At 40.5% G+C, this 144179-nt stretch overlaps 6 protein-coding genes across 11 annotated transcripts in view; 5 read left to right on the forward strand and 1 right to left on the reverse strand.

Moving 5' to 3' along the window:
• Nucleotides 1–2984: 2984 nt before the first annotated feature.
• On the reverse strand, nucleotides 2985–5016 carry LOC121909212 (growth/differentiation factor 3). The gene is made up of 2 exons (XM_042429658.1): nucleotides 4668–5016; nucleotides 2985–4119 (listed from the first exon to the last, which is right to left on the reverse strand). The coding sequence occupies exons 1-2, from the start codon at nucleotides 5014–5016 to the stop codon at nucleotides 3320–3322; spliced, it is 1149 nt and encodes a 382-aa protein (XP_042285592.1). The 3' UTR covers nucleotides 2985–3319.
• An 8200-nt stretch (nucleotides 5017–13216) lies between these two features.
• mast3a (microtubule associated serine/threonine kinase 3a) lies at nucleotides 13217–41974 on the forward strand. 2 transcript variants are annotated; one of them, XM_042428619.1, is made up of 27 exons: nucleotides 13217–13695; nucleotides 16427–16515; nucleotides 17264–17336; nucleotides 19448–19468; nucleotides 19688–19766; nucleotides 23016–23173; nucleotides 27433–27508; nucleotides 27726–27935; nucleotides 29368–29469; nucleotides 30076–30208; nucleotides 30770–30855; nucleotides 31538–31623; nucleotides 31943–32151; nucleotides 32341–32479; nucleotides 32757–32889; nucleotides 32973–33138; nucleotides 33551–33652; nucleotides 34186–34308; nucleotides 34599–34711; nucleotides 34898–35079; nucleotides 35670–35791; nucleotides 35889–36077; nucleotides 36623–36846; nucleotides 37379–37501; nucleotides 37690–37826; nucleotides 38279–38463; nucleotides 38592–41974. In XM_042428619.1, exons 1-27 carry the CDS (start codon nucleotides 13610–13612, stop codon nucleotides 39461–39463), a joined length of 4218 nt encoding a protein of 1405 aa, XP_042284553.1. In that variant the 5' UTR covers nucleotides 13217–13609; the 3' UTR covers nucleotides 39464–41974. The 2 variants fall into 2 exon arrangements, with proteins under 2 accessions (XP_042284553.1, XP_042284554.1); XM_042428620.1 differs by lacking the exon at nucleotides 19448–19468.
• Nucleotides 41975–42528: 554 nt separating this feature from the next.
• Nucleotides 42529–72450, forward strand: pik3r2 (phosphoinositide-3-kinase, regulatory subunit 2 (beta)). Of its 2 annotated transcripts, none has more exons than XM_042429652.1 (16): nucleotides 42529–42863; nucleotides 51109–52002; nucleotides 62509–62601; nucleotides 64469–64543; nucleotides 64948–65100; nucleotides 67516–67726; nucleotides 68008–68087; nucleotides 68417–68519; nucleotides 68807–68905; nucleotides 69066–69246; nucleotides 69726–69845; nucleotides 70245–70387; nucleotides 70596–70772; nucleotides 70947–71018; nucleotides 71174–71344; nucleotides 71483–72450. In XM_042429652.1, exons 2-16 carry the CDS (start codon nucleotides 51684–51686, stop codon nucleotides 71688–71690), a joined length of 2205 nt encoding a protein of 734 aa, XP_042285586.1. In that variant the 5' UTR covers nucleotides 42529–42863; nucleotides 51109–51683; the 3' UTR covers nucleotides 71691–72450. The 2 variants fall into 2 exon arrangements, with proteins under 2 accessions (XP_042285586.1, XP_042285587.1); XM_042429653.1 differs by lacking the exon at nucleotides 42529–42863 and adding an exon at nucleotides 49292–49401.
• A 9502-nt stretch (nucleotides 72451–81952) lies between these two features.
• ifi30 (IFI30 lysosomal thiol reductase) lies at nucleotides 81953–86198 on the forward strand. The gene is made up of 7 exons (XM_042428492.1): nucleotides 81953–82205; nucleotides 83401–83589; nucleotides 83720–83794; nucleotides 84016–84102; nucleotides 84300–84452; nucleotides 85738–85806; nucleotides 85942–86198. Exons 1-7 carry the CDS (start codon nucleotides 82074–82076, stop codon nucleotides 86008–86010), a joined length of 774 nt encoding a protein of 257 aa, XP_042284426.1. The 5' UTR covers nucleotides 81953–82073; the 3' UTR covers nucleotides 86011–86198.
• Nucleotides 86199–93801: 7603 nt separating this feature from the next.
• pde4ca (phosphodiesterase 4C, cAMP-specific a) lies at nucleotides 93802–138792 on the forward strand. 4 transcript variants are annotated; one of them, XM_042428488.1, is made up of 16 exons: nucleotides 93802–94504; nucleotides 125905–126096; nucleotides 127356–127400; nucleotides 128107–128143; nucleotides 128843–128916; nucleotides 129045–129097; nucleotides 129374–129486; nucleotides 132714–132807; nucleotides 133105–133286; nucleotides 133409–133507; nucleotides 133679–133843; nucleotides 134029–134128; nucleotides 134271–134425; nucleotides 134550–134672; nucleotides 134827–135009; nucleotides 135165–138792. In XM_042428488.1, exons 1-16 carry the CDS (start codon nucleotides 94242–94244, stop codon nucleotides 135639–135641), a joined length of 2355 nt encoding a protein of 784 aa, XP_042284422.1. In that variant the 5' UTR covers nucleotides 93802–94241; the 3' UTR covers nucleotides 135642–138792. The 4 variants fall into 4 exon arrangements, with proteins under 4 accessions (XP_042284422.1, XP_042284423.1, XP_042284424.1 ...); XM_042428490.1 differs by lacking the exon at nucleotides 93802–94504 and adding an exon at nucleotides 110791–110918; XM_042428489.1 differs by lacking the exon at nucleotides 127356–127400.
• A 3476-nt stretch (nucleotides 138793–142268) lies between these two features.
• LOC121908159 (ras-related protein Rab-3A-like) overlaps nucleotides 142269–144179 on the forward strand; it is an 8874-nt gene continuing 6963 nt past the window's right edge. The window contains exon 1 of the mRNA XM_042427935.1: nucleotides 142269–142364. The gene's annotated coding sequence lies outside the window, so the exon portion shown is untranslated. The remainder of the gene's footprint in view (nucleotides 142365–144179) is intronic.

A 144179-nucleotide genomic window follows, 5' to 3' on the forward strand; every position in this document is an offset into this window, starting at 1 on the left:
ATAGGAAAGACACATCTGAATCGTGAATATTGAAAATATTTCCATTTACTGCATACCATAAGCTTTGTCGAATGACTAAATATATTGTTACAAGGCAAAATGAAGTTGCTGCTCTCTGATACAGCTGACCTGTGAAAAAACAAACAAAAAAAAAAAACAACAACAAAAAAACCCTCTGGTGCACAGATATTCAGTTCAAATGTACAAATGTATACATATATACATGTTTGAGATATATTTTATTATTGTACATCAGCTGTAAAGTTAGGGGATGCAGTTATATGTATGTGTCATTGTGTAGAGGGATTGAAAGAGTAGAACGCGCTTTTAGAGCACAGTAAGTATAAAATGTACTTCTGTCAACTCCATATTTTGCTTTTAGGAATAATGGCAGTTTTTGTTACAAGCATCTCCATTGTCAACTGTGTTGTTTTTAATGCTTCTTTGATTGCTACCATTCTGTTTTTGGCATTTAATTTTGCATTGGACATACTGTGCTAATTAGCACATTTTCACAACAATCCAAGGGAATCGACTTGCAGATTGAATTTGGTTTTTTTTTTTATGTCTTTCTCTTAGTGTGTCTTGACTTACTGAATCATTTTCTTTTTAACCTTTAGCAACAAGAAATGTGGGCAGTTTGTTCATACTTGTGTGGTCAAGTCATGCACGTATTCTGTTTCCTTTAAATCGCTTTCTCATGCTACAGGTTTAAAATAAAAAATGTATTAATACCAATTACCTACTTGAATATGCTGAAAACCACCAGAGAGTATCTGTATATGATTAAATGCTGTATATGTGTGCTGACGTGTACAATTATATGAATGGCTGGATATAATATTCATCATGTTTTTGAGAAAAAAGTTCTAAAGCGGTAATTTATACCTCTGTATTATGTGATCGATTCACTTTTGCCGCTTCTACACATGCTCATAACAATTTTTTAACTGCCTGAGAGTCTGTTTTCATTCACTGATATTAAAAGGATTCAGATTAATAGGATATCCTAGAGTTTATTATTTTTGAACATTATGAAACATGTTCTAGAAATTGTTATCAGCCACAATTTAAAGAAATGTAAAGTTGTTAGTTATACAATAGTCATCCCATCCTATTCCCTTACAGTTATTAGCCAAATGTATTTATGGGAAAATGTGACAACAGAAATAAAGAATTTACCTGCTGAAGTAAACCATTTCCCTGCTTATTATCTGTCAAATACTGTAAATGTAGACAAGGTGTGTAATGCAGATTGTGTGAATTATGCACAGAAAAAACATAAAAGATCAAAGAAACCACACAGAAACCTTTAACATTTAAGTAAAACATCAAGTCTTGCAAACAAGAAAAGGTCGGCACCATTATATGTGGCCTGTGGTTCAGACGTATGAAGAGGATGTGAAATTCTTGCTAACCATTTTGCACAGACAAAATCCAGTAATACAGAAAGAGAGAGCGAAAGAGAGAGACAGACAGACAGAGAGAGAGAGAGCTTAATGCTTTGTCCAGAACTTACAGGATAATATGTGAGATTTGTGTTTCTCTGGACTGGAGATGAGCAAAGAGGTTTACAGACTGTGATGTTTTTCTTCAATAAGAGTTTTCCTGGTAGGCTACGTGAGAAGCCAGCAGGATTAAAAACAGGGGACAGCCAAACATCAGAGGCTAAAGAGTTCACGCTGTCTATCTTAGATTGCACATGGAAGGGCTTGATAAATACTGTCCCTAATTCTTTTATACTTGTATACTTTGGGTGGTACTGCAACTCAGGACCTTTCAGAATCTAAGATTGAAGAGCTTTACATCCACCCGCAGTTGTGTGATAACTGAGGATGTCATCCTTAAAACAAAGAGTAACACAGGACAAAAGCAAAGAAATGAATGAGTCGTTACTGGGCACAGGTGTAATTTTACCGTAAGAAAAGCGTAATTACAGTTAGCATTTGTGTCTGCAGGGCTGATTAATCTCCTGTTCATTTGTCTGCATATTTATTCAGTCGCTCCGGGTCATTTACGCCCCACCCTTTAATACATCTACTTTATTAATTGTAAAACAAAATATGCTCATATTTGAGTGACCTTTACGCCATTCAAAGATAAAAACTATAAATTACTCATCAGGGGTGGTGGTGTCACTCCTTGGAATAATTAAACTGTAAACATTTCAAAAGAGCTTGCTGTCGATTTCAGTTCATTTCAGCTCGCTCACAGACATCAAGGTGCTCTGCTCATTACTTTCCTTACTGCAAAACCTTGAGCTGCACTTTTTGCATCTCTTAAGTCTTCTATGTGAGCTCTTTTTCTAAAGTGAGTTCTTTTTTCTTGTCTCCACTTATCACTGGATATCTCACATTATTATTTGTTCTTTTTCTAATAACTCATATCTCAACAGCACTTAAAAGCAAACATCACAGACACAACCTTTGATAATCTGTAATGAAAATGCATTTACAGTATCGTCATTGATATGTAATCTGAACAGTGCAGAGTTTACACAGCAGGCAGCTTATTTTCCCTTTTTATACTGTTTCATCTTTTCTGTGGCAAACTCATCATATTGTTTCTCAAGGCTGCAGACAAATGAGTTCCAAGGTCATTAATGGGAGATAGAAGTTATCATATCTTTACATGCTGATTCCTCTGGCACACCCTGACCTTCATAATCTACAGTGGTAGATAGTAATTCTTTGGATAAATGACAAATGTGAGAAAATATCATGCACGTGCGTTTATTATGAAATGTACATGTGGATATATTCCAGTGCAACAGTTCAGTATGAATAAATCAGAACATTTATTTGGGGTGTTCACATAATTATTGAAATGCATAAGACAACGAGCAAAAAAAATCTAAACTATGTGCCTCATAAAACAATACAGCGCTTTAAATAATAAATGACAGTTAAATTAAATAGTAAACAGCACTAGATAATATGCTGCAACATAAAACAACAAAAACAAAATACATAAGTTAAGGATCATAAATAGAATGAACAATAAATAACTGTATTTTCAAAGGCAAAGCTATGAATGAACAGATCCACTGTTTTTGTCCACAAAGTAAGAGAAAACAGCAGCTCTGTGCAGTAGTAACATGTTTTTCATCTTCAAATTGAAGGTTTCAAGTTTAATTTAGTTAACCAATGACAACATGAATAAAAATTTTCCACCTAAATGCAAATATTTTCACCATGTAACATATTTTATCTAGTGGCAATGCTTTTCCAAAGGTTAGAGTTTAAAGTAAAAAAGTCTCTTATTATTATTATTATCTATTTATTTATTTATTTATTTTGTGGCCTTGCCTGGTCTTGCATCAAGCACAGTGACATTTACTGACAATCAAGTCGTCAAAAGGCGTCAACTTCAAATTATCCCTGCTGTCATAGTGCATGATGACCATGGGCTCGTAGGTTGCCGGCACGCAGCAGGGGCGAGGTGTCCCGCCTTTGGTGATCTGGTGCATCCGAGACTTCACCTGCGTGTGCATGCTAGCTGGCTTATAGTTGTGGGGGCAGGTGCCATCACAGTAATGCATCGTATATTCAGCCGGGGCCACCACCCAATCTGTCCAGCCGATGTCTTTGAACGACACGGTGACAGACTTGCGGCAGCACCATCCTCGTTCATCGCAGTTGTCTTCCTTGTTGGAACGAGGCTGCCTCCTTCTCCGTGCCGGTTTGGGCTGCATGAGGCCTAACTCCAGGGAAATGGTTGGATTTACTTTCAGGGCATCTCTTTCACCCACAACCATCCCCACATCTACAACCAGTGACTGATCACCATCAGCCCTCATCCACTTCTCCACCTCAGGGCTGATGTCCAGCATCACATCTTGAGTGCTTGAGACATTAGCATGGATCACAGAGTCTACGTGTGTCCAAGCAGCAGAGTTCACCGGGTTCATCCCACTGACTTTAACATTAATCTCTTGATTTACATCAGGCTGAACTGATGTAGGTTTGTTTAAGTTCTGCTTGGAGATCTTCAATTCAGCCCGAGCTAGTGTCAGTTCAGTTTGAATGTTTGGGTTCTTATGGAAAACAGCTCTATACCACTGCATGCGCTGATCTGTCTGTGGGTGTTCTGCTCTCCGAAGCACTTTCACTGGCACCACTGAAAAGCAGAAAAAACAAGAAGTGTGCAAGAGATAAAAAAGAGAAGAGAAGTTGGAGACTTGCACTTAGGTAACATCATGACATTGAACAACTGAGGATTAGAAACAAAGACAACACAAGAAAGCATTTAGAAAAATCCTAAACTTGTATTGGGAGTCCCGAAGCTGTCTTGTCATTGGTTGCCTTATCGATGAGATTACTAAAAAAAACACTTGTGTTTAAAGTTTATCATCGCGTACAAGGTGTGCCAGTCATGCTCATGATTTCTAAAAGCTTGTAGGAATGTGTTTGCTTTGTTTACAGGACAGTTTGATGGCTACATATGTTTAAGCTCTACACAGACCATTTCCATGAAGTCAAAGAACTATAGGTGCAGCAGTTATTTATAGTAGTTGTTATCACACTGGTACAATAGCTTTTGTCCACAGATAAACTCACACTGCAAAGCTTTCCAAAACTTTCCAAAATGATGTTTTACAAGTGTGACAATGGCTAAATTAGGCCTGAGTGTCTACATGGTGCTTCCTTCTCTGACAAATATCTCACCTGTGGCTGGAAAGAGCACAGTGGGCATGGTGGGCTGCCAGGTTTCCCTCATCGGCTGGCTGGAATTTGTTCTCATCTCTCTCAGTTTTTCCCTGTAGAGCCGATGCATCTTCCTCAACTCTTGCTCTGAGGCCTTTCGGGCTGGTCGGGGCTCCCTGTCCATGCCCAGTGAGCCCAGGATCCCCGTCTTCACCGCCTCCAACAGCAGGACCCTCTGACTGTCCGTTCCGTCCACATCAGGTGCGCCTTCGTGGGCCACGTGAGGCCGGCTCTCCCCTGAGCTGGAGAGAGAGACGAGGAGCAGCAGCACGCAGGAGATGAGTCGGCGGAGTGTGTGTGATCTGAGCATGGTGAGCCTGCCAGGTGCTGAAGGTTTGGTCTATGAGTGTTGCAGCTCAGTGGATTGGAACTTGTCCATGTTATGAATGAAATTCTTGACATGCTTTTATTTGTAGAGCTTCTGTGTTGCCACACCCCTGGTTGGTCAGGTGAGCCGCTGATGGGCTCAGCAAGGGCCATATGTCATTATGTGGCAACATTGTGCAGCATTGTGTTAGGTGTTGACAACATGTTGCCTACGGAATTAAAAACTGTGAAAATAATTTGAACTAATGGCAACTTTTTTCAGTTTTCTCAGCAAATAATGAGAAGTGAAAGCAGAAACAAGAGAAAGAAGCTGACCTAAAATGAAGGGATAAGATTTGGTTACGTCACGGGTACACGGTGTGCATCTCAGCATGTTACTTCAACAGGATTGTCTAGTTATGCGTCACTTAATCAAATAAATGACCATATGTCTTACAGTGACCAGTACTAAGGAGGGGGGCAATGGGCAATTACATTAGCTCCTCCGGGGTTAATAATGATGATGTGATAGTTGTGTCTCTGTTCCCTTGCAACCCTGTCTGGTACAGTCAGAGGTCAGGATCAGCCACAGACCTGGGAGGGATTCAGTGTCTTGCTCTTTTGCTCACACAGGGCTCAAATGTGGTAAATCCAGTCTATGGACAGTCACTCTAAATATTAAGCTTCTCTGTCAAAGACTGCAAGCTGCTATATTAACAGTCCAACCTTTTCTAACAGCTTTAAGTGACGACAAAGACACAAAAATGAGGGTTAATGAGTCAATGATCTGCATGTCACCCCCCCGGCATTCCTGCTCTTTCAGTGGTAATTGTTGGGACACACTAAAAAAGGCTACAGCTGCATCTGTCCTGTGGACCAAGCAGTTATCAGCATATTATGTGAAAATCCTCACTTCTATCAGTAATTAGGGTCAGTGAACTACTTGATTACAAAGTAATTTCCCCACCCTATTACGTGGCCGTCTATGTCATTGACCCTATTCTTCTCACTTGAGGGCTTCCCCAGTCACAGTGGCTGCCCTACTGATAAAGGACGGCTTTTTTAATGTATGGATGACGTACATAACTTGATGTTTGTGGATGCATTTTAGCCAAATCATGTGCTTGGATGTATAAAATTCAGCCTTTTGCACCAATAGTTTTGTCAAGTCATGGGAGAGCCATTAAAAATGAAATTAAATGCTACTATGTACATGAAAGTATCATAAAAAGATGAAACAATAAAAACACAGCCATAAAACAAATTATGTGGCTTCTAATTAAATTTGAATGTCAAGTGACATTAGATATTGCAATTCAAAGCTCATGTGATAAATGTTAATGGCGGGACTTCAAGATAAATGTGAGGGGTCATGAGATGATGAACAAAAAAGGAAAGAAGAAAACAAAAACATTTCTGCTGCACAAAATTTACTTTTCTTTTTCTATGTGAAATGTTGAAGCATTTTACCTCATTAATAACTACTAATATGAAACAATATAGGAAGGGAACATCATTCTGTGGTTGAACATAGCTCACAAACAACCTGCAGCCTGTGATGAGGTGTCACAAGTCAAAGAGGTTGATGTAGAGATGTGGCTTCTTCAAGAGCGTGAAGTGTGTGAATTTCTGAGCTGTGAGTCACTGAGGTGATGAAGCAATCATGTACTTTGTCAGGTAGTCCTACCTTGCAAGTTGGAAGTGTGTGAAAGGTGTCAAGTGACTCACAAATGCTGGTACTATTGTTGTAGATTTTACTCTCACTCTCTTCTCTGGCTCTTTTTGCCCTCTCATCGCGTGAGACAGAGACGGAAAAAGAAAAAAAAGAACTACATATGCAATTCATTTTGTCATCATGAGAAAGAGAAGTGATGGGGGTGAATTTCATCATACACGTAACAGACAGATGTCTCGTCTGACAGAAACACTTCAGATAAGGGTGAAGATGACTGCACATTGCGTGACCCTTACAAGGAGTCATGAGAATCTAACAGGTCACCAAATGAAACCATTTTTAAAAGTTTGGCTCATCAAACCATGTTCAACCAAGTTTTACCTCCTCGGGCAATGTGAGAATTTACACATCTCAGACATCCAACATGGTAATATCACTAACATCACTTTAATAGTATAACTTACATGTTGCTTCTATTTTTAGAAGATTTTTTTTCCTATATGGACAAATATGTTAAGCGTAAATATGTATGTGAACAGGTGTGTTGGTGTGTTTACATTCCACTGCAACTGTGTCTGTACCTTTCATTCATTCATTTGTTCATTCATCAATTCATTATTTATTTTTTCAACATTTTCTCTACTTTTGTAGAGAGTGAAGGGGAAACTGGAGCCTTTCCCCAGGATGCACTGGGTGGATGAAAGGATAACTGGTTATCGGCAGGGTTAACGTGACGATAACCTGTTATCCATGTAGCTCCATGGTGCCCTCTAGTGGCCATAAAGCCACAATACAGACTTTCATTATTGATCTCATTTTCAAATGGAAATGATTAACTTCATTATTCAACCTTTCGACTAAGAAAAAGTGACTTTAACAATAGTTAGTTTTAAAGATAATATTTGAAATATTTTTTACATAATTTGTATGTATTTGTGTTTTAGTTTTTAATAGTTATACCACATTTGTTTCAATTTATTCTTCATTGCAGTGCACAGAAAAATAAAACATAAACAAAATAAACAAATCCTGACTGCTGCACTGTCACAGACGTAGAAGTGGGTTTTATTTTTACTTTTCAGCCTTGCAGGGGAATAAGACAAGTGAGGTTAAGATCAGAGATACAGACTAGGAGGATGCATAAATTACTGTTAAAAAAAAAGGGCAGCAAAAAGAGGATGAGTGACTTTCATGCCTGACTGGCTCCACTAATGAGAACGGATCATTTAAAGATGACCTACGTGGATCATATGAAGAGCATGACAAAAAGTCTCAAGGGCACTGAGAGTTTACAATCTGTGCCTTCCATCCTCCGTCTAGTGAACAACTAAACCTACTGAGCCGAATAAGGAAAACACTCTGATAGAGACAGAGAGATGGACATTTCAGTTGAAGAATCTTATCTCAAGTTTGTGATAATATTCAACTTAAACAGTACAAACAAAGCAGTTACTCCGAAGCAGGACTCATTTCCTCGTCACCTGAACTCTTGAACTCTTCCTTGTAAGATCACTTCTTTATGAGAAGCTTATTATAATTTGGATCTTGGGTTTTAATCTTGTTTGTTGTCTTGTTTGAGAAAAGATGGGTCAAGAGAAATACACTGTGATAACAAGCTATACAGAAAGACTGATAAACTGTGATAAACACTGTAGAAATAAACTGACTGATGCACTGAGAAACAGAAGTCATGGTAGAAAAAAAAGGATGTTTGTTTAAAAAGCACAGAATATATTAACAGTCGGACCACACACAGTTGTTTAATTGTCTCTGTGATTCCTGCCATTCCTAAGTAGCTGATTGTTACTCCAGCTGAACATTTGCAGCAAAAAGATTTGAAACCAAGGCTGGTGAAGTATAAGTTTCATTCACATATGACACAATTTTAGTTTTTTGGGGGTTTTTTTGGTGGTAAGAATACTTTCTTTTACTGGAATTTCAATTGAGCAAATAAGAAATATTAATTCTCCAAGATTCAGTCATTCAAATGGTCATTTGCACAATTTTACACCTGTAAAAACCTGAAAAATATATGTTTGAATATTGTTTATTTAATATTTCCACAGTGAAGTGATCCTGAAAATCCAAAACCAAAAAAAAAAACAAGCCACACTGTAAATGAAACAACATTGAAACAAATCTTGAATCCCCCCCAGCAAGTGTTTCTAACCTGATAGATGTTGACTCACAACACTGACAGTTGTTTTCTTTAAGCTGTTTCTAATGAACAGTGAAGAACAAGGAAGGATTCATATCCCTCCGGCTCACATAAATGGACTTGTGACATCACAGGGTAAGACACTAACCATTGTTCTGTGAAGGGGGAAAAACACAACATCATGGTACCAGTGGGTGACAGGCGCACATCAATCACTACCGTTCAGCTGGACTTCAGAGCAACAATTGTTCTGCATCCTCTCTGCTGACAGACCAGACGGACAATGTGTAATTTTATATGACGGGTGAACTGCATGCACTGAAACGTTTGTGGAGGGGGTTTGTGCAAAGATTGTTCTGTGATGGTTATGCCTTAAATAATGATGTGAACATATGGGTATGTCAAGAAGACCCTTGACCCTGTACAATAATTTAAAGGCTAAGGGAACCCAAACTGGGGGTGCAGGAACCTCCAGGGATTTTTAAAGATTATTAATAGAGGACAAGAAAGCTTAGATGAGGAAGAGACAGGATCTATGTGGGGTATTTTTGTCTGCATCATATCTTAGGATCTTAAATTGCTTTTGCACACATCATAGGATATCAATAAGAGGGTGGGGCCAACACGCCTTCTCACTTCATTACTAGGTTAACTATCCCACATCCTTCCTCCCCTCCCGATCAGGTGATCAGCTGGCTGAACTGATCACCTTTTTGGAGCCAGTCGTGAAGTCTGGGGGTGAAGGAGGAGGAGGAGGAGGAGGAGAAGGAGGAGGTGGTGGTGGTGGTGGTGTAGCAGCAGCAAGCAGCAGCGAGGAGGACTCAATCCATGCTCCCGGGGAGAGGAGGGAGCGCAGTATGGGCTGACTGACTGGGCTTTTTTTTTATTGTCTTCAATCATGGATGAGCCGAATATCCTGAGACGGCGCGGTCTACAGGTAAATGGAGACTGTCATGACAGCGCTCGGAGATGGTTGTTTCCAGGCAAACGGAATGATGATGATGATGATGATGATGATGATGATGATGATGATGATGATGATGATGATGAGCCACTGGCGACGATGCGAGGGATTTCTCCAGGATTTGGGTGTAGCAATTGATCCGCTCCTGTTTTTTCTATTAAAGCAAATCATATAAATGCTTTATTCCTCTATGTGATGTCGTCTGGAAATACCTCTATTGATCATCATGTTCTGGTGTTCATTATTACAGACATTATCATGAGTGGGAATTAGGACATAACTGTGATGCAGTTTATGAATGTGAGGTCTGTAAACCAGAACAGATCTCACTATCATCTGTGTTGTTTCTGGAGCACCTCGCTGGTGCTTTGGTAAATCTGGTTGCCTTGGTGATAGGAGCACAAAACCCAAGGGTTACTGGATGATTGGCAGAAACATCCCTTTAATCTTCTCCTGGGTGTCATATTTATTACTCAGGAATGTCCAGAATGGGAATAATGAAGTGATTTTTCCCCCCTTCTCCACTAGTTCATTCATGTGTATATTTAAAGCATAAATTAAGATGCATTGTCTACCTCTGGTCTTTTATGGAAGAGGTGATGTTGAGAGACTCACATGTCCAAATTGGGTGTTCCCATTCATTTACAGTAATTGGCTTCTTTTCTTACATTCATCTGCAATTTAGATTCAAGTGCAGCCAGGTTATTATAAATAATGAATATGATGATTATGGTGAAATGATTTAGGTTTGCTTTCAGGCTCCAGCAAAAAAAAAAAAGGCATAACATTATAAATTCATATTGTTGTCCCACATATTGATATCTGTTTTTCTGTTTTACTTTAAACATGTAAACATGCAGCTCTCGCTTAATTTATTCAATAATACCTGACTTCCTTGTTTATATGTTTACTCACTTTGTTTTTTAATGTAGCTGTAATATTACTCACTTTTTGAGGTGAACACATGTTAAAGAAATATCAGTATATCAGGGGATGAAGCCTTAAAATGATTTTTTGCACAAGCTCGGGCAGTCTAGCAGGATGCCATCCTTCACTGTGCTTCAAACCCTGAATGGTAAGGGTAGTTTTTCGGTTGCCTGAGCTCAAACGCAGTAGCCATGGGGCCAGCAAGGATTTGTATCCTCACTATTGAATGACTGGAAGACCCATTTGTCATGCAAGAAACTAGGCCATACTGCAACTAATGATATTTACACTGCACTGAGCTGAAGAGAAGTGGGAGTAACAGAGGCAAGGCATGTAGGAAAATTCATCTGTAGCTTTTTTGCCTGTTAAAACAATGATTTATATGTCCCTTCTGGTTCATTATTGGGAATCAGTCTCATTTGTTACTTGTATTTCATAACCATGAAAAAATACAAAAATGTTCAACATGAAAACTGTCCCCTGAGAAGGAAAGGGTAATTTGTGAAGAAGCCCTTTGCTCAAACAGCAATACGGTAACTGTGATCTGCTTGTTACCATAAAAACATGGAAAAAACGATATATGTTTTTTCTTTCACAGATTATTCTTATGTAATCTTTTCCATCTCTTCCTCTCTAGAAAGAACTGAGTCTTCCACGTAGGGGAAATGTGTAAGTATTGTCACTCTCTGTCTGTCTCTGTCTCATTTTGCCAGCCCTCCTCTTCCTCAAACCAGACCAGCCTGGTGCCTGTCACTTGTCAGCTTTATTGTTGTTGTGGATGCGTGCCGTATTTCACAGCAGTATATGTTTACCTGGCTCTCTCCTGAGAGCCATTTCACGAGGATTGCCTGAGAGGCAGAGCAGTCTCACCGCTCAGACAGGTTTTATGTAAACTTGGAATGGCAGAGCAGAGATAGAGATAACGTGGGAACACCTCTGATGAAATTACAGAAGGGAGAAGAGTTACTGTATGCAGGCCAGCTCTTCATTATCAAGAGAATTAATAGGTCGCCCCTCCCTTATTGCAAAAGAAGCTTTGCTCATTATGAATATTAATTGATATTTGTTGAATGTCTGAATCCTGTCTCATTTTGCTACACCAGAATTAATAATCTGGTGTCCATGTGATTATTTTTTTCACCCAAGCAAACCCTTGCAGGTAACTATGTGGTGGTGATGTTTATTTCTTATGATAATTTCCTTGTCCAGGTTTCAGAAGAAATTGGTTGATGATTAAAAGGAACTTTACTCAGTAGTTACATTTTGTATCAAGTTTTGTCAATAGAGAAGAGACACATGTGAACAGTATGACGGAACTTGCTTGTGAATTTGCTGCTCAAACAGGAGCCGCCCTACTCAGAACAACATCAATCTCTTCATTCTAACCTGTTCAGGGACTTTCCCCTGTCTTTAGAGGAGCAATTAAGCCAGGTTAGTTTCACCAAGTCTGTGAGTCAGAAGCAAAATCAGATAAGCCCAATACAGAACACAGATGATACTGTATATTTTATAAACTTTAAAGAGATAAAAAAAAAAGGTTTGTGCTGCTCACCCACAAACTCCACCCACAGTCAAGGTGTTTGAGACAAACAAGGACATTTTAATTTTACTGTGGGGTAAAATCCATGTTTTTTCTGGTGTTGCACCCATGCTTTGTCTCTAGAGACAAAGCACTTGTATTATTTTGTCATGGATCTGTAGTGTGTCTGTGTTAAAGTTTAGTGATCTCATTGCTTTGCTGGTATTTCTCTGTGGTGTATTTTAAATGGTGTGATAGCCTATCAGGGCTGGATGAACTCACCAGGGGACAAAATAAGCCGTGGGCCTCTATTTGTAGTAATTTAGCTAAACAAAAAGGAATACGCATCATGTACACTTTGACACAAGCAGGCATTCCCAAACAAATGTACATAGCCTAATATAGCCTACATATTGTGTATATTATTATTGAAATAGCCTATTAAGTATCTCATGTGTAAATGATTATACACCATAGCCTTACTTTATGAAACTGTTCACTTTAGTTTAATCACAGTGGTACCAGCTGGGTTTTAAAAGTGAACAAAACAGTTACTTTGAACACATGTACTATTACATCTACATCTTCATTATATACCTACTATGTACTACTGTATGTACTGTACAGTCCTTGAAATGCATGGAAATCACATGAGGGGCTCAATATTCCCTGATGACTAAATGCAACATCACGGACTACTCGTAAACCCCATGACTCAAAATTGTAGCCTAGATACGACTTTCTGTGCTCGTTTTTACTATCATTGTTTTTAAATATATACTATATATTTCAATATGTAAACTGATCTGTAGACATAGCCTATGTCTGATGTTTGAATCCCGATATTAAAATACATAGTTCCTCAGTCTTTTTTCTTCCGGGGTGGTGCATTTGTCTTCCACTTGGTATCTCAATATTTCCAACAGCGCTTGAAGGCACCATTAGTTTCTCCTCCCTCCGGCGCGAGCTGCCGCGGCTGCGCTGTGCGTCGGTGCAGTAGCTGGAAAGTTTGTATCACTCTATAATATTTTGGCGAAGATATCACTCGATAATGTCGCATCCAGCTGAGGACAGGCTGCTTCGGAAATATTGCTGGTAGCAGGGAGAGGAAACAGAGCGGACATGGCCGTAGAAGTCGCTCATCTCCACCGAGCTGCCGTGCCGCGGGTCCGGGGTCAGTTTGTACCGAAGCTGAACGGAGTTTCTGCCGTTGGACACTGCGTACTGGCCTAGCTAACTGCCACCAGTAAAAACAACTCGGCCGGAGAGACGGTTCAACATGATGTTCAACATGATGCCCCCACTTTAGAGGACATTTCTCATAGTATCTGGGTTGGCTTTATCGGTCGCCACCATGTCTGATCAAAATTATTATTGGACTGTGTTGCCGAGCTACAAAACTAGTTTTGTGACTGGGGCCATGATGAAAAGATCAAAAAGGTAAAGACAACGCAGCCTGTTTTTTTTTTCTTTTTTAACAGCAGACTAGCTATGTGGAGGTATAGACAGAGCTATATAGTTGACATAATTGCCGCAAAGGGAAAACGTCTGCTCTGCTTGTAGTTGTCATCTGCTCCCTGCTGAGCTGTGCCATTCAGTGTGTGACAAACAGCAATTTGTTGAACGTTTATGTTGAGCTATTTGATTCACCAGCACGCAAACGTAACCCCTACTGTGTTTGCTAACATTATCAGCGTATAGCTCAGATTGATAATGCTGTTGTGGTGTCTGTGATAGTCTACAGTACGACACTGTATATGTCGGTTACATCCGCCCTAGTTTTTGTTTCCGACAGAGAAACGTGGCCATTGTAGACTGTTGTGTGTGTGTGTGTATGGTGTGTGTGTGTGAGTGTGTGTATGGTGTTTGTGTGTGGGCAGACTGCATTGTCTGCTGCCAGCTGTCGCATAAAGCGACACAAAGTCCCAGTGCTGATCGATACACTGATGTGGTTAGTGGGACTGTACTGTTGTAGACGTGGTTTTTATCTGTGAGATAAATTAAATCAGCTCTCCCAAAGTAGAGCAGTATATTTTGCCTTTCATGCCCTATGTCATTGGTACTCGGGGAGTTCATAGTTATCTTATCATAGTTAATGGCGTGTTTATCTCCCGTCATAACCACAATATTTCTATAATGAAGTGTATTTTTGCTGGTGCAGTGTGCATTTGTTGAAGCAGCTTTTAGTCAAGGGCATATAATACAAGCTCCATTACTGATGAGTGAAATCCTGGAAGAAAACCTATACCCTCATCTTATAAATCCATATAATCTAGTTTTCCCTGCTACCATAGGCACTTTTTCTATATAGGTTGGGCTTATGCACCAGTCATGTTACCCACTTAAACACAACATGGCTTTGAATGGAGCTCAGTGAGTAAATGCAGCTCCTCACCATCAGCAGACATGTGAAACATGCAGTCCTGCGTGGCTGTGGCCCATATTCATCATGCTACATGGCTGCCTGCAAAGTCCTTACAAGCCACTATTGTTAGTCCAAAATATGAGTAGCCTTATCACTCCTAACTGTTGATAAAACCCTCACATGGTCATGGTGCGATACGGTGATGCTTTCATGTAATTTTTTTTTTTTGGCCACTGGAAAAAAGGGTGTTTGTTTATTTATTTTCCTCTGATAAGAGTAAAATGGTGCACACTCAAGAATGTCATTCTGTGGTTGGAGCATTTTCATAGATGCTTTCAAGCAAAAGTCAAGCATGTATTGGCTCTCTCTTCTCTCTGTTGCTGCGCCGTCTCTTGCCAGTTTTAGTCTTTTTGGTTTGGGGGGCCATACAGCTGTGTGAATCTGCCTCAGCATCGACCCAGAAATGTCAGGTTCTGTTGTCGTCTCAGCCCCTCAGTTATTTTAGGTCACTGCCAGAGAGAAAGGGAGATGCCATCGACATCTCCAGGATGAAACAGAGAGTTGATAGGATTACACCCGGCTTCTTTTGGGAATGCAAAAACAAACTAAACAGGAGCCCTAATTATATTATAAAATGAGCGCCAGGTATACACAGGTACCACAAAAACATCCAGGAAGTGGACAAAATAATGTGAATGTAAAAGTAACAGCATCACAATGCTTAATCACATCACACTGGCGTCTGTGTGGGCAAGTCATTCTAAGAGAAATTATATTAGTAGTACCTGTCAGCCCTAAAAGAGCTCTGCTAGTTTCCACTTCCACCACAATAGCTTGTGGTCAACTGTTTTTGCATTTATCAGAAATACTGCACTGTCACAGTCTGGTAAACTATATTAAAATATAGAAACAGTTTGAATAAAATGGTACCAGAAAAGGCAAAGGCTGGTTTCAAATGAAGTCAAGCAGCAGATCAGAAAGACATATGTTTTAAATCAAGACAATACAAACAATAAGTTTCAAATATAAAAGCTGTAAAAGGTCGCTTTATAAGTTAAAAGTTTGCATCCAAAGTTAGATGCACTAAACTTATTTATGTGTGGATAAAGATCCTGTTCGTCCATAGTGCGGGGTCTGTAACAGTATAGACAGTGTGTTATGGTGAGCACAGTTATGTCATAGGAGTCATTGGGTCCAGTGATTTCTTTGAATATATATTGATGTAGGCTATTTTATAGGATCAGGTGCTCTCAGGGGTACAAGAAGTCATACTTCCAGATGTTTTTCATAGTTTCACATGAAAGTACTTCCAGACACAAGAGATATCACAAGAAATATTCCCTATGACATAGTTCACACAGCTCAGAACTAGGTATGGAAATAGAAGACAGAGCATAAGTCTTCATTATGTTCTAGATACCCATTTATTCAGGTGTTTTCATTATTTTAGTATCTTCTGTACTCAAAAGCACACACGCAGATTATGAGAACACAAGAAAAGTGATATTCTCCAAACATTAACTCAAAGTTATATACAGTAACTGCTTTCTTCGTGACTGTGTGTGTTCTTTATATTTACATACACACATGTTTGTATCTATGCATGTATGTGTACATATAAACACCGTTACCAGTGTCGTTACAGTTGCCTTCTTTATCATGATCAACAGGCCGAGTTTCATAGGTTGACCTTTATTTTTATTTACTGTACTGTTTACTGCACTGATAACACACTGATAATGTTTGTAATTGCATTACATAAGCAAATGTTTTTTCTCTCTCCTGTTTGTTTTCCTCCTCTCACAGTTCCCGTAACAACAAGAGAAGGAGTTTGGCGGTCGGTACCCCGTCGCCCACACTCTCACGACCGCTTTCGCCTCTCCCATTGGCCACAGGTACTTGTGTGTTGTTTTTTAGTTGCGTGTCTGCTCAGCTCAGCGTGTGATACTGTTTGGCAACTTGACTGGAGGCTAATTAGACATACTGCACATAGCTATGATCACATGGAAAACAGACAAGTGGGTAAAGATGGACTGATGAGATGAAGGGGTTCATCTGTAGCAGCAGACCACTACTTTAGCTTTCTGTCTCGTATATGTGCCTTCAGAGTTGTTTGTTTTGATGCTGTAAGTCACAAGACTTGCACTGATTTCCCTCTGGTGTTATGATTAAGGTTTTCTTGCCGTTGGAACATAATGTGCCCACAGTATAGTGCATAAGACATTTAATATTTGTCCTCTTCAGTGTTTGTTTTTTAAGATATTTTTCATCTAGCTTCCTCTAGGCTAGCCATTCCTTCATCCAGCTGCCTGAATTGCCATATGGAGACTCATTCATTCTCAAAACCCATTTTTTAAAGTAGCTCAGGATGTGGCAGTGCCTTGCCCTCAGGGGCTGGCATAGAAACCCTTTAGTGAACCTTTCATGAGTATGTGGTGTGTTGTGATCAACAACAGGAGTCCTTGCTGTCTGCAGGACTGAGATTCTTTGATTAAGCCGGGAAAAGGCCTCATTATCCTCTGTATGCCTTTTACTATAAACTGATCAAGTAAAACAAGGAAATAATTTAACACATTAACAGTCATATAGATACGGTACTTTCCTGATTTTCCAATGTTTGTAACTGATTGCGTGTTTCTTCAGCTGGCAGCAGCCCTTCAGAAAGCCCCAGAAATGTCTCTGCCAGCACCTCTGCCAACTTCCAGTTTGCCCGCAGGTAAGAACGAACTTAGATGTTTTTTAATATGGATGTGGTCTAAGGTAGACTAGTTCTTCAACATTACTACAGTAGTATTTTCCCTAATACTTACACTGGAAAAAAGTGTAACTGATAAAACTCCAAAACCCGGCAGATTATATACATCTTAACATTAATTTAGGTCCGTCTTTCTTCCTGCAAAGATGTGATCTGACATTTGCAGTTCAAAACATGAAGAAATAAAAGCTAGTGGAAATACGAATTGACTTTTCCGTTCATGATTCATTTAACAGTAGTAACAAGAACCTGCAGTGAGAGGTAGAGAAAGCCAAGCTGCTTCATTAGTGACTTTTTTTTCCAGCAGGGCTAGTAAATGCCAGACCAAGCCAATATGAACTCATGTGGAATTAAACAGAGCATCACCTTTGTTCACTTATTTCAAGCTGTAGCCTCCAAAAAAAAAAAAAAAAAAACATGCAAAATAACCTAAGAAACTTGGTTTTGTGGAGAAAACTGAGTAGCATGAATAATGAGCATGCCCTGACTTGTTCCCTTTTGCCCCTTTAGTAGAAATGAGGCAATGGAGAAGCAAGTCCAACCAGCTGAAAGGCCCCAGGGCCACTTGCTGGACATGGGTCTTGGCGTTTGTCAAGCCAATTAAGACATTGAGTTGGTGCACACAGTCATTACTCAGGGCTGTTGTGATTATGGGCAGAATTGCAGGGCTTGCCCTCTTATCACGCTTCTTACAACTCAGTGGAATTTTAGAGGAACTGGCATCCTCATCCAGCAGTAAAAAATAGTGTGTTATTGACTGGCTAGCAAGGAGATTGTAGGCAAAACAGTATACATACAAGTGTTTAGAATATGCTGCTTCTGTAGTTTTAAATGTATATGCCACTTATCTCCAAATATCATGTGTTGTGAATTAGCATTTTATGTTGCAGTGCAGTATGGCATATTGCACCATAAGCTCAAGGATAGAGAGGGGATGTCTCCTGATAGAATCACCTCACACGAGCCTGCATGACTCATCTAAATTTATTGAGACTTTTTAAGCTGCCAGCGCGGAGACAGATGCTGTGACTGCACTTTCGAGAGCTCCGCTGGGTTTATTTGTTATTCACACAAGCTGTATAGCCCTGCTGTTTGTGCAATTATTTTGTCATGTAAACATGGAATAGCCAGACACACAATAGTTGGCATTCAGGCGAAAGGGATAAAAATTAAAAAAAAAAAAAAAGAAAAAGTTTTTTAAATGCAAATGAGGGAATAACGAGATAAGGAGCCGTGCCCAAGGGGTGGGCATAATCGTTTAGCTGCAGCTCCCTCTTCACCATTAAAGATGCTTGTTTTTAACCTTGGGGTGTGAGTACTGCCAACGCACCGGCCCCTAATAGATTCTTTTCCTTTTATACCCCAGGCATTTATTCAAACACTGATTTAAAGCCTTGTTTTTAATCTTAGCCTCTATCCCCTTAAGCCTTGCAGGACCTTAATACAAGAGCCTAGTATCAGTTTAATAACAGATAGAGGGTGGCATACATATCCCAACCAGATGAGAAAACACACACGTATATAATACACCTCACTAATCCTAAATCACACTCAGAGCAGAACCATCACATTTCTTTGTGTCACCCTTTGATTTAGCTACAAATTCCCCCAAGAGCTGGTTTCAGCAAGAAAACATATGACCATCATTTTTCATCACAGATTGGGGGGGGGGCGGGGGGGGTGGTGTACTGTCATAAGTGGAAATTTTACACATAAAGGTTGTGGTTTCTGTTTGTTGCAGGTCTGGTCGTGTGTTGCATAGTGTAACTGTAGGCACTGTGTATGTGTGTTCTGTTTGTGTGTGTGTTACTATAATGAGTCACGAACTAAATGTCTGTGGGTCTCAGTGCTGCAGTATGATAGCAACTTGGCAGGTGTTCAGCAGCAGACCGCCACTGGCTGCGTGCCGTGACAGACAAACAGGACTATGACTATGACAGCCAGACTTTCTCTGTCACTATCATTAAACAGTGTTTATTTCCTTTCTCACTTTTGTGTCTCCGCCTGCCCCTCCTCTTCTTCACCTCCCTCCTGCTCCGTTCGCATCTTCTCCTTTTTTCGCATCTGGGTAGCCAACTGGCCCGCACTGAGAGGTAAGAAAATGAGAAACTGGTGTTTCTTCTTTTCATCTGCACAGTTTCAAGCATCAGATCAGTTATCTCTCTTGGCCTTGCATGGTAAAATGTTTTATTGAGTTGAGATTTTGCAGGTGTAAAAAAAGCTTTTGAAGATTGGAGTCAACAGGATGTGTAGGTGACGTAAACGATGAGTAGATAACCAATGAGATGTCTGTTACTATTTTGTTTATGCAGAGCGGATGGCCGAAGGTGGTCTGTGGCGTCTGTTCCCTCTTCTGGATACTGCACCAATGCACCCAGTTCTTCAGTATCTGTAAGTTAAGTCTACGTCTCTGTTTCTCTCTGTGTCTTTGTTCTCATCTCACTGCAATCGTCAATGTCAGCAAGGTCTCTCTCTCTCTCTCTGTCTCTCTCTGTCTCTCTGTCTCTTTCCTCTATCAGATATTTAATCTCTGTCTAAACCACTGCCATGGGACCATTTACTGTAGCTCCCTGTGTTACTTATCCTCTGTATTAATCTGTTTACAGGGCATTGGTGTCTTGTAAATTTATGGTGCTGACGGACTGAACTGTAAATCCCATCAGATTATACACAGTGTAGGTGTTAGAAGGAAATACTAAATCTGCCTGTAAATGGTTCTTGATTTACAGTTACCTCATTTTAAAGTGAGTTCCTGTATAGAAAGCCTCTGCACCTGGACCATATTTTAGATGAACCGTGAAAGGCCCCGATCAGACAGAGCGCTTTTTGCAGGTAGCAAGATGTGTGGCGCACCGCACTGCCTTTTTTTGTTGAAGCTTACAATTCAAAAAAAGAAGAGCTGCTAGACAACCACCAAATCACCTGTCCTCAGCCTAACTGTTATTTTTGCTGTGAAATAAACTCACAGATCTGTATCTTTTTAATTTTTTTTTAGATTGTATTTCATCATGGTAACTACAGTTGCCACCACTTGTTTGTCTCTCATGATTGTTATCTCCACTTGTTGTTGTCACCGCCACAGAAGGCCCGCATCTCAATTCATCTGATTGGGAAACGGAGGAAAAAACGCAAATGATGTCAGGTGTTTTTCTGCTCTGACTTGAAGTTTTTTCAACTTGAGGCGTTCAGGGCACTCCTGCAAAAACGTGAGGCGCTCAGCAACACAAAAGCAGCGAGCAAAAAGCTTCACTCATTGAAAACGATTACAAAAAGCCGCCTCAAGCTGATAAAAAGTGCTCTGTCTGATCCGGGCCAGTGTGAATTATACCATCTGACCCTGAATATACATTACTTACAGAACTATAACAGTTTAAAGTGATATTTCACCCAAAATCTATTTTTGAATATGAAACGCTCACCCCCTTGCATACTTGAAATAGCGTTGTGAAAAGTTTATAGTTTGCTCAGCAGGGGCACGATGTTACTGATCACAAGCTCAGCAGGATCACGTGAGAGGACTGAGACAAAAACAGTGTAATTAGCCATATCCTGGCATAAATATGTGTGCTTTAAACACACTTAGCATACAACGGACAACAGAAGTGGATCATGCTGCAAGAGAGTTTTGAGAAATGTATTTGTTTTGATTTGTTTTTTCCTGCCATAAAAACCTGACTTTGTTGAAATCAATTGTAAATGTCACAAATCTGAGCTTGGTCTCTGTTCTCAGTGAAGAAACAAACTGCAAACATTTTTACAACCACTTTTCAAGTCTCCTGCTGATGACAGATTTATATTCAAAAGACAGACCTGTGACATCTGTAGAGTATGTAAACCTAAATATGTCAGTACTGTTGAAATCATTTTTATAACCAATGCAAGTAAAGACACTGTAAGTACATTGTCAGAGGCCGGCAGGGAACTTTACACCATGTCAACATTTTAATATGACCGTCCGGTTGACCATCCTTTTTTGAGAAGCAAGTTGATTTATACAAAACAGCTGACAGGAGATGGATGTAATATCAATAATGACTCAGCGATAATAACAGGATGTGTCCAATGGTGATGCGTCCCTGCATCATTGGCCTTTTATCACGCTTTCCACTGCAGAGAGGAAATGGGAATGAATCCTCAAATACCTTCCCAGAGTTTTCCTGGAATGATTTTTACAGTAATAGTTATGATTGAAGATGAAGCGTTTAATACATACAGTACATGACAATTCAAATACACAAAATTTAACTCCTCATGGTGTATTTTTCTGGCAACATTGTATTTTTAGTGGAAACAAAAAGTGATAGAAATTTTGCAGTAGTTGGAAAGTTAATATTTTACTCTATTGACAATCCTTATTAAATAAATGACTTCATACCACAATGATTTGAGCTGTACTCTGTGAAGCCCCTTTTGGCCGAAGGAAAGTACAGGAATAATCAGGCTAATCACTAAAATAACACAGGTCTTGTTGAAACGCACGGTTGCTTTTTCCTGGATGACATCATAAATGAAAAGGGACTGCACACCATTCCACATTTCCTCAATCAACTTTTCCTTTTGGGAAAAGCCAAACGAAGAGATTTGAGCTGCGTCGGCCAGCTACACCCATCAGATCTTTGTTGACCGTTTCTGTGGTGATTATCTTGAGATTTGGTCTTAAAACTTGTTACTGAAACTGCAGTTAGCCATTAAAAACAATAGCCGGCTCCTCTGTCACGGCTGTAATTTTGTACGGCCAACCACATGGCTCGGAGATGGTGAGGTCAGCCCTTGCTACACAATGCCCCTTTCAGGGTTGCTGTCAGTGAGGTCTTTATGCTTGCTTTCGCTCGGTTCTGACACGTCTCTAGTTTCCTCCTCAGGGTGTCTTTCTCCCCCTCTCTCTATCACTTATTTTCTGTCTCTTCCTTGCTCTTTCGTTTTCTCCATCTGTCTCTTTTTTCTCTCTGCTTTCCTTTCACTTTTTCTCTCTTCTTCTTCTTCCTCCAGTCAGATGAGCCACTCTTCCCTTTGCTCTTCCTCCAGTGAAACACAAGATACCAGCCAGATGGGAGTTCTCATAAATTCCAGGCTGTGTGTCACACATTTTGGCCTGGAAAGAAAAAATGAATGCATGCATGGCCAGCACAACAGCCGTGCTGCCTGCCTCAGGGCATGCTGCAGCAGGAAAGACAAAAATCCTGCTTCAGGAGAGCAGAACACTAAAGCTCACAGACTCATTTTTTTTAAAAACTGGGATTTATGATGTTTGGCTTTATTGCTGCTTTCCTCAGCATGTCCTTGTCAAGTGTTAAATCTAATTCAGATCTCTAGTGGAACATGAAAGCTTTTAAGGCCCTGAGTATTAACAGGATAATGAGTGAATCTGAAAGAGCAGTGGTGCGAGTCTCTTATCAGAGGAAGCCTTTTAACACAGGATGTTATATCATCAAAGCTGTGGAAGCAAAACCTGACATTTATACAAATGTGCAAATAAAAGAAGACAAAAGTAGGAAATTGAGGCTTCGTGAATTTATTGTTTTTACATATTTACAGTTTTATTCCAGTACACTGACATCTGTAAAATATCTTTTCCCGCTTTCTACTTCTCTCTGCACATGCCCCCTTTCTCTTTATCCCCTCTTTACTTTTCTTTCCCAGTCCTCTTCTTCCCAGGAGTTATTGCACCAGTTGCCCTTAAAGCCCACGCAAGATGATCTCCATTTCCTGTTCAAACATTTCCGGAGCACAGAGAGCGTGGCAGACGAAGAAGGATCACATCCCTCGCCCCCTGTCAGGCTCCGCTCACGCAGTCTCAGGTATCCTTTTGAATCATACAGTAACCACAAACATTTCTGTAATGCAGCATTGCACAGGGGGGGAGATAATCTCATAAGTAGGGAACCAAATAATCAGACGTTTCCTGGCTGTTATCAGTTCATTTCAATACAACTTTTTATTAACCCTGCAAAGGCAAGCGTATGCAGCTCGTCACCAAGGTCAACACATACACACATAATAAATGGGTGAAGAAAGCTAAAACAATAAAAAGCTGTAATTTTAAAATTATGTGTGGAATTGTCAATAAATGCACTAATGAATAACGTTAATAATCTGAAATATCTAAAAATACACACAAAGACATGAAGCAGTACAAAAGGATAAAAAGACCTTCGAAGAACTGAGTAGACAGATAGCAGAGGAGATAAAGGACTTGGAAAAGCAATTACTTTTACAGGCAGGTAGAGCATAGTGGAGTCATAAATGCAGCGTGGAGAATGTACTGGTACCTGCCAAGATGTGGTCAAGTAGGTTCTATATGCTCGATTTTCTATATATAATACTGCTGAGCCTGTGATCTGTCCTTCCCTCATGAAACCTGGCACTGACTGAAGCCCACTGCTGACATTACTAATATTACTTTCTGAAACAAAACTGTTTCCCATACAACATCCTAACTGTAACTGTTTTTGTAATATAAGGCAAGGCAAGTTTATTCATATAGCACGATTAAACCACAAGGGTAATTCAAGGTGCTTCACATAATGCAGTATGTAGCATATTCATACTGAAAAAGTTGCAAAAAGGAAATACTCAAAGATGTCAGGATGCATGCAAAATGTTTTTTTCTTTCTTTTTTTTTTAAAGTGTGATGTTTATGGACACTATATTTCACACAATAACAATAGTAATGGAACAACTGGTAAAATTAAAATTTGAACCTCACGCTAGTGCTAAACTGCAGCCAAATCCTACTTGTGTTAGCTTGGTTGTGTTAGCTAGTTAGCCAAGCTAACCTTCCAAGTTTAAACAACTCATCTAAGTCTTTAATTCAGTAGGTAACTGAATCTCTAATCTGCTGACCATCAGAGCCATTAGTATGAATAAAAGAGGAGAAAATAGACATGACTGCTATTTGTATTTTTAGTTGTTTAATTCTTCCTTCTCTCCCAGTAGACTTTTTAGCTAACATTTACATGTCTTTTTTTGGCCCAGCTAAGGGGTATGTCTAACTAAAACTGCAATTTAATGCTACACTGTTCTTGGAAAATTCTGCTGCACTAATTGAAGATGCTAAGTGTGGAGCTCATATAAACCTAACCACATACAGGAGCTTAAGGCGTGCAATGAGCAAAAGTGACAGGCTCCTGTACACTTTCTCTCTATTGCACAGCTGCTTACCTAAACAGAACCCATTAGAAACTAAATATCTATATAAAATTATTAAATGACAGAAAATGAACAATTACTAGTATTACAGCAATAAAAAAATCTACAGTTAGCATCAATGTGCTACACAGTAGCAGAGCTGTAATCAGAAATGCAAACAAACAATTTTACATTTGGTAAGATTGTTGTTCAGCTTCAAATCAACAAAAGTAGGCCTGATGTTCTATAACGTCTTTCATTTATAATGATAAATAATGAAATACTGGCTGGAAGGATTTGACTGTTGTTTGATAATTATTTTATGTGGTTCCGGATGAAAGCCTCTTTACTGGTTACTAGTGATCCCCTGGATTACACTATATTATTTCTTCATCATTTAGCATTGCTGTTCTCATGAAAACTTAAACAAGCCTTCTAAATAGTTCTAGCAGCGGAAAGTTTTGAGATTGCTGGAGGATTGGGCTGTGAAGGGTGTTGGCAGTGTTTTGATGTAGTTGTTCTCTCTGTGACGTGTCCCTGCATGTGCTACATATACATACAGGCCTTCCTGTGGTTGGCAGAAAAGCCTCTAGATGCGTGTTAAGTGTTCTAGGTTTGCAGAAGTGATCACTTAAAGGGGACAGATCACAGTCAAGGCTTGTGGACAAGAAGTTCATAATCATTTATGGATCTAAACATTTTAGTACTTAATGTTTCAAATTTAAAGTTGAAAATGTTCCAAATGGTTACATTTACTATGATGTAGGCTTGCTAGTGTTATGTGCTACAAAGAAGATGAGATTTTACACATAGTCTTTTGTATGGTTTGTAAATTTAACTGCTGACTGATCAGCTGTTTACTGATTTAACATGAGATTCCACAAACCCTCTAACAACTACAGACGTGTGACAAATTAAAGGAAAAACCTGAATAAAGGAGCGGAGAAACTGTATAAAAATGCTGAGTGGGTCCAGTTGATCCTGACTTTGTATCAAGATGGCAAGAGGAAAAGGTGACTTTGAAAAAGGGTTCAGTGTTGAGGCACGAATGGCAGGAGCTTCAGTTACAAAGACTGCTCAACTGGCTGGTGTTTCAATAGGAACAGTGACTAAAATGATATCTGCAGATCTATGGGAAAGACATCAGTAAATAGAGTTGGAAATTGTGGTTGAGAGTGCGCATTTGATGACTGTGATGCTCATGCATTAGTGCGATATGTAAGGAAAAACAGAAGAGCAACTCTTCCTCAGGTGACTGAGAATGTCAATGCAGGACATGATCAGACTGTGTCAGCAAGAACAGTCCGTCGACAATTACATAGAGTGGAATATTATAGTAGGGTTGCAATGCAAAAACCCCTCATTACAAAGATGAATGCATCTGAGAGTTCAGTGGTGCAAAAACCATAAGCAATGGTCTAGAAGGAGATGTGGCAAAAAGTGATGTAACTCATCCTTCACTATATTCTCGACATGTGGACGAGTGCATGTGTGGCGTTCACCAAGAGAACGGTACAGGCCTGAATGTTTGACCCCTACAGTGAGGGGATCTGGTGGCTCTGTTATGCTGTGGGGGGCATTTTGCTGGCATGGTTTGGGTCCACTTGTCCCCTTAGAGGGAAGAGTCACTGCAGATCAATACAAAGTTGTTCTGAGTCATCATCTTTATCCTATGATGAAACATTTCTATCCTGATGGGAGTGGTCTCTTCCAGCATGACAATGCCCCAATTCATAGGGCACAAGGGGTCAATGAAAAGTTTGAAGAATATGAAAGTGATGTGAATCATGTGCTATGGCCTGCGCAGTCACCAGATCTCAACCCCATTGCACACCCATGGGAGATTTTGGACTGACGTGTTAGACAGCGATCTCCACCACCATCATCAAATAATCCCTCCAGCAGAGTTCAGAGACTTGTGGAATCAATGCCAAGGCACGTTGAAGCTGTTCTGGCAACACGTGGTGGCTCAACACCTTACTAAGATACTTTTTTTTTTTTGGCTTTTCCTTTAATTTGTCACCCGTCTACATTAAAAAGAAAACATCACTAGAGGTTTGCTCAGCTAGACTGTTGAGTTACGTAACTTATTAAATTAATGTGACAGAATTTTGCAGTGCTATTTAAAAACACATCTATATTACTCCCATGTATTTCCAATTGAAATAGATGACTGACAAGTGTCAATGTTGCTCTAAAATAGCTCCAGGGGGTGTGTGAAGCATTTCTTATTGCCCTCAAATAGTTCCTAAGAGGTTAACCGTTGAGGTTGCCCTCACATTAAACCACACTGCATGTACAACTGTTGTGGTTATCCAGAAATAGTAGAGTGCATGTCACATGTTGATATTGTTATTTGTAGTATGTGATGTATAGGGGCACCCGGGGTTGCTATTTTTAGTATTGTTGATGACAGTACATTGATTTGTAACATGTATGGACAGTTTAAAAGGTGCCCTCTTGTAACTGAATCCATTTGCAGACAACAGATGTGGTCACGAATGCTGCAGATAAGAAACTGATCTGAATCACGTTAAGGTCGTTTTCAAACACGCTGTGTTTATGACCCGGGGTAGCAGTAAACGCTTTCAGTTAAGCATTTACTATGAATTCTTACAAGCAAGATTTATAATTCATAGATTTTTTTTGTAGCTTGAATAAAACAGTTGTGATTGACATTGTTTATTGGCTGGTTTGTTGAAAAACTGTCTGTTGATTTAGAAGGAAGGGAGTTAACTAAACACGCTTCTGTAATGTAAGCCTCTCTTCCATCAGTTGTCAAATCACTTTTATTGTTTTTTTTTTATTATTATTTGAGTTTGGCATCTGTAAATGTTTAATTTTATCTCTGAAAAAATACCATATGATATTTCTCAGATTGTATTTCATATCTGTTCCAACATTTTTCTTTTCCCTGTTTCTCATCCAGCCCTGGAAGGACGTGTGGAACATTTGACAATGAGATTGTCATGATGAATCATGTCTACAAAGAACGCTTTCCCAAGGTATAGTGAATACATCTTAACTTCTTTCTGTCTGCTTTTCTCTCTGAGCTCTATTAACTGAACATCATTAGTAAATAATCATTTATCATGGAAACCAGGACAGCAGATTTTAATGCTCCTGGCAAAGTCAAAATCTGGAGTCAAGTTTAAAGAAATTCTTAACACAGCACCGCTGTCAGGGTTATAAATGAAGTCTTCCATCTTGGTTGGTTCCCAGGCGACAGCCCAGATGGAGGGTCGGCTGCTGGACATCATTGCAGAGTGTTCCCCAGGCACTGCTCTGCCCCTGGCTGATGGTGTGCTAGGATTCATTCAGCACCAGCTGGTGGAGCTCGCCAGAGACTGTCTGGACAAGTCCCAGAAAGCCTTGGTCACCTCCAGGTACTTTGTGGAGCTGCAGGAGAAACTGGAGAAGCTGCTGCATGAGGTGGGTGTTTCCCACCTTCAAGAAATGTTTTTTCCATCTGATTCTAAGAAAGCACACATATAATTGTGTTCTCTTTTTTGTTCGTTATGCAGCCATTCAACAGCTCAGCCAGTGTTTTTTTTTCCTTCTAAGGCACAGCCAGTAGATTTCTGATGGTTGGTAGCTCAGATTGCCCTCTGGGACATTGCATGTTATACTGTAGCTCTACTGAGAACATTGAATTGGAATTGCCTGTTTGATTGGTTCTCATTCGGTGCTGATTCCAGTTCACTGGCCAGTAATGGTGTTGTCATTTTACATTATTACATAGATTTGGGAAGTGGTCAAGTGTTTGATTATGTAATGATTTATTACATAACCTTTCCAGTACCATTTTTGCCACAGCAAATGCTGCCTTCTGCTAAATAGATTACAGCTTCTGCTGCAGACCCCGAATGACTTCTTTTTTTTTTTACTCAGAAAGTTGGGTAATTTAACATCGAGTTCATTTATAATGTTGCCACAGATAGCATAGTTCATGCAGTGCTTTCTTGTGTTCATCCAGTCTCCTAGTAGCTTAGTTTATGCTACAGTACAACAGGGATAGCCATTATTGTGTCTATAATTTCCACTAAAACCACATTTCTGTAAGTATTTTTTCATCTTGGCCACAAAAATGATTTTCCAGCCTAGAAAGACTTTATTTTAGGTAAACGGTTCCTTCTGTCACACATCAGATTTGTCAGATTTTTCCTTGTGCTAGCTCATACTTCTCTGGAATTATGGCTTCTGTTTCATGCAGTAGTCCTGTTGTTGCTTTGTCATGGGTGATGCTTTAAAATTAACAATATGAGCAATATTAGGATATCCCAAAAACATTGTCCTGCACACTGGTTCAGTGTGCTTGAAGGACTTTTAGGAAAAATCTTTACCGGCTTGAGCAGCTTTATCGTGAGTGCTGCCGTTTTTTCCAACAGCTGTTGGAAGATGACACCTTTTACTACACATTTTGTTACAGGTTGGAAAGGGTAAGAGAAGGAGCCTTTAACCAGCTGACTAACTTGAACTCTGTTAAACATCACTCTTTCACCACCTCTGAAATACAGTCTCTGAACCCGCTGTTTGATCAAGGCAAGGCAATGTTGGACTAAGATAAAGAGACAATGAACGTTAATAAAAGCACATTTGGAAATCTTTTCTATTATTCATAAAACTGACGGCAGAACACAGAAATAAGTTACTGCTTCACCGCAATTGATGCAAGATGTTGAAATACCTGCCACGATCCCTTAAATCACCAGCAGATAATGTAAGAAGATGAAATGGATGCTAAAAATATGTGCCAGAGCAAAGTTCAGACAGCCTCTGTGGAAGAGCTGCGCTGCCTCATGGCTTGTGCCAATTAGATTACGTCACAATAATAATCCGTCATCCTTTGTCCTTCCCTGATCAGGCGTATGAGCGATCAGAGAGCGAGGAGGTGACCGTCATCATCAAACTGGTGAAGAAGATTCTCATCATCATCTCCAGGCCTGCCAGGCTCCTGGAGTGTCTGGTAAGACTCACTGGCAGTCGCAGTAGTGATCATAGCTTCAAGAGTGACATGATATCAACGTGATGCTCGCCAGCTCAGAGCCTTGAACAAAATATCAATCCTTTGAAATGCAGATGTCACGCTGTAGTAATTATAGTTTCTGCAGTAATAACACAGTCGGCTGTTGTGAGAAGCCATCAGCAGGTTTACCTTGCTGGACAGGATTATGTTTTAAATTGCAGTCACACAAGTTCACGAGTTCTTCAAAATTGCCGGTAAGCGTGTAGCAAGTCTTGAAATTAGCCCAGATATTCGTCACATTCTGACACGTTCTAACTCTTTCATGAGAACTGTATGTCTGTTGCAATTACAGTAACATTCATACTGCACGGTGCATGTAATTTTGTTAGTTTTATTAAATTTCACAGGAAAAACATTGTTCCAGATGTTGCAATATGTGTTTCCTGTCTCTTTCCTGGCATGGAGTTTGTAGCTTTTCTATCAAAGTATTTCTCTTGCAACACTTTTTTATTTGTTTTTTGCTTCAAAAGTCAAAGCCAAATAAATAATGTGTAAAATCCAATGAAACCACAACAAGTCCTTTCTTTCTTTCTTTCTTTCCTCCAGGAGTTTGATCCAGAAGAGTTTTACCAGCGTTTGGAGGCTGCAGAGGGTCATGCCAAGGTGGGCCAGGGCATCAAGACTGATATTCCTAGATACATCATCAGCCAGCTCGGCCTCACCAGGGATCCCCTTGAAGGTGCTGCATTGATTCCTCATTTATATTTTTATCATTTTATACAATTTCAGGTGTATGTTTGTACTACAGTATTATCTCTATTGAGCTGTTACAATAATTACTTTATTCATGTATCGAAAATATCATGTAAAAGATATTTAACATAAAAATACATTTAATTCTGTATATTCCCTTGAATTAAATGTATTTTCATTATTTTACCTAAACAAAATCTTGTATAAATGTTCTTTTTTGGCATTTTTTGCCTTTACTGCAGGCAAACCTTTGTCTTTGGTAATATAAGAATGATGATAAGAAAAGATCACTGATGATGGCAGGACTGCATATCAGCAGTTTTACATAATATCTTGCAGTAGAGTAGTATTAATACTGAATTTGAAACCCTTAATCACTAAACTGAACTGAAACCCTCTAAATTAATGACATAACAAAATGTTATTTTGAATTAGTTTTATTGAGCATCATTAGACAGTCAGGCAGTTGATATAAGCACTAATTGTCCTCGCTGGTGTTCATTTAAGCTGAATTGAATTTGATCTGGTGTGTCTGCTGCTGTTACAGAGATGGTCCATCTGGAACAAACAAGCCCAAGTCACAGGGCGGCCAGCAGAGAGTCTGATGACACTGGAGAGGCAACACTTATACAGGTAGAAGCTTGAACGAAGTAGATAAAACGAATTGTAGTGTGACTCTGAAGGTCGATTTATGGTCGCTCAGAGCCGTTTTTTTTAATTAAATCAAATGTGTTAATAGTCGTTCAGAACGGCTTCACTCAAGGGGGGAGTGAAAAGCCGAGGGGAGGGGGGTGGGGGAGACTTGATATCGTTTAAATACGGGGATAACGGTGCATATTTTAAGAAAGTGTCGCCTGGAAGGCAGTCATAGTGTTGCACTCAGCTGTTCACATGAAAAGTGACATAAATAGTTTTTGTCATGAATGAAAAAGGAGAGCTAGAGAGAGAAGTTCAAACCCTGACTCCTTTCACACCTCCGGCCAGCTGGCCAATCACTGCTAGAAGTAGGTATGAATGTTGGCTCGCCACCTTGAATGTGACAGAATTATCAGTAGTAGGTGTAAGACTGTTGAAGGCAGTCGCATTTGGTCATGGTGTTGAGCTAAACAACACTGTGTGCAACACAACTGAAGGGGTTGTCTGGTTAGATACAGTATAAAGGTTACATGGAGCTGTTGTTTATACAGAGAGACAAAAATACTTCATATTATCATAATAAAGTTATAAAGTGCACAAATTAATGCCTTTCAGAAGCAACTAAGTTCCTGTTATTCTCCTTCTCTCTTTTTGGCCTGTGTTTATGTGTATGATTCAGAGCCGAGCAGCCTGTACCCCTCCGCGTAGGAAACCACTGGAGAGTGACTTTGAGACTATCAAGCTCATTAGTAATGGCGCCTATGGGTGAGTAAGACAGACTTCTTTGTTTGTGTTTGACTGACTCAGTTTCTTGCGGACACTGCAGAAAGCCCAATAAAAGCGGAAAAGAAACTAAAATGAGGATGTGCTGTTGTTGTATTTTTGTCTTTTGCACCGCAAATTTGTCCAGTCAATTTCATTTCATGTCTGAGCTGATGATCAGTAGTGATGCTAATGTTTCCTCCTCCCTTCTCCTGCCTTATTTTTCTTTCTGTTTTCTCTCTCCTATTCCTGTCTGACCTGTAATTTTCTCTCTTTCTCTACTTTTTTTTTCCCCCTTCACCCCCTCTTTACTGCCATGCAGGGCTGTGTTTCTCGTGCGCCACAAGGAAACCCGTCAACGCTTTGCCATGAAGAAGATAAACCGGCAGAACCTGATTTTAAGAAACCAGATCCAGCAGGTGTTTGTGGAGCGAGACATCCTCACCTTTGCTGAAAACCCATTTGTGGTTTCTATGTTCTGTTCTTTTGAGACACGGAGGCACCTCTGCATGGTCATGGAGTATGTGGAAGGTAAGATTGGTTTGGACTGTACATGGACACGCATTTAGGTCTGTGTGTCCATTCTGCTTTATGAAGCACACTTATAATTTTCTATTTCAGTCTTCAGAAGCCTGTCCACTGCACGCTCTCCGTCTCACAGTCTCACACCAACTAAGAAAGCCAAATAAAGAATCTGACCTGATTCCTTTATACTTAAAGGTGGAGATTGTGCCAACCTGTTGAAGAACATCGGTCCTCTGCCTGTGGACATGGCCCGGATGTATTTTGCAGAGACGGTCCTGGCTTTAGAGTACCTTCACAACTACGGCATTGTACACAGAGACCTCAAACCAGACAAGTGAGTCTTCAGCCAGTTGCATAATGAGAATATTCCCACATATTGCACATTTTTCACTTTTCTTATCTCTGCTTTCAAGCAGCACCTAATTACTTTAAAGCTTTCATCATTTATAGACTTGCCATCATCTTTGAAAAACTTGCAATCTTTTTGAAGTTCGAGCAGAATCGTTTGAAATGTTCAGTCTTTGATATTTTTAGCTCAATCTGAGATTTTATGTTTTTGGGTTAGCGTTTGATGTAATATGAAACATTTCTGCGTTTCGTTCCTTTTGTAGTTTGTTAATCACCTCCATGGGACACATTAAGCTGACAGACTTTGGGCTGTCCAAGATTGGCCTTATGAACATGACCACCAACTTGTATGAAGGTCACATTGAGAAAGATACCAGAGAGTTCATCGACAAACAGGTTTGTCTCACATCTCATCTTCTCTTCATCTCGTCTGTTTGTGACTTCAGCTGACATCAGTGTTCTCTCATCCTCCTCTGCAGGTGTGTGGTACTCCGGAGTACATTGCTCCAGAGGTGATCCTGAGGCAGGGTTATGGGAAGCCTGTGGACTGGTGGGCCATGGGCATCATCCTTTATGAGTTTCTAGTGGGCTGTGTTCCTTTCTTTGGAGACACACCAGAACAGCTGTTTGGTCAGGTGGTCAACGGTAAGAGATCCTTTACTTTAATCCATCCATTCATCCATCCGTTTTCCACCACTTATCCAGGACCAAATCGTGGTGGCATCAGACTGAATAAGGAAAGCCAGATATCCTTCTTCCTGGCAACACCCTCCAGCTCCTCCTGGGGGAACCCTGGCCTGGGAACGCCTTGGGATCCCCCAGGAGGAGCTGGAGGGCGTTGCCGGGGAGAAGGATTTCTGGATTTGCTTTACTTTAATGCATTATTGTAATTTATCTACACATACAACTTCCATTTAATCTTTTTTTAATATCTTTTAGTTTTGGGTTTTGAGTCGCCACCTTAAGTTTATTCATTGTTTCTGTTCAATCATGTCAGTCACCTTTAAATACATTTGATTCCCTTCATTGGGTCATTTATATGTGCTTCTTTGTCTAGATGACATCATCTGGCCAGATGGGGAGGATGCTCTGCCTGCTGATGCCCAGGACCTTATCACCAGACTGCTGAGACAGAGCCCTCTGGAGCGTCTGGGAACAGGTTGGTCCCACAGTGACTGATGATGGATGAGTGTATCGATGCATGCTGTGTCCCAGGTCGGACAAGAATAGGCACACACCGATTTTCTTGTCACCTTTACCCTTTCAGTTTTGTGGCCAGCTGAGACACGTCTCACTAGAGGGGAACAGTCAGTACAATTTGGATGTGTAGAAATGCTGGCAGTGTGAGCCATTTTTGAGGCTTTATTTGGCCTATTCGCCTATACGTACATACGGTAGACCTGTCACCTGACTACATCCTGTTTTGTGTTCCCCTTTGACTGAAATTGAGCAACCAATGTGCATTTTTATGTTGACTTTGAAGTTGTGATCATGACAGTATTATAATGGCAACATTTTGAGCATGGAAGGGCTATTTTAAACCAGATAGAGGTCACGATGACTGACGAGAGAAGAGTATGGATGTTCTTCCAACAATGGAATATATTAGTTCTCAAATTGGCATAGGAGTAGTTGTACACCAGGCCCTAGATGGGCAGATATACAAACCCATGTATGTTTGTTTTTCTCCAGGTGGAACCACTGAGGTGAAGATGCACATGTTCTTCCTGGGTCTGGACTGGAATGGCCTCCTGAGGCAGAAAGCTGAATTCATACCTCAACTAGAGACGGAGGAGGACACCAGTTATTTTGACAGTAGGTGGATTTACTGACTGATACACATACAAAGCCATTTGTGAGGTAGTAGGAACTCATCTAACTACAATGCAAATATAAATCCATCCGCACACTCACAGACAAAACTAGACACACCTCTGTTAGAACCACAGGAGGACACACTCCAGTGAGAGTCGGATGTCAGGATTTTGATGTTTGTTTGTGGGGCAGAAAACTAATTTGGTGGTTATTTTTATTGGGGTAAAAAAAACTATGTCACCAGTTTTTCATTTTTTAATGCATCATGGCTGTCGCTGTGTTCCCTACAGCCCGATCAGAGCGCTACTGTCACATGGGCTCAGATGATGATGATGAAACCAACGATGATGAATCTTCTCTGGAGCTCCGACAGTTTTCCTCTGTGGCCCATCGCTTCAGCAAGGTACTTGTTCTGATTCTGCTCACTTCACACAACCTCCATCGTTGGTCATGAATGGTATTTTAGATTTGAAAGACATATATACTGTAACTTAAAGTTATACGTAGATACAGCCTGGTGAATTCTTAGTAAAACACATCTATATATGATAAAAAGAAACCAAATACTCACTTTCCTCTTCAACTGTAGGTGTACAGCAGCACAGAACACCTGTCCACCTCCACGCCGTCCAACCAGAGCTTGTCGTCATCAGAGCGAAGCCACAGCGAGGAGAAGGAAGAGCGATGGGAGGGCAGAGGAATCCTTTCCCCCAGCGATGGACACAAACACTTGGCTAGTGGAGACAAAAGAGCAGATGGACACAGGGGAAGGTGAAAGGCCAGAGAGAGAAAAAAGTTACATCCTTGGTGTATGAAAGGAGAACATTAAAAGCCTTGTTAGTGATAGATTTTATGAAAAATGTGACTTGGGTGTGTGTGTTCATATGTGTGTGTTTCCTCAGTATGCTCTGGCATTCTTCCACAGTGCAAAGACATGCAGACTGATCAGGTGGACACATTTAAGTTGCTCATAGGTGTCCTTCCATTCAGTGCATTCTGGGAAATGCTCCAGTTCCCCCTGTTACCCTGAATAAAATTAACTGTGAAGTCAGGAATAGCTGACTTGACTTTTACCTAGAAGTTGTGATAAAATCAGTATTTCCATGTGATGATTCATGACCACAAGCTCATGTTTTTCCACAAAATGAATGTAATCTATTCTCTACGGAGCAAGACACGTCATACCAGAGCTCATTTACTCGCACATATGGAAATGAAATACAAACTGAGAAATTTGGGTAAATCTTTGAATTTTGTCTCCTGTTGGTTTTTTTCACCATAGTTGCTGTTTTCACTGATCACCCAAATTTGAAAAGAGACTCTTCTTGTGTATTTATCATGTCCTGTGTATTACCTTGCAGTCTGCGACCCCGTGCTTCATCCAGTTCCTCCCAGTCAGAGCGCAGCGCCAGCCCGCTGGTGATGAACAGCACCCAGAGCCTCGACGTCATGCCTCGCTTTGCCATTTCTGCCGAGGAGGAAGGTGAGACTGACAAACACGGACCTCTTTGCATTCTCTCCTTTTGTTATCTTGCATTCGTGAAAGGCCAGTGGTCTCACTCCTTGCTTCCTGATCCTAGATGGGATGGTCTCCAACCTGCGGCGCATTCGTCTCCGGAGCAACAGCACAGGCACCAGGCCGTCATTCCGGAGAGGGGCGTCCCGACGCATCGCCCACCAGCTGGAGACCCCAGAGAAACCCAGATCGCCAGCTGGCAAAGTCCCCAAGTCTGCCTCAGTCTCTGGCCTGTCCCTCATTATTACCCCAGGTACACAGATAATAGTAATAATGTCTACAAAATGTAAAAAGGAGGGTGAGACAAATATTGTAAATAAAAGAATGAAATAATAAAAGAAGATAAGTAAGTACACCCATTCCATTGAATCTGGGATGAATACATCGTCATAAGCATATTTTTTAACATAATCTTTTAGTAAGACGACTATAATCTCTTTCTGTTTGCTAAGACTATTCATGTGTTTACAGTGCCCTCTACAGCCCAAACACAAACCATAAATCCATACCTTACTGTTGTCAAGATAACAATAATGTTGCTTGAGCTCTTTGCTCATGATGTTTTCTCTTTTTACTGATTCAACTGAGAATCATACATAGAAAATTAACCTCCATTTAAAAGATATTATCATTTTGGTATTTTTGTAGAAGCTGTTTTGTCAAATAACTTATGAATGGCACAAAATGTAAAAAAAAAAAAAAAAAAAAAAAAAAAGTAGCAGTCAGAGTTACATATTATCCATAAAGTCTCTACTCATCTCTACTCACCTTGCTGATCATATTCTTCTCCCCATCCAGACGACTCGGCATGTCCTCCTACCAGCCCCAAATCATCTTTGTCCCTGTCGTCCAACCCCTCGTCCAGAGACTCGTCCCCCAGCCGGGACCTCTCTGTTAGCGTCAGCTGCCTCAGGCCTCCTGTGGTCATCCACAGCTCTGGGAAGAGGTTTGGCTTTGCGCTGCGAGCTATCAGAGTCTACATGGGAGACACTGACGTCTACACTGTGCACCACATGGTCTGGGTATGTGTCCTTACCCAAAGAGGAGCTTGTGCTGAGGGGATAATTATGTGTGAACTTCTCCACAGATTTAGAGTTTTGTGATGAGACGTGTACATTTAATTCTAGAAATTGTTTATTTTAAAAAATCTTGACGTGGCCTCATGTGGGCCATTTTTCATCATATTAGAACAATGTTGAATTCTTATAAATTTTAAGCTCCTGTAGGTAGTATCCAAGCTTCAGAGAAACTGAAAGACAACCTTTTAAATGTTTTGGTGCCACCACTTCTGTACAGCCAGTGAAATAGACAGTTAACAACCTGTATGAGAAAATGTTTGTGCTGAAGCCTGGTTCATCTCAACTCTGTAGTTTCTGCAGATACATTTTGACTCCTCTAAGGAGCTGCATAAATGCATCTGTTTTTTGGTTACTGAAAACATTGGTTACAATAATTGCATAGCTGAAACGTTGTTGGTCTTAGTAACAGCTGATTAGATTGTTGCTTGACCAGTAATTTTGATCTGAGGTTGTGTGTGTGTGTTTGCATCCACAGTGTGTTGAGGAGGGCAGTCCAGCACACGAGGCAGGATTGAGGGCTGGTGACCTCATCACTCACGTCAACGGGGAGTCTGTCCAGGGACTCGTCCACACTGAGGTGGTGGAGCTTCTGCTCAAGGTACAAAGATAATTCAAATATGATATTATTTTTCTGTACACACATTTATTTTGATGATCCTCAGTGCAGCCAAATGCTCTGCTGAGTTTTTTTTTCTAAAACATTTTGTCATTCTTGTCTTAACTCTGTATCAGAAACAGAGAAAGCCTTGAAAATGGGTGTTAATGTCAATGATGTGTTTTCAACAGAGTGGCAACAGGGTGACCCTGCAGACGACTGCACTGGAGAACACCTCGATCAAGGTGGGCCCTGCCAGGAAGGCGAGCTACAAGGCCAAGATGGCTCGGCGCAGCAAAAAGAGCAAGAGGAAGGACGGACAGGACAGGTACATGAGGGGAGGATGCAGCATTTCTGTTTGATGTGTTATTCCTGTCTGACGTTGTTTAACTGTAGGTCAAGTGATGGATTTCAGACAGACAACTTTCACTTCAATTGCCAGTGGCTTTAAGGAACAGCCATACAGTGCCATTCTCCAAGTTTCTTACTTTTTAGGTGGAACCACATTTGGACTAAAATCACACCTACTTGTAGCTTGACCATAGATATCTTGTTAGACATTCATGACACAAAACAGAGATGCATGTTGTAGTGAAGCGCTGATCAAAATTTCAGTAAAAATCTAATTGATATTATTTTATAGAAGTTGTCTTTTTCTTTGGGCTTTGTTTCATCTCTATCATTTAATTTTGTCTCACTAAGTTAGTGGTCTTTGTTCTCTAATAAGCGTGGACAAAAGTTTGACTCAAGACATCTGACACCTTATTTTTTCTTTTGCAGCAGACGACGTAGCATCTTGAAGAAGCTGTCTAAGCATACGCCTCCTCCGCCCATGCAGAGCAGTCGCAGCTTCTCTTCAGGTTTCCACCAGTCATCTAGCGACAGCCTCTCTGGCTCCCCCACACAGAGTCTCTCTCCTGGCCCTTCCACACCCTGCCGCTCCCCTGCCCCCGACCACTCTGGAGGTGAGACAGGATGCTTTGTACCACTTGCATCCCAAAAAATTATGCAGTTGATTTCCTTGTGTGTTCTTGGTTGGAGGAAATATATTCATGCTAAACTGTTTTCCGTCTTTCTCTTTCTGTCCACACAGATTCAAGCTCTTCACCTTGCTCCAGCTCCCCTAACTCGCCTGTACCTCAGGCCCGTCCCAGTTCCCTTCATGTTTTGGGTCGCTACACCAAGGCCGGCCGCTGCAAGTCCACCAGCAGTATCCCCCCTTCTCCGCTGGCCTGCATCCCACCTCCTCAGCCCCTCTCTCCTCAGTGCTCTCCATCCTGCCTTCCCAGTCACCCCAAGTCCCTACATGGTTTCCATGGCAAGACACTGTCCCCTCCCACCATCGCCCGCCATTCTGTGCGTCCCCGCAGTGCAGAACCGCCACGCTCGCCGCTCCTCAAGAGGGTCCAGTCAGCAGAGAAACTGACTGGAGACAAGTCAACAGGCGGGTACCATGGAGATAGGAAGGCCTATAGCACCCGCCGCCACACCATGGAGGTGCCTCTGTCTGAGGGCGAGGGGCTGGAGGACATGGAGGGGGAGACCGCCACCGGGTTCGTCTGTGTCGGCGAGCATGGCCGGCAGGGGCTGTACATAGGTGGGCAAAGAGGCCACCAGGACTTGGTTGGCGGAGGCAGCGAGCACCACCGCTCCTCCACCTCCTCACCACAACACCGCGGTGGCAACCACCACTCCAAAGAGGTGGTGGTGATGAGGAAGCTGGCTCTGTCGGAGCGGAGGGACTCCTTCAAGAAACAGGAGGCAGTGCAGGAAGTGTGTTTCGACGATTTGGAGGAGAGAGAGGCCACGCCGAGTCCCCCCATTCCCATCACGCAACCAAAGGCGTTCAAGGCATCCTGGATCAACTCGGCCCAGTCGGAATCCAGTCTGAAGCCGGAAGGACGAGGATCACAGGGTACGACAGCACAGCAGAGAGCCAAGTCAAGAGAGAAAGAAGGGTTTTAGTTCTCTCACTTTGCCTGGGATAATAATCCTGCGGGAGACTCAGAAGTTAAGAGAAGTCTCTGACCTGCCACTGTACTTGCATTCGAAGGCCTTGCATGTGTGTCCAGAAAACTGTGACCAAGTCCCAAATCAACACAAGCAACTGCGTAAAGACGGAAGAACAAATCAAATCGATGTTTCTCAGTAATATATGCATCCTGCTACACTGTTAACAGAATAACGACAACGCCAAAACGTTTACTTCCTAGTTGCTTGTTTTCTCTCTTGGTTCTCAAATCACTGTGGCACCTGTGACCGATGTATTTTGTAAATATCTTTTTTGTTTTAAATGAAGAAACTTATTTATGACTTTTTACACTCATCCTGTTTTTGGTTGCTGAAAATGCCTTCGGATGCTTTAGCAGTTCTTATTTCAGGAACGCAGCTGCCAGAAAGCCACGTGTGGTTATACAGTAGGTGCAGAAAAGGGGGAAGTAACATCAGTCGTTATCGTACCATATTTCATTTTTTTTAATGCTGCAATGCCTGTCTAGAAGTGGGTTTTGTTTCGTGCTCAGACTGGGTCTCGGAAACAAACTTAGCGTTTGTCCCGTGTTAATGTATTATAGAATTTCAGAAGATATTCTGTGCTGCCTCTGAAAAGATTGTGGCGGTGACAATTCGGACTCATCGTTACCCGAACACGGCCCTGTATAAAATTTTTAACGGACAAATATTCCAACATCACAATACTTGGAAGCCTAGTGCTGGTGCCAAAGCATGGTTTAGCCATATGAACCATTTCAAAGAGGTACTGTAGTTGTACATAAGAAGCTTCACGCATGCCGGTTCGACCGCCACTCGCTGTCTGTCTGTCCTGTAGAAAAGTGCGTCCGCGCTGACACTCCTCCAGCAGTGGTTTAAATCATAGCGTAATCACCTTTGGAAACCAGACTGTTGTCTCTGTCCTCTAAATACCGTATACTGTCACCTACCCGCTCATCGAGTCGATCCTCCGTCCAGCTCCTAACAAACGTAGTCGTAGCAGAAAGTGTTTGCACAAGTCGTCGTAGCCGTGTTACAGTTAGAGCACTCTCATGTTTCAGGACGATCTCTTTCTTTGGGATTTAACAACTGTACAGTAGATGCAACAAGCAGACTGGCTCCCTTGGCTGTTTTTTTTTTTTTTTAATAAATGTGTATTATGAATGAATGTTTACATTTTAGTGCAAATATGTGTACGTGTGTGGACTTGTCATGGTTTTTGTTAAATTATTCTGAAAAAAATTGAATGACAGGGAACGGCAGAATTCAACCAGAAGCCCTGAATGGATGAAGGAATGAGTAGAAGGTGATCTCCTTTTTGTATATTTTGATATGGAAACAGTCTTGTTGCAGTACTAATAACCTATGCTGTTGATGTATATTGTATAAACAATGGTGGACCTTATAACAGCTGTCGGTGGTGTTTTTTTGAAAGTGACCTTGTAAGGGTAGTTGGACTCCAAAATAATGTGTAATGCCATTTAAGTGGCAGGGTGTTAATCTCCTGTTTCAATCAACCTCAAAGGATTGTGCATGCATCACATCCCAGTATAATATTCCCACTTTTTTTTTTGCCTATTTGGGGATTTTTTTTAATTTTAGAATGAGTTTTGTGAGGAGATGTAAACATGTGGGATTTGTTTTTCACATATGTATCCTTTCATTTGTATTTTTGTTCCCAATTTGATTTTTTTTATTTTTTTTTATGGTTTTCATTCAGGAACTGTTTGGATCAGCAGCCAAACATGCTTCCCCTTTTATTTCAGATGAATTGTTACACAGAATAAAATCTCCCTTGTGTTCTTAGTTTTATGACGGCACACATGTTTGTGTTTTGCAGAGTTTAGAGGACTGTTAATGTGGGAATTTATAATGGACGTTTAGCATATACTAAGCCTTGAACAGTGGTTATAGATTGTTGGGGTTCAAATTAGAAGTTAGAAGTTTGTTCATTGTACTCTGGGGAGAAGTGTGTGTCTGTTGGGAATTGTCACTGGATTTCTGATGCAATATACACCGTGGTGTGTTTTTAGGATCTGTTTTTGTACCCCTACCAAACCATTATAGTATCTCTAGTGCCCTAAGTTGTATCATACTTTTTTTGAATGAAGACTTCATTTTTCAGATGTAGAAACAAAAAGAGATGTCAGCAGCAGTTCAGACCAGCGGTTTGGCATCACATGTCAAAATGAAGCATCACAAAAACTCCTCATCTCTATTTTTGCCTGTGTGTGTGTGTGTGTTACACTCCATGTCTTTACACGGGTGCTCAACTGTCATTCTCCATATTTCCCTCACTTGTGTGAGTGTGTTTGTGTGTTAAAAGTTGTTGCTCCTCACTCCCCCCATATGACAAACTGGCCTTTGTGAAATTCCTACCATGTGGGTATCTGGTGCAGACTGGTGTGACATTGTCTGTTTTTCTATTGTCTTAACAGTGCTTGAAATAAATGAATTGCAAAAGGACTACAAAGTCCAGGACTACAACGTGTGGGTGTTTGTCATCTGTCCGTGTAACAGGAATATTTGCAGTTTAGTAGCACATTTAGATCAGATATTGATTATCTGATAGTGTAATAATCTTTCTTCAGTGTAGAAACAACTATAGCAGTTTGTACACCAACCAACACAAATCAATACAACAATATTGATCAGACTGTGTAATGATAATACATATGTATACATATGTAATTAGACTGACAAAACTGCACTGATGAAACACTGGTTTATCCACGACACTATTCAAGCTAAACCAGTCACAAAGCTTGAAATGTAGGTTGAGAAAAGAGAGATGTGGACTTGAACTCGGTATGGAGATGTCCCCACGAAACCCAGCATGGGATTAGACACGGATTGCATGTGGTTGAGCACGTTTCCTTTTCCATACGAACAGGATTCTTTGTAATAAAAGAGAGCTTAAAGTTTTTTCGGGGGGAAAAAGCCTTACAGCTTAAGATTGTACGGTTCAAATTTCTATTATGAGCCGAGGCCATTCGGTGACCCCCTCCTTCTCCTCCTCCTCCTCCTCCTCCTCTCCCTCCTCATCCTCTCTAAGCGTTCGGGTTTTTCCGGCCAGCTTCGTCTCTTTCCGCTCTCTTCACATTAGTTCCCACGCACTCTCCTTCTCTGCGCCGTGCTGAGCTGGAAAATGGCTGTGTAGGGGAGCAGGGAGTTAGTTATGAACGGGAAAAGAAAGCCAGAGCGAGAGAAAGAAGACGAAGCAAGAAGTTGAACGGAAGGGTTTTCTACAAGTTTGCCGCACATTTGAGAAGCTGTCGTCCGCAGATAAAAAACACCGCACGGAGTCTTGTCTGCTAACTTGGAAGTGTTGAAAGCGCCGCAGTCAAAAGTGAGAGGAGTCAAGAAATATCCTCGGGTGAGTTTTTCCAAGTTATTGCACATTTCCAGTACAGCAAGGCAGCCACTGTACTGGAAAATGGTGGAAGCGCTGCTGCAAGTGTGCTGTGCGCACACAGCTCCATGCTGCTGACTTGTGTCCTACTTTTAAAGTTTCAGCACGCGATTCTTCTCGTGTTTGTTTGTTGTTGTTTTTTCTTTAACTTATTGCACTAAAATCTGATGTTTATTCTCGCTGCGTGTTGCTCGGCGCTCGTCCACAGTTGACGTGTATGAAATGTTGGCAGAGTCCGTTATTGTAACATTTTGTTGTGCTTTAAAAAAAAAAGTTTGTTGCAGGACTTTGTTGTTCTCGAGGTTTTTTGTTTGTTTATTCCTGGTATGTCCACAAATTATGGAAAGTCTTTATTAGGAATAAACCCCTTGAGATGTACTATGTCGTTTTCAATAAGACAAAACATTTAACAAAAAACAAAAATAACAAGAAGATCATTGGACGATACTAAATGTGACCAAAGACAAACAAAAAACAATAAATAACAATCATATAATAAGACATACAAAATCAGAGCATGAAAATGAATCATTCATTCATAGATTATAGAAAAGTATTCATGTCAGTGATAGCATTAAGTAATAAAAGTATAAAACATAATTATAGAGGTGTTATTATGGACTTGTAGAAGTGATCCTATCATAAGAAGACGCAGACACTTCTCATGTTGTCAGTTTATGCAGAAATTACAAATAGAGTTCAGAGTTTTCAGCTAATTGAAGTGCTTGAAGTCAAAAGTTTTAAATGTCATCAGGATTGAGGACTGCAAGACTTAAACACAACAACAACAACAACAAACAAAATAAACCTTGCAGTATATTCTCTATCACATTGGTAATAAAGCCTTTACATTGACTGCAGACTGTAGGAGGCCTGTAGTGTGGAGGCCTGACAGAGCTGAAGGCCTGACATGATGTGTGTGTTACATCCCTGCTTTGAGGAGTTGGCATGCATCAAGGACTTAATGGAAATTGTGCCACTTGCATAATAAGACAGACCACTCAACTGTGTGGAGACCCCCCCCCCCTCTCTCTTTCTCTTGTAATTACTGAATCCAGCATTATGCAACCAAATGTCAATCCTCCATTATACTGCTTTATCAATGTGAAGCATGACTCGTGGCAAAGCCCTCATTCTTCTTCTAAATGTCTTAAAATGCTCTGAATGACTGGCAGCGCTTGTGTCATTAAAAAAAAAACTTCCAAAAAAGAAAGTGAAGCTTCTCAAAAAATGCCAAGTGTCACTTCTCAAGAGGGGTTTGGTGGAACAAAAAAAAAAAACAGGAGTTAGCTAAACTTCAAATTTCGCCAGACACGGTACAGCTGTGTGTTATTTTTGTTATACGTCCTTCAGCTGGGGGGGACCCAGTTAAACTGAAATGGTGTTATTTGATCAAAATAGCAACAGAATACAACTTTAAGGCCAGTTGAAGCTCCACTGGAAATGCTGCAGACTCTGGATTGGGATTCGTACCCAAACATCTGTTCATTTAGCCAAAGTATGATTTTCTTAACTCTACGGGGGAGATAAATGTGTTTATACGAGGAAGGGTTTCGACATACGGAAGCATTTTTATGACATCATAATGTACCAAGACTGAAAGCCGGACAAGTGCAACCGTTAATTGACTAGTTCAATTGATTTGCTGTAGGTGCCACTTATTATTGCATCACCAACTAAGTATAACCGGCTCCTTATTATTCTCAGTGTGTCACAATGGGATTAGTATTTCATTAGCCTGTCATTGCTGTGTGTTGTAATGGAGACCACTGTATGTTACCTGCTATATATATAAAATATATGCTCTATATAAATAGTTATGGTTGGGCTCGAGTGCAGAAAATATGTATTTTCTCTATAATCAAGAGCAATCATTTGAGTGGATGTCATTACTCCTTTAATCGTGGAATAGAGCAACAAGTCTGGAAGCTGACTAACCACTTACTACATGCTAACTACGCAGCAAAAAAGGCTTGTGGCATTTTTCAACTCCTGCAGACTGGCTTTATCAGATTTTCTGTCTGTGTTGCCTTGAAAAATGTTGAGATTTAACAACGCGGTCACGTGGATTTCAGGAAACGTTTTATACTAACGGAGGCACGAGCTGCCTGCATCTTATATTTTCTGATAAATACAGCGAGTCCTCTTTAAATGTGGAGCCTTGTGGCACAGTTGACTTTTCAGAACAGTGCCGTCTCAGTGCTGCATAATCTTCGTAGCAGATGTTTCTATTTAGCAAAGTAAGCTTTTCGGCTTCATTAAGGACAGATAGAGTTCAGGTGAAGCAAAGTTAAATCATAAAACGCCTAAGCCCCCCCATTTTAGGCTGAAAAATAAGTCCTCACAGGCTCCTGTGTTGTTGGCCTGTCCTCCCTGCCTGTGGCGCAGTAGATTTTTCAGTTCCATGTGGACAGATGGCCCGAGGCCAGGCTGCATGCGTGGTGGCTCTGTAGTCAGGCTCCTCACCAGCAGGGCCGTAAAGGGCCAACACATACACACGAACTTTAAAGAAATAACTGTGTGTTCATGTGAGGGTCAGTATTTTACACAATGCATTTATTTGTCCAAATGAAAAGTCATGTAAGGACAACAGAATACAGAGTTTTTTTCTTTGAGACATGGAGCAACTGTATCCATTTTTATCATATGACAAAGTCCACCTGAGCTACATGCTACGTTATTTTACTCGTCAGCTCTTTTTTTAACAATCATTACAGACTACCTCGGGGTAAACCGCTGCTGATATGTGGATTGGATATGCCGAGGCTCATTTTCCTTCAAACCCTTGAAGATATGGTAGAAATGATGGGTTCACCTCATTTTACGATGACCTACATAGATGTAACTGTCAATGAAACGCACACAAAAAAAAAAAGTCACGACTGATGATGCGGTGCGGTGAAAAGTAAAAGAAGATGTGCAGCACAGCCTCAGGTCTACAGAGAAACCTGTTCATCTTCATTAGTTGCTGATAACTTGGTGATAGAGTGACAGGAGAAATGAATCGGTACATAGCCGACGTTCAGGTATTTTTATCTAGGTTTTGAACTGTAAGACATGATATATAGGCCTGTTGATTATTTTCTCAATCAATAAAGCGTTTAATCTATAAAATGTCAGAAAATAGTGTGATAAATGCCTGTCATGATTTCCTGAAGCCTAAAGTGTCCAACTAACACGTCAAAAAACCTGAAGATTTCCAGTTTACTGTCATTATAAGACAATGAAAAGCTGCAAATCCTCACAACATAGAAGCTGAAACAAGGACATGTTTGGCATGTTTGCTTGGAAAATTAATTAACAGTTAATCAAGGGTCAAAATAGTTACTAATTGTTCAATTAACTTATAGTTTCAGCTCTAATAATATATAATAATAAATTGTAGGGTTGGGCAGTATGACCATATATACTGTCAGATGATACGTTTGTTTATCTTGTATAGATTTTCGTGTTTATACTGTTGTATCCATCATTTAAACATCAGGCTGTTGTGAATCAGTGGACGGGACTGATTAATGTTTTGGATGTTTATATGATTTTTCGTCTCCTCGCATCCATGTGATGAAGTACTTAGATTTCTTAGTGTCATGTCTGTAATAGAGATGGATTTCACAAAGAGAAGACCATCTTTAAGAGTTTTATCTGGAATCACACACGTCTGCGTACGGACTCAGCGTCTGTGTTACACAAAGAGCCCCCCGACTGTACCGGCAAGCCGAGCCCGACACAGTTATAGAGTTACAGAGCGCTCCGTCATCCTTAGAAGATTCGACCTTGGCAATTAATTGGTACATCAGTTGCCCCTTTTTTCATCAGTTATCAGTGTTTCTTTCCCGGAGGAGTCCCGCCTCTGCGTGTCTCGGCTGAGAACTGGAAGTCGAAGGTCGAATCGCACGGCTTCGTTTCTGATGACATTTCTACACCTGCTGGGAACACGAGGTTGAACACTTGGTCACACGAGAGTTATTAGTAAAAAAAAAGTTTCACACACACATACATGATCATAAAACAGTATAATATAAGTGTATATGTTTCCATTACAGCTGGTGTTTCATTTGCTGAATAAGCCAAAAACAGATATTCCTGTCTGGTTATTTTATCTGTAAACAGTCTATCAATTGATTTGACATCTTCTTGTTTCTTTGACCAAGAATCCAAAGATATTGATTTTGCAATGATACTAAACACAGAAAAGCATCAAATCCTCACAATTGAGAAGCTGGAGACGGTTATTTTTTGGATTTTTGGGTTTAAAAAACAATGAATCAATTACAGATATAATTAGAGCTGCAACTAATGATTATTTTCATTATCAAATAATGTGCTGACTGTTTTCTCTTATTCAATTAACCATTTTGTCTATAAAATCTCAAAAAACTGTGAATAATACCTGTTATTTCTGTCATCTCTGAGAGCGTGACGTCTTCAGATGTCTTGTTTTGTCTGATCAATGGTCAAAAATGCAAAGAAATTCAGTTTCTATCATGTATGACACAGAAAAGCTTCAGATCAACAACATTTGAGAAGCTGCAACCAGCTAACGTTTAGCATTTTTGCTTAATAAATGACTAAAATGATTATTGAATTATCAAACTAGTTGCTGATTAATTTTCTGTTGATCAACTTACCAATTAATCGACTAATCGTTGCAGCTCCAGATATAATTGCTGATAAATTCCTAATCTATAGTAACATATATACAATACATATAGTGCAGATCTTTTTGAATATAATTTATTTGGAATATTTAATCATCTACAGTTGAAATCATTTCTATTGACATACAATAAATTCAGTTACAGCAACATGAGAGATAAATATATATACATAAATGATGTTGGTTTTCAGCAGTGGCTCTCAGGTCACTTGAATGTGTTAGTGATGCTCTGAATATCTTATTTGCCGTTTTACATTATGCACACTGGTGTATAATGAACAGGTCAGAGCTACGCCGGCCGACTAAACACGTCAAGAATCATCTGACGTCTGTAGACAGCAGAGTTAAATCTAGATGCCATTTTGAGTTCAGTCGAGGTCTCGTTTCCCCCACAGTCAAACAAAATGTCTGTGAAATAAATAACAAGGATGAAAACACTGAAAACAACCTACAGTGACTGGAAACAGGTTCCCATCTCACATATTTCCAGATTACTGTGTTATGTTATAACACACAGGTTGTTCATATTTACTGGATCCTGCATTTCTTTACTAATATATCAGCAGCTTGTCACAACGTTCATGTTTTCTAAAGGCTATGATGTATTTCTCTTCTTTTTGTGCTTATAATCACGACATTATTCATCCTCTGTTTACTCTAAAAAACAAAAACATCTCTTTTCACCCCATTGCACGACTTGAGCATGACTCATGGAAATCTCTCCAATCACAAGCAGCCTCCAGTTTTTTCCATGTTATGTTCTTCATCATCTTCCTGTGGCAGTTTCAATTTAATCTAAATCATCATTTTCGTCAAAAGATGATGAGCAATCGTCCAGGATGCAAAGATGAAAAAAAAATCAAGTGTGTGGGGAAAAGGTGGAGTTGTTTGGGTCAGATGTTTGATCACTGCCTAGATACATTTTCTAATATTAGAACATTTCCTTGATTTGCCCGGCTTCTCTGGTGACTGGGTAGCACATGGCCAGAGCAGCAGCCAATCAGAGCGCGGGATTAGCTTTCCCTCTCTCTAGCAACAGTGAGTTACTTGCTGCCTATTCATTAATTATTTTCCTGTGGTCTCCCTCAGCCGTTTGGACTCTGCTGATAGCAAAGTGCTCCGTCTCTCTCTGTTTCACTCTGGTTTTTTTTGTTGTTTTTTTTTGCACTGCTTTCTGTCGCCCTCTCCTCTGACTGAATAAAAAGTCTTTTAAAAAAAAAAGGGACGGATCCAGTGACGGTGAGCTCGCCAGCTGCTGCTGCTGCCTTGAACTGTGAGCTACTACAACACTATCAGACCAGGACTGTAACAGAGATGACTCCTCTCTCACCTCGTACGAGTTGCACCACTTTTTCTGCTCTGGAACTAAATAATAAAACAGGATTACTGAGTGAGAGCTCTCACTGCGCACTGCTTTTTCTTCTTCTTGGTCTTCGACTTGTTTTTGCTTCTTTTCTGCAGCAGCGGTCTGACTGTAAACAAATAAAACATGGCAACTGGAAAAACGACTGGACTTTTTCGCTGGCTGAGGATTGTGGAGAAGGAGGGGGGGGGGGGGGGGGAGCGGTTGTCAGTTGGAGGCAGGACTCTGTGTGTGTTTTTGGGGGGGGGGGGTGGTTTGAAGAGCAGGTGGAGAAAGGACGGAGGGGAGGGGGGGGGGGGGGGGTTAGGGTTGGGGGGGTGGGGTGGGTTGGGGGGGGGGTATGGTGGTGTGAGGATTGCGGGCTGTGGTTGGGTATGCCAGTGCCACGTGTCTAGCCTGGCACCTCTTGCTTCTCGACTGGAAGGATGTTGGACCGAGAGTCTGGCTGAGCCTGTCCGGCTTCTCTCTGAACCAAAAGTGGGGTGAGTGTTGCACTCTGCTGCATCCTGTTATCACGATTACTCTTAAACCTTTTTTTTTTATAAAAAAGATGATATTTTAACTCACGAAGGTTTGCAGTTAATGTACGTTCGCTTTCCGAAATGTCGTGGTGGGGGGAGAGAGGATAATCTAGAATAAGGTTCGAATAAAGCATGCACTTTCGGTATTCAAAGATGCAAACCAGAGGTTTATTTTATGCTCTCACCTCCTTTTATTTCGGCGTCTGCAATGCATCAGTCAAAACATTGTCCATTCATGAACGTTTATGAAATGATTGCACAACATTGGGCCTCGCAAACCAGGCCTATGGTTATTTGGATTTGGACGTTTTGGGAAAATCGCCCCAAATAGCTCATTACTCCTGGCATAGAAGAACTTCCTTCCTTTCCTCCCCTGTCACCTTCCCTCTCTACCTGCCTCATTTCCTCATCCTGACATCCTTTCATCCCGTCCAGAGAGGTTAACAGGACCATTGTCCTTGGTTGGTCCATAGACCACAGATGTCGTACTTAATCTGGAAACCCTAATCTCTCTCTCTTCCTCGCTCTCTGTCTCATCTCTCACTATAGTTGCCATTTTGAAATTAAACTTTCAAGCATTTTTATTTTTTTTTTTTTTTGCCCCGCTCAAATCTGAGATGGCAAAAGAAAGAATTTTTCCATATTTTGTTGATATTTTAGTCTAGTGTGTCCAACATTTTCATTTTCAAACTGAGTGTCTGATGGATTTGGTTACATGATTTGCTTACAATAACATTTTATATTGATAAAATCTGGCCTTTTGAAGCTGTTATGTTGCGGTAATAATTGGACTCTTGTGTTTCGAATTTTATTGGGCCTTGCAATCATCTTCATCAGAGAATATTTGTTCTGGGTCCATGGATTGACCTTTTCTTTGTATATAGATACCATGATATGATTGAGGAGACGGAGTGTGATTTTATGCATGAAAACATTTGCTTTTAAGTGGTGTTTTAAGATATTGTGCCAGGCTTTGGGTTTTTCAGTTGACTGTTCATCCGGTATTCTTATCTGGCGTAGACTTCGTACAGTATGATTTAGCTATTTTGACAGAATGAAGCCGAAAATATTTCTGAGGCAACACAGAGCTGCCTTTTTTCTCTCCTGCGGAGAGGGAACTGTTGCAAGTGGTTCTGCATGTTTCAGAAAATTCTAGTTGCTCTACAGTCATGATGCAGGTCTTAGTTTCCTTCGTATGCTCATTCTGCGAAAAAACCTTTCCTTCGCCATTTTGCATGAATTTCTTCGCCTACTGCTAATCGTACATATTGTGTAAGTTGAAGGGACGTTTATTTCACAGTGAAAGTTCTCGTTCCTGTGGAAACTGTGATGCATCAGTTCAGGCTGAGTGTGTGAATGTAGAGTGGAGGGAATGGAGGCTCCTGTCCAGGGACCCAGTCTGCTGTTGGTTATGACGCAGCAGCATCATCCGATCTCTCTGTCCTAACCGAAGACTGCACAAATGCATGAAGCTGCCGCAGTTCGCCATTTTCATGCACCGCTTTTAAGCTTCATTTCATTAGATATGTGCCGCTTTACTTATGAGTGTTTATCGAATAGAGGCTACACTTAAAGACGTCCACTTTTTATTTTTCACAAATTTTGTTTTCATCTTTGTTGTTTTCGAGACTAATTTTGAACCTCTTTGGGGGGGTTTGTGTCGTGCAGGTGGGTCATAATCCGTGTCCAGAACATGTGGGCGCTTGAGAGAACCGAAGAGGATTAAAGACCTTCCCACTCTGCCACTCGTCCTCCAATCAGACCACTTCATTTGACCGTGGAGAGCCGACGACGCAGGGCCCTCGGCCGGCTAAATCTTTTACCAGGCTGCTCCAATAGCACCCAGCCAGCAGGTTTTCGCTGCTTGAAAGAGCATGTTGCCAACGCTCTCCCTCTGCTCCATCATCTGGCTCAACCGGGGTATCAAGCTGAGGAAAGTGCACCAGCCCACCAACACCGGTCAGGTCTGAAGCCGCTGCCGCCGCAGTCGTAACAGCAGCAGAAACGCCACCCTGTCGACTTTTGAAAATGCTTCTAAGCTTCGGGTGACTCCCCCCTTCTCCCCTCACCTCCCACCCCCCCACGCCACAGGTACCAACACCAGACATTAGTGACTCAACAACCTTTTTGATTTCTGAGGAGGATTTCTGTACAGCTGAACCCTGTTGTCGCAGAGGGACTCAGGCTGCACCATCTAATCCTCTGTTCGGTGGCCATTTTGATTTTTCCTTCCCCCTAACAAAATGGCAGCGGAAGGTTTCCAGTACCGTGCCCTCTACGCATTTACCAAGGACCAGGAAGAAGACTTGGATCTGCAGCCAGGGGACCTCCTGACTGTGAGCAAGGCCTCTCTGCTGTCCATGGAGAACTACCAGGAGGGCTGCGTGGAGCAGCCTGAGTGCCTGGGCTGGCTCCTCGGGTACAACGAGCGCACCAAACAGAGAGGTGACTTCCCAGGGACGTACGTCGAGTACGTGGGCCCCATCAAGATGGCGCTTCCATCCAGTCAACCGAGGTCCCAGCGGCCCCTCCCTGCCGCTCCCAGACCAGAGTCATCTCAAGGTAAGGGTCCTTTTCAGATATAGAAGTCTGTCACATGGGTTTTCTCAGCAGTGTAGATCCGCCATTTTAATTATGTGTTGTAGAAGTTCATATTATGCACATTACTATTGCTAATTAAAAAGGTGACCATACAATATAAGGTTGCAATATTATAAATAAAGTTAAATTATCCTATGAGAGAAATACATAGAAGCAGTAGTAAGTTGATTTGATGTATAAGAAGAACACTGGATGCTGTCTGTACATTTTATTATAAAACTATCACTTTTCACTAAAACTCACCTCATTATTTTAATATTATTTCTCTATTAATATTTTTTCTGCTCAGTTTAAAGTTATGATTTAAAACTCATATCAACATATCAGATTACAAACAAACATGTTCAATATTTTGTCAGTAAGCATCGAGTACGGAGACGACATCCAAACCACGAAGCAGGACAGAAACAGTTACGTCAGGTTACTTCTGCACTTTTATTAATATGAATCTTCATTCTTGTGAGGAGGTGTGATTTTTTTTTTTTTTTGCAATCAAAATTATTGCTTTTTTTTTTTTGTTTTGTAGTTTTATGCACATGATCACTGACAAATGTTCAAACACACGTTTATAAACTGCCCAGCTGTTACTGGCTGTTAGTCCCGTGTAGTCGTGGTGTCGCCGGTCGGCCACCTCGGGAGTTTTGATCGAGCTTCACATTTGGCGGTGACCTCGATTTGACCCTTTAATCTATACTTAAAAGACGTCATAAGCCTCGCCTCCTTGGAAGCACAGCTAACCAAACTCTCTGCTGAATAATAAAGGGCTAATCCATCTACTTACTGGACTCTCCTGTACAGGTCTGGCATTGATTGTGTCCGTCTGTGTGGCCCCCTTTACATTTAACATTAACATGTGTCTTTGGCATCCAAACTGCTCTGGGCTTATCTGCACAAAAATGCCTGCCTCTCCTTCGCTGTGACTTGTTATTGACCTTCTGCTCAACTCCGGGTAAAGGATCGCACAGGCAGGAGGGGCTGCGAGTACTGTTTCAAACTGCAGTATGACCAAGTTTAGTGAGTTTTGGTGCATGAATTTTGACACTCAGATGTGAAACTTGTTTACTGAGAAAGAAAAAATGTTTTAATAGGTGCGTTTTTTTGTGGGGTTTTTTTTTTTTTTTTTGCAAATGGAGAGTTATTCAGTGGTTCAGGGAAAAGAATGTCACATTTTTTCCTCAGAGATAAGAGCTCTGTTCTTTCACACCTCGCCTCGCTCCCTTGACTTTGGGAAAATAGGCACATCTCATACTTATTCATAATGGTAACAGCCTTCGTTCAGCCGCATTAGCATCCAACTCAAACATACACTTGGCACGGATTGATCCACCTTAGCGAGCTCAGACTGAAGTTCCTCCACACTCCCAAAGATTTCCATCATTTTCTTCTCATTTGCACTCCCTTGCATTTGGCTTCAACTCGTTAATTTATTGCTTCCTCGTATGAGATGCCAGAGACAAAGGTGCATAGTGCCAAAACAGATAAATAAAATCTTTTATATCTTTCTGCATATGAAACGGTGCATTCCTGCTCCGTCAAAAGCTGCATTCTCTGTAATTCCCCCCGCTGCTTTTTTGACAGATGGGCTAAGTACCACTCTGAGCACGTAGGCTGTGAACTCTGCATCACCTCTGGTCGAGCCAATTGGCTATTCATCGTGCACAGCAAACTACACTGGCCCTCATTGGAATTCATTAATTTGAATTCATTTCTCAGTTTTCTTTTCCGAAAAGTCTTCAAAAGCAGAGGATATCGTAACCGAATCGCAAATGTTTCCAAAAACTCTTTATCAGATGAGATTTCTCCGTGCCAGTAATACAATAAAAACGTGAGAATGAAAGGCGTGTGTTAGTGAACAAGAGCAGGCCTTAACTTTCAAAAGCAAAGGCAGGTGAGGGGGACAACAGTATCCTCATGTTTGACAGACAGTGAGACAAACCAGTTGGGCAGCAGGCGTTTGTGTCTGTGATTTGGAGAGACAGGGGCAGTCGCACCAAGTGAAACCCAGAGAGAGAGAGAGAGAGAGAGAGAAAGAGTCGGGCGGTGGGAGGGGAGGAGTGGGTGCAGGGCAGCGGCTGAAGGAACGACACCTTGGTTTAGCAGCAAAAGTGCCTCGTAGATTAGAAATGGTCATGCCCAAATTTGTACATCATCATTTCCGTGAGGGAACAGAGGCCCTGGTCGTTCGGTTGAAAGGATCTATTGTTAGTGTGGCCCATTTACTATTCGCAGAGATTGTAACATTCGACGTAGAGCGGCAGCACCGCGGCCGAGTGGATTCAAAGGTCGCAGGTCGAAGCCAAACGTCCGTCCTTCAACGTGTGGATGCACTTTTAAGATTATAAATAATCAGGCGTTATTTCATGTATCAACATTATCTATCAGAGATGTCCCGAGACAATCCTCACTATAGGTGATCCCGGCATATTTTAACGGATCGGTATCAGCTAAAATATACCTTATCAAATGCCGATCCTCTCTTTACTATACTTCACTGTGTTTCGTCCAGCTCAGCCTGCTAGTGTTGCAAAGCTGACAGCCGGCACTACTGAGCGAGCGTTCTGCAGCGTATGCAAGTGAAAATTAGAATGTGTTAATGTAAAAAAATGATTCGGGCGCAGCGGTGCGAGTGACTCTGACACCCGGATCGGCAAAATACACAGATTGGCCAAGCTCAGCCGCTAACAAATCTTTTATCTCTGCTCCCTCTTTCTTAGCTCGAGCTTTTTATTTCAATATCGAGCATATTTTGAAAATGACAAGTTCTGTACTGACAGATTTTTTTCAAAATGTGGAAATGTGACTGTGGAAAATGAATCATTCAGACTAATTTATTTTAGTTTCAGTTTGGGATTTATTTGTTTTGCATACTGCTGCTACAGAGACACATCCAAAGTCTTTATCATGCAAATGCACTCATGTAAACTCTCATTAGAAACCCAGTTATGTGTGTATATATATGCAAGAAATTAGGTGAAGCAGGTTTCTCTAAATCCCTCAACCAAATTACAAAGAAAAAAAAAAGGTTTCTCATTTGCACTTAAAGAAATCAGGTTAGTGCAGAAACCCGGCTACTTAAGTTCATGTAAATGCACCAATGTTTTTCAGCAGCTGCTGACCAAAAGATGCAAATGTCTCAGCGTTTCTTCTCTCTGAAATAGTAAGAGGAGGACTCTGGTTTGACAGATGACGTCATATTTAGTTTGAATATTTTGTCCCGAAAAACAACAACGGAAGCTGCAGCAGTCACCTACACATGAATGTTTTATGCAGACTTTGAATGCGTCTCTTTGGGGTTTTACATAGAAATTAAATACACAGCGTCCTGATTTCTGACTGTGAATACTACATGGCTCGATCCTGTATGAGATTTATGCAGTGTGATCTTTTCTACTGGGCTTTTTTTATGTTAAGATTTTGTTATGTTGTTTTAGCCGTGAAACAGGCCGTACTTGCAACACAACAGTGTCGTTTTCGCACTGAAAACTTGCTTGTAAGAATCTTTAAGTTACAGTTCAAGCTTTGCGGTGCACATATGGCTTTTAGAACAACTTTAATTGATAGGCGTAAGTACACTTTTTGAGACATATTGTGAGTAAAGATCAGTTACAGTCCCCAGACACAGAGGCAAAACGTTTCTCAACTTGCAACAGAAATTATTCTACAAACCCAGAGAGAGTTTTTTTTTTTTTCTTCTCTCTTTCCCTCCTTTCTCTCTCTCCTCTCCCTGGCCTCACTTTAACTGCCTGCTGAAGTGAACCATGGCTTGGCATTTTCGCAAACTCCTCCCTTCTTCCTCCCTCTCTCCCTCCCTCCCTCCCTCCTCTGCCTCTCTCCCCGCTTTCTCCCGTCCTCCCTCCCTTTTTTTTTTCTTTTTTTTCTTTTTGCAGCCTCTCTCCCTCATTCACATACACGTCTGATACTGTCTCTGGGCAGCTATAAACCATGTAAGCGGGGCCAGTTCTCAGAAAGGAGAGGCCTCCACTCATTCTCCGCTCCCTGCGCCTTACCAGGAAAACACTTTCAAAGAACCCGTGGAGGGGCGGGGGGTGGAAGAGGGGCTGAGACAGTAGAGAAAGAGAATGGGGAAAGATATGGAGAGGCTGAAAAGGGAGGGAGAGGAGGGCTACAGTGTAAGCCAAGGCCACCCTATCCAACTGCAAATATAGGAACCAGCTGTATTTGGTTTCTCCTCTAACCGTTGTATTATTCTCTTGGAGTTCAGTCAATTTAGCATGTTACAGTTTGCAGAGCTATAGCAAATTTTATTTTCTGGAGCATTTCTTTAGTGCCAGAGCAGTAAATGAGAACTCATTTAGGCGTGAAGTTGTCTTACTGAAAGATTAATGGCTTTAGTAAACCAGAAACAGAACGGAGTACATTTTGTACAGTTGCTTACTGTAGGCAGAAGCAAAAGGAAAACGCAATGCCTGTTTGTTTCTTCTAAATAACAATCGTCAAAAGGATTTTTTTTCTGACAAAAATGACAATTAAAAAAAAGAAAATATGAACCAAATTATGCTGTAAAAGTGTTTTTTTCTTCTGAGGGCCAAATCTCTAACTTTACATGCTTGAATGAGCTGAAAACTGTGTATTTATGTTGTACTTTAAGACTGTCGAGTGTCAAATAACACAGAGTCCAGTTAGACATAATGCTACGCAGCCATGCATGCGGTTATAGATGACAAATCACATGTTAACATTTTTAAACAGGCCCAAACATTTGAAAACGCATTATCAAATCAAATGTGTTGTATTATGGTAACAACATTATCACGATTTCCCCCTCGGGTACATCACAAAACATCTACATAACAACCACTTTAGCTACATAACCAGCATCATTCACTGCACGAAGGTTTCACGGAAGAGGGAACGGCTGGTTTGCACACTGGTTGGAAAATGTTGACTCTAGGATTATTATTACCTATGGTAAAAAAGAAAGCATCTTGGAAACAGATGGCAATACTCATAAGCAAACATGCAATACACATAAATGACTACACAACTATATATATACATATGTGGGGTAAACAATAATACTAAGCTCCCGCTGCTAAAACCTCACAGTTGCTTAAAATCAATTTTTAGAAATCAGGGCAAAGTGGTCACAGAAGAACCATCCACCTATTTTTCTAGGTCACCTTACAAGTCGTCACTCCAGTCCAGTGAAACAACTAATAAATCCACTGTGAAGACAAGTTAAGTCTGGGCAATATGGCCAAAAAGCTTGGGGTCAATTCACGATTTAAATTTTTTGTTTGCCTGCAAAATGCAAGATTGAAACATCATATTTTTTTTTTTGACAGTTGAGCAAGAATAACAAAAGACCTGCACCACCTGCAAGGCTGTCATCATTACGCATAAAATACAGGTTATACTACACAGCTATTGACTGTCAGCAGCAGATGCTTCAGCTAAGTAGAGCATATCCAGCTGAATAATCAGTTTCTGCACAGACAGAGCAGAAAAAAAGTCTGCTCACTAACTGATCTGCTGCTGTTTGTGTTTCTTTACAAAACATCAGCCTGATATCTACAGATAGCGTCAGGCTACCCGGCAGGTAGTGACAAACCGAACAAAGTAGGATCTGGAGATTGTTCAGTCGACTCATAACTAGAGATGATATGTGTCATTTTCAGTCTGTTCCTCGTAGATGCAGCCGTTAAATTCACCTTTTGGCATAAAATAATCCATATTTACATCTCTATATAGACTTTTTAATACAATTGTTGACTTATTTTTTAGAAATCTACTTCAGAGGGTGTCTCATTGCGCCTGACATGATATTAAAGTGTATTTGCTCTATTTTATGATAAATCTGTAGCCACGTTGCATTAATCATCTCAATCAGCCTGCTATTACAGATTTTATTGCACATTTTTTGCAGTAATGTGTGAGTTGCACCTCAAGGCCTATAAAACCAGATCCACCGTCCTGTGTGGATCACCTGTGTTTGACTCGGGGGCTCATTCGCACACGTGTAGCTTTGACGTGTCTTTCACGTGTAGCTGTAGCATGTTGTGACAGAGGAATGAATGATGCATTGCCTGTCTTACATAGTTGGGATGCAGTGAAGACATGTTGCAGTGAAACTTGACCAGCAGCAGCACACACTGTTACACACCATCGGTGAGCCAGACACCAACTGGCCCTGTCACCACGGTACGCAACAAACACATTCTTGGAGTAACATAAGTTCAGAAGTGTTTTTGCAAATTTTATCCTTATTTGTTGTTTTGGAAAAAGTTGTTTACTTTCCTTTTAGCCTCATATCAGTGTATTTGGAGGAAAGTAGAATGTCAACACAATTACATCTGGTGAAATAATGCAGATAAAAAGGTGGATTAGGAAAAAAATCTGTTGAAATTTTCATGGTAGGCTTTAATAGAAAAGGGGAGGGCTGCAAATCTGATGTAAAATTAATATATATTAACTGTTGAGGGTGAAAGTAACTCACTGTTGACCTTGGAAATAGTTGTATGACAAAAATAATCTCCACTTAACGAGGCTTCTCTCTGCTTTTAACTGTGTGGACTGATAAAGATGAGAAAGATCTGGAAAAAGCTAGAAAGTGTTTCTTGAATTAAAATAATTTGTCAAACTTTTAGTTTTTAGTTTTAAAGCACAAATACATTTCTGATGGTTATTGTATTTTTCAACCACCTCAAAACAATTGAATGATGTTCTCCGAAAACTCAAGTTAGTTTTAAACACACTTTTACATATTCATTATTTTTATTTTTCAAGAGTATCTTTGATCATGATCACTTTGGGAGAGTAAAATGATTATTTTTGTAAATTTTTGTCATCAGTAGCCTAAAACAGGAAGTCAGTGTTTTGTCAAATGAAAGAGTGAATTCTGTATATTTTTTACAACATAACAAATGATGCAGTAATGATACAGTAGTATTGTTAGTGGTAGTTGAACTGCATATCCTGATTTAGTACTGTTTGATGACACAGTCACAAAAAAATCACAATTTTTTGAATCGCATTGTCGCATTGAGGAAATTCCAGAGGTTTAACTCAACCAGTGAAATCCTGTGAATGAATTTGTGCGGTATCTCTGCAACTTGGAGAAGTTTCAGTTCTGACACCGAGCTCAGAGAGGAGAGAATGCAGCAGAGCCAGCTACGTATTACATAAGCATACTGATGGAGAAGATACAGAGCAAATATTTTTGCTCCACATAGCTTTGCCTCATCCAGTCGACTTTTTGCCTCGCACTGAAAAAAAAAAACACACACAAAGACAGGATCTGCAACATTCATCCGACCTTCACATTTTCAGCTTCATGTGTAGATAGCAGACGTCACACACGACTCTATAGGTCTTCAACGTAGATGGTGTTGAATGGCTCGGTGTGAATATGACTTTATCAAAGCCTCTCTGAAGAGAAGCTGAAACACACACAGTCATGAGATTTTCTCTGTAAAAATCTCTTACGATGCATAAAGTAGACATGTAAGGCCTCAAATGCACCAGAACTCACTTGTTCAAGTGCAAAGCTCCCTGTCATGCTTTTTTTTTCTCTCTCTCTCTCTCTCTCTTTATCTCTCTCTCCCTCTTTTCCTTCTTTTCTCTTGTTTCTCCCACATCAGGGCATGTCAAGTCATATGCCTGTCTCCCAGTGTGCAGTCTGCCAAGGAAGTGGTTATAATTGACTAATGAGATGCTGTTACTTTATCTCTCTCTACTTCAGCCTTTCTCTCTTTTTCCATACTTTTCCAAAACCCTGACAAGGCTCCAGGGCTACAGTCGCTTTTGCGGGTGAAAAAAAAAAAAAAAAAACTCTTTTTTTTGAGTCTAGTGAAATATACAGTGAACTAAAGGGTTCATGTTTGTTTGCATGTAGGAGTGAGAAAGTTCATTCCTCTTGGGGAAAATATCGTAAGTCATTTCTGCTTCCCGCTCTCCTCCCAAACTATTGGAATACATTCATTTCTTGTTTTATTGCCTTTATTTGTACTTTATTGCCTGCAGCCTGCCTGTACTTAATAATTACATTCTGCTTCCTAAAGCATTTTCATTATGGCATTTTCATGATGCCACATCTGTATTTCATGACAATCCAGTTACACTTAAGCAGTGTTTATTTATTCTGACAATTCTTCCATTCAACAAAGGCAGAGAAATATAACCACCATGAAGATTGAAAATTGGCCCAAACTGTTGTAAAAATGTTTCACGATACATAAAAACCAAGCAGTTGTGGTTTGTGGAGACTGTTCTCATAAGAAAAAATGACAGCATGGATCGATTGTCTGCCTTTGTTTACATTTACCTGACAAGGACCTCCAGTGGTCGTGTGAATTATGACACTTTTCTGTCAGGAGCAAAGCCAAAATAGTGTGACGTCAAAAAATCTTAGGCCCTGTTCAGACTGATATTAGCATTTCATGAAAATACACAGCCTCCTCGTTCAGCCATATGAGAGATTTCACTAAAAAATTGTCCGGCAAAAAAGTCGAACACAATGCAACGACATCTGACAACGCACCGAGTCGGTTAATTGGTTACATGCAAGTGCACGCTCGTTGTTGACTGTTTACTTTGCGATTGTTGAGGTAGAGGATAAAATAATTGTAGCCCTGATATTTCCAGAGCTGAAAATGATGTTTCAAAGTATTATAAACTACTATCCAATGTTTTGGCCTCTCAAACCGGCCTTCTTGGAACGTATTTCATTGTCGTGACAATATCTTAAGCAACACGTCCCCAAAAATGCAACCCTATGCGTTGTTTTAACTCAATGCAGTTTTGGGTTTAAATGCCAGGTTAAGAAGGAGGTCAGGGTGGATGGTTGGGTCCACAAACTGTTTGACTTTTACACAGGAGGCCACTGTTTTGCATCCAATTTCTTAGCAATGCTAAATGCTTCTTTTAACCATGATCACGATCTTTCCTTAAGATTGTGCCTTAACCTAACCAATCCTGAACTGAAGCATCGGCAGATCAGAAAACAATCCTACAAATCTTTATTGTAATGGTCTCAGTCCTTCTGCAAGGCGATGACAAATTACTTTTCTTATAGTTTGGAGAATTTGTAGGGTTTGTAATTTTGTGTAAACAGGTATGTAAAAACTGCTCAAGTAGTGCACATCCAAACAAGCGATACTGTGATGAGAGAGGAGGGGGGAGGGGCCTGCCAGCCAAAATGGCCAACAGGGATAAAGAAGAGGCAGAGGTCTGTCTGTGTGCTCGCTACCGGCAGGCATGAAGACAGAGAAAGAGAGAGAGAGAGAGAGAGAGAGAGAAGGAAAAGAAAGAAAAGAAAAGAGTGAGCAATTGAATAAAAACTTTAGCAAAAGAGACCAAAAGAGAGAACAAGAAAAAAAAAAAAGAGTAAGAGAGAAAGTCCAGAGGAGAGAAGCAAGAGAAAGAATGCAAGAGAGCAAAGGACAGAAAGAGAGAGGGAGGGAGGGCGAGAGACATCCAGAGAAAGAGAGAACAAGAACCAGAGAGAGAGAGAGGGGAACGGAATGTGCTGACGCGGCGTTTCTTGTCTGAACTCCCCAAATTAATAATCAGCAGCGGTTTAGCCGAGCCGTGCCAGGAACAGGAGCCTACTGCCAAGTCCCGGCCAGGCCAGGCCCTCCCTGCTCCCAGCGTTACCCCCACCCCTCACTCCTACCTTCCCCACCCTCCGCCCCCCACCCCCACCCCCCAACCCCAGCACACAGCCCTGCTCCGGGGCCGAATAGGAGGCGCTGCCTGCCTGCCTGCCTGCCTGTCCTGGCCGGGCCGGGCCGGGCCTGGCATACAGCCACAGGGCTTTTGCTTGTTCAGGAGTTTTGATTAAATCCTTTATTGTGCTCCACTCACGCAAAGAGCTAAGGCGAAACACCGAGCAGGACGGAGTGGAGGGGAGGAGAGAAAGCAAGAGGGGAGAAAAGAAAAGGGAAAAAAAGAGAGGGAGGGGAGGGAGGAAGGGAAATGGATCCCTCTTTTTTCCCCTCTCGCTTTCTCCTTTTCTCTTTCTCTCTGACTGAAAAGATGTTTGATTTAGTCTGTGGGGAGTTGTAAAGTAGATAAAGTTTTTGCTCGCCATCAGCAGTTTTTCTTTTTTTTTTTTCACCCTTTTTCATTCTTTTGTTCATTTACTAAATTGTTCTGGTCTCACTGTATTATCATATATCTCACCAGCTAGACGACCACAATAACATGTATAACAAACTTTGCTTTACTTGGTGTTTTTAGTTTTTTAAAAATTAGAATAATGTGCAAACAAATGCAAAATACCAGCTAATCCAGTATTTTTCTTTGTAAAACAGGTGCGTCTGCTGCGAACCTTATCATGTTTTATAGTGTTCTTTATAGATTTTATATATTCTCACAACTTTATACACACTCTATATCCTCCAACTGCTCCTAGTTCACTGTGCTCTTGTCAGTGCCGCAGCACCCCCGTGGCCTTTCGGAGGCTTTGTGCCAGAAGTGTAACAGTGATTTGTGTTGTTGTTTCAGCTGTTTCTGTGCCGGACCTGAGTGAGCAGTTCACACCACCAGAGACGGCTCCCCCATCCCTCGTCAGCCTGATCCAAGCCATAGAGAAGAGAGGTATATCCGTGTCGGCCAGCCAACTCACTCGTCTGTCGTCTCGCTCCCTGCGCGCCTCCCCGTCTCTCTCTCTGTCTATGTGCGAGTGTCTCCCTCCCGCCATCTGCCTCTTGCTCCCGTGCCAGAATTCGCTCACGAGTAGACGTATAGACATGTGGATCCAGTCAGGCCGTCACACACATGTAGAAGTGTACACGCAGGTTCGCACAGACTCACGGCAGCCACCACAGTTGATTAGTTACTGGAAGAAAGAAAGAATTTCAGTGGCTTTGATTCACACGTAACATTCAGTAGGACTCCATTCACAGTATTGCCTCTTTTTTTTCTATCTTTCTTTTGTTTTTCTCTCTGTCTTTCACTCTCACACACACACACACACACACATGCACACACAGGCATTTGCACAGACAACTATGCTGATTGTAGACAATATTAGGGACACTAAGTCTGTGTCCTAGTTCCATACTTATTAATTACTGTTTACTGTATTCATTTTTTAAATCTTTTATTCATTTTAAGTCTATAAGATGTCAGACAGTAGAGAAAAATGTCTGACCAACAGTTCAAAACAGAAGTATATTGAGTTTAAAATGATATAAAACAGAGAAAAGCAGCAAATCTTCACATTGGAGAAGCTGTTCGTCATTTTCACATAATAATGAACATAATTTACAGAAAATTGTTGCCAATTCATTTCAATATTCAGTTAGTTGACTAATTGTTTCATCTCTAATGCACATTATCATACACATAGAGTTTCTCTTATTGTGCCTGTCATCCTTCACGACCTACTGACTTTTCATCTTAGAGATATCCTCTGAAAATGTCTTCCTGCTATTCATTGGGAAAAAATCTCAGTATTGATATCTACCAGAGGGGCGACAGGAGGTCTGTCCCTGAATGTAAATAATATAATGTAGCAGTGGTGTTGAAATACTTGCCAGCGTCGGACACACACACACACACACACGCTCTGACTGCACGGTGTGGTTTTCACAACGACCTGAGAGACTGGCTTGTCTCAAGGAATTGCCTCCTTGATGCAGGCTGTCTAGACCCAGTGTTCCCTAAATGTTGTTTAAACTTGGGAAATGAGTAATGTATTCATCCGGAGTTAAAATGTTTTCTGCACAGACATTTTCAGAGGATGTGTGAAATCTTTAAACTCATGGAAAAGCTTAGTTAAATATGTCAGAATGTTGAAAAGCTTCTTCTTAACCACAACATAAAAAATCATAAATGTAAGATTCTTTTTTCCTGGAGTTTCTCTTACATTAAATCGTCAGGACAGTTTGGCCGTTCTGCCGAAACAATCTGCTTCATCTTCACTGTTATGTTTAAGCATGGTGAGTCTTTCTCAGTGCTGTTTCAGATATTTTCCACCAAGAAAAGAACAAAAAAAAAAAAAGAGAAACACTTGACACGGGAACATGTGTTGGCTCCGCTCTTGTAAATATTGCTTGTTGGAAAACATTTGAAGCAGCTCTCCTCCAACGGATTGATCACATTCTTTCAGTTGTTGGACGTGAGACTGAATTTAAAACAACACGCAGCTGAAATATTATGTTGGAAATTTGTATTTCCAAAACAAAAATGATCCGGCCAAGTGCTGTGTCACGCACTGGGTTTTGCTTACAAACTGAGATTGTCCAGCCAGTAGCAAAAATCACGTCTGCTGTTTGTTTGTCTGTATTAAATGTCCAATATTTTTATTATGCTCTATTTTCTCTCCTTTCTCTTCATACCATGTGTGTTGTTACCGTTTCCTTTACTACTTAACAGTGTTTTGTTTTTTTATACTTGACTAGTTTCTTTCTCTGCTGATCTCTGTGAACTTTCACTTACCAACACTATCTGACTTCCTCAGGTCTGGACTCCAAAACATTGTACAGGACAACTGGTTCCTCACTTTCAGACAGTCCAGTCTACAGCCTGAGTTCTGGTGAGTCTTATCACATACTAAACTGGATTTCATTCAAAGTTTCATCGGTAGATTTGGGTAGTTTTCTGAGCCTGTGTGCTGCACTGCTCTTCGTGTTTTTAAAGTTACAATATGTCCCTTACATCTACGTCAATGACAGTAGTCGTCTACTGTTATGTGGTACATGTGACCTGTCTCTTACAATTCAGGAGAGACTGTAACCTGTTCACTGTCCCTGCCCCAGACTTAACCCAGACCTCATGACCTTCACGTCACAGAGCTGCATCTTTAACCAGAATCAAACCCAGCGTAGTCAACAGTATAGAGCATCCAGATTGCTCTGTGGTTGATTGATTGATTTTGGTGGATTTTCCTCTCGTCGTATGTTGCCTCTAACTGTCCCAAATGTATATTCTGTGGTCCAGAGAGTGACATCGGTCAGAAAGATGTGGGTTTCCTGTCAGAGTGTGTCTTGCGCTACCTGAGAGACCTCCCGTCACCTGTCATCCCTGCCTGTATCTACCCTCACCTACAAACTGCTGTCACACTGCAGCAGCAGGTCCTGCAGCAGTCAGCAGGTAGGAAACGTTTGACACTTTGACATTTTTATGATTACAGTGGGAGGGCATCTGTATCTCGCTACCATAATGGTATGTTCATGGACATCGGTGGTGGTTTTTGCTGATTTAAACAGCAGATTCTGTAGATTACTGCTGACCATTTACCAAATGATGTCAATATTTTTCGCATTATCTTCTTACCCTCAACTTGCAAGCACATGAATAGGCAACTTATATATCACAGTGACCATTTGGTCACCTTCTTTCCTGATTGATTGATTGACTGATTGTCACAGTGACTCAAGGAAGCTCCAGCATTTAACAGTTGAGTTGATTACATTTGTATTACTGAAACCAGTGGTCAGCTGCAATGTAGGAAAAATGCATTCACTGTATCAATCTAAAAAGTTATTGGATGCTTTGGAAAATATTCTGCAGAAGTGTGAAGTACACACAATCTGCAGTTAATGGGCTAAAACAGGCAAAGTCCAACATATAAAGCCGAACTGAAGTCATATTGCGCTAAACTGACTGTTTTATAGCTAGATGTAGTATCAATAAAATGCATGAAAACACTTCATTCTAGAAAATTCTTGGAACAAATTGATTTGTGAAATATTCTCACCCCGTTGCCATATTTTTTGCTTGTTTTAAGAAAATATTTTTGGACTCAACAGTCTTGCTAAGAAGGGGATTTTGTGCAGTGTAATTGAATAGCACGAGCCCAAAAATGAGCCGTGTGCTGCTGATGATGTTGTTTTAGCGAGCAGAATGGCACCTTTCATTGCTTCAATAACTGTAATTTAAGTAAAAGAATTGCACGAGGCCTAAACTGAACCGTATCTGCTGCTGATCGAGGTCAGCTGCGTGTCAGCGTTGAGAGAATAGAGTCAAGTGTCGGGAAGGGATGAGCTCACTGAGGCATGCTAAAAATGCTTCCGCTGATTCTGCTCTGCACATGGACACCATGATTTAATTTCCAATACAAACTAGACCTACATTATAAAAAAATACCAAGCAATACAGCGGACTTGAGGATCAAAGACACAGTGTTTCCGTTAGGATTTTTTTTCAGCAGTGATGCTTTTGCGCGCACGCAGGGCCCACGACGCCAGGACCCGTATTTGCACACACACCAGCAGTGGAATAACTTAAAATTACCTTAACATTGTTCCAGATATGTTTATCCATGTCCACAGAGTCATGTGTGTGATCATTTACAGCAGCATTTGACACCAGAAGGGCTCCAGAGGTTCAGATAAGTGTCATTGCAATAAATGTCAAAAAATGAAATGGATCAACACAGTCGGGGACTTTGGGGTTTCTCCCTCAAGAAAATGTGATGTTATTTGACTAAAAACGTTGCATTTTCACATCATATTGGAGCATTATCATCACAATATTTATTAAAAACAACAAAGGTTGTAGTTTTTCACAGTTTCACTCATTAGCAAGAAGAAAAGTGAAACAAATATGCTTACTGATGAAGTAAGCACTATGTTCTGAAATAATTTATCATTCAAAATCATCAAAACACTGAGCTTAGAAAGTGAAGAAAGAATAAACACAGACATCACTCAGTATCAGTCATTCCTCCTGTCCTCTGTCCTCCCTCTGCTGCTGATGGGATGCACTGCCAGCAGGTACCCGCTGGTAGAGGGAGGGGGGCTGGGCCAGTAGATAAGTTAACAGGAATTTTACCGGTTTTAATATTCGTGGCAAACTAAGCTAAACATTTACAGCAGCTACATACAGACAGCTTTCATTTTAGCTTGTTCATAACACTTTCCTATTAGCTTAACGAAGGTACCGTGGTTGGCGGTAAAGGCGGTGGATGGGACGCTGCAGACAAAGCAGTTAAAAATATTGCATGTTTGTAATTGTTGAACAGGTGGTTTGATAAATTACTCTTATTGGCTTTTTACTCACAATGGTTTTATTGCACTTACAGTAACGAGTGTAGTTGTCATCAACTGGAGTAAAATGTTACCATTCACTTCACCTGGTTCACTGTCTCCACTGTGGCCTCTCTGCTCTGCTGTCTGCTCTGAGTGTGTGTGTGTGTGTGTCTGAACCCCGCCCTCGGTCACACACAGACACACAGAGCAGAGGAGAGGACATAGAGCCGCTGTGCGATCATACATGATACCAGTTCCCATCCTCTCCCCACTAGCTCCAGTCAGCTGCTGGAAGCGGAGAAAGTGCATGTGGTTTTCGTTGGTCGTGATTATTATGTACAAAGCGAAATTTCAACAGTGGCATTCATCATTTAGCAGTGGCGCTGCGCTGCTGTTGAAAGCATATAGGGGGATTACTGAAGACAAGATTTCCTCACATGGGAAAACCTGATAAAAACTGCACGATTAAAAGTGAAGTCACAATAGTAGTTTAACGTCCGGATCCTCTTCATTCTTATTTGAATCCCTCCTGCAGATGGTGCGGTAGCTGGTAGCTATGACAGAGAGGTAAGCCTGGTCCTTGAGAGCTCCACCACCGTCCCTCTCCATCACCGTCTCACCCTGCAGTACCTCCTCACACACCTATCCAAGGTCACCCAGGCACAGGCCAGCAACGGCCTGGACACACACACGCTGGGACAGATCTTCGGACCGCTGCTGATAAAGACAGGCCCCTCCACCACTTGGTAAGTTTTTGGCTGATTGATATTTTATACAGAAATTGACGAAACATAATGTATGTATGCAATGGAGGTGATTATGTACAACTGGGCAACATTTAAGATGATCTACAGTATCACCTGATTGGTTGAATGACCATTTTGGGTTATTTTTCAGTACTATATAAATATGACTTTATTATATAGTGAGATCTTCCACCCTTAGAGGAATGAACATGAGCTAATCTAGAGTTTGTATTTATTTAATTTGTGAACTATTGTTAAATTGTCAATTAATTGCTTGACAGGTTGGATGAGGAGTTACCTGCCCTTGTGGTGGAGAGGCTTCTGATAGAGAGAACCACGGAGCAAGACCTCACTCCTCCAGGTATCTCATTTCTTGTTTTTACACTATAGTAGAGCACTAATTTTATGCAGTAAAACATTGATTAATAACCCTAATAAGCCACAAGGCATTTTAATCATACTTTACCATACAGACAACTTCATACTAGTAGGTTAGCAGTTTCCAGTGAAGTTGTTCTCAATCACAAGTTTATATTCTTACACTTGAGCTGTTCACTGGTCCACAATTTGGAGGATTAGTAGAGGAACTTCAACTTAATGTAATTAAGTGTGTTTATTCCATTAGTATAAAATGGGTTTAATGGTGATGTCTGTGTGTGTGTTTATGTGTGTGTTTGTGTCTGTTTCCAGTTCTTCCGGCAAAGCCAGCGAAGTCAAAAATGGCTCCATCAGCCATGACAGACACAAGCAGCCTGCTGAACGACGCTGAGTGGTACTGGGGAGAAATCTCCAGGTAAATTATGAAAACAGACTGTTGTTGTTCAAGGGGAATTTGATCACAGTAAATATTGTGTTTCATAGATTTAAAGTACTGGATAAATAAATTGTCAGAGGCACATCATTAGTTACCAGTTACAATGTGTAACAGCCTTTACATCCTCAGGTTGTCCTCGCTATATTTAATAGATAGCGGTAAATTAGGATTATCAATAATTGTGGAAATCATGTTATTATCTTGCTGTTAAAATGCAACTGATCACGTTTAACGTTAATGAAGTGAATGTGTTTCTGTATTTGCAGAGAGGAGGTGAATGAGAAGCTGCGAGACACTCCAGACGGCACCTTCCTGGTCCGAGATGCCTCAAGTAAACTGGAGGGCGAGTACACTCTCACTCTCAGGTAAAGCTACACTTCTGGTTTAAAGTTTCTCAAGAACATCTGCAAAAATGTAGCAGCATTAAATGAAAACAAACCAGCTGATCGCTAAAAGTAAACAGACAATCTGCATACTTGCCCTTATTTTCTTTCCTTCTCGTTTGGCTCTTGTCTCCCCCTGCAGGAAAGGAGGGAACAACAAGCTTATAAAGATTTACCACAGAGACGGGCGGTATGGCTTCTCAGAGCCTCTTACCTTCCTGTCTGTAGTTGAGCTCATCAATCACTACCGGCACGAGTCCTTGGCCCAGTACAACGCCAAGCTGGACACCAAGCTTCTGTATCCCATCTCCAAATACCAACAGGTTTGTGCTGATTGTCTAGCAGTTTGTTGATTGCATTTACTGCGCTGAAGGCATTTTTTAATCTGATTATACCAAGGCTTTGGGCTTATATACTCTATCTCTGCAGGATTTTATTGATCTGATGACCTATAACAGCCACTACACTTTTTATTAAAAAACAACATCAGGAAAGCAGGATAAGATGTCATACACAGTAACTGCAGCTCAGTCTCAGAGGCATTTCCCTTTTAGAAGCTTGCATTTCTTTAGTGGTCGTCTAAGAATCATGTCAATTCATGTCATCTAATTCAAGTTCAAAGCAAAATCTCTCTGCAAGCCTCCTTTGAAATCGCCTGCTAGCCTCCCTAGCAATCTTTAGAAAAGTTTGCCCACAATATTTTTATGAATAACATTAAGTATGGTCTGTTTGATCTGAGTTTTCATGGTTTCACTCATCAAAGTGGTGGTTATGCTTTCATCTGCTTTTTGCACGGCTTCAGTTGGTGAAGGAGAACAGTATAGAGGAGGTCGGAGAGCAGTTGAAGGTCTATCACGAGCAGTACCAGGAGAAGAGCCGCGAGTACGACTCTCTATATGAGGAATACACGCGCACCTCACAGGTATGAGTTCAACACACATGGACACACACACACGCTGTCCCTCTCACACAAACAGGGGGTGTCTTGAATGAATCATCATTTGTATCGTGTTTGTTTTCTTCATATACTGATGAAATATATAATCATGTACATACCAACATACATAACAACAAATACAGTATTAATTCACAGTATTACACCAAAGAAAATAGAGTACAAAGCCGTTCTTGTGAGACAGTATGACTCTGTATGAGTAATACTCTCCGTATTCCTCCTCTCTGTTAGCTTTGTATAACAGTGTAATAGTTTTAACGTAGACAGGGAAAAGTTGTGGTAGTTGTGATTCAGCAGCTACAGACTTAATTAAAAACAATAAAACCTCAAATGGACAGTTACAATCTGTGTCCTTCTTTTCCACAGGAGCTGCAGATGAAGCGCACAGCCATAGAGGCCTTCAACGAGACCATCAAGATCTTCGAGGAGCAGTGTGAGACTCAGGAGCGCTACAGCAGAGAGTCTTTGGAGCGGTTCCAACGCGAGGGCAACGAAAAGGAGATTCAAAAGTAGGTTTTTGTGTTCATGGGATTCTTAATAATCCTAGTTTGAGCATAAACAGCATAAAGTTAAAGCAGGCAGATGCAACGGATGAATAAGATTCATTTTACTGGACCATAAAACTGAACTAAGCTAATACATTGGAAGAGCAATCTGTCAGATTTTCTGTTAAGCATTCACAGTCTTGGACTAATTTTTGTCAATTTGTTCAATCAGGATCCAGAGCAACTCAGAGCGTTTGAAGTCTCGCGTGAAGGAGATCCACGACAGCAAGCGTAAGCTGGAGCAGGACCTGAGAGACCAGGTCTCCGATAACAGAGAGATCGACAAGAAGATGAACAGCCTCAAACCGGATCTCATGCAGCTCCGCAAAATCAGAGACCAGTACTTGATGTAAGGGGAATTGATTAATGCACAGTTGCATTCTAGTTCAGTTTTTAGAGAATATAAGCTGTACATGCACACACCGACACTCACACCGATTCACTTATATACACTCACTTATCAAAAGTTTCTATCTAAGTAATAAACTGTCTGCTTTAAACCTGTGGTCTTTTTGTTTTGCAGATGGCTCACACAGAAGGGGACGAGGCAGAAGAAGATCAATGAATGGCTGGGCATAAAGAACGATGCTGATGAGTAAGTGTGAGACAAACTAACAGTTCAGCAACTTGTACTTTGATGACCGGGTGCTCTACTATATCCAACTGTAATTTAGACAGTATTGAGCTCAATGTTTGGTTCAGATTATGACGTGTTCTTGAGTGTCTGCTGCGTTATTTCTGTGTCTTCAGCTCCTACTCGCTGGAGGAGGATGAAGGCTCACCCCACCATGATGAGTGTACCTGGTACGTGGGTGACATCAAACGCACCCAGGCCGAGGAAATGCTGAGAGGCAAATGTGATGGAACCTTCCTCATCCGAGAGAGCCAATCACAGAAGGGCTCTTACGCCTGTTCTGTAGTGTAAGTTTGATTTGTGCTCGTTAGGAAAAATCTACCTAAAAAGTCTATTTTCAGTCATTTCAGTAGATATAGACAATAAGTAATGTATATATTCTGGACAATATATAGCATCTTCAGACATGATCTTTGTCTTTCTAGTGTGGAAGGTGACACCAAGCACTGCGTCATCTACAAGACAGCCACAGGTTATGGATTCGCTGAGCCGTACAATCTGTATTCGTCCCTCAAAGACCTGGTGCTCCACTACAAAAACGTCTCCTTGGTCCAACACAACGACCAGCTGAATGTAAATCTCGCCTACCCGGTCCTGGCCCGCTCTCAGAATCAGAACCAGCACCCAAGATGAATTATCCACCAGCAGTGTAGGACGCCAACCAGGGTGGGGAAACTAAATCATTCACTCATACGCATTGGAAAAAACAAAACAAAAAGAAAGCTCTGAACAATGGTTGTTCATGTGTTTAAGTGGCGGGTAACATCAACACAACAGCCACGACGGCACGGCTGGAGGCTGGTGCTAATTTCCCTGATTGACCCCAGTCCAGCAAAGAGCACTCCTTGCTAACAGCATGGCTACAAAATAAGCACACTACTACTACCGATAACTAAGCACTGTACAGTTAGCCTGGCTGACGCAGTGAGTTTTAACGTGGGGGAGAGTGTCGCATTAGCCAGCCATGACTGTACAGTGTCAGTTATGGGGGGAAAAAAAGTGTGAGAAATTTACAAGAAAATACCTTTGATACAGAAGAGAAAAAAAAAACAGGACTTGATGTGTTAAAAGGAAGACAACATAAGCACACAAAAAAATTTCAAGATGGAGAGAAATCCTGAAGAAGAAGAAAAGAGGAGAGACCAGATGGTGGGATGTTGGGAAAAATTTTCAGGAGGCACTTTTGTTTTGTTTTTTTGCCTTGAACATGTGATCACTGTCCACAGACAAAGGCCCGATCTGTCATCCCCAGACTGCCTGCAAACTCTCCATAGACAAAAGCCTGAGCTGTCATCCACTGAAAGGACTGGCTTGGCTAAACCGGGCTGCTCGCTTCACACCTAAAGGCGGCTGAGAAACCGTGGACCAGGGGGTGTAGTCACTGGAGCCTGGGGGCTGGGGGGCTGGGGGGTTGGTGGGGGTGGGGGGGGGAGAGATTTCTTGGGGTGGATTTTTTTTAGGGGGTTTTAAACAGATCGTTTCAATTTAAAGCTTGCGCAAGTGCCATAGTAATAGCTTTGAATGACCACAAGCCTGTGTCACAAGAAGAAAAGGGGGCACGTCGAGGTTGAAAGCAAGATGAGAAGGAGGGAGGGAACGAGCGGCTGTCGAAACAGACAAAGCTACAGCTTTAAAAAAATAAAAAATACATACATATAGGTACAGTATATTTTTATGAAATGTTCTTTATTTCCGACTGCTTTGGCTTGTTGCTGTCTCTCAGTGGGCCTCCCTTTGAATTGACGAGGTACAACGTTATTAATACAGAGTAGAAATGCATGGTACATATTTGGTATATTGTGAATACAGAAATACTTTTTAATCACAATACACTAGATGCAGAGGTACATCGATAAATGCAGTTCTTCATGATTCAGGTTTCCTTCTGACTGAAGTTGTGGAAAGACGCCTGCATCAAACTTGTCTTTGTTTCAAACTTCTTCCTTCTTTTTTTTTCATCCTCTTTAATACTGTAGCACCTGTAGCCATCGACTTAAGGCATAACTGTTAGTGCTCCTCTCATGTGTCTTGTTCCTATATGCTAAAGACACTTGCAGAGCATCAATCTATGTGATTATTGTATCTTCGGTACTGTATTTGCTTTGTCTCTAGTTAGATAGACTGTTTTAGCGCTACAATGTCCTTGCAGATGTTTATTGTCTTTTTTTTTTGTTTTTTTAATGCAGATTCACTGACGGTACTTCCCCTCTTTGCGCTTGACTGTTCATTTCGTCACAAGCTTGACTCACAGAGCTGTAGAACATTGATGTACAAAAAAAAAAGAGAAATTCTCAAGAGAAGCAGTAATATAACTCGTGTACAGTATATTTCAGACACACATGCAGTCAGTGTATGTGACCTTGTGTTTCTTTATGTTTTCAGATTTTCGCTATGCTCTTAGATTCTGTTTAAGGATGCACAGTATCCAGCTAATGTGAGCCAAATGAAGGATGTCTTTTCATGTAGCAAGAAAGAGAAAAAAAGAACCAGTCCTTTTGCCATTTAGCATGGCCTCTGTGGTCTGAGAGATTATCTAGTACAGTATGCATGGAGTCCTTCGTTTGGGTTGTTGTTTTTTCTTTTTTTTTTTTCACCTGGCACCAGTGGTTGATAATTGTGCTTTTTGTAGTGCATATACAGTATGATGTGTGGTAGTACTATGCACAGCACAGTAGTATGTGGATAAGAGTAGGTTTTACATTTACAGACAGTTCTCAGATCAATTCCCGCCCTTCGTTCTGTTCTGTGGCAGTGAATTAATCCTCTTCTCTCATGTTTGAGATTGTACCATCCATGTTCTGTCTCGCTTTCAAAGCACAATTCACTTGTGTAGAGGCAGGGTAATTCACTTCTTTTTCTGTGGTCGATGAAAAGAGGCATCACATGACGCCGCTTTTGAAACTGATATTCATAGTTAATTTCATGAGATGAATGAATATAAATGATCTCTCAAATTTCTTACATGTACTAGACACTAGATTGCCAAAAAGAAAAAAAAACGGTATTTTTGAAGAAGAGGAGTGTAGAGGAGTCAAAACTCATTGGCATTAGAAAGGGGTTTTTTTTGTAAAAGTTAAAGTGCACTGTTTTTAAAAGTTGCACATTTGGCATTTTGGCTTGTGTTTTATTTCTGTTGAGGAGGGATTGAAATTAAGGTTTTGTTCCAAAATGAGATATTCACCCACTCCTCTGGAAGTCAATTATGAGTTAATAACACAACTTTCTAACATAATATCATTTTTGTTTTTGAAATTTTGATTCACAAATTTCAGGTAGCAACATTTTTCCAAACAGACCGTTTTCAAATGAAACGAGAACCAACTTCAAATACTTTAAATCAAGATTTTGATTTCAGTCAGGAGGACTAATCAATTGTACTGTACTTTGCACAATTCTTGGCCCAAGAATTAAACTAGAGTTGACAGCAGTGCTTCTGATCAGAGGGCTTTAAAAACATGTGAGTGACAAAGATTAGAAGTGCCTTTAGACATTGTGATGAGCTCGTCTTCTCCTCATTGTCATTGGAGCGTTGCTCCACAAGATGGTGCCATCACCACCACATGTTGTGCCCCATGGTTCACACGTTTGCCATTTATCTAAGACTTAAGGCTATCTGGCAAATGAGCATAGTTGTTGTGTGATTGTGTGTGTGTGTGTCTGTATGTGTGTGTGTGTAAGAGTAAATCTGAGCATGTTATAGATAGAGAGTGACAGATTTTAGTCGTGCCTCTTTGTTGTTACATCTATAGTTGTTACATATTCCTTCTTTCTATTGGTGGGGGCTGTACAGTAGCTTGGTGCTCTCTCTCTCACTGTGCACCCAAGCTAGCTTTCTTTGATGTTTTTTTTTCTTTGATGGTATATTTTTGAATAAAACACAGATAAGATAGAAATGTGAACCATTACACATCCGTGGCCCAGTCCAGTTGTTTGAAGCTCTTTGGATAAGCTCTCAAGTTAATGCATGCAGCATTTCTCAGTGTTTTGTATTAGTGAGTTCCTTGTGAACTAGCAACCTGGTTGAGTGATCTGCCACTGCTGACGCATCCATTATCCAGTTTGTTGGACCAACACTTTTGTGACTGCACTTTTTTTTTCCTGTTCCACACACTCAGACTAGTGTGTCTAACGCCCAACAACCATAACTAACAGACAGTGGTGAAGCTCAGTTGTCAATAGTGTGTTTAGTTGATAGTTTTTAAGGTCTTTCCATACAGTATATCAGGAGTGATTGACTTTTTCTTTATGATATTTGAGTATACAGTGTACAGTATATGCTGTTGTTGTTTTGCGGTCGACAGCTGTCATGTAATTCTGATGCTTTTGACTGATTGCGATGTTTTTATTATAGAGTTAGTTTGACTTTATGGACTGTATAAATTCTGTAATACTTTTCAAACCAACTTTAAAGAGAGCTGCCAGCTCATTATGCAATTTTGTCCACACAGCAAAATTGTCCAACTTAACAAGAGGGATAACGTTCATTTTCCTAAAGGGTCATTTCACCCAAACTACAGAAAGAAATTGTGGTATATAAACATGCAGATAGTTTTGGTTTTATCTGCTGAGGTTTTGAGATCTCACTCTTTTTAATTTTCTTTTGAACTACTTTCTACTGAAGAAATAGTCCCTGAGAAATTGTGCACAGTGACGTCTGTGGATTAACATTGTTTCTGTAAAGACACTGCTGTTGACTTTTCCAAATATGATTTTTTTAATGTTTTGAGCAGCAAATGCACCTCAGCACATGAAACTGAAAGGAAACGCATGGCGACATACCACTCAAACAACAGAGCAAGACAGTTTCAGTTTATTCCAAAACAGCTCAACTTTCAAAGATACTCATGAATCAGGCGACTTTGGTTCTGCTTCCATTCAAGCAATTTTTCTTAATGTTTTTTTTTTTTTTAAGTTGCTTCAAGAAATGAAATAGAAATGTAGAACCAAATAGCTTATTACATCACTTGTTAAGATGCACATTTTTGCAGTGTACTTTCATCCGCCATATATGCCGTGTTAATCACAGATGTTTAATAGCTAGAAGCAATGCAACTTTAGTAGCAATGAACCTGGTCGAGCAGTGAGACGGGCAGAGGACGAAGGTGTTATCGTGCTTTGACTTGGAGTTGAGACTTAAGTCCCACTTTCGGTAGACGTAACTCTGAAACAAAGCTTTCATCCTGCTCATCTATTAGAGCTGCATTTGTGTCAGAGCTTCTTGAAAACGCATTTTTCTACACGACAAATGATCATTCAAGGAATTAAATATTTTTTCATCAGCTTTGGTACACTGTAAATGATATTTCTTGAAACAGCCTCACACACAAAGCACATCTTTCACTGACTACAAAGAACACGTATATTTGGTATCTATTAAGGTTTGAAGAATGAGAGACATACTAGAGAATAACTATTTTGAAAAATACACTTAGATATCTATATTTTTGGATGATGTAATTCTGATTTGGATTGTGCTTGAAGCAAATCAGAGAGAGGCTTTGATGTATGTGAACACGATCTTTTAAGACTTGCTCCAGGGCTGCTTTGTATTCCACAGGGTGAGCGGTTACTGAAAGCATTTTTACTAATCAGCTGCGGCGAGCTTCGTCGCGATCAGCGACAAACTTTGTGGTCACAGTCACTCGACATAAATGTAAATCTATTAAGCATGATTATCTGGTGCATTCAGAGGATGAAGCAAGCTCATGTACATGTGTTAATATTTACAGAGCTGAGTCTATATGTTAAATGCAGTCTTGGCTGCTTTGCATTTATTAAATATTAGAAAAGATTTTTTTTTGTTTGTTTTTTTTTCTCCTGAACGTGAGAATCTTGTTTTGTCATTTGAAAGATTCTGGTTTTGTGAGTAGAGGCAGTGTTAAAGTTGCACCACAAAAGAGACACTTATAAAGAGTGGAGTGAATTTTGTTGGAGGATGCCACAGAGATCCACCAGCAGACTGGACACTGATGTTGTAACAAAGTGAATCATCTTACCACTGTATGTGTTGGTAGATCTCTGTGGTCACGGATTTTTTTTTTTTTTTTTTTGTGGCCTGATCTTAAACGCACAGGCAACAAAAAAAAGAAAAAAACAAAAGTTAAACTGACCAAGAATTTACACAATGCTAGAAAAAGGTACATGATTCAACGGTTCATGATCACTCCTTTACGCAGATCTTTGTACACAGAACAATGATGGCATTAGAAAGTGTTCTTTTATGGTGCCTGAGTATTTTTTTTTTTGTAATTAAGCTTTTTAAAAAAGCTGATAGATTTGTCTGTCCAAGTGTTGGTTGTTTTTGTTTGTTTATATCTGTTGATGATAACCTTACAGAGCCTATAAAGAAAAAAATAAGCTAGCTTGAATTTTTTTTCCTCCATACAGAAAAAAAAAATACAAATGTTTACAATATGTAATTAACCAAATAGTAAATACGCGTTTGAGAATCAATCTGTCTGTCCCTCAAAGTGGCTGTGATAGATTGATCTATGTTTCTTTATTTCCTCTGTCATTTTAAACTTGAAAATGTTATGACTGCTTGTTCTGGGTTTGTTTTTTGTTTTTTTTCTGTTTCTGTTCGTTTCTCTTTTTTTTATTTTTACATGTGAGAACAGTGCTCCCTCAATATCAAAACAATAACTCAACAATATAGTTCAACAAGATTCTTTTTTTTTTCCATACTAATGCATCATTAGTCTTTGACTTTCTTTACCTGCTGACTACTTACACTGAGCCTTGTATATGCAGGACTGAATCCTAACTTGAGACGCTGTTGCATCTTTTGCCATTTATGGTAGATTTCAGTACGACTCATTTGAATGTTTAGTTCAGAGAGTCTTGTGAATAACAGGAAAAGCTTGTCACTTGGTGAAAAATTCTTGAGCACAGTTTTGGGTTAAGTCAACCGCATAAACAAGGTTTGAAATTCAGGAAAAAACTTGTCAAGAGGCATCATATTCTTGATTTTGCACTACACAGCAAGTGATACTCAAATGAAAAGGTGAATCAATTGCTCAGTTGGTTGGTTAAGACCAAAGGTCCTCCATTATAGTCTCAGCTTGTGCAAGATTTCCATGTAAAATATAATAATGTTGACAGCTGCACTTTCATTTCCCTTTTTCTGCATGTAAATCGCCATCTGCAGTTGTACTACACCCTCACCTCTCAATCCAGACTCTGACGTAAAAGGTTGCCATTTTTTTAATAATTTGATGTGAATGTTGTAGTATTTTTCACTGGTGTATAGTAGTTCATATTCAAGATCCAACATTGCAGACAAGATTGGCTGTGGTTCATTTGGCAACGACACGGGCAACGTTACAGAGCAGCAAGAACTTAAAGACACGCCATCACATTGCAACATCTTGGCTCCACCGTGTTGCCCGACAAGTGAGCTAGTGTATCACCAGCCTCAGCAGCAGCAGTAACAGATACACGGTTCTTAACACATAGTTAATAATGATGTGGTCTACTCTTTCTTTCAAAAATGGTGAATGGAAATGAATGGGGCAGTCAGATAAAGCTACTCTACACCAAAGTGCAATTGAACTCAGAGGGAGCACTGTTGTTTCAGCCAGTAGAGGCCTATTGGTTGTGGTGTGCCCAACCCCTATGCACGAAAAGATGGTTATTCTTCTTCTCTACTCTTGTGTTATCGTCCCTCTGTTGGTCTGTCTTAATTCAGATGCGACATTTCTTTCTTTATCGTGTACAGCTTGCTTCAGAGTTGTGTTTGTCCACAGACAGGTACTCTTTCATCTGTACGGTTCTTTCTTTAGGCTGATGCAATGATTTTAAAAGACAATAAAATATATATAAAATGAAGTCTGTTTCTGTCTGGGTTTTGTCTGCCTGCCCTGCTTTCACACTGCTTGATAATGAAATACTTAATGAGCCAATCACCACATATGTAGATAGGTACCATACTGTATAAAACTCTAAAATGTATCTAAAATCATTTACAGTGCATTTACAGCGCAGTACTCCAAGTGCCAGACTACTGATTTAGGATGAGATATATGCAAAACACAGGGATTTATTCCATTGCCCTTGTTCAGTTTTGAGGGTCAGCTCACCCAAGTTAAAGGTACCTTATGGAGTTTTTGACCACTAGTAGTGCTATGGAGCAGTGTTTTTAGGAGTAGGTCTCTGTTTTGTTTGTATCATTCATGTGCACAATGAAGCACTTGCATGTGTGCTCTGCTAATAAAAGCACCGACAAAAATAGTGACGCATCAACAAAGGCAGTGAAGAATGATTACTGATTTAAACTTTGCAAATGTTTTAAGAGGAAGTAAATGCATTCAACAAGGAGAGAACTCAAGGATACATACAATGGGTTTTGGTAAAAAAAAACTCTAAATGTAAACATAACTTTTCTATTGTTTACAAGAAAACTCCACAGGGTGCCTTTAAAGAGAAACTTTGGTATTTTTCAACCTGGACTCTATTTTCCCATCAACAGTTTTTGAAATTGGTCCAGTATTGAACAAGAACGCTTTAGCCAGCAGCCGCAAAACGGGCTGTGATGTAATCCTTGGGGGCAATTGCACCCATCAATGTACGTCCAATAAAAGTGCTTGTTTTTGCCACTGACGGGGTCAGATTGTTATTACAAGTGTAAATATTTCGGAATGGATTGCTACAGAAAAATAAAACGCTTTTCTTTACCTTTCACTTTATCCGGTCTGTTTGTTATTGCGTCTAACCAAGTCTCACTCAATGAGAAGTCTTGCTGGTGAGAGTTGAGTTGTTGCAGGAAGAGCTAAATACACTCACTCCTCTTTCCAACTCTCAGGGTGCGTTCCAATACCCATACTACCATGCTACGTAGTATGCCAGAAAAAGATTTAGTATGTCCCAATACAGAGTATGTTAAATGCAGTATGCCAAAAGTATCAGGATGTTCTACTTCCTCTGGTCGCATTTTGCAGTAAGCAAGCGAGCATGCTTTTTTTGGCTATTCTGACCCACAATCCTCTGCACAGCAGAAGATATGTCACATCGACTGAGCCACTGAGAGAGCTCAGACCAATGACAGCACAGTGACAGTGCAATGATGGAAGCTAGTGCAATGACAGATGACAGCACATTCAAGCACCGGTCATTTTGTCGACAATATTCAAATTTTGCACTACAGACTGCGACGGATGTATGAGCAAGAGGACCACAGTTCAAGGTGCAATGTTATGACAAAGTAGTATATATACTACTATATAGTATATATACTGCATGCAACAGTGTGTACTTTGTAAGGACAGCTACAGTACTAAAAGTAAAAAGTAGACGTATGTGATTCGGAACAGAGCATCATTCATGTTTCCACTGTTGTCTTCCTGCAGCAACTCAACTTGGTTAGACACATTAGTAAACAGTCCCCATTAGTCACTTAGACACAAAATGATGGGAAAATAGGGCCCAGGTTGAAAAATACTGGAGTTCCCCTTTAAGAAAAAAACTTTTTCTCACTGACTTCAAACAGTAAAAGTTTTTCTTGTTCACTTCCCACCACAACTTTGATAAGAAGCAGTTCTGTTGAAAACTGTTCATAGTGAGGTCTGTGGTGTTAAAAGCGTGACCACAACTTTTTTTCTAGAAGAGATAATGATGCTGACTTTTTAAAATCCTAATTTTAAATGCTGTTTGAACCACAACATTCGCCTCAATCATTTTGGGGTGAAATCTCAAACCGGTAGGTATCTCAAAACCAGGACTAATAATACCACGTCTATCTGAATGGCTGGAGTCCACTAAAGAGAGGTGAGAAAATAGGTGTTCTGTGATTGAGTGAACTGATACTTTCTGATACAGTATAAACCAAATTAACCACTATAGGTAAATGTGGCAAAGATACACATTTAAAAAGCAGCACAGATGAATTACTGTACTATCTACACATAAAAACTGAAACAGTACACAAGATAGAGTTTCAACATGCTTTCATACTATCTGTTACACCAAGTCCAAACACAGAAGAGCAGACAGGAAGCAGAGTGAGTCATGATGTGTCTTGACTGCTTCGTTGTCTCTGTGACTTTGTTTTGGAGGAAAATAGGGAGAGATCATGTGAGAGTCACCAGGTAAATCTCTCACAATGTTCAAGGGATTATGATGATTTTGCTGTAGTGTGCATTTCTCATGACTCCTCTTGAGCAAGACCTATGGACTGAGGAACTGCTTTGAGACATGCCAGGGCTTTATAATTAGCCAGATGATCTGTCCATGCCACGGAGACTATGCCACAAAATAAGACTAACAACAAATTGAGTTCTGATCACAAGATCACAACACCTCCTAGAGATATTTTTAATTCAATTTCCTCATACTGCTGGATCTGTCCAAAAACAGTTCATTGACCAATTTGTTGACCAGAGTAAAACATATGGCTTTCACAGGTTTGTTAAGCATGTTCAAGGCTGTTTTTCACCAGTACATACTGTACATGACAGGAGAGTTGTGGTTCAGGCCTAAAATCAATTTAACTATCCATATGTTTGCAGTTTATCTGCTGCTGAACATGAAATCTTAAGAGGAAAACATAACTATCACTCTTTGCTTTTTGGGGTAAATGAACAACTGTTGTTTAAAGTTTTTGAAGGTTTTACGTCCAGTGCCTCACTAGATTTGTGAAAAAACATGTTTTTGTGTGTTGTCTGTGTACCACATTATTTCGCATGAAATATCAACATTTTAGTCAGCAAAAAACCCCCACTGCAAATAAAATGAAATCTTTATGTTTTTGCAAATCTGTGCCCACACAGATCCGGTGACATTTAGATTAATATCTGTGGAATATCATGCTTCTCCAAAGCAGCAGCAGCGAGGTGTCTCTGCTAGCTACAAGTGACGCTTTCTTGATCATATGATCGAGAGCCAATCAAAATGCAGATAGCCTGCACGGGGAAGCACCGGTGCTGTATTTAAAGTTGTATCATGCAGTAGTTTGTGGGTCATTGTCGTGTTACTGCTAACTTACACTAAGTGTCAAACGTAAATCCTGCACTGCAACTGAAGATGAAGGCATCTCTGCTGCTGATTTTGACTGTTTATTTGCACATTCAGTCCGGCGGCGGCAATCTGTTCTCTTCATGCACCTACCCTCCATCACAGTGGTGCTCATCTCTGGACACATCTATCCAGTGCGGGGTAAGACTTTAAATGCATTTGGAGAGGTTTATACATGTTTTCTTGCTTTATGAACACGGAAAACGCCCTTTCTGAATCTTAGGATACCTCGGACAAACGTTAACTGTTACACAACTTCATATTTCGTGTCGAAATGTGTATTTTGAACATGAGCCCAGCCTTATCTCCTCTCCTAACCATCGCCGAGCCCCAACGGTGGATGGGGCGCTACGGGAAACGCCATTTAGTTGTTTAACCGCCGTTCTAAATTACTGAAGAAAGTTAACGTTACCAGATAACTTTGCTAACATACTCTCACTAGTGAAACTGACAACAAACTTCTCAACAGAAATTGTCCTTTTGAATACAGCTTCTGTTGCAGTAGACATGGTACAAAGCGCGATAATTCACACTGAGATGTGCAGATATAGAAAATAACGGTCTAATAGCGTTGTAACCTACGCCTCGTCCAATATATTCGTGACGTCATAACTATATAGTTGTGTATTAACTGTCACTTTGAGAAACGTAGCGGAACAGATATCCAAATGAGCTGTGTGTAGGCTGTAATGTTACACGTTTTGTTTACCGCAGTCATGTAGATAGCAACCGATTGGAGAAGTGGGCAGGGTCTTTTTTTTTTAGCTGGAAATACCTATGAAATAATTCAGCATATGAACGAGGAAGTAAAACCTCAAGAATGTACCTTCCCTTAACATACTCAACATGTCTCCCTCGGTGACTGGTTTTCCTCTAACTCATAGAGAAGCACTCTAGAAATAACTTAACTTATAACTTAACACTATAAGTGACTTTCTATACTTTGTCAGTCTCTTATAGTAGACAAACAGTGCATAACAAAGAGTCCACGTCACAGTTTCATCCAATCAGAAATAAATGTGTGTGCTGGGCATGCTCAGTAGCATTGTATGTTTTGAACAGCTGATTTTTTGTGGCAGTAAGTGATTTGGATTTATTGACAAGAAAATAAATGCCACTTAACACCTACATAAATAATGAAAAAAAAAAAAAATGTCATCCTGGCTCCTCTCCTAGCATTGCCTCCAAATGGAAAATTCAATTCTTCCTCAGCTCTAAATATTGATTTAGACATATTGTGGTCATGAAGTCAACTGTCAAGGGCTATGCAGACACACACATTCAAAGAAAAAAAAACAGAGAGCTGTAACCTCCCCACTTTTGCTCCTTTGCGCAGGTTTTAAAGCAGTGCCTTGAGACTAACATCACCAGGTCCCGTCAGGAAGCAGCCCCTGTCGAGGTGGGGCTTTACTATGAGAGTCTGTGTCCCGGCTGCAGACAGTTTTTCGTTGGGATGCTCTTCCCCACCTGGATCATGCTGGCTGACATCATGGCCGTGACACTGGTGCCCTATGGGAATGCACAGGTAAGAAGTGAACCAATCATGCAAAGCTATTCTAGTAGAGTCCCAGAATAAAAATATATAGCTGGAAATGAGCATAATAGGTCCCCTTTAACTTACCCCTTGCATTTATCATATTGTTTTTAACCTCCAGGAGAAACCTGACGGACAGAAGTATGTGTTCGAGTGCCAGCATGGAGAACAGGAGTGTCTAGGCAACATGATTGAGGTAAAGTACACAGAGGGTTAACTGCTGAATAATAATAAAACTACAATTTGGTACCATGTAATCTTCCGTAGTTTAGTAAAAATAAATACCATTCATCTTCCAGAGAATGCACTTTGAGTTCTTGTAAATTTGAATGTTGTGAAAGTGCCCTAAGTGCCCAGAGAATGGTTCAGTTGTAAATGATTGTTATTCATGTGTGTTTTCTGGCCCTTTCCCCTCAGACTTGTGTAATGAACATATCTCGGTCTTCCCCCTGGATAATCAACTGTATGGAAAGCTCCAGTGATGTCATCAATTCAGCCAAGACTGTAAGAAACTCTGTGTGTTTGCATGTTTGTGTGTGTGTGTGTGTGTGTGTGTGTGTGTGCATTTACTTCGTCAGTTGGCTGATCTGTTCGTCTGCCTGTATCTCTCCAACCATCTCTTTAATCATATTCACTTCCACAGCATATTGCTTCACTATTGAAGTTGATTTGTGATTATTTCATTTTACTGTTGTTTGTAGTGTGCAGAACTCTTCGACCCTAAGTTGAACTGGGACAGCGTCATGAGCTGTGTGAAGGGGGATCTGGGAAACCATCTGATGCATCAGAATGCTTTGATGACCGAAGGCTTGAAACCTGCACACGAATATGTGCCCTGGGTGACCATTAATGGGGTAAAGTTTTAATGCATTTAGCAGCACAACCTATGAACCTCTGTGGCATTCTGTAAAAAAAAAAAAAAAAAAACGTAACTACCTCAGAGAAAACACAGAAGTATAACACTTCAGACCTACAATCTGACTCAGAGGTAAAATACATGTTTGTTTAACTCTCTAGACTTCAGAAACTTCCATCTTTTCATGCTGATTTGTTTTGAAGCCACTTCTTCTGCGGCGCCCGAGTTCTGCCACTGCTGTTGATGCTCATTTTTAAACCAATCGTGTTACATTTACAGTGATCATTTCAACACCTGATCTGCCCCAAAACTCCAGTCTGTAAATGAAAGAGAGCTCAGTTTGTCAAATAAGACTTGAACAGAAAATTAGAAGCAATTTTGAATTGAGTTGCATTAGTCTTCCCCCTTCTGTATTTTCTTTCTCTCTGGTGTTCATAAAATTTTTCTACATTTGCTTAAAAGCAGTTTATGCACCAGTGGGGATCATGGGTGGCCTTACATTTCTTGACCATTGCATCACCATTGAATACATTTTCACATCCAATGACCATAAAATAGCTGTCTATACTAGGACTATACCCTCTACAAAACACTGTCATGAAGTCATGCTTTGGCTCTATCCAAGCATAAATATCTCCAGATCTAGGGAAAAGGTGAGCAATAGTTCATCAGATTATTATACTTTTAATCTCATTGATGATCAGGTACTGTGCTCCATACAGCTGATTTTTCATCTCTGTGTGCGGTCTTGGTGCCAGTCAGCCCTGAATTCACAGACATGTTGATTTATTTGTGATGCCTTAGATTTGTGACGTTAAGCAACCATCTTGTTGCATTCACATAGACCTGCTGACAAGCTTTGACATGCTTGTTTCTTTTTTGCCATTGCAGGCATTTTTATTTGTGCGTGCCACCATATAGATTTTTGAGTCTGCACACAACTTTGCAGTTGTTGTGACCAGTGGAATGTACAAGGATATCAAACGATTTGACCTCTTTGAAACTGTGTCTCAAACCTAGTTGGTGTTATTATTTACCTTTTTTTTATACATTAAAGTTGGTGATTGTCATATTTCTGTTAAAGCTGACACATACTGCCAACTGACATTTATGTTTACCCTTCCTGTGTAGGTGACATACCAACTAACTTGTTTTTTTCCAAAGACTATTTGGAAAATACTTTTTTCATGTTGTGTTGATTTGTCCACCATTGTAGCTGTAAATTTGTGCCTAAATGCTACTTGTTTCCATCGCCTTTGAGACACTTTTTTATTAATATGCAGGAGCACACAGAGGAGCTGCAGAACAAAGCCATGTCTTCTCTCTTCGTCTTGGTCTGCGACCTGTACAAGGTACATTTAGTGTCAGTCAATTCTGAGTTTGACTCTGTGTGCTGCATTTCTTGATATCATTTTACTGTGTATGTATACACTTGTTGTTTGGTACAGCTTGACCTATGACCTCTAACAAGCTTTTTATTCTTTAAGGGCCCCAAGCCGGAGGTCTGTGGAGGAGAACGCCGGAACCACTACAAAAGCTACTGCCACAATGAGTGAAGGAGCAGTACTGCACATGCCTTTATGGTGCTGTGTTCCAGGTGTGGCCACTGAATAAGGAACACTGAGGAATGTCTTCAAATATTTTTTTAATCTGTGATTTTATAATCTGTTTCTATAAAGGGAAGAATTATGATCATTTCACTTTATAATTTGCAAAATATAAACACAATTTACTTTCTGAAAAATGTGTCATTATTGAAACATTATCTGCTGAAACCATGAAACCATAAGGGCTTATCTTTGAGCATTTTGACTCAAAGATATGCCTACTGGTATTTAAGTGTCCCTGATTGGTGAAAGACTGTGTCCTCATTGTCCTTTAGATGGCGCCATAACTCATACTCTCACTACTCACCCCTTGTTCTGAGAGGTAAAGAAAGATAAACGAACATCAACTTACATGTACATGATGAACTGTTAACCATGCCATACTACGGTCTTAAAATAGTTATTTCAAATTATTTACTAGATTATTAATTATTTACTAGATTCCTTTAGTCTGAATTTAAAATAATCTGCATGATCATCCTGAGAGATGACTTCATGTTCAGCAACATGTTATTAAAAAAAGAATACAGATTCTAAGTGCACTATACAAAAAGTAAAGGTAAATAAGCAAACCAGAGATCATAAGTCATTGAAAAAACACATGAGATTCATGAGTCATAACTGATATGTTTTTTTTTTTTTATCTGTTTTCATGTGGGTGTGAGGCAGAAGATCAGGGTCATTAAAGTTCACAACATCTCCTGAGGATCATACCAAATGTTAAACATAGACTCATATTAGAACAAATCATATTAGATATAGTAGCTCTTATCCAAAGCTGTGTTTATGTTGTAAAAAAGTTACATGGAAAGACTGTTGACATCAGTTTGATCAAAGCCAGACTCTGGCCTAACCAGAAGGTCTGGATACATGAGGTGCTCTGATTCTACAGTCAGATAGACACACATGAATAATGGCCTGCCACGCAGCAACTCACCTCCAGCTAACACATGCACTCTCAAATATCCTTTCTTGTTCCACAGATGAATTTTTGCCATTTTCAAAAATACTTTTGGGTCTAATCAGGTTATAGTTTGAAAAAGGCAAGAGTAGAAATTTGAGATGCAAACTGAAAAAAGAAAGTTAGCTGTTTATCACTGGACTAAAGACAGCTAGGAGTTCTGAAGAGGCGGGGAAATAGTTGTTTTTAACAAAGTGACAGCCCAAGGAAGTATTGGTGCCACAGAGATCTTCATATCTGATCTTAAATGTGGTTCCTGTATCCTCCTCTCTTGGCATTTCCTTCCCAGTTGTCTTGTTCCCATGATACAGTAGCAGAAAGTATGAGGAGAAATAACTCATCAAAATTTTTCAACTTCACCGAGGTAAGGGTAATTAATGAACCTTTAAGAAATACTGAAGAGAAAAAAAATGTATGACAGTGAAATGGGATTCTGTGTGTGGCCTTGGATTCATAGTCATTATTTATTTTCTGACATCTTTTCAGAGCTCAAAAAACTGTCAGCTGGCTTCACAGTAGCAACAGTAGAGTACCAAAAACAAAGATGGCAGGTTACATGTCATCCATCTCTTGTACATTTTATGTAATTACATTCTTATGTGTTGTTCTGTGATTTTTTACCTTTATCAAACAGTTGTGGAGAAGGTTCCTGGAGCCTTCCGCATGTTAAAATAAGCCCTATCTAATAGCAAGTTCAGGTTAATGAAAATAAAGTAATTAATCTGTCATGTTTATTGCATTAAACAAAATTAGTTTGTCAGCCATTCAAAGAGCATTCATTATTTATATCCATTCACCAGTAATAAAGTATCACTGAGAAAAGCAATCAATTAATGACAGGAGAAAATCAAACGTCCCTTCATGAGTGAAGTTTGCAATACAGGAAATTAACAACACCGCTCTGTGTCTTGGTCAGCTTGGTCAGATATGGTCAACAATAAAACACGAGAGAGTGTGATGACAATTGTTTATGGAAAGGTGGAACTCCCTAGCAGATGGAGAGATAAGGTCACGGGATGCAGCGGAAAACAAAGACTCTTATCTGTTTTCCCTCAACACTGACGCTGAGAGAGCGATGCCCTAAGAGCTAAATCCCAAACACTATCTCACTGTGAAAACCGTCTATTGTGTCCAAGGTGATAGTGTGTGGGTCTCAGGACCTGAAATCAGATAAAACGTTCCAAAAATAATGCACAAGTGGGCTTTGCGAGGCTCGTCACATTTTCAGCAACAGCACAAAAACAGCCCTGTCTGCAACGTACCTTTAGATCTCTTTGGAAAGTGTTCTTTTTTTTTTCTTTCCTAGTCTTCTTAGAGGGAGTCCTCAAGAAGTTAAACAAAGGCGAAGCTTGACCTTTTTCAGTTTACTTATTTCTGAATCATTTAATTGTATAAATGTGGAAGAGAATATTCACTTTTCACTGTCAATGAAATCCAAGACAAACACGTTAGTAACTTTCTTCTTTGGCTTTTCCTCTTATTATTAATCTACAGTTCACACGTTATGTATTATTGACTTTTTATGTTTGTATTGCTGTGATGTGAGATATTTAATCTTTTTGTAACTCCATATTATTACTGTATGCTGGTTCCATGCTGTGACCCTCTTAGCATTTATTTTTGTTGTCAGAAAAATGCTTTAAATGTATCCGTATTGACGGTGTTAATGTCACTGAGACATAAAACTCAACAAAGCTCTTAACCAACTTTAAAAGAAGATGATCAGTGGTCGACTTTACAAGAAAATATTCACACACAGCAACTCTGTGTCTAAAGCGAAAGAGGTGTGCCGAGTTCTGTTCAAGTAGGTTAGGATATAGTCTTACATTTTACCATCACTGAGCTTCAAAAGGTTGTCAAACATTGCAGTTATGTCATTCATCTGAATAGCAATGAAAAAGACATACAAACCTTTTAAGAGGAAGTAGTGAGAGAGCTCAGACTGAGCTGTGTCAGCAGTGAGTAAACAGGTAATCACTAAAATGAGTACAAAACTTTTTGATTAACAAAGTATCATATTGCGAAAAATCTGGAAAAAAAACTAAGTAAATAATAAGTAAATATAATATTGTAATTACTATCAATCACATACTACAATTTTCTGTCATTGCCTGATTAATGACTTCTTATTTCAGTTTTATTACATCGTAGTCTGTGTAATAAACCAGTTTCCTCTGCCCTCCAGAGACAGTGGGACTCTTCGGAGCAGGCGGTCTGCGTCGAGCCTTTCCAAGATGTCAGATGTGCTGTTAAGAGGCTCTTCTCAGGCACCCTGCAGCTGCCCAGGCTGTCCTGCAGACCCTCCACGCAGGACCAACCCGAGGAGGGCCCAACGTCAGCCCACAAACACTCCTGGAGTCTGGGGACTCTGACCAGCCGCATCTCCAGAGCCTTGTGAGTCGGTGATGCTGAGTGTTATCAGTGTCTTTTCTGTGATACTCCAGCTGTTTATTTTTCATCATTCTCACCAAGAATTTAGAGCAACTGCTCCTACGTACATTCACCTACTGAGGCTCTGTTTCCTCTTCAAAGGGATTTGAGGGTGTTACTTTCAAATATTTCATTTTATTCTCAGGTTTTTCCCCCATATACTTTAAATGATTAAGTGTCATTAGTGACATCTCGGTGGTCACATTATTGACACATTAACTCAAGTTATTGTTTCTCTTTTTTAAACTTTGAAGTGAGATGAGCGCATGTGTCATGTTGGTTTGAAAACTGCCCACTGGGCACTTTTTCAAGGTTCAATGGTTACTACTTATTTGTGATCAATCAATCAACTCCTTTAAATACAGATTGTTGTGTTTATGTAAAATGTGTTTGTTCATACACATTTTTACACAACTTTTCAGCACCTTCTTCCAATTATATTACCTATAAAGTCATTTGATGCCTTGGTTTGGCTTGCAAATATTCAGCAGAGCTCGATGATATATTTTTGTTACTGAACTGCTTAAATTAGGTAGAAGAATATTTGCTTTTTAAGCATATGATCCAACAAAGTGTGCTGCTTAAGGCGGTGCTCTCCCTTCTGTCACACTGCTGAACAATTATCACTATAAAAGATCAGACAAACAAGCCTCTTATGATTTTCTCCACAACAACATTCAAGCTGGTGTTGCTTACATGTCTGTTTTTTTGCCTTTCTTTATATGTGAATGGGTGTACTGCACCTTTTTTCACATGTCCAAAGAATGCAGACAGACTTGTCTGATTACGTAGGTAGTTCAAGTGCACGTCAGAGGTAAACAGATTTGGATTTATTTTGGACATAGTTGGAGCATGTGTGGGAACAGTGACAGTGCACATTAGTAAACTTACCAGAGTGAAATAGGGTATACAGTAAGCAGACGATTAGCATAAAAGGGAATTTTAATGTTAATAAAATTACATGTTTTATAGAAGTTAACATTATGCTACAATTACAGGTACTACAGTCATAGTTTTAATCAGCTACATATTGAATGTTGGAAGCTACACACTACTATATGGTAGTGAGATCAAAGAGGTGCAGGTCTTTTTGGATGTATTGTTGTTTGCCAGTATTAGTATTAATCTGTATAATGAGTGGGTATAAGTTCTGGGATGTAGCCAGTAATGCCTAAAAGTATAGACAAGATCCAGTGCAGCTCATAGGCATCACGGCCTATGAAGAGAACATAAAGTTTAACTTTTTGTAACAAATAAAAGACAAATCTAAACAATTAAGTTGGCGTTTTCCTGCCACCAAATAATAGCATTGGCAATTTTAAATCCATCATTTTGTCTTTACAAATTTTTATTTAGGTGCAGTAAAGTGTATCACTGAAACCAGTCGACTGCCTTTCTCTTCAATAGGCTACAATGTAAAAAAATTACTTGATATAAATTGTCATCACGTCAGGGCAAACACAACAGCACGCAGCTTCATCACTTTTAATGTGCCACGGCTGAAATTCTGCACAAGAAGCATCGGAAAATAGGTTTGTGCATTGTGATGATTAGGCCTTATATATTCTGTCAGTGTTTATACTCCAGCAGGTAAAAAGCAACACTGTCATAGACACGACCCTTGTGATGTTGATGTACTAAAAAGCCTTCCAATGTATTCCTTCTCCAGAAAGAGAGCCATGTGCTCGCCTGTTTACAAGTTGGTAGTGCAGTTTTGATGCAGCGCCAGAGGAATTGTTTATGGAGAGGCATTTAAAGCCACAGGTTGTTTAAACCTGACGATGTCACGTGTGTTAAGAAAATCAAATCAGAATGAATTTATTGTACTAGAATGAATTTGATTCAAGATTTTGTTTTATAAGTTCCGTCATACATGATACATGACCCGTTGTATCACCTTGAAAGATCTTGTAAAGCAAGTTGCTTATGGCTTTCTACCTGAAGAGGAAGATCCCCAGGAGACAAACCTTATTCTCAGCCAGGAGCAGAGCGGACAGTCTTCTTGTAGATCTGATATGCATATCAGGTTATTGCTCACAACAATGACAGTCCGGCTTATCTCTAGGTGCACACACAATGTTTTACATACTCTTCTAGCTGGGAGTTCCTCCTCTGATTTCCTCCTCAGTGGGGTTGTCAGCCCCATTTAGAAAGGGAACTCCAGATGGCTTGGTTGGAGTCTGAGTTGGCATAATGCCCCAAAAGTTCTGTTTTTTCTCTTTGTTTGGCTTGACAAAAATTCAAGGAGATGAATCCAGGAGGGAGGAAAAAGCTTCCTAAAATCACAAGATGAACAAAGGTTCCCATGTTGAGAGTTGTACCATTAAAGGCTGTAGAGACATGACACATGTACAGTCATCAGAGAGGAAGCCTCATATGTGAGTTCTGTCAAGGATATGGCATGTGCCGCTTTAGAAAACTTGTAAACAGACTCTAGGTTGACTCTGCCATTAGAGGGAGGTAGCTCGACATTAAAGCCCACAGGAAAGTATGCTTTATTATGCAGTATTTTCCATAGTGACCCAGTGGACGGAGCAGACTATTAGACCTGTCTAGATAAACGTAAACGTGGAACAAGTTATAACAAACGAATGGATCCTGTCTCACATCCCACTAGAACTGCCTCTTGATGAACTTGATCAACCCCACTCAAGGACCTGCGGGAGTGCCGCCACAGGAATGTACACTCTGTTCTGGCCAGGACTGCTCTTGGGCCCAGGATTATCCTCAGATGTGTTGAACTTGGGGAAGAGAGCATCTTTACGGCCTGGGCATTAGAACACAACAAAATAAAAGTGGCTGCAAACACTGGCCCTTGCACAAAGCTAACTTGCTTCATACTCAGGATATATTACATACGTTTGAAGGACTCAAATTGATCTGTAGTGACTGTAATTCAAGAAATCTAATCCACCAGAAAAGTGCCAATATTTGTTCTCATTTTAGCTCCTTTTGGTCTCCACTAACACTTGAGTGAAATATCTGGCTCTTTAGCTGCTAAATGATCCCTAATGTCGCTAACTTTGTGTGTCTGCTGTTTGACAGTGGGCAGGTACTGAACAAAGAGCTTTTTTTGCTGAAAACAGCTGCCTGCTGCTGGAAAGTTGATGAGAGCACTGGGAACTAAAAAAAAAAAAGAGTTGCTGGCTGTAAAACTGAAAAGTTGAAAGATGCTAAAACACTCTGTAGAGCTGAGAATACACAGTCCAAAAACTTCATGATTCATAAACCACTCTACAATTGTTCAAATATTTTGTTGGAGTAGGAATGATATGATGTGCCTAGAGGCCAAATAAAAGAAGCAAACTGCAGGTCAGTGACTCCGGATAGCACTCAAGAGAAAATACGATCCATAAGGGATGTGATGGTGAAGCTGAAGGGTTGAACCTCATGCCTGCAGAGTGTCACGGAAGTGATCAGGCAGGAAGAACAAATCCAAAGTCACATCCAGTGTTACACGCTCATTCGGCAATGGTGACGGCGGGTTATGTAAACAATCTTGACTTGCATTCAACACTCAAAAGACAAGTTTATAGTGTTTGTGTTTTGTGTGGATGAGAACACTCTGTCTACAAGTACAGTACTACAGCAATGCTCAAGAATACATAAAGTGCAGTATCTGTGAGTGTATATCCGTAAAAAGCAAAGAATCGTTCTTCACTGCTCTCCCCACCAGCTGTTGGTCATAGGTTCAGTCCTGTGTCAGATGCTCCAGCTCCCTAGGTTATTTCAGTTACTCTAGACAGCACCGGTGTTTAGCTGTGAGTCCTTAATCACAGGAGGACCTTTTCTCACTCCCCGGCGATAAACAAAGAGATTGGGTGGGGGTGAAGCTGATGTTGCCTCTGGTCACAGATAGAGAGCGCCATCGTGACAGCACCCATGCTCTCTATAGCTTTTATCTACCTCTGCTTTTTATAGTCAGAGGCCCTTCATGTGACTCTTCCTGGTACGCTTGGAGCATGTGAAAGGCAAAGAGGCTGTCTCTGAGGAAATAGGCAACTTCACAACAAATGGCACCTCAGGGACCAGAGGAAAAGCCTGAGTATGCAAAGTCAGTTGGAGTGAGAGTAAGACAGCTGAGCTTGAGGGCCAAGCCGGGCGACAGCTTAATGTTTATACTCTGGAGGAACGCAGAGAGGAAGTAATTAGGGAATTATGGAGTACAGTTTAAAGTTGATTAACAATATGCTCACTATGATTAGGGGTGAGGGAAGGGAGAGGGGCGGGAGGGGGGTTAGAAAGAGGGAAAGAGAAGTAGAAGGAGGTGATCTGTCATGCTTCTCCTCGTTGTAAATCAGACGTCCATATTTAGTTGGAGAGAGGGAAGGCCCAGCAGTAATGTAAACAAAGCCTGGGAGAGGGAGGAAGCAGGGAGAGTACATCAACACTAATGTTTGAGTCCATTGCCCCAGCACGGCATTCAACGTGGTCTTCAGGGAGAGACGAGCAGGACATGAAAGGGGCTGATCAGGTTTCAAATAAAGATAAAGAGTCTAATAGAAAGCCAGCTGTATTTCTCTTTTTGGATTTTTAAATTTGTTTCAAGAGTCTTAAAGCTCTGATGAGTGCTTATGAGCAGGCCCAGACTTTTTTCAAGTGTGAGGAAGTGAGGATTGGACCAGAGGCACTATAGCTTTACCTGGATTTGGAATATCAAGACACACTGGATCACTGCCATATGTCATGTCACAAAAAAATGCTGTGAAGTTCATTTGAGAAACCAGAGAGAAACAGATCAGAGAAAGTTCCTGGGACCAAAGTCAGCAGACTTAACTATCCGTTCACCATGAGTGATCTGTGCTCTGAGAGCTCCGAGGACGAGCAGGCTGAAGTTGAGGAGAGGCAGCAGGAACGCAAGGTGACCAGGCTGCCAGTCATTCAGCTCATGCCCAGGTCTAGGACGGGCTCCCCAGGAGGATCTCCAAAGAGTTCGCCCAGGGATTCCCCACGTGGGTCTCCCCGAAACTCCCCGCTGCTCTTCAGGAAGCTGATGATGAACCGCAGCATCAACCTGCAGAGGCGCCGCTTCACCTTGGCCCACACACCCAGGTAGAGTCCACAACTCTGAAGATGGCAAAGACGATGGTGCTTTTTGTTTTCACTTAATGAACCGCATGTAGCTTTACTCCAGAAGGCAATGGTGCTATTTGTCAAATTTAACAATGCAAAACATTTTCACCCGCACTGGACAAGTGAATATTTCTGTTGCTGCTATCAGTGGTAGTGAATGAGCTGCAAAACCACCACAGTTACACTAAATTACATTCAAATCCCATCATTCAAGCATATTATCAATCATTCTCACATCATGCTGTCATGTTTTGTCAGAAGTGTTAGCAGCATGTGAAACTATCTCAGCAGCCAAAACTCACAACTCACTGTAGTTTTTCTTTTCTCTCCGTCTTGCACTTTTTTCTTATATAGTGCTGCTTAATATCTCAGTGGAATCTGCATGTTGCTGAAGGAGGAGATCGTTCTTGTCTTATGGCTGAGGGTCACTCCACTCAGCTGCACTTGTTGATGTGTTTTTGGTTTATTTTTGTGCAGGCAGCAGCCTTTCACACTACAAAAATGGTTGCCCTTAAGCTCATGTTATGAGATTCATCCCGACCACAAGATGTATTGCTGCGTTTCAGTTAAACACGCTGTCCTCTGCCAGAATCAAATCAGCCATTGTTTGAGGGAAGTTCTGCTAAAGTAATTTCTCATAATGTGAGGATTTCAGAGGTGCTGTTTCATCTTCTATATATGGATCAGCTGATATTTACTAAGAATATTACTGTACGCAGCAGATGCAGGATTGTACCCTGTTGGTATTTTGCTACTGGTTGCAACATTTATTAATTTATGACTGCTTTTTTTGTTTGTTTGTATTATTAGGTTTGTATTAAGGATTTGGATTTAAAAACACGCTGTCAGTTTTAGTGTTTAATTTCCTACAGGTGTGAGTGTTCAAAGCTTTGTCCACCTTTTGTTTTCCAACAGAGTGGCATCATCTCAGCAAACACGTATCTCTGCTGTCACTGGATCAGCAGTTTGTTGTTCCACTTCTTTGTCAAGCAATCTGTCAGCTACAAAATAACCGTTTTTTAATTGCCGCACGACAATGAAACACACCTCTAACATGTAACCGCGTATTCCTTGCTTACATATTTCATTTATTCTTCATTTTTCATCTGTTATTGTGTCCATAACTCTTGTTTGCAGAGAGCACAGCTGTCTTGCTGTCAGCAGGCTCTGCTATGGTACCTACCTTAGTTTTATGAGCCAATATTGCATCAGGCCTGGCCCACGATTTGGACGCAAATTAAACATTTGCTTGGTCAACGATGTCAAGGCAAGAGTTGTGTGATTAAACCATACTTGACCTTAATTTCTTGATAAAGGAAGAATAAACAAGGCCTTACACATACATATGTGTGGATGGATACACAAACAGACAGATATCTGTTCTCTTTCGCTTCGAGGAAACAGTGTATTTCCTCCTCATGTGCTAAGGACGCCTGTTGTGGAAAATTTTAAGTACTGTAAAACCAACTTTTACGCACATGCCTCCTATCTCTTTGTCAGTGTTTACCCTTCACTCCTCAACATGTATACACTCGCATGTAGGCACCAAGTGTTTCTGGGCTGTGTCTGTACATTGTTGCAGTGATGTCAGATCACATTCACCTCAGTGATACAAAGTTAAAAGCCTTTAAGAAACTCTAGCTAGTGCTGTAAAACCCTGCCTTACTTTTATTGGCAAGAAACAAATATTAAACATTCCTGAAAAAACCGGTGCCTACTAGAAAAGTGTTTACAAGATCATTCACCTCTGTAAACTTCTAGTGGGGCCGGTAGACGCGTCTCTTTTCAAAGGTTTACTGTAACTCTGCAGCCAAACTGTTTCATTAATTTTAATGTGTCTGTTGAAAATCTAAATATTAGAGGGCAAGAGTCCAGTCAGGATAAGGAGATTTCAGCCTGATATTCAACATGTCAGAGCTTTTACATTACACAGCTCCGAGGTCAGGCCACTGGAAGTGTCCCTCTGCAGGGTATGTGTAGTGTCCCATAATGTCACAGCTGAAATAAATGGATGGAGAAGAGTTACTGCAGGATGGCTCGCAAGGAGGAGAAATTAAACAAACTGGGGGAAATAAATGTCGCAGGGAGCTCAAATATAGAACATACACGCAAAGTTATTTTCACTTGGTGTCTAAGTTGATTAAGACTCTTTTTCCACTCTTGAGACACCACGTCAAATGGATTTCAATTGTGAAAAATGTTACATGAAAATTGTTTTTGCAAGCTATTCCCGGGGTGACAGTAAGTTCTGCTTCCATTATGTATTGCTTTATTTCAAAGGGTTTCGTAATCTTTTTGGCTCTTTTTTCAGTCAGAAGTATTAATGTCTCCCAAGGTGAATTCAGTAATGTTAACTCTAGCAACTGAACTTCTACTATCATAGCTTATACAGTATAATATTATACGCAGACTACATATAAGAACTGCATATACTGCACACACAACTGTTTATATAATAAAGTGTGTTGTCCTACAATCACTATATTTATCAATACATATCACCATATATGACAGTGTAAATGTGTTGCAACAAGCTACATGTTTGTAATACAATGGAAAAAGGGAATAAATTTAAAGTGAAATTTTCTACAGCAATAGTGATATTTGTGCATAGGGATTAGATATTGCTCAATAAATATACTATGATCTATAGGATACCATTTGGTGCTGGAGTATCAGTCACTGTCATTTCTTCATCCAGCTTTTGAAGGTTAAAGGTGATAACGCTAATTCATATTATGTTTTATTTCTTTCAAGATTAGTCAGTTTAGTAGCAGCTTGGGGAAACAACATTATGATGAGCCTGAAGAAAACAAAACTTAGATCAGCACTCTCACTTTCACTCAGGTTCTGTTTATGTTGGCACAACAAAAAAAATATTATTTCCAGGATATTCACAGATTTTCTGGATGAAAATTACTGTTGCATTTCCTGTGTTTTCCACTAGAGGCTACTATGTTGTGCAATGTGGACATGGAGCATCAGGTTGTGTTTAGTGATGGGTCAGAGTAGAGAAAAGAGTATTATTCCTTGGTTGATGTTTTACTGGATATAAACCCCAATATTTAATGAAAAGGTCCTTTTTAAAGGTCCTGGAGGTCTATTAGCTTGATGCTTTTGAGAAATATTACTAAGTTAACATCAACCTTTTCTCTTAAATGCAATGGGTTGGACTGAATAACATGCTGCTGGTGGTTGAATAATAGTTTAAAAAGTTAAAGGACCGGTGTGTAAGATTTAGAGGCATCTAGCAGAACAGATTTGACAGAAATGGAATATAATATTCATAAGTATGTTTTAATTAGTGTATAATCCCATGAAAATAAGAATTGTTGTGTTTTCGTTAGAATGAGCCCTTTATATCTACATAGGGAGCAGGTCCTCTTCCAAGGAGCCCGCCATGTTGCACTGCCATGTTTCTACAGTAGCCCAGGACAGACAAACTAAGCACTTTCTCTAGAGAGGGTCTTTTGCGTTTTTTGCGAGCTTTGCGGCTTGCGGTTTTATCTCCTACATGCTTGGAAGGGGAGGAGGAGGGGTATTCATTTGGTTGCAATCCACAACCTCACTGCTAGATGCCACTAAATTCCACACACTGGTCCTTTAAATTACTCTCTGGTTATTGAAGGTCATGCAGAAGGTACAGTGTAATCTGTGTATTTTGGCCTAAAATTGTTAAAGTTATGTTTAATATCGGAGCAAGTTTAACTTGCTAGTTATCAGGGATCTGATAATCTCTGATATGTTGTAACAGATACTTCCTGTCCTCCTGCATCCCTCATGTGATAAAAAAATGAGATGTTTCCATCCTTTACTAATCATGTACTCTCTGCAGTATTTTCATAGTCACGTATTTGATTACAGCAAATATTTGTTTAACACTGAAGAGGATATTGTGCGAATCATATGGATTATATCAAGGCATGAGAAGAGAAGTCAATATTAAAAAGGAAAATTGAACCAACTTTAAAAAAGCCCCCCGCCCCAACCCACCCAACCCAACCCACACACTCACACACATAGACATACACATATACACACAATATTGAAGTATTGATTGACCAGTACACTATTGTTACTACTGGCTTGGAGGCAGGCTGGTTACACGAAAAGACAATCTGTATTGAAGCTCTCATTGGAAAAAAAAAACAAAACTTGAAAACCTTGTACATGTTTCAGCCTTTTCTAATATTTTAATATAGCACATTGTGGTATGTTTTTCCTCTTTCACCTCACTTCCACTATTATGCTGTAACCCCAGTGCTGCTCACACTGGTCCACTTTCTCATGCAGTGACTGTCATTCTCTCTGCTCTCTCTGTCCTGTTGCTCTCTCTCTCTCTCTCTCTCTCTCTCTCTCTCTCTCTCTCTTCTCTCTCTCAATTTGCTCTCTGGCTGTGTCTCTCTCAACGAACCCAGCACCCCACCCCTTCTCTCTCCCTCCACAGTATCTCTCTCTTTCTCTCACTCTCAGGGGAGATAGTGTTGTTTGTTGTTTTAAGCCTGAGTTTGGTCCCACCACTCTCAGGAGAGAAGAGAAGAAGAGAGCAGAAGTCTGTTATGGCCCGCTGACAGGGACTACTTGGGACGGCCCTCTCCAGGGAGCATCTGATGGGATTATAACACTCTTTCCAGCTCACTTTTTTCCCACTAAGATTAACTCTGCGCAGTCTGTTGGTGTAGTATCACAGAGGCAACCCTTTGTTCAGATGGACAGCTCTGTGTCACGGTTGTTGGACCAGAATTTTAAAGACAGAAAATACCTGGGGCCCATTGTTGAGGAATTCCTTTTTGTCATCTTGCAGTATATTTGGAAAAATTCAAGCTTGCTGTTTCCTATTTAGGAGTGCGAGGGGAGAGAAAAAACCAGGAGAGAAGCGTTTATCTTGGCACATCTGTGGTGAGCTGAAAGGAGAACGAGTGAGGAATTAGTCCCAGACGAACACTGACAGCTGATACCATCCTCAATTTCACTTGATTTGATTCAGCCCCATACTTCCACTGTCAGTGAGATGATTCGCTAACTCACTCTGTGATAGGTCTCTAACAGCCAAGACTCTTTGCCTTTTTAGGCTGTCCACACACACACGCTCATACACACGCACACGCACACACACACACGTACACACACACACACACTACTTTTTTGATTACTTCTTTTCCACAAAAACAAATGGACATATCCTTAACGCCGGGACCACAGCCACAATTTGAATTCCCACTTTGATGCACTTTGATTCGTTAATACTACACCGAGCTGGAAGCAGAGAGCTTCTAGCAAATAAGTTTTATGTGATAAATAAAGAGGGGGACTTAGCAGGCCTGACTTACTGTCTAACTGCTCCTATCAGGTGCAGTTGATGAGTCTTGTGTTTCGCTGTTTTACATTTGTCGTTCTTGGACCTGTTTTTCCTGCACCATCCTGTCAAAGGGACCTGTCTCCCAGTGCCATAACTTGTGACCACAGAGAACGTTAAAAGGAATTTGAACAGTTTCTCTTCCGTTTCACAACAGCATGGGGTGTTTTGGTCACGCCACAGAAGTTCACTTTGTTTCTCCCTCGCCTTCCAAAGCTGTTGTTTTGATGCTCCTCTGAACTCAACCAAACTCTTTTTTTTTTAACCTGCCTTTAAAATGATGAACAAAGACTCTCGCTTTTCAAGGAAGATGCATGGCAACTTCTCCACACGCAGGCACTCGTGCATTGGGTACGTATCCGCTTGTGAGTTTTGTGTTTGTTTGTGGCAGTGAAAGCAACACAGTACAGGTGTTTGCAGATGTTCAGGTTGCATTTAAAAACCTGATTTCACATGTTTTATGTGTCTGGCAAGTTTTTCATCTATATAATGTGCTGATGGGTAATTATCAGACACTGCTACTCTGTCACTGTGTTAAGTATTGTTGTTTTTTTTTTTTATTTGGTGTTTTTTGTGGTTCACTCTGACTCCGTTTCTAGCGCAGGTCTGGTTCTACCAGTTATATCACAATATTTAAAAAAGTAATTTTGATTTAAAACAATTTGACATGGAAGTGAATATCTTTGCAAAGTGCTGGTTTGGTTTGCTCCAGTGATAAGAAATACTTAGCGGTGAGATTCCACCTGTCTCCCATTTCAACACTAGATAAACTTCTTTAACTCCAAATAAACATCTGCACTGTGGTGAAGCCGATGGGTGTTGCTGTTGGTACGCCGGGTGCTGTGGATGGCAGTGAGGGCCTCGGGGGGTGACATGGTGGATCGATGGCTCTGTCCACTGATGTCCCTCCTTGGGGTCCATGGACCAGAGCCAAGTCGAGGCGTCCGTGACAGGCACGGTATGACTGTCATGTGGCTCTGGTCTTTTTGGGTTTCATAAGAGGACTGAAGAAATATCACCGCACTGTGGAAAATTATCTGTTAGAGCAACAAAGGGAGCAGATTTCATCTGTGTTTTCTATCTTGTCCTCAAGGAAACAAAACAGACATGAATAAGATAATGTGTTGAATTAACTCTCTTCCAAGAGGTAAATCATGGTAACTGTTGCACTCATCAGTGCCGGTCCCTTGTGTACACACTGATGAGACTGATTGACTTAATTGTAGTTGTAACTAGATACAACAGTGTAATCACCAGGCTGGATTCAAAGCATGAAATCTACTACAGCTGTCATAAGATCCCTGCAGGACTCAATGTTATGTAAGAATACATGAAATACAAGAGTACGCATATACACAGCCAGCGAATATATACACAGGAATCTGGAGGCCAGAGTGACTACATATGTATTGTGAAAGGATGTATCATTAAAATAAGCTCTAAACTCTGCACAGATTCATAGAGAATCACCGTCCTCCTCCAGGAAAACCTTGCACTGAAAAAAAAAACCCAACAACATGGGAGAGCTATTGTGGGATTTTTTTTTTTTTTAAATGCACTGTGCGGTGCGGCAAACTTTTCTGAACTCTGGGCATAAGGCATGTGCCTCGCGAGTGTCATCCGAACTCCTCCAGCCGTGAGCCTGTTTGGATCATATGAGGAGATCAAAGCAGGAGATTTTAGACCACAGCCAGAAATACAAAAGTGCAGAAGGGAACAGAACAAGCCTCTATTCTCTTATTACCTGATTTGAACATTGAGCTTCCTGGCTGGAAAAAACACACACACACACACACACATACACACACACACACACACACACACACACATACACACACGCACACACACACACACACACACACACACACACACACACAGTACTCAAGTGGAGTCACTGTTGAGAGCTTCAGATCAAAAGTGCCACTAAAGACAGAGATTTATTTATTGTGTGATGATGGACATGATACCATTAATGTGCTTGTGTTTCGGCGGAAGTAGTTCTTAAATTAGTAGAGGTTATACTTAAATTCTTTTGTAAATAAGTAATTTTCTCTGCCCTTGTGCAACACACACACAGACACACACAGACACCCTGAGACAAAACAGTCTCTTGTAATCCAGATTTGTCCATCACAATAGAGACAGCTCTTATCCTCAGTTGTACTAACAGTACCAGGGCACTATTCATCCTACCCTCTGACTACCACACACACACACACATATACACACTCCCCGTAACTTTCTCAGCAAGGCTTTTTATGGCTTCTCTGGTAGCGTGGGACGCTTGAACACACTGCATTAATTCGAACATGGCTGGAGATGAGAGCTCTTAAGTCGGTATCATGAGAAGATAGTTGGTGCCGGATCCACACTTTACATATTGTGTGTTACAGTTTGAGAAGATGGCGCTTTATCTGAAGTAGAGAATGATGGGAAGAGACTGAGCGAGGTGAGAGCAAAAGAGACAGACGCAAACGGCTGACTGACTGGAAAAAAGAGATAGTTCAGACAAAGAGTGTAAAGGCACAGACGAGAGGGTGGAGAAGACGTGATAGAGAGGACGCGCGTAGAGATAGTGCTGCTTTTAGCGCACAGATAATGACTGGAGGGGGGAGGTGGAGCAAGGGGGGGTTAGAGGGTGAAGAGAGAATAAAAAGATGTTTCTGAAGTAGACAAACAGAGAAGACAGTTTGTGACTAAAACAATAATGAGGAAAACCAACAAAAAAAAAAGTGTCAAGTGAGGCTATCCAACCAAAGGGCAACAGTGTCAATGTCAGAGGTCCCAATATAGCTGCCAGTCCCCCCCCCCAAACATACACACCCAGATTAGTCAATAGGGCCTGTGTGGCTGTGGCGGGCTGGCTGCTGTGTGCGTCACTGCTGTACTCCATATTTTCAGCATGACTGATTTCCCCAATCGCCTCCAGAGCCTCATTGATTCCTGAGGCCGGCAGCAGCAGCAGCAGCCCGGGACAGCTCTAACACTCCCCAAGTTCAAAACGAGCAGCTCTACTTTATTTCCCACTCACAGTCTGACGGGACATAAAGGCCGTCTTCCCTTTATCAGCCTGTAGCAACAATAAAAAGATTAGAAATTATTAATTGCAAAGGAATCTAAGCTTTGAAATGCTTTGAAATGAGTAGCTATGTGTCCTGAGCGGATGAGCTGCTACTTTAGTCATTAGTCTTAGTAGAAGTTGGGACATTGAACTCTCTCTTCCAAAAGTAATCATTTGGTTAAAAAAAATGCAAAATACAGTGTCACATCTGATCAAAAATATGTAATGTAGTTTGGCTTAAAAAAACTAAAACAAAATTAATTTTAAAACGTCATTTTCAATTCAGTTCTGATGAAAAACAACAAATCTCTTTAGTTTCAGTCATCAGTGTTACTATAGTTTAGCAGCATCAATATGACTGTTCATTGCAACCACTAGAGGGGGAAACTGACTAAGTTATGCTTAGAGACAGTTAAAGAGCAATGACCTGCTGCACACTGCTGCTGTAATAGCTGGATAGAAAAGTAACTGGCTTGTTTGGATTGTTGAATTATATTTCCATTTTTAGGCTGTTGTGTTTGAAAGAAGTTTACTCAAGATGTCAAATTGACCAGTTATATTGATTTATGTGGTAGAATCAACTGATTATTTTTTTTATCCCTTTTTACTTTTAAAGGTGCAGTAGCGTCAGACTGACTCTTCTACACTCTGAAAAGCTTTAACATATTACACTTAATATTTACTCAGTAACATATGTTCATACTTAATTCACTTAATATTATCATTCTGTTTTTTTGTATTGTAATTCTACTGTTCAGTCTACTCTACTGTATACATTTAGCGTCTATTGAGTCACGTCTGTTCATGCTTGATCCTCCTGTCTGTTGCTCTTCATGTGGTTTCTTCTTTCTTTTTTCTCTGTTAAAAGATTGTTTGATGCAGTTTTTCCTTTTAATCCAGATTGCAGATCGAAGGATGGAGGGTGTCATATGTTGTTTGCATTTTAAATCTCCCACTTGACTTAACTTGACACTCAATGTTGAGCTCCTCTGCTCTCCTGGTCCACACATTTAACTTGAGTAGTTTGTACATTGGCCACTTGAGGCAACAGTATGCAGCAATAGTAAGTATTTCTCCACATAGTTCAAATATTTAGTACAGTGGAAATTACGTAATCAAACTGCCGATAAGTTCAGATACAAATGAATCGTTACGATAAAAAATGATTCCTAATTTCAGACATGACACCTTGACTTTACAAATAGTCAAATCATCCTTTCAAATTATCAGGTGATATTTTGTGTGACCAACTCATGCTCTGCCAATAATAATTAGATTTTTAAAAATGTATTTTTCAATTATATTTATGATGTACTCATTCATACATAGAATATATTGTGTAATTCAGGAGGAGGCCAAAATGGAGAATTCATTTATTTTTGTCCCTCAATTTCTGAAAACTAGAGATTTGTTTACAACTATTCATATACAAAAATATGCACACACATTTACAGTAGGCTCAACAGCCGGCCAGAGTGTATAAGCCGAGTCTGCTGCATTTTTTCTAGAAATGAAACTGAGACGTGACTGCCATGACATGACTGAGCATTTCATGTCGCTTGTTTTTCTTAAAAACACTTCCCCTCTATAAGAGTGGCCACCTGCCACCTGGGGGTGCACACAGACCTATGTGCACCTGAATCTGCATTTGTCTACCTTATGTATGACTCTGAGTGAGTTTCCATGTCCCTGTACAAGTGCATGCATTAGTGAACTCCCATGTGCACACGTATCCCATGCCCTGGCCTTTCTGGGCCAGTGCGTGTGTGTGTGTGTGTGTGTGCGTGTGTCTATGAGTGTGAGTGTGTGCGTTCACATGTGTGCGTACAGGTCTGTCATCCACCCAATCCCCAAATCAGACGAGCCCCAAACCCCGCCGTCATGCTAGCAGATGGCAGCCTAATGAATCATGAGGCGACACACTGATAGCCTTTACTACAGTACATGCTGTAACATGACGTTTGACATCACAGAGACTCAGTTAAATATAGGCCGCTAGCAACAGCCACATGCTGACACCTGGTGCGGCTGCTTTGTTACGTATTTGAGATGACATTTGTACCATGCAGAAATTTGTCTCGGTTGGTTTGCTTTTCTCCTGCCACTGTGGTAATCACCTTTAATGTGAAATCATCAGAACAACTAATTAGTGAATCTAATATTTCTAATCTAGATATACTGCTGTGTCATTTAGTTCTGGGTTTGTACTCAGTTTGGTGCTATTATGATCACTGCCGCGTATGAAAAGTCACTGTTTTATTTAGAAGTACATTTGTTTTTTTTGTTTTTTTTTTTTTTTTTAAAGTAGGCGTTCATTTGAGTGACTGCTTCCTTTGAGCAGTCGTGGGAATCAATGTTCATGGAGATCCTGTTACGTACGTAGATAACCATTGTGGAAATATGCCCCACTCATGTGAATATGCATGTGTGCGTGTTTATGTACCATATTCTTCTGCAGCTGCTTTTTTGACCTCTGGAAGTCTGCCGTACCCAACACAGGTCCCCTGACACAAACTCACATTGCGGGGCCAACAGAGAGTTATTTTAATTCTAGTAGAGGTCCGTGCGTTTTTAAAGAGCAAATGTATCACGCTGAATTTAGGAAAATGTGTATAAAAGGATGCTCAGTACATTTAGAATATTTCCACTTGATGCTGTTACGTATTATTTTGGGTTTGAATTATTCAGGGGTTGATTTACTGTTTTATAATACTGTTTTTAGACAAATTAAATAGTTCATATTTACTATGAGACTATGTTACAGGTCCAAGAAATGAGAGGGTTTTTCTAAATCGCTCATCACTTTTTGATATGTTAGAAGAAATTGTGAGAACTTTATACTTCCAACTCATACCTCATAATCCAGTTATGAGAAATTTTGATGAATCAGTTTTGAATTTAATGCATTATTTAATTGCTTTTTCTTTTCATACACCGTTAATGAAGAGTGCATGATTGTGTTTCTGAAAGTCTGCAGGTTTCATAAATATGTCAATGCCAGTTTACTCTTTCTTCTACCCTCTCAAGACATGAACAGAACATACAGCATAATGTCTCAGCATATCTCTCAATTGTATTCATATTAACTTGATTGTTTCTGTGCCCATTTAAATCATCACTTTTAGTAAAAAAAAAAAAAATCCACTAAATTGTTTTTGTTACACAAACTTTTGCGGCCCAGACAGCAAATTGAGGATTTGTAAATCTGCCTTCCAGTGTCTCATTTTATAGCTTCAATGAAATTTTGGAGTAAGAAAATACCAAATGTCAAACAGTTGTAGGAAAAAATCATTTCTGTGTTTAAAAATATGAAAAAAAAACTCCAGGAGAAGTTTAAGAGGACAATAAATTAAAAGAAAATATCACTAAAAAAAAAGAATCTTAATTACGTTAATGGTACATTAAATATGCAAAATTTTGTTTTGGAAAAATGACAGAACACGGACCATATTGCAGTTTCCACATAAGTAGCAACACAAAGTGACTGACCATGAGCTGCATGTCAAAAACACGATATAATCATATAAAATGAAATTCAAGGCACTTATTTTCTCTGAGAATGTAAGTCCCTCCTGATTATGCTATTACAATGTTTTTATTTTATTGTACATTTTCTGATAGCTTCGTATAACACAATCGGCTTTTGGTGGACAATATGACGGTGGAAGTTAATCAGTGTCAGTTAGCTTTACAAACAAACCACAAACAGACAGTATGTCCACTGACATGCAACAGCTCTGACACACAGCGCTCCTCACCAACTTCAAAACAGCTCATTATCCAGGAATGCTCACCATGCCTCTGTGTAGCCAACACATGATGTCATGAGGCCCCTTTGCAAATAATGGACTATTAAAACCGCAACCGAGGGGTTAGCCAGAATTTATGATGCCTCACCGTTTTATGAGTTTCAGAGATTACCTCGCCACATCGTCTCGGCCCGCAACGTCCAGTGTTTAAGAGCATGACTGTTAAGACGAGACGTGAAGATACTGAGCAGAACCAAACATTTCACGTCTGTCTTTCTTCAAACATCCACTCTCTTCCACCACGGTGACGCAGATACATGGAACACTGTGAAATCCTCTGGTGTACTGCCAGCCAATGAGTGTGTATGTGTATGTGAATGTCAGTAAGTGAGTGAGCATGTCCACTCTAGATAACAAGGGATAATGCTCTTAAACCGTGTTATTTATGCACTTTTTTTTTTCTTCTAGTTCCACATGAAAACAATTTTCCTGTCATAAAAATGTGTGAGAAGTTTAATTCACAACATCCCTTCATCGGGTTTGCATCAGGACACTGTTCGTCCGCTAATAAATTCTTCAGTTTTACAAGTCCAAAGTCAGATCACATGTTAATGTTTGTACAGTATGTCTTCACAAAAGATAGATGTGAGTACAGGGCCAGGAAACTAAACAAATTATTCAGTATATCAAGTTCGACTTGGAGAGTTTCTTTATCAAACCATCAAGGACCTGATTGTGAATCTGCACAGTCGATCCTGCAAAACCTAAATTGCTACCAGTTCAGTTCATTGTAGTCGTGTGATTGGATTTATAAACTGTTGCTGTTCCTGGTTCAGGCTCCAGAAAGCCATAATATACAGTAATATTGTAGGTCTGTTCAGTTTGTGGTTATGATTGGCCCTTTTTCGTGTGCACCTCTTCAGATTTCCTTAAATGGGCAGTTTTTCTTGACTACCGCAGACACAGAACCTTTGTATTATATTAAAGGATTATATTAAATACTCTGGGAGAGCAAACATAGTTAAATGATATGTACTGTATGTTGCAACCAAGGTAAATATAAAATTAAAAAATAAAACTGAGCCATATGAAAAAATATAAGCCAACTTTATCACATGTGCAGTAATAAGACTTTCATATGTAGGTAATGGAGCAGTGGTCCTGTGATGCATTTTAAACTGCCTGGCGGCTAGAAGGGGTCCTGGCTCATATTAAAATACTACCTATTGACCCTCTGCTGTATTTTTTTTATTTTTTTTTTTGCTTTGTCTTTTCCATTCTCACCTATTGTTGTCTCTCTGCCTAACATTTGTGAATTCCACGGTGATGAGGTGATGCTATTGATTGATTTGCCAATTTAATTGAACCATGTCATACTGCAGACTGTAGTTTGAAGTGCATATCCATTTATGGAGATGTTTTTCGTGTGTGATAGCAAAGTTCGCTAAGCTCCGTCCCCCTTAGTTACTGTTGTCTGTCAAGCTTTCTGTTCTCGCACATAAAGCACTTGATAACGGTGGCAGGTTTACAAACTCAAAGTACCTTTTGAAACAATGGGTTCTGGATTTTAGACAGGCGGACAATAGCAGGGTTTCCTATTTCTAACTGGTAACTATTTTGCTGAAATGACAAGTAACTAGGAGATTTTCTCAGCTGTGGCTAACTAGCTAACTTTTTAATGTTTCCAGCTGACTAGTTTTAAAATTAGTTTTAGAATTAGTCTTGTTAAAGAGTTCTTAAATATGCACTTGATGGCTACATACTTGATATTGTACTAAAAGCTGAGGCTAAATCTTCATGTCCCAGGCAAAAAGTTAGCATCCTCACATTTGTTGATCCATGTAGCCTATAAGACATGGAAGTAAGGAAACAGTGTTGTTCTTGTATTGCAAAGTGGAGCTAGTTAGTCCTAGTACCATTAGTATGATAAGGAAAAATGTAAAATCATGCTGTTATTTCGTTCTAGCATATTGGCTGCTTAGCGGAGGCACTTGTTCATATTCTCATACGGTGTGTTTTCACTTTCACCTTTTCACTTTTAATGTATCACAAGCAAAGGCTGTTCCAGTGAGAACTAACCGATATGTTGAGCAAACTTAACACTATCTTAGGTAACTTTGTCTGCTTAGAACAGACAAACACATGGTTTTTGGAAAGACTACAAAAGACCAGCTTTCAAACTCTTTAAATGTCAAGTATCGCTCTTATGGCCCCAGGCACACTGCTTTGGCTTGGAGAAATCCAAAGCTTGACCGGCCTGCGATGCCTAGTTATGGTTGCTACTCTATGATTGGACATTTGTTGTCCGAGGGAGGGCTTTAGCAAACAGTCAGTCGGTCAAAATAGGTAGTCAATGCACAATGCTGGATCACTGAAATAAACAAACTGTCACATGGACTTGGCAAAACCAAAGCACCTGCAGTGCAGTCAGTAAACCTTCTTTATTAATACACGGGTCATCCAAATGAAAACTTAGAAAACTCTTCTTCTCTGGTCTAAAACTGCAAAACTGGGTACTGTATAATCTGACTCTGGGAACATAGACCTGTATATTCATGGCTCCTGTCTCATTTTACTGATCTCTTGTCAAATATTTCCTGTTTAAGTTTTCATATGGAGCATACAGAAGGTCGACCAGCTAGGGTTTCATATTTACTTTTCACATTTCTGGTCTTCAAAAATACATTGCCCCCAGCCATGGGTGACCTTGCATGCTCGTGCCTAAGCCTGTGCATGAGCACGTAAGTGTGTGCGTGACATGTTCTTCGTTCTCAGCAAGCTGTGTCCCAAGAGCTACTTACTGTAATACCATATCATACTCATCCTGTCATCAATCTCTTGCCTAACATAGACAAGACAAACCTGCCACACACACACACACACACACATATGAATACACACTCCATCTGGAGAGGATAATGGTACGGTGCCCAAAGGGAGAGTGCTGTCCTGTGATTGTATCAGGATCCTGTGTCTGTGTGTGTGTGTGTGTCTGTGTGTGTGTGTGTGTGTGTGAGTGAGAGAGAGAAAGAGAGAGAGAGAGCAGGAAGGGGTTAAAATGGCTAAAACATTTAGAGAAGGCAGGAACCATGCTGGCTCTGATCCCGCCCCCTTTCTCAGCTCTGACCTCACTCTGAAACTTGTTCCCCCATGTGTGTGATGCACACATACACACACACACACACACACAGACACTTGCTCAGTCACATGCCTACACACACACACACGCTTGCTCACTGACGCACACGCTCGACTGCTCACACACACGCACACGCACACACACACACACACATGTCCGAGAGATCTGTACGCATTCTGTGGGGCGCTCGGACAAAAAGAAATTACACACACACACACACACATATGCAGCGCAGGGCTACTGTGACAGACTGGAGCAGTAGAGCAAGTTTGCCCGGGGAAAGGAAAGGTCTCTGTTTGCTCTGTGATTAAAGGTGTAGCAGCCAGAGGGGAGAGGAGGAAGCAGAGACAGAAACAGAAGAAGAGTAAGAGAGAGAGGGAGAGAGAGAGAGAGAGAGAGAGAGAGAGAGAGAGAGAGAGAGAGAGCAGACAGGCAGAAAGAGAGAGGGGGGAAGAGGGCAGCAGTGTTCCGCCACATTTAGACCCAAAGCAAAGACAAGATGTATATGGGGGACCGATTAATGGAGCTCTGCTGAGAGTGATGAAAAGCTTTTTCTGCTGGCTGCAGGGCAGACAGACAGGCAGCAGGAAGTGTGCAGCTCTCACAAGAGGAATTCAGGTGCTCAGGAAGGAATACACTCCAAATTCATTCAAATTATTCAAGGAGAGGCAGATTTTGACCGGCATACAATAGCATGGATTGCATCGCCCTGGTCATCCCGGCTGTGCACATGAGCCGCTGGTCCTAGAGCTGGTGTCCACTCCTGCCAGAGGTAATGAGAACTCCTGGGAAGCCGTGGAGAGCCGGACAGCCCGACAGAGCGAGACAGACGAGGAAGCGGGCCGGTTTTTACAGGGATGAGAGCAGCCACAAGCTGAGGAGAACCAAGAGAGGGAGAGCAGCGGAGCGGCCGAGAAGAGGAGGGTGAGGACGAGTTAAAAGAGAGTAGGCTAAAGAAAGATGAGTGTGCCGACGAACTGTGGGTTCTGTTACTCCGTGGAGCGGAGTATCACTGTGAGGAGTGGGAACATATGGGGATCGCCCTGTGCTGTCAACAGGCCTATTGACATCATACAGAAACGCAGGCGGTAATTAAGAGCTATCTCATTTACTCTCACTCAGTCTTTTGTCTTTCCGTCGTTGTCAGTGTCTCCTTTCATCTCTCTCGCTCTCTCTCTCTCACACACACACACACACACACGCGCACAAACACACACTCACACACACATACAGCGTGTGACACATGATACAGATCTTACAGTATATCAAGTTAGGAGCATGGATAGGAAAACAGGGCTAGTGTTAATATATAAATTCTTTTTCTTTTTCAAATGTATCCATTACTTTTACTATTAAGTACTAGAAATAGCAGCATTTGTATCAATGACTATCTGTATTAGTATTAATTGTAACAGGACAGTAAAGATGTCTACATGCTATATGCAGCGTATGCTATATTGGACTTACAGCACTATACTGGGACTTATTTTGAGAATGGGAGTCTTTCTTATCTTTTATAAATGAATATCTAAAATCTGTAGACAGCTTTTAGACCGTTTTTATCAGCTACAATATTTACAAAAACATTCTTCTGCTCTTATCAGTTGTTTTTGGTTCATATCTACATTTCCCAAAATATTTTTTTTTCATCATATTTCCTCTTGACCACTTGTGGTGTGTCCTCATTTGTTAAACTGGACAGTGTTTTTTTTTTTTTGACAAAGACCCCAAATTATTAATTTTGAAGGCTTCTTGATGCCGTCAAGAATCAACATGAGAACATGTGTGGAAATAATTTGGATCATTTTCATTTTTTTCACTGCGTCTGGGTAAAAAACCCTCCATGTAACTTAGAAATTAATACTGTAATTTAGTATATTCTGCAAATGAACACTCATGCCAAGTCACAGTTGTGGCTTAAGACAAATGAACTGTGGTTATACTCTATTAAGTAGGACAGCCAAGACTTGAAAATGAAGTAGCAAGCTGCACAGAAGAATAGCTGTAATTGTAAATGGAGTGTGGAAATGTGGTTGGTTGTATCTGCAGTTAACATTTTGTTAAATACCTGCAAACTTCTATCAAAGACAGTAAATAGCAGCAAAAATTTAGCATTTAGATTTACATGCATACTTTTCAGAAATTTTCAGTTTCACTTATGAGCCCACTAGACATTCATGAAACACTCTTTTCACCTTTTGGATGAAGTCAGTCGTTAGTTGCAGTGAATTCACAGATGGATTTTACATGGTGGTTTAATTAAGGTATTGATTTTTGGTGCTGTAACCACCAGTCAGTCTGTTACTTCTCTAAACAGCAACTTTAGAACTTCTCCCTGCGCTGTCACTTCGCAGTCAGTCACGACATGTGAACGAACCACATTCATACACACTTAAGACAAACAAAACCAGTGTGTGTGAATGTGTACAGTAGACACATCGTGCACATTTATTATACAGCACTACAAATCCTGTTTGTTCTCTGCGTAATATACACGTCCTCTTTCTCAATAAAGCGTATCTGTCTGCCACGTAGCTTCACTGCAACTGTCCTCTGCACAAATATTCTCACAGGAAAAGTCCACCATAACCATCTAGCTTCACACATAATCCTCAGTGCCAGCAGGGAGGCTGTGAGGGAGGACTCAGAGATAAAGTCGTGTTTACATTACGGTCCTCTGTCCTCTTTCTCAGGCAGGAGCCATGTTTATCAGATGTAATACAAAACATTTGTGAGCTAGGGGGGATTTAAAGGGCAGTTGTCCCTTCAATTACATTCCTCTGAAGAGCCGTGCCAAGAAATGTAATTGACTTCTGCTCTTAAACAAGCAAAAATCTCTCCTTACGCCAGACTTTGAGGGGTAATGTATAAGTATGGAAATGTCACACCACTGCTCAGATTACTTCCACCTGTGGACACTGAACCTAAGACCAATCTAAAAAAGCAGTCCACAATGCTGCAGTTTTAAAAGCAGCAAAAGACGACTAGTTAATGTGCCCATAGAGGGGAATCACAGACTGAGAGTAGGGAGCTTTATTTGGGTCACGGTATTGATCCTCTCGGGTACGCCGGTGATGGTGATGGAAGAGCAGACTGTTAGAGCCAGATTCTCCACCACCATTTTATTCTCTGGAGGAATAGCGAGGGGGGGGGAGCAGTAGCAGGGGGAGCAGAGAAGCACGAGATTAACAGCCTTGTCGGTGACCATTTTGGGAATCTATTAATATCTCATATTTAAGAAGTTGACACTTCTAAAGTGAAAGATGTATTTATGTGTATTAAATCATCAGACAACAGTAAATGATTGATAGTGCTTTGATTGTAAATCTTCCTCACTCTCTCTCTCTCTCTACTCTCTTTATTTCTCCTTCTTTCTTTTAGTCGATCCCCCTCCCTCTATCTATTCACATAAAGCAGACCGCAGTGCTGGTAATAAAGTGACATCCAGAGAGCTGATGTAGGCACTCAGACATGTCGGCTAGAGTTCCTTTTGTATATATAAAATATATTCATGCATCAGTGCATCCTCACGTAGGCATTAGAAAAGCTGACAAGATGAACCTGCAGGGGGAGGAAGGATATAAATCTGCAGCTTTTGACATCAGACTCCAAACCCAGACCGTCTCGTGTGCCTTTGGTGCATGATTTAAAGCCCAATTATCTCAGTTAACTGTAGAAGACAACAGTCAGATAACAGTAAGCCTTTCTCCTTAGATGGATACGTTGGGTATGCATGTTTTTACATGTCTGTGAGCAAACTACACATACTATGTTTGTCTGTTAGAAATCTCTGGATGAGTGGTGATGGTTTATTTTGCCCATTTGGACGGTTATTGGCTTCTTTTTTCAACTTGTGGCTGTAAAGGTAACACTTGCTTTTCCTAAAAGAGGACAGATAAGAGGATCAACAGTGAATTTTCGCGAAAGTAGTAGCTTACTGGCTTTTATGCTGCATTCTTTTATCCTTTGATTGAATTTTATGGACCAGAAATTGGTTTTAAGCCATGAAAGCATAACCTGACGCACCAGATGGTTTGTTACACAGAACCATCTGAGAAGTTGTCCTTGGAAGCTGTTTGGGAAAAGGGCAGGCACCTTAAAAAAATACTTGGCAGGTGATTGGATGAACCATCTGTCTATCAGCGTCTCTCACCGTTTTACCTTGCGAGGCAGCTGGATTGACGAGATCACGCAAGAATCCTCATAGGATGCTGATTGGTCCGAACCCCCGGTGGTTTAAGCGCAAGCGCATAATTTGAAACCTGACAAGATGTTGTGATCTCGCGAATCCAGCTGCCTCACGAAGTAAATGAAAGCAGTCTGTAAGGAACATTTAATTTGATCTTATTTAGCAGCTAGGAACAGTGTAATGCTTATGTTTTTTTTGTTTGCGCCACACTGGTGTAATTCTGAGGATGACATTGTTGGTCAGGCAGTTGGTTGGTCCATCAGTTTGGTCAAGACTGAAATATCTCAACAATTATTGTAAAGACAATTCAAGGTCCTCAAAGAACGAATCTTTCTAGTGCTACCAGGAAGTTGACATTTTTTATTTTAAATGGCATCTCTCAACAACTATGAGATGGATCGCCATGGCATTTGGTTCAGACATTAAATGTTTTAATCAGGATGAATTGTAATAAAGTCGGTGAATCCTCAATGTTTCATCTAGCGCCATCATCAGGTCAAATTTTTAATTGGTCCAACATTAAAGGGTGTTCCGTTGTGCCATAGACCTCCATTGTTATCCAAATACTATTAAAAACATGTCAATAAGTCAAACCGCTGCACTGGGTGACATGTTCCTTCACCACAAAGATTATGATCACGGTAGTTTGTCTCCGGAGAGCAGTTAGACGTAAGACAGACGTCATGTTCTGTTTGCACCGCTTCACTAGCTTGTTGTGCTACATATCACAACCCCCTTGACTTTGTATTACATTGTGCATTGTGAATTTCTCAGAGAACTTTAATCTTTATCAATTTGCAGTTAAAAGCATCTAACTTTATTATTTCACTGTTGGTTTGGCTCTGCACATGAGATTTGTTGACAATGAGAAAAATATCTAACCATATCCTTTAATTTTATAACCAAATACCTGCAGAACTGATGATACTCCAATCAGCTGTACTTTGTGTTTAGTGCTAATTAGCAAATGTTAACAATTGTTTCACAATTACAAATAACTTTGTTTTAATTTTAGACTGAAAATTAAATGCTGATTAATTAGCTCTATCAATTTGAGCCATGTTACTTCTCTAAACTGCTCTCAAACCTTTTACAGTCTGCTGTATGTCCACAGGTCATTGATCCAATTTCCCTCAATACTTACCTGCTGAGGGCCAAGTATAAAATGAAGTGGCAATGACACGGAGCATTATGCAAGTTATGACAGCCAGGAAAGGAATGGAAAAATTCTACAGAGCCGTAGAGATTATTTCTAAATGAACTCTGACAGCAAATACAAGTATGAGCTTTGTTGGGTGTTTGGGAGTGAGGGAGTGTGATTTATGCACGGAGTAATTTAATATGAATTAAGAGCTTTACAAAGATGACAGTTCTGGCGGGTTGCATGTGAGTGAGGTAACTGACATTGAGCTTTAGAAGTGCATTTCTTAGAAACCAAATATTCTCCCCTGTCAGTTTGACCTGGGAGAAGAGGAGGGGAAAAGAGAAGTCTTCATCCGCTTGATTTATCGAAATCTCCTAGTGTGAATGTTGGACACGATTTGATGTTTTAGACGCCAAAGTCTGTCAGGCAGCTTTTTGTTTTATTCTTGTTACAGATAAATTTGTGTACATAAACTCAGAGGTCAATTATTATCTAAATTTGCCAGGTCAATGTGGTCTTTATAAATGATTTCTAGCTCTCAGTCACAGTACGTGAATCTACTCATTTGCAGGCATTATTAAGTCATCTCATGCCCTCCACAGAGCATAACTCTGACTGGTCCTGGCAAAGGGGAGAAGACATCACAGCCAAAAGGCATTTTGTCCTAATGAATGTGTCTGAAAGTGTTTCCAAAGCATTTCTTAAATCATCAGCGGCTTTTAATGGTGGTCTGGCCCACAGGGAGCGTCATGGACCTTCATTTATCTCCCTCACAGACAGGAGGAACAGGTCGCTGGTGTTGGGTTGCAGGCCTCACACACGCAGACACACACAAACTTACACTCTACTAATGCGGGATATGATGTTCGGCTTGAACCTGTGTGTTCGTGCAAAGACAAACGAGTTAAGCCGCGGCTGAGTATTTGCAGTGTGACAGGACTGCTCTCCTAAAAAACCCCACAACTTTACTGTCCAGTGATGAGCTTTCCAGACACAGGAATCACTTTTTTTTTGTAGCACATAATTGTGCAATTACGTGCCTGTGTGTGTGTGTGTGTTTGCATGTGTTCTGTGCAAAGGTGTCTGATGGATTGCCAGCTTTTCTCTTGTGATATCCTGAGGAGTATTTGGCATCAGGGTACTGCAAATTTGTATTGAAGCTTTAAGCGAGAAGTACGTTTTGAAACTTTGCCTTGCATTTGAACCTGTAAAGTTAGACCACATGTGTGTTTCATTTCCTAAAGTTGTACGATAAACATTGTTCATGTTCTTTGACTCACCTTGTTCCCTTTACTGACCTTGTATTTCATTTAAGGGTTCAGCATTTTCAGTAATGTCATCATCACACATTTAGTTCCTACTCTCTTCCCACCTGATGTCAGAAAAGTGTTTCTATGTGGCCTCTTCTCACTTTAGGGACTGTTACCATTAATACCTCCCGCTGATCATATTACGACTCTTTTATAGACCAGGTTATGAACTTCTCTCTCTCCCCTCTTTCTCTCTTCCTCTCTTCGTGTCTCTTCTCACCTTCGGACCCACCGCTTGCATTTTCTTTTTCCTCTGATTCTTCTCTTCTCACTTCTATGTTTTCTTTGGTGTGCTATACGATCCTGGAGGATAACAGAGACTGGAGTCCTTGGTGTGCGTGTGTGTGTGTGTGTGTGTGTGTGTGTGTTTGTGTGAATGTGTGTGTAGGTAGATGAGGACTCTCTTATGACTCACTGTAAATCTCTCCAGGTCTCCAACTCACTCAGGTTTATTAAAATGACCTCTGCTAGTGCTTCACACTTCACGCTGTTGACTTTTACACAGTGTTATAAGAAGTGTCCTTATTTTAAAGGGGTTTTTTCCCCTGTAATGGCATATTTATTTAAGATATAATATACTGTATGTCTGGCCTACTGTGCACTTCCACCTTAAACAATGGTCTACAGTGTAAAGGAGTACAGTATGTACAATATGTAGGATGTCCTTGGCTAACTGTCCACATATTATTCTACAGTTTGTCTTCCTGCCAGTGAGGCTAATTTTTAAAGTTCATTGAGGTAAAGGCAAACAGCAGTATTTGAACCAAAAGAATGCGTGTACAGTGGAAGATTGGTTATGCAAGCTTAATTTCATACAACAGGGACAAAAATGCAAGAATTTCTCAACAAATTTGACTGCTTGTAATTGTTGGGGTTTTTTTTGCAACTGATAAGAGCTTATGCAACTAAAAACCAAACTGTAGATTTTTAGGAGCGTGAGAAAAACTCAACTTTCTTATTTAAAATGGACAAATCGCTTTTTTCTCTTGCTCTCTGCCGGGGGGAGATACACAGCACAACTGCAGCTGATACAATTGTCTCCCTGGTCATGATATTGCACCACACTACTGCTTATACTGTATCAATCGATCGATGATTGGGAGAGAGAGAGAGAGAGACTGTTCTCAGCAGCCACTTCATACTTCAAAGTGCATCAGAGGTCAGCGCACGCTCCACGTCCACCAGTGCAGGCGTTGTGACGGCGTTGTGTTGTTTTCCAAAGGAAAAGTCTGAAGGAAGAGGGTTGGGCTCTGAGACGGTGATTACGGCCGCCAGAGAGGGGGACGCTGAGACACTGAGAGTACAGCTCACATATAATAATGATTGCACACACACACACGTACACTCGCTAGTTTTGTCTTTCTTTTTCTGTCTGTCTCTTTCTTTTGGCTGTTCTGAGTTCATAGTAAAATAAACTGTTCTGACTTAATCACAGTGGACTGACTGTATTATACACTCAAGTGCAGTAAGACAGTGACCACACACACGTACACACTTGTTTAATTTATAGACCAGCTGCTGCTTTTGAAACAAGTCCGTTAGGTGACTGTCAGTATGAGTGTGTGTCTGTGTCTGTGTGCGCACTAATCTATTTTTGAAAAACAAATATTGCCTGATAAAAATAATTGTTTCTTCTTTTGTTCAGTTATATTTTTTTTCAATAATCGATGCAAATATTCACAGAATCATTGTGTTAGTTAAAATAACCAGCTATTACTTAATCAAATTTCCATCCTGTCAGAGGGCAAACACTTCCTGTCCACAAACAAACAGAAACAAAAAGAAACAATGACATCTTTTTCACATCACTGGCTCTATACAAAGTTGTCCCATTATACCGTACGCCTCATAATTCTGTTCAGCACTGACTTGTTTTATAAAAAGGTCACTGAAGTCATTATGTGTTCCTGCCTTTCTGTTGTGTCAGCTACTGTAACACCAGCTCAGATTCTTTTAAAAACATTATTCGCTGCCTGATTCTGAACAATGGACATATATACATTTATGTTGCAGTTGCATAATGTCTAAACTTAGCTGTTATTTGAAAAGGTTGACGTATTTGCTCTGTTTTTGTTTCATACATGTTTTCTGAAATCACAGCAACTAAACTTTTAAATTCATTGTTTCATTGTTGAATGTATTGAGGAGGATATACGTATGTGTATATGTAGTGTGTTTCCTTCTTGTTTTTTAACAAGGGGGGATTAGTCAGTAACAGAGACAAGAGTGCAAACAGGGAAGGCAGGGAGCCACATTTAATGTTTTCTTGCAGGCTGCCACCCATGCATGAGTCGTACCACTGAAATTATATATCTATCTATATATATACATACATATATATATATATATGTATATATATATATATATATATATAGTAAGTATAGTAAGTAATCAGAGTTCATATTGCATAGTAAAAGTATTCCAAAGATACAACAGTCTAAAGTCAAAGACAACCTGTCAGCTGTGCAGCTGTTTGACATCCAACCAAGACTTCATTACAGCTCACCAGCACGTAATCGGCATAAAGACGGGGTACAGTAAGAAGACTATGGTGAGCTCATGTAGGTATAAACAAATATTTTGATGTCACAGGAAAAGAGAGGAAAGGCAAGACAAACAAACAGGGTGGTTTTCCCTCTGTGTGAGGGGCCACAGGAACATTAGAGCAAAAACAACCAAACTACTTTGATCCCACAACGCACACTGCTGACTATTGCATTAAAGTAAACTGGTTAACATAAAAAAATTTTGAAATTTGGCCATATTTAACACCTCTGTAGGTCATCCTCGGTTCACTTTGTTCTGTGTCTTGAGCGTGTTCACTCTCAGCTGAACTCTGTGGTCTCATTAAGCCATTACTAATCCCTGTTTTCTCCAGAACATCTTTAATGTGTCATGCAGCGCAGATATATACAGCCTAGATTACAATGCTTAAACACAGCAGCATGAAAAAAAAACACTTCTTTGCAGCTCCTCCTTCACTTCTTACTGCTATCAACATGCTCATTATCACACAATGGTGAATAAGTGCAAATTATTTCAAATTATCGTAGGAAATACAATACTCTCGAGCGTCACAGAATGAGATCCACATTACGTCTAATAAGTGCTCCCTGCCTTCTTTAAATGTCTTTTGAATAAATGGCTGAGCCGGTCCTGCGAGTCTGCTCTGGTGTAACTAATTCTACCTCTGGCTGTGCCACAGCAAAGGCCTGGGAATGATGAATGAAGGTTCAGATGACAGCTTGCCCTGGTTTACAGGCCTATCTCCTCTCTCTCTCTCTCGCTCTGCCCCGTAGCTCCTGTATTTTAATGCTCCCCAGATGGGATTGACGTTGCCGTGACAGGCGGTGACGCAGGCGGGGTGTCGAGTATCAGGGCCACTGACAGGTTACCATCAATCACACTTCTTACCAGTCAGCCACTTAAATAACAAACGCCGTAACACACCTCTCTCTTTAGACTTTTTTTTTGTAAAAGGCTTTATGATGCCCAGGAATGCTGGCTCCAGTTTGGTCTTTAGATTAGAGAAGGTTAATCAGGTGTGTGCACCTCTGTCCGTGTGCACGCACAGGTGCCTTTGAGGCAGATTTGTGCGAATGCGGAGGCCAAATTAGGATGAATCTATTTAACCATATTGATCCCGATGAAGGTCTGCTGCATGTGTTTCAGCTTGTTTGTTATCTTTTATATTAGATTCATTCACCTTCTCTGCACATGGAAGCATTTTTAATCTTTCTCACTGATAGAGCCTGGCGATAATTAAATATTATCGTCTATCAACTGTCAGTGAAATTGTATTTGGATGATAAGGTATTGTATCAAATATTGTGCTTAGACAGTTGTCTTAGAAAGTTCTGTCGTTCAAATTATTATTGATCCTGAGCAAATTGTGATTGAAAACTTACAAAATTAGTTTTGCTTTACACATGTGAACAGATTTTTTTTTTTCTGATGTAATGCAGTGCAATACAATACAATAGCATCTTGTGTTTGTCATATCATATGACAGTTGTCACACTGAGATAAATTTTGATACCAGAAAAATATTCCTACTAATATTGTGATATAAATGTCATCCCAATCATCCAGTCATGCTCACTGATACACTGCTTATACAGTTTATTAGGGCTGCAACCAGCTATTCTTTTCATTATAGATTAATCTGCTGAATATTTTGTCGATTTATAGATTTTTTTTTTGCTTTTTTGTTTGTTATAAAATGTCAGAAAATAGTGACAAATGTCCATCACAAGTTTCCGTAGCCCAAGTGGACATCTTCAAAATATTTAATTTGTCCGAACACAGTTCTAAACCAAAAGACATCATATCGTATAAGACAAATAAAAGCAGGAAATCTTTATATTTAAGAAGCTGGAACCAGAATTTTTTTTCTGTAGAAATGACATAAACGGTTAATAAATTATCTGTTCATGTAGATCATTTTTTTACTAATAGATTATTCGACTAATTGTTTCATCTCTACAGTTTATTTCCATTTATCCAGATCAGGCAGCTCCTGCAGTCTTAACAGAGCCCAGTAGAGGGACCCTGTACTCAGAGTAATTGTATAGATTCATTTCAGTTCTCAAGACAGCGCCTACCACACATCAGCCATCACTCACCAACAAGTTTATCTGGTGTATTATTAAACAACACCCTCCCACTCAACAGGGTAATTTTAAAGAATATCCATTCTGTTGTTTTTATTTTTGTCGCTTGTGGCTGAGGCTGAGAAAAAGGGAGAGAGGGAGGGTGTCAGAGAAGGAGAGAAGAGGTGGGTGGGTGGACTGGTGCGACTGGTTGGCATGTGAAAGACACAAAGACAATGGAGTCGTATTTGAAGACCAGCCACTGTGCTTCTGTGGGAGCTTCCTGTCCAGACGACATGCACGCTAAGCCTGAACGCTGACCTTTGACCCCTTAAAAACACAAAATGCTTCGGTTGACATATTTAGTGTACATTTTGTAAACTGTGTGCTTAAAGACAATGGAGGTGTGCAAAACACAATGGAAGATCATGGTTTCACATTAGGAGTATGTTCACTCCGTCACTGCTCCCTGCATTAGAAAATACACGTTTTTTCAGTATGAATTTAATATGTACAATAGTACAATATAAATTTCACAACTAGAGAAAAATTGGTCCATATTAAAACCGTTAATTTTAATAAGAATGGTCTGTTTTATTTTACAATTTAGCTGCTGTTTTGATGTTAAACTGGTTTAATGGAAAAGGAAATATAATGCAATCCAGCACACCAACAACAATACAAACGCCTTAAAACTGAATCAACACTCTGATACTGAACATTTTCACCTCCACATAGTTTATTTGGAAACCCCACTGGTTGTTACCTTGGCAACAACTACTCTCGTTGTTCATACTACTGTGTATATTGACGCCTTTATCCTTAAATCATATAAACCAAAAGGGAGATCATTTTGACTGTACTCCTGGGAATCATGTGAGGCATACATATTGATGTGTACAATAGTATTTTGTCTGTGCGCGTGTAAGTAAAACAAATAAATAGTCTAGTGTTATGAGTAAGTCGGGACTCTGTGCTGAACTCACAACAGCTGAGTGAGAGAGAAAGCGGAGAAAACTGGAAGTGAAACAGCAGCGAGGGAAAGACGTGGGCGATATTTTGATCTGTGATCTAATTTTAGCCCGGCATCGGCTTCAAATAGAAACCTCTCCATAAATATTCATGAATGGAGGGAAGAATCCGCTGCTCTGTGATGCAGAGGGAGCAGAGAGGGGAGGGTTAGGACTCTGTATTCTACCTGAAACCCTATTTTTAGCTGCATCGCTGCCTCTCTCGGTCTATTCCCCATGCACGGGGGAAGCTAAATTTAGCTGCATAGAGACAGAAGCGTGGCGCAGAAACAAAAATAGAAACGAGTTTGTGGTCAGAGTATGCAGGAACAGCCAGGGGTGCAGCATCATTAGGGAAGACAGAACGAGATAGATGGAGAAAACAGGAAAAGATAAAGAGTGGTGAATCTCTGAGCTACATGTGTACTCGTAGTAACCGTGCGGGCATGATATGAGTGCTGACAGATCAAAACTACACACATTACGGGTGTTGTTACAAGGTTGCACGTTGCACCGCTGTGGCACATAAATACACCACTGACACATGTTAGACAGGTTGAATTCTTCCTGTCAAAATGATTATTAATCCTGTGATGTACACACACACACACACTTTCAAAATCCACACTTGCATCCTACAAACTCAAACCAAACTGGCACAGTCAAGACCAAAAGTCCCTCACTTACGTGTCTCAGAACAGGCTGTTCTCTCTTCCTCTTTGAAATTTTATTTACTCTCCCTCTCTCTTTGCCCTATTTTACCTCAGCCTTGCTCTCTTTCCTCACCCCACCACCCCGCTGTCTCTCCCCTCCCTCTGACTCCTCTCCTTGGCTATGTATAGTGCAGTCAGTGTGTCTGAATCTGTCACACGAATGGAGGAACGGGGGCTTCTGTTCAGCTGCTGTTACGTAATAGCCAGTAACACACCAACGTCTTGTCCTCATGCAGCATCCTAGGAGGGCAGCAGGGAGAAAGGAGTGGAAAGAGGAGTGAATGTGATGTTTTCATGCTGCAGTTGTTGTTACTGTATAGTTGTTACTGTAGTGCTGTAGAAATCAGCCTGTATTTTGTTGTAGTATTCAATTTTGGCTCTTAGGATGGCTGGTCAGTCGTCCACCACTTTGGTTCAGACTGAAATATTTTGATAACTACTGAATGAATTGCTGTTAAAATAAATTTTTCTACAGACATTCATGGTCCCCAGAGGATAAATCCTAATGACTTTGGGGATCCCTTGACTTTTCCTCCTGCATCACCACGAGGCTGGTTTTTAGGGAAATGTCTTGGGTTAGACATTCATGTCCGCTTCAGGATGAATTTTAATAACTTTGCTGCTCTCTTAACTTTTCATCTAGTGCCATCATCAGGTCAGTTTTAAAAATGTGTCCAATACTTCCATTACAAAACTAATCTCCATCTTCCTCAGCTGTACTGTGTGTTTAGTGCTATTTAGCTAATATTAGCATGCTAACGCGCTAAACGAACATTACACCTCATAGCATTGTCATTGTGATCATGTTAGCATGCTGACGTTCGCATTTACCTTAAAGCACTAATGTGTCTCCATTCCTTTAAGTGTCCCAGTAAGCCATGTAGTAATACCAGTAATACCAGAGCCCTGGAACTGGCTTACCTAAATGCAACACAGTCATCATCGATGTTATTAATCCCACTTGTGCTTTTCCTGCTGTGACAAGTCAAATTGTCTGCTGTGAAAAGGATCTATTGATTGGTTTACAGTAATCTGAGTTCAATTAAAACGTGCTCTCATGGTAACACACAGGTGTAATTGATAGCATTAACAATGGCAGCATTACAGTTGTGCCAGTTACATGGCACAACTGTTAATGTTATTAATTACACCTACGCTCAAGTCAAAACATCTGCCTTAGAAAAAGGTCTATTCTGTTGAACAGCGTTGATCAAATAAAATCACAGTTGGCTTGTAATGTAACCTATGAAACTCACACAGCTGCATGTGTATTTAGAGCTGCGTTGTCCAGTACTTTGTGATGTAGCCTACTAGTGACTTTAATGATGTTTTGGTATTGTGTTACATTATTTCCCACACTTATCATCAACAGACATTTCCATCTTAACACTCGTGTTCTCAGTTCCAGTTTGTGTTTGCCTTGGGTTTCAAATATTTTTTATATTTGTCTATCAATTCCCCTGCAGTATTTATTTGAGAAAAGATTGAGTGTATTTCTTTGCATACGCCCGTCCAAAATCCTCCACGTTCTGCTAATGGTTGTTTTGCTAAAGCCTGGGTTTCTTTTCTGGAGATCCTCAGACTGTTTAGAAAAGGAGACGTGTTGCCAAACTGAGCTACAGGCTGACAGAGTCTCTCCAGGTTCACATGTCGGCAGAGTGGCTGTGGGAAAATAGAGATGTGGATCAAGGCAGAAACGTGCCCAGACTGTGAAGAGGGGCCATTGCCGTGCCTTTATTTGGTGTTTTTCTCCATAGTCAGATCATGTTTGATCAGGAGGAACTCCTCCTCACCTGAACGCCGGGCTATTTTTAGACTTACACTCACATGACCCCACGTCAATACTCTGATGCTAATTTTATACCCGCTGTTCACTCTCAGTCCTTCACCACGCACTCATGCAGACCTCCTCTGGATGTTCACACACCTGCATGACACTAGCCACACAGGCTTCACACCTTTAATGAAGCACACATCATGTCGTCCATGTTGTAACTGTTTTTTTTTTTCCAGGCTGATCAGTATGTGATTGTTTATTTCAAGTACGTGCAGACAGGTCGGCTTCCCTTGATTTGCTTAAAATCTTCGGAGGAAACAGAAGAGAGAGAGATATTTTCTGTCATCTACTCTTTGTTTTTTAGCATCAATGGTAGATTTGATTTAAATAGCTCTGTGCGTCATTTATGATCAGCTCAGCTGCAGCAGGAAGATCATTCACATGCAGCCAGCAGAATCAGAAGTGATTTATTGTCTGTGGCTCTCAACACTTCCTCATTGTGTTTTCAGTCTACTTTTGTTGTTTTTTCATATCACCATTGTTGTACAGATTTAAATGCAGCGCTGATTTTAGTCTACTATATCAGTGTGATAACTTGCATTCCCACATGTTTCACACTATCATATCCTTGTGGTGACCCTCTTAAATTATTCATTTTTAGCTCTTATTGTGGTCTTTACTGGTTTATAATGGTAACACTTCCTTCTAAATCAGTTTTTTCCCTGTTTGAGAGATAAACAGCTCAGTTTCTACACAGTGATGAAAGCTTGTGATATTTTTAAATCCAGACTATTGTATGTTCCTTGTTCGTTTTCTCCCTCTCATTGTCCACTGAAGTAGAAACTGGGATCTCTACACTGCTTTGTCTACCTTTTCAAGAGAGCTGCTTCACATGTTAGTTGGACAGTCGACGGCCACATAACGTTTTCATCACCAGATTAAATCTGTAGTCTTATCAACCCTTATTGATCCATTCATTGTCATGCAACTACATGCATAGGACGAATTGAAACTGATTTGTGGGAAAGGACACCGCAGTCGCAGCTCAAACTGTAACATCCAGTCAGTCTGTGTATATCTTATAACATTGTTGACAGTTGTTAAAAGGTGATGTGATGTGTTTGTTACGTCCAGAAACAGATTCATACAGGAAAACATGCTTCCTGTTGCATGCATGCACAGACGCTCTACAGGAGATTTGTTCAAACTAGTAGTAGGAATGTCTTGGATGGATGGATGGATGTTTCTTTTATTTCCTTTCCGTGCTGTAGCATCTACAAGCTTTTTTAACACATTTTTTATATACTCTCTCTCTCTCTCTCTTTCTCTTTCTCCACAGTTTTGATGTAGAGAATGGATTGTCGGTGGGGCGCAGTCCCCTGGACCCCCAGGCCAGCCCTGGCTCTGGTGTGGTCATACAGGCCAACTTTCCTCACAGCCAGCGGAGGGAATCCTTCCTTTACCGCTCGGACTCTGACTTTGACCTGTCACCCAAAGGTCCTTCCAGAAACTCCTCCACTGCCAGTGACTTGTAAGTTCATCTCCAACTCATCCGTCCACACTGTCGATGTACTGTATTTCTTTGTGAACGTGAGTCGCTCTCATACATAATGTACGATGTTTTATGTTTGTTGCGTGTTAAGCAGAATGGGTTGTAAACAATAAGTATTTTCCTCAATTTATTTAGGATTATGACAAGCTCTCAGAGTTGCCTCTAAATAGTTCTTGCTTCATACATGCTTTATTTTTATGTTGTGTGCTTGTCTTTCCACAACTTCCAAAAAAGAAATCAGATCTGAGGTCAGACTCTGCAGCCTTAAAATTCCTACTGAAATCATATTCCATTGCCTGATGAAACCCCTGTGATGCGCCAATGAATTTAAAAATTAATCTCACTATGCAGAGGTAAAGGCTTACAGCCTCAATATCAACAGTGCTGCATGTAGTGTGCTTCAGGTCATATACAAAATGAACGAGTGTACTGTATAGATGCAGCCTATACTCAAGTAGCCTAAGACATCTCAGAAAGGTGAGATTTAAAGTTCATAATGCTTGGATATGAGTGAAAGACTACATACATGTTTGTTGTCTTTTAAACACCTTTTAAGAAAGGAAAAAAATAAGTGTCTGTTTATGTTTTTCCCTTCTTGTCTGTTTTCCTTGTACTGAGAAGTTGCCACATTGGACGATTCATATATATGTATGTGTATATTGGTTTGAGGGTGAGCTCCCTTACAAGCTGCAGCAAACAGTTGTGGTCTCAACTTCATTTGAAAATTTGAAAAGCAGTCTTTAAGGCATTTTCTTTGGATTGCCAGAGAGACCTCTGAAACCAGAGGACCTCACTGTTTAGTTGTCTTGCTTTCTCTTTCATGGCTATGTATTTCTATGTGTCAAATCTGCTTAGTTGTCTACCTGAAGCAAATTTTAGTGCATTACTTGTCCCCTTGTTTCAATTTTACTAGCTAAAAGGCAGCATTAAAACATGCAGTGCATTGCGTGTGTCTTGATCTACAGTCTTGAAAAGCCCAACATCGCAACAAACAGCTGTATTTCCTATATTTTCCCTAAATGTTTGCACGTCAAGTCTGCTCCACTGGGATTGCAAACAATTGGAAAGAAGGGGCTATTTTTTTTGTCTATTGTTTAAATTTTTTTTTCGCTCTTTGTGTTTCCAATATGTCCCTAAACCAGTCCCCCACTTCATAATATAATGTCTAAACACCTTTAAGTTTGTAAAGTAAGCAGTCACAGGTCTCCTCATCGACTCTCGCCTATCTGTTTTTGAAGGGAAGAAAGCTTGAAGCACTGGGAAGTCAACTGGTTGTCATCTCGGTGAGACGAACATGATCCAATAAAAATAAGATAAAAACACTGACTCTGTTCCCCCGAAGCCCTCTCCTGCATTCCCTGTAGATGGCTTCATTGCCATTTCCCACTTCCCTTCCTGACAAACGTGACTAAATATCACTTCACCTGTGACCCCCGTTAGACCCCCTCCCCCCCAAAACACCCAGTTCTGTTCTGTTTGTTTCTGCATGTGACGCTTAATACTGTAAGAGACAACCAAGTATAATAACTCACGTTGTGTTTTTATTTACTTGTGAGTATTTATCAGTTCATTTTACCCACCCCATCACCCACCCCAATTTGTTTCCTCACCAGCCTACGCAGTGCATGCCTTATTTGTTTTTGATGTAGCTGCATATTTAAAGAGTGATGACAAACGGAGCGCTAAACAAGGATGTCTGACAAATAATTATGAGAACTTATTAGCTGCCTGGTTAATCAGAGATTGTCCAACACCATATTTGTGATGAACTGCAAATGAAACCTCAGACTAAGGCGCTTTTTATTTTGTCTTAGTAAACATGTTGAGCCTTTTTTAACCAGCAGATAATTATAAATAGATCATTCTAAAAGATTGTGATTAAAATGTCAGATCTTGTACAGTTGATTGGTCCTGTAGTCAGTTTTATTTGTGTTTTATTGAGTGCAAAATTGAGCCATTTTCCTCTGTGTATTCTGTTCTGAATTGCAGACACACAGAAGACATGATAGTCACCCCGTTTGCACAGGTGAGTCCTCTGCGTCCATTCTAGAAAAAACTTGTTTATTTTGTGTGCTATTCCAAAATATTTGCCAGATGGTCAAATAAAAAAGAAAAATCAGGTCTTTAAAAACTGTAATAAACTCCAGATGGTATGAGACCGGGCTTAACTGCCTCACCGGAACAGCCCTTTAGCATTAAGTTGGCCCTGCGACAGGAGCAGGCATCCCACTGGCGATGCATGGCTCTTGCGTGGTATGTGCGTCACACTTGTGCTCACTTTACACAGAGAAAGAAGCAGTGAATCCAATACTGCTGGATCATGCTGTTTAAATGCGCATTCTGGCTGATAAGGCTCCTGCATGGGTCCGTTTTGGACACCGAATAGTCAGTGGACTCGCTCTGTGTGCTGAGTCAGTGTTTGGCTACAGATGGAGTGACAGACATGACGTAGAGGGGTGTCAGTGATGCCATCAAAACATCAAACAGGGACAGGGGAATGCCTCTGCGTGGCGCTTCGCCTAGGAGGATGAAAGCCACAGTGTCTGGTTTCAAAGGCGTGTCAGATTCATGTGAAGGAGCACTTGATTTAGTTCAAGGTGAATAAAGTGTAAGATATGTGCAAGCATGTAAGGCTGTTACTGAAGTGACATCTGTCGTTTTATTACATCAGAAATGTTATGTCCACCTCATTTGATGAACACATTTTGTATCATTCATCTTATAGGTCCTTGCCAGCCTGAGGACTGTCCGAAATAACTTTGCCGTCATAACTGGCCAGCAAGATCGCACAGCCAGCAAGTAGGTTGTTAGAAAATGTCCTTGGCTGCTTAGTGAATCTTTTAGTGACATCAAAATATAATAATGATATGATTATATTAGGATCTTCACTTGCTCTCACTTTGAATTTTCATGGTCTCTGTCTACAGGACGCGATCCTCAGGCAGCAACCCACCGTCCATGTGCAAGACCAGCCTCGCAGGTTGGTACCGGTATATTAGAATGGGCTATTTGCTAATAAATATCCCATAATCAATATTCACCCTGGTCAGAAAGACAGAGAGACAGAGAGGATATTAACGTGATTAAATTTGTAAAATGTGAAATCTGGGTTACTGGTAACACATCACAGTAAATAATTTGATGATGAATGTCTTTCAAAAATATTGTAAATGAAATTTCTATGTGTGCAGTGTGTGAACGCTCTTGTCAGAGTTCAGTCCATCTCATAATGCCTTCTTGTGTTCATCTGGTACAGAGGAGCCTCACCAGCAGCTGGCCATAGAGACTCTGGATGAGCTGGATTGGTGTCTAGAACAACTGGAGACGCTGAAAACTCGACACTCTGTCAGCGAGATGGCTTCCAACAAGGTACTCTACCAGTATAACACACAACGTTAACACATTACCCACAGCCTGATGAGCAGAGTAGTTAGATACTCCAGTAAGGCACAGAGTGATTTATCCTGAAAACCACATCTGTCACAGGATAAAAGGTAGATACACCGTTCAGGTTAACATACAGCCAGGCTCAGCGCAGAACACTCACATGATCTGTACTGTGATTCACCCCCCTGAAGGAATTTATTAGTCATGTGCATCTTGTTTCCATTTTTAAAGTAGTCAGCCAGGTTGAACCCAGCAAATTTTAAGAATACACATAACAATGAAAAGTAATATAAAGCTATTTTGAATCTCATAACACTAAAAACAAACAAGTTAAACATTATAACAACAAATGCAGAATTTAACCAAAGTTTAATTTTACCCCCTGAATGTTAAAATATTTTTATAAATATCAAGGAATTGTTTCCACCACTGTTGCCACAGCAACGGCTGCTTTAGATGATGCCGCAATGGCCAAAATTCAAAATTCGAGTTAAGTTAATTGGATTGTTTGCTTCTCTTTTGAACTGAATTGCATCATTATATTTTCATTAGAAAAGATATTAAATGCAATGCATAAGACATGTTAATAATTTTCATCATTAATGGATGGTAATCTTTGGCCGTGCACAGCTGTTTCCCGCTCAAATTAGAACGGGCTCCAAGTACAACAGTCAACCAGGGGATTGTGTGTGATGTACTGTAAGTGCAGTTAGCCTTCACTGATCCCTAAACAAAACTGAAAGCTCAGTAATACAGAGAATCCATCAGCGTCCATGAAAATATGAATAGAATCTCCCATCCAACAGCGGATGGGAGAGGGGCTTACTCCATGAATGAGCGGGATGGCTTCATGCATGCAAATAGAGACTAGACACACAGACACACCCTTCCCCCCACTCATGTGCAGAAAAATGTGAATGAGGTAGTGGGAACTGAGGATGAAACGGTTACCCCCCCCCCCCCCCCCCCACCAACCATCCATCCTTCCTCCATGTATCCCTCTCCTCTCCTCCCCCACCTCCTCCTTCTCTCAGACTGGAGCCCAGCACTCGTGTGATTCCACGATTAGACCGCCCACACAACATACACGTGCTCTTCATGCTAACACACACATACATGTCACACGTATATACTCTTCTTCTACATCACATACATTGGCCGCGTCACATACATTGCCTGCCTAGATACATATACCATTGCACACGCTCACGTGGCGGCGGCCAGAGAGTTTCGTGGGAGGCAAACACCCCCCCCCCCTCATTGCTGCAGATCAGTCAATGAGCAGCTTCAGTCAATGGGGAAGAATTATCCATGCTGGCACTTGGGAACAAAGGCCAGAGCGAACATTGTTTCTGCATCACTGATGACCTTATAGAACGGTTTCGTTTAAAGTAGATCTCTAATGACCCCTGAAAATGTCTTTAAGGGAGAGTGAGACCTCTGTGGAAATGCTCGTTTAACCCTCTTCGGGACATTTTTCACAAGCTGTTAACAGTCACCGTCACTGATTTGGTGCTAAATTTTAAATCAAGTAAAATGTGACTTTGTGGTCCAGATTGTCATGGTTAAAGTGTATTCCACGAATAAAATGTTTACCAAATTTATGAGGATTAACTTTGAGCCACAGTGTATTTTTTGTCCCCAAATAGTGTGACTGTAATGTGCCATTGAAGTATTCTTTCATTTAGATTGTAACTTTTAATTCTCAGTATTCTGAGGCAGCCTGCTCTGAGCGTATATCTGTGTCAACATATTTTCCATTATTTCTGTTTATGATCATCATAATGGTCACTGTTCCCACAACATTGTGGTACATGGTGTACTGTTTTTATTTTTGGCTACATGAATGAAACCTCCCCTCATCCATTCAAAGCTTTTCCCTCATATCTTCTTCAAACTTGGTGCACATGGTGCATATCACAACCTCCGCCTCCAACACACTCAGCCCTGCCTATTTTCTACGTCTCCTGGCCAATGAGGGACCTCCGTCTCCCCCAGCCTCTGCTGCAGCAGGCGCTCGATTGGCCGCTATTCTTAGGCATTTTTGGAGGGAGGCGTGGATTAGAGTACCTCATTCTCCTTCTGTTTACACACATTCGGGAGCAGGCAGTAACAGAGTGAATGAGGGAGAGTCGGGGGGAGCGAGGGAGTGTGGCTTCTCTGCCTTGCATCCTCGCATCCCGCAGCTATGCTTCCACTCTCTTGTTCTTCCGTGGACCTCTAAACTGTTTTTTTTCCCCCGACTGTTCAGCTCGTACCGATCAAAGCCTCCGCAGCACTGACCAGCGGACTGTCTGCTTGTAGTGGATTTTGCTCAGGCAAGCAGTATAGGAGCACAAAGTGTCCCTGCTGTCTGTTTCTCTGTGAAACAGGCGTCTGTCAGAGGACCAACAGAAAGCCCAGCTCTCTCTCTCTCTCTCAGTTTTATTTTTGCTCCCATGCTCGATTTCGCGCTGAAATGCCAGAAGTGAGTTATATCATCTCTGTGTCGTGGATGTTCATTCAGGTAAGGAAAGACTGGGGATGAACTGAACTAGGTGGGAGGGGGAGAGACTTCTCGAGGCTCACATGTTGCTCGCTTTGTGAATGAGTGCCAAGAAATGAACAGCTGCTGGTGGAGATGAGAGAGAGGACTTTCTCTGAGACATCTTCACGTTAGATTTGTAGATGGGGTTCTGCATACTTACGAGTAAAGTCAGCCATGCATTTCTCTGTGTTCAGTCATTAGGCTCTGCACTGCACACACATGCAAGCTCCAAAGACACAGTCTAGGTGTTGTTGGTGTAGCAGTTCTGATTTATCTGTGGATGTGTTTCTTCTCCAAAGCTAACGGTTGTCTGTATTTAGAGCGACAACTTGTGCCTTTAAGCGCAGGGAAGTCAAGAGTTGTGAATTGTTTTTGTGGTTGAGTAGATATTACAAGTGCATCATTCCTGATGTTCAGCTTTGTCTGTGTAAAGCAATAATGCTCCACATACCATACATGTATATAAAACCTAAAAGTCCAAGTAAAACCTAAAACAATTCAACAAGTTTGCATGTGTGTGAGAGAGAGAAAGTGACCAATGTGCAAAGTCTTTCTTCATAAGTTTGTATAAGTCATGATAAATGATGAGAACTGAAAGAAGTCTGTCAACAGTTTTGCAAAACTATGTTTAATCAAACTCATGGATGCTTGTGTGTGTGTGTGTGTGTGTGTTTGTCTCCAGTTCAAGAGGATGCTGAACCGAGAGCTCACCCAGCTGTCAGAAACCAGCCGTTCAGGGAACCAGGTGTCTGAGTTCATCTCTAGCACCTTCCTAGGTAAAATACCTCATCTTTGTGTAATATATAAGCTGTGCATAAGCATATACTTTATATATGTATCAATCATAGGCTAGTGATCATTCCTTAAATTGCTATTTTGAGCTACAGTGTATTACTAGTTACATGTTACACACATAGAAAAAAGGCTCCTCTCTTGAACCTCCCTGAATATGATAAGAAGGATAGTAAAATTATTTTTTTAAAAAGAGTTAAAACAATATAAAAAACTGGACAGTTATATTTTGTTCACAGAGAGAACGTGGTGTTAATATTTTGTCTTCCTACATCTGACAGAGAAGCCACATGACATGGACATCATGTCTCCCAGCAAGGAGAAGGAAAAGAAGGACGGCAAGAAGAAGCGGCTCATGTCCCAGATCAGCGGTGTAAAGAAGGCCACCCACAGCCCCAGCCTCGCACCCTCCACCATCCCTCGCTTTGGGGTCAACGCAAGCCAGGAAGGTCTCCTAGCCAAGGTACGAAGAGTGCTGTAGTTTAAGTTTGTCATTTTAATGCTGCACATTCTACACAGTACGCTCTCCCTTGTACAGTATGTTGTCGTGATATATATGTGTGTGTGCTTATTGTTCACTGTCAGGAGCTGGAGGAGGTTAACAGATGGGGAATTGACATCTTTAAGGTCTCTGAGTATTCTGGGAATCGTCCGCTGACAGTCACCATGTACACCATCTTCCAGGTAACACGTCTCAGCATACTTTCTTAAACAGAGTATGACCCTTGCATAACCTCAAATACAGTAAATAAGTGAGCAGGAGAGTAAACCAATGAATGAAACAATAACTTAACAAGTACATGTTAATAAATGATTGACTGACGTGGTGTGTGATGCGTTCTGTCTCACCTGTAGGAGCGTGAGCTGCTCAAGTCTTTCAAGATTCCAGCAGACACTTTCATTACCTTCATGATGACTTTGGAGGATCATTACCACGCTGATGTGGCGTACCACAACAACATCCATGCTGCGGACGTGGTCCAGTCCACACATGTCTTGCTGTCCACACCTGCGCTGGAGGTAGACAGACGTTCTAATTCATCCAACAAAAAATCTAAATTGATCGGTACCAAATGAAAACAACATACTAGACACCACAGACCAGTCTGATCTGTACATGTCTTGTCATACTGTTCTGCCACGTACACACATATATTGACTGTCCCTGCTCTCTTGTGTGTGTGTGTGTGTGTGTGTTGTCCAAGGCTGTGTTTACTGATCTGGAGATCCTCGCCGCTCTGTTTGCCAGCGCCATCCATGATGTGGATCACCCTGGAGTTTCCAATCAGTTTCTCATCAACACCAGTGAGTTTGCATAGCTCCACAGGGATTATGTAAACGTGCGTGGGTGCAGAGTGTATTTAACTATGCGGATGAGGTGTTCATGTGTGTGTGGAGAAGAGGTTACTCTACATTACTCTACAATAACCTTTTTTTTCGCCTTCAGACTCAGAGCTAGCCCTGATGTACAATGACTCGTCAGTGCTGGAGAATCACCACCTGGCTGTAGGCTTTAAGCTTCTGCAGGAGGACAACTGTGACATCTTCCAGAACCTCAGCAAAAAACAGAGACAGTCGCTGCGCAAAATGGTCATCGATATGGTAAGACACTTTGGTAGTACTCTTAATTTTGATTGTACAAAGTACTGTACTTTTTCTAACTCAGTACCTTTAAACTATTAATCCTAATAGAAATGATCAATCGATTTGGTTGTTTTGCCTGCAGGTGCTAGCCACAGATATGTCCAAACACATGAATCTACTGGCAGACCTGAAAACCATGGTGGAAACCAAGAAAGTCACCAGTTCAGGAGTCCTACTGCTGGACAACTATTCAGACCGCATACAGGTAAGAACCACTTTGCCATTTAATAATCTTAAATTTGATATCTCATACCATTCAGATGGCTTTTATACCATCCCATTTCACTTCTAAGTGTAATAAAACAACAAAAAAGTGTTTTTTCATTGCTTATCTACAAACTCTACTTCTGTCACCGCAGGTCCTTCAGAACATGGTGCACTGTGCAGACCTGAGCAACCCCACCAAGCCTCTTGAGCTGTACCGGCAGTGGACAGACCGCATCATGGTGGAGTTTTTCACCCAGGGGGACAGAGAGAGGGACAAGGGGATGGAGATCAGCCCTATGTGTGACAAACAGAATGCCTCCATAGAGAAGAACCAGGTACAGTATAGAAGCTGCAATACTTACTTCATAATAATCTAGTAAATCATCTATTTGTATCAATTCTCAAATAAACAAGCAGGGAAAAAATTATGATTTTACAACAAAAAAAGCAAGTTAAAGAAAAAAATCAACATCCTGCCTCTCTCTTTCAGGTGGGTTTCATTGACTACATTGTTCATCCTCTTTGGGAGACATGGGCCGATCTCGTTCACCCAGACGCGCAGGAGATCCTGGACACGCTGGAGGATAACAGAGAGTGGTACCAGAGCATGATCCCCCACAGCCCTTCACCCCACCCAGAAGGCCCGGAAGAGGGAGCCCTCTCTGGGGAAGCCTCAGCACTCGGTGGGGGCTCCACCTCCGCCGATAAGTTCCAGTTTGAGCTGACCTTGGAAGAAGAAGGAGAGTCTGACACAGAGAGTCCACCTGAGGAGGAGGAGGGCTACAGCAGTAACAGGGGGCTTGAACTCTCCAGAACTGATTCTGCTACGACTCGCCGGCTCCCCAAAATGTTCACTACTGATGCAGGCAGGACGTTTTCTTTAGACTCAGATAAAGATATGGCAGAAGACAGAGAAACAGACCAGGAAGGCGTCTCTGGGGTGCCACGCTTCAGACTCGGCACATAGCACCAGTCAAAAGCTGTTTTTCTTTTGGCCTTTTTTTGTTTATTTTTCTTGATTTCGGTGCCTCATCCTCTGTCACTCCCCTTCTCCCACCCCAACCAAACACCGCCGCCTCTGGTTTCCCCCCGGACAGGGTGACAGCAAGCCTCGGGGGTGGGGAGTACGGTCGTGCGGGTGGGTGTGGGGGGTGTTAAGAAAGTCTGCGGTTTTACACAGCAGTCGCTTGCACTGGAGAGAGACAGATAGACTGAGTCACTGTTCCAGTAGAGGACAGGAAATCAAGTTTCTGAGCGGTCCTTTGTGTTCTGTGTCTTTGAGTCAGACATACTGTGGATAACGTCCTACAGAGACAATGAGAAGTTAAAAAAAAACTTTTTACCAGCCAACCCAAGGTCTACTACAACAAATGACAGAACTGTCTTCCTCTTCTGGAGTATTTGCAGAGAAAGCGAGGAAGTGATGAATGACACAACAAAGTCTTGTAAGACATCTTGCCAAACTTGCAATTTACAGGGACAATGCTGTTTTGCTTGCCTTTTAATTTTTTTTTCTCTCTTTTGTTGTTTATTCATTGTTTTTCATTTAGGGCCATACATACTTCAAAGCAGTGTAAGCAAAGTAAATGCAGAAAAGAGCAGAAAGGAGCTGTGCATGATTTAATGCAGGAAACTTTAAATGTAGCAGACATTTTGAGTGACTCTATCATTATTATTGTAAACAGCATGTAGCACTCCTTTCAGCTAGTGTTGCACAGTCCATGTAATTGTGTTCAACAGGCAAGTTACTTTAGAAGAAGGATATGATTATAATGAACTGGCTGACAGTACATATTTTAAAGTTTTCAGTTGTTTCCAGCTTATTGTTTCCATTTTTGTAATCCTAAACTATTTTATTGTCAGCAACAAAACTGAGCCAGGGTCAGTAGTGTTGGACAGTCAAAGAATTGCATCCAAAGTAATGTGGGCTGTGCACATGGTGCCTCCTGGTGTTGACAAGTGGAACTGAAGGTCTGGCATCAAAGGCAAATGATTTGCAAGGTTTTGCATAGGCCTACATGGAAAATACATTCAAAACGTATTTAACTGTAGGACTACCCAAAATATCAGTTACGTTTCAGTTTTGTTGCTCGTTTTAAATATTTTTCTTTCATTTTTGTAATTTGAAGTCACTAATGTTTTTGGGGTTTTTTTTTTTTGCATCCTTGATATTTTTGGCACCCATTTTTTATCAGTTTGCCTTCAAGTTTAGCACTTTAGAGTTTTGTTCATAGCTAGCCCTCATTGTGATTTTGAAGGGCTTGAGCCAAAACATTAGCACAATGGAGGATGTTGACTGAGAAACAGTTTGTTATTGGCTGTCATGCAACCAGCACGGACATCATGCAAACACTAAATGCTAAAGTACAGCTATCCATTAAAGTCCATTGTTGTTGCTATATAACGTGTCAAACACAACATCCACCCGCATATATTACTGGACTAATAAGGGCGGCCTATTAGACGTACACGAGTTGCAAAGAAGGATGTCAGCATCGTTGTAACTGTAAAAACCCAGAAGGTTACCAAGAGACAGTTTCCTATGCCAGAATTTTTTCATCCTCTTTCCTCTCATTGATCAATATTTCGCTCTTCACAGGGACATAGTCAATGACAAAACAAGTGCCAAGCAAGCATGACACAACCCGTACTGTAATTTCCATTTTGCCACTGGCTACTTTCCATCAGTGACTGATAAAGTTGGTTGATTGTAGCACCCTGTGTGCCAATCTGACCCTAGTGTCTCTGTTCCTTTTTTTTTTTTTTTTTTTAAATCTAACTCCTGTTCAAACAGTAACTGAAACTGATATTGTCTTAAAACAGTGATGTGTTTTTGTGTGTGAGTGAATGACTGGGTTGACTTTTTTTTTTTTTTTTTTTTGGATGTATTTGCTAAGAAAAAACCAAAGCACTTTGTATGGTACTTTTACAGTTCTGCACTTCCAGTACAGTTGAACATGTATAACATGACTATTTCACTGTTTTTCTGTTGGCAAAAGGCCTGGTGGATGAGTTGAATTGCACGGGCTGGACCACTACAGCTCTTAAAGGTTGGCTGTCAGAGGGACTGAAGTTTTTTTTTTGTTGTTGTTGTTGTTGTTCTTTTTATAATTGACTGTACGGAAAAAAAAAAATGTTTTGTTGAAATGCATGACATTGGCTGCCAGATTCAAACAATATGAAGAGTATACGGAATACTTATACAAAACTTAGCCTGTGGAGAAACTTGTTTTATTTTATTACCACGATACAGTAAATCATGTTTTAATGTGTGAACGAGAAGGTTTTTTGTTTTTGTTTTTTTTTTGGACGCCTTATTTTCTTTGGTCATAGATGTGTTCACTGACATGCTGGAGTAAAACATGTGCAATCCTTTCTGTAGCCATAAACAGCACCAAACAGACCAACACTCAAGGATGCCTTCAACTCTAAGGACTATTTAACAACAGCTTAACCAGCACAACATGCGAAGATTCAGCCTGACTCTCTGCGTGTCACTAATTGTTTTATTTTGTACATTTTCCTCACAGTGCTTCATGTACAGTTTATTTATTATTTCTATATTATCTGTCAGAGACAATGGAACAGTAGACTTTTTTTAGTCTGAGGTTTAGTACATATGTGTAGTTTGATTTGTGCGAATGTCAAACAGGACAGATTTCAATTATTACTCAGCTTTTTTTTTGTTTTTTTTCCTTCTCATTTCATTTCTTTGTGTCTGCAAATAACATTATGCATAAGCAAAAATACTCACTTTCATGTTTTTCTTGGTATAAAAATAGTTGAGTGACAGATTTCCATCTGTGGTTTTCTGGAACATTTCTCCTTTTTCTTGTCTTCCTCTGTTTCCTCTGATCTGGTCAGATCACGTAATCATGAAGGATCTCACAGTACGTGTGCTGATCTGAGACTTCTTTAATTCATAGTGAAGATGATTTAGTCGTACAGCCTCAACACTCATCCTAGATCAGTATTTCTTTTCTTTGAGATTTTATGAACATGGGTCATGAACTAAGACTCTGCAGCTTTGACAATCCAAACTCTGCTGTTTAACTGCGGCTGTGTTCGCCCTCTCCAACTAGAACTGTATGCCTTGCCAATAAAGGAAAAACTCTTCACTCTTTGATGTCTTGTTCTCTGCTTTTATGAGGATACTAAATCATAAAATTAAAAGAGAAAAATAAAATAATCCTCTGTTTAACTAAGCACATTTTATGATTTTATATTATTATCATTATTTATGTTTTCATTCCAACAAATTAATGATTCAACAAGTTCTTATTGTTTACAATTATTACACACAAATCTCTTCACATGCAGCAGCCTGCTGACCGGTCAGTCAGTCAAACTAACGCTGTGAGGACAAACACTGTTTAAACCCAACATAACTTTATTTTAAATTCTAGTTTCCAAAGATACTAAATATATCAGGCTGAATTTGGGGAAAATGTGTATAGAATATGCAAAAGGTGCAGCCATGAAAACATGGAGATTTACAGTTTGAATAGTTCACACAGTGTGAACATTATATAGCAGCTTCACTGAAGAGGAGGATGATACATGATAATGTCAGACAGTGTTGAAGGAGGTGATTTTAACAACCTGAGAGGAAATAAAAAGTGAATATTGTATGTTAAGCAGTGGTGGAACATAACTAAATAAATTTACTAAGTACTGAGATACAGTTTTGAGGTAGATGTATTTGACAGCTGTACTAGTGTTACTAGTTGCTTTGCAGATTTATATTTTACATACAAAACATATTATCAACCCCTTAAATATAATCATTTATCATAGATGTATCTACCAAACAGTATAAAAGTAAAGTAGTTAGAATAAGCTCCACCTCAACCAGCTATAACATTAAAACGCTGCTGACATGTTAATGCATCTCAACCAATCATATAATACTTATAACAAAACACTGTGGTGGTCATTCTACATAACACATACTACTTTGATACTTAAAGTGCATTTTGCTGATGATATTTACTACTTTAAATACTTCATCCACTACTAATGTTCTGTTCTGCTCTCTAACGGTTCACAAAAACATATTTAACATTGTTTCATCACCTTGAAACTTCATGACTTAGAGTTTGGACTTTTAGATACTTAAAGTATAAAAAAAATGTCCTGGAGCTCTGATGGAGCTTTATTACTAATAATGTCACTGTATGAACTGCTGTGTCAGGTGCGTAAATGTGCACAGCACTTCTTTTGTTTTGGTATGGGCAGAAATATGTGTCACTAGAAACAGAATTTGAATAATTTATATTTGAATTTGACTTGTTCAATTTTAACAATTGCGTTGAAAAACTGAATCTGAATAGCATGATATGAAATTGAATTTTTTAGCTTGGAACTAAATCCCAATAAAGTTGAAACTGAATATGATATATGAAAATGAATTCAGTTGCTCTGAAAGTGTGTTTGAATGACATGAATGAAAATATCTGAATATCTATCTGAATTGCAAAACACACAAACATAATCTATATTTAGACTAAATCTCTTCAACATTTATTTTACAGGGTGAATGCGATGTACTAAATGCTAATACTAATGCAATATTTATACACAACTGTCCTTTCAATTTTAATGACATTATGAGTTATGGAGGCCTTTTGTACATCACAATCGAATCTGGCTTGCCTTCACTTTTCTCAAAGATCACAGGAACAGCAGCAGCTTTTTTTTCCCTCTCTGTCAAGCACTGACAACTTCTTTAAGCAACATGCCCATCCTGGCTCTGGGTGGGATTCTGGGCAATTTGGTCACTAAATTTGTGAGGAGACTCCTGGAGCCTTTCCTGCACAGGGAGAGAGAGAGGGTGACAGAGATGATGAGAACACTTCATTCTCTGTCAGACCCTTTGACCAAAATCCACCTTATTCAACAACCAGCACCATGTACATCAGATCAGATAAGCACATAAGGACTACGTTACCTTTGAGGTGGGCTACGTCCCACTATGCAGTCTTGATGAGTGAAGGAAATGGGCAGAACATAACCAACCTGTTGTATTCTCAGTCTCACACCATTCAGCAGAAGGCTACAAAGAATAGTATCGACAGGTATTTAAAAGGGCTGTATTCATTTATTTATGGAACTAGTACAGCTCAGGTGGAGTGTTTTTGACATGCAGATTTCTAAACTGAAAATATGAGTAAAACCCAATATAAATTGTAGTAATATAATTTTGACTCCAGTAGGGGGACCAGCATGTGTCTGCAACCAGTGGTGTGGCACAAAGCTCTGACTGGGATCCTTGCATATGCAGCCTCACTGGGGTCCCATCCCAATTTTACTACTATTTTATTACTTTCCCAATCTCCTTCTTGTGACTTGTGACTACCATCTTTGTTCAGCTCAATGATGACTTTCCATTCATTATTTTGTTTCGTGCTGTTTCTTGACACTACAGTAATTGTCAGCCTACTGCTTGAGGCTGTGTCTGAGATTTTTACTCTTTTGAGATTGTCATCAGAATCCTCACATGAACTACTTTATCTTTCAAAGTTAGCCTTTTTTCTCCTTTTTCTGGTAGCGGATCTGTTGCCAGTTGATTCCACTATAATCCCAATCATCATCTAAAGTCTCTGCAATGATTTCTACATTCACGACACAATTGTTGCAGATCTGCCAAAACCTTTCAAAATCGCTTATCCTCTGTTCACACCGCTCCACCTTGACTTTCAGATTCCCACCTGTTTTATTCCTCTGAAGATACCTTCTTGTTACTCTGGTTATTTCTCATACAAAAAATAGCAAACATGTCATTTTTTATGTTAGGGTATTAAATATTTACATGTTTTAGTTTATCAGATTTCACACAGCTGTCTCTGCAGACACAAAAGGCTTTATATTGCTTTTTTAGTCACATATACCATGTGGAAACACACACTGAGGTGGAAAATCAGTGGAGTGCATGAAACATGCATGAAGAATCTGACTTAAGTAAAAGTACATAAGTATTAGCAGTTTGATGTAATTAAAGTATTGCAGTAAAAGTAGTGGTTTGGTCCCTCTGACTGACATGATTATTAATACTAAAGCATCAGTGTGTAAGCAGCATGTTACTATTGTAGCTGCTGGAGGTGGAGCTAGTTTCAACTACTTTATATATAGTTAGCTGGTTTAGTTTAGTGGTTCCCAGCCTAGGAGTTGTGCCCCTTCAAAGGGTCACCAGATAAATCTGAGGGGTCGTGAGATGATTTATTTCTCATACATAAATCTATTTTCAGTTTTTGGAATTATTTTTCAATTTGTGGTCAAGGGAAAGGTTATCTTTTCTGCGTATTGGGTTTTATTAAGGTCAGAAGAATATTTGATGAGGAAAATGTGTGTGATTTTGCAAGTTTTCCACTTGTTTTTTTGCACACATACGGCAGTTGGATGTGTGGGACCCAAACAATGAGGAGGTTAAGCCAATATGAACAGAACAGAACACAAGGGTGTGATTATTAGCTCTTTCTTATCAATAAAAATGATTAAAGCCTCTCAATAATATATAGCAAGGGGCGGGGGCGGGGCTCTGCGCGCTTGAGTGGCCGCTCTTCTCTGATTGGTCAGTTGTCCTGCCAGTCATTCTTACGCCGGAGCTGTCAATCACAAGCAACTGCAGGTGCAAAGCTGGGCTCTGGGCTAGCCGCTGCAGCAAGGCTGAGGACAAAACACACATTTCACGGTAAGACCTGCTCTCTTTTGTCACTGCGGTGCTCTGTGCAGCAGCGACAGATAGCAGGTGGATCATTTGTCGCTTGTGAGATCTGAAGAGACTGAAATTTTAGTGGTAAATAAGGAAGAGTAACCTTCATTTGACATAGCTGGGATGCTTAGCTAGCTCCTGCTGCCACTTATAAATACTGGTAACGGTGCGGTGTGTTAGCATTAAAGGTAGCGATGCCTGGTTGCATTTTTAAAAGGGTGAAAAACTGTTAAACGTATTACGGCCACCTCTTTAACAATCGCTTGATCGTTGATTTTGCGTAATGTAATATACAACAGCACGTATTGTGTTGCATATTCCTGCTCTCTGCTGCTAACATGATGCCAGACTGTCAGTATCAGGCAGCTAATTACACCTTCAGTAGCGAGCTGACGCTGATAAGCTCTGTGTGGATGTGTGGTGTCGTTTAAGCCGTTTAAACTGGGGGCATGTTGTGTTCACAAACAGTCGCTGACAGTTATTCTCTGTCTTTTTGTTTGCTGTGGCCTACAAGGTAAATTCTGGTCAGCCATATGGTCATTCATAATTGGCTGGCTAGCCGAGCTTCCCTGCCTCCCCTGGATGGGAAAAGATAGTCAGTTTAGCTGATGCTTAGCCCGTTAAGCCCCGTTACTTCCGTCCTCTTATCTTTTGTGGGGCTTTCCTTGTCCGACCAGTATTATTGACACACATTGAAACACTGGAGGCTGTACGTGATTATTGGCTGCTTGTGTTGACACAGCCTCTCGGCGAAACGGTTGCATCATTTTATCCCCTGATTAAGTTATGTAAATGAGGCTGCTTCCTTGGGAACCATATGGAGTAGTCATAGAGCAGACTATGACCTTATTTAACTCTGCCGCTGGTTAAAGTATACATATGTAAGGCTGTTCAACACTAGCATATGGGTTCAGATGGTTTTCTACTTGTCTGGGTGAAGAATGGTGCTGATCTGCGCATAAGTCTCTTGGTATCCTTTGCAGATATTCTTCATAATGGTAATAAGTGACTGCTAACACAGGGCCTGTCATGATGTGTTTCATGGATGCATATGTGAGTTCGGAAGAGAGCAAACCAGCCAAAATAGTAAAGCAATCAGTCTAGCAAATTCATTTGATATTTGACCTCGCTTGCTACATACTTTCTGCCTTGAAAAAGATGTGAAAATGCTCACATTTGTTTGTCAATTCAGTACAGAAACACTATTAAATATGTTGTCATAAACAATCCTTTCCTCAGGCTTGTTTTACATCTTTTAACTCTCTGAAATATGCCAGAAATGTTGCATATACTGCATATAAATAGGGGGTATTTTTGCCTTTTTTTAGATAGTGACAGTAGGAAATGATGAGGAGAGAAAGAGGGATCAGTATGAGATATGTGATGACATACAACAAAGGTCTGTTGGGAGAGGATGAACTGATGTGCAGCAATTAACTGGTCAGCATCTTAAACCCTCAAGCATAATGTTTTTAATCATTATTTCTCATTTTGTCTACACAATGTTTAAGATATCTGTGACTCAGAGGTGTTGACATTAACGTATAGCTCAGGAAAGTGATACCTGAATCTGCACCGTCTGTCAAAAAATCGCTTCAGAGGATGTCTAAAAGTCATATCATAGGTTTCATCTTGCTCATCTGGTTGTCACACATTTCTTTCTCAAAGGCCTACTGTGTAGTTTGTCTTGAAACACTTCATCCACAGACTAATTGAAATAAACTCTGTATGAACTGACAAGTGATGTGTTGATCTATCTTGTGTTTTATGAAATAGTAAAGAGGCAGGATTGTT

This window comes from Thunnus maccoyii, chromosome 12 (assembly GCF_910596095.1).
Source record: "Thunnus maccoyii chromosome 12, fThuMac1.1, whole genome shotgun sequence".
Lineage (NCBI taxonomy): Eukaryota > Metazoa > Chordata > Actinopteri > Scombriformes > Scombridae > Thunnus > Thunnus maccoyii.

Bases quoted from the DNA above. Each gene is read 5' to 3' on its own strand.
- LOC121909212 (XM_042429658.1), bottom strand. From the start codon at position 5,016: ATGCTCAGATCACACACACTCCGCCGACTCATCTCCTGCGTGCTGCTG. The intron at 4,120-4,667 runs GTGAGATATTTG...TCTGCTTTTCAG, and splicing joins TGTGCTCTTTCCAGCCACAG to TGGTGCCAGTGAAAGTGCTT.
- pik3r2 (XM_042429652.1), top strand. From the start codon at position 51,684: ATGGCAGCGGAAGGTTTCCAGTACCGTGCCCTCTACGCATTTACCAAG. The intron at 69,846-70,244 runs GTATGAGTTCAA...TCTTTTCCACAG, and splicing joins AATACACGCGCACCTCACAG to GAGCTGCAGATGAAGCGCAC. The intron at 71,345-71,482 runs GTAAGTTTGATT...TTGTCTTTCTAG, and splicing joins TCTTACGCCTGTTCTGTAGT to TGTGGAAGGTGACACCAAGC.
- pde4ca (XM_042428488.1), top strand. From the start codon at position 94,242: ATGAGTGATCTGTGCTCTGAGAGCTCCGAGGACGAGCAGGCTGAAGTT. The intron at 126,097-127,355 runs GTAAGTTCATCT...CTGTTTTTGAAG, and splicing joins TCCTCCACTGCCAGTGACTT to GGAAGAAAGCTTGAAGCACT. The intron at 133,844-134,028 runs GTAGACAGACGT...GTGTTGTCCAAG, and splicing joins TGTCCACACCTGCGCTGGAG to GCTGTGTTTACTGATCTGGA.
- mast3a (XM_042428619.1), top strand. From the start codon at position 13,610: ATGTCTGATCAAAATTATTATTGGACTGTGTTGCCGAGCTACAAAACT. The intron at 27,936-29,367 runs GTGGGTGTTTCC...TTCCCTGATCAG, and splicing joins TGGAGAAGCTGCTGCATGAG to GCGTATGAGCGATCAGAGAG. The intron at 36,078-36,622 runs GTACACAGATAA...CTCCCCATCCAG, and splicing joins GTCCCTCATTATTACCCCAG to ACGACTCGGCATGTCCTCCT.
- ifi30 (XM_042428492.1), top strand. From the start codon at position 82,074: ATGAAGGCATCTCTGCTGCTGATTTTGACTGTTTATTTGCACATTCAG. The intron at 83,590-83,719 runs GTAAGAAGTGAA...TTTAACCTCCAG, and splicing joins TGCCCTATGGGAATGCACAG to GAGAAACCTGACGGACAGAA. The intron at 85,807-85,941 runs GTACATTTAGTG...TTATTCTTTAAG, and splicing joins TGGTCTGCGACCTGTACAAG to GGCCCCAAGCCGGAGGTCTG.